This window comes from Hoplias malabaricus, chromosome 6, assembly GCF_029633855.1.
Source record: "Hoplias malabaricus isolate fHopMal1 chromosome 6, fHopMal1.hap1, whole genome shotgun sequence".
NCBI lineage: Eukaryota > Metazoa > Chordata > Actinopteri > Characiformes > Erythrinidae > Hoplias > Hoplias malabaricus.
This window is the reverse complement of record NC_089805.1, coordinates 24,951,453-25,094,309: the sequence shown is the minus strand read 5'-3', so window position 1 is coordinate 25,094,309 and position 142,857 is coordinate 24,951,453. Positions and strand designations below refer to the sequence as shown.

The window sequence follows — 142,857 nt, the reverse complement described above, 5'->3', positions numbered from 1 at the left end:
GAAGGTATTTTATTTTGTACCTTTGACCTGACCCATACTAATACGTAAAACCAGTTAATAAAATGTAAAAAGTCATAAAATATGTAACAAGTTTTGGGGCACACCAATTTTGTAATTCACTGCAGATTAAGTGGTAAATATCTGATCAGTCTCTCGAGCTCACCTTGACCAAAGCAGCTGCTGCTCTAAAGCTCATCTTGGCCACGGACTCACGCTTGCGTCGGCGTGGTATCCTGTTGAGGCCAGATCGGGAGCTGGTGAACGAGCAGAGGGAGGCGGCGCCGGGAGTAATGGGAGTTTGAGGAACGCTGTAACCGTCCACCTCATCCATCATGCGGAATGCCCGGCCACGGGCCAGAGGGTCCACAATCTGATTGAGTTACAAACAAAATAACCGTCAAACGTAGGACACAGACCATAATATAAAACAGGTGCATGCGTCTTGATGAAGACATCATCGTAGACATACAAGTAGTGTATGGACATCTGGTCTACGGACATCTGGGAAAAAAAAGAAAGTAGACAGCACGCCCATCCTTACATGTCTGTAAATCATTTTCATATGCACGTTGCAACTAAAGACCACACAGTGGAAGTCAGTATTTTGAAAACACCTCATTGATCATTTATCGTGTTTACTTATGGGACATTGTTACTGCTAGAGCAGAACCGCAAAAAATTATCTTAATAATATTCGATTTTACTTGACTTAACAGCATAGTTTATTCAAAGTCCAGACAATTTAATTAACAAATTGATTAAAGAAATATGGTAGGGCAGCAAGGAGCAGCAAAGAATGCTAAATAGCAAGTTAAGCTATAATAAAATTAGTATAGAATAAATACAGAATTCCCTTTCCACTACTGAATACTTAATGTTTTATAGTTTTCTTCTAGCATTGATTTTTCCCAATGGTTCTTCCTCTTGTTCTGAGGTAGTTTTCTGTCACGCTCACAGCAAATCTTATTTTGTTTTTGGGATTCTGCAAAGTTGCCTTGAGACAACACAAATGGTAAAAAATAAAAAAATAAATAATAAATGCTTTATAAATAACATTTCTAAAATATATACTGATTATTATGGCATATCGTTATTGTATGTCATTTATGTTTGAAGAATATATTTAGGTGAAATTTGCAATATTTAAGTCCATTTTCTATATTTTAATTGTTGGTACCATGTGTTTAAAAAAATTCCAGTTATATTTTGTTTTGATTGGTTAAATGCTTTTTAGGTCTCTGCTTCAACCTGCAGTGATATTTTTCAAAAATTTATTAATAAAAGATGCTTTCACATATGCTCTAAACTAGAAATGTGTACACGTATCCTCCACATGCTATAGCTATACCTTGGGTATCCCAAGCTGAGATGAGGGCACGTATAAAGGTGGTGGTGTCTCCGTGCTGGTCAGAGAGATGTTGTCCTGGCTGGGCAGCTCCATCTCCCGGATAACCTGCGGCTTCAGCTTCCCGTAGCGCATGCTGCAGTGTCGCAGGCTCTTCCTCTGCCACTTCTGTGTGGCATCACCATCCTTACTGACCCCGAACCAGTCCGCCGTGCCCCTGCCAGCAAGCAAGACAGTCTATTCAGTCTCAGATCATGGACTTCATTATGCTCACAGAGTAAATCCATTCTCCCTCATCCGACTGTTCTCCACAGGTTTGCTCTTGCTGATCAGTTTAGGCCACAGCATGTGGCTTTCTGTTGTAGAAAGACACAGCACAGCAAAGCTGGAAGGAAACAAGTTATTTCCACGCTTGTGCAGCTGTGACTGGAAAATTCAGTGAACTAGTGAAGCATATTCCAAGAAAAAAGAAAGAAAAATGGAGAGAAAAAGAACAGAGACGGAGATGGTCAGGTGGTTTGAAGAAAAGGGAGGCTTGTCCAGACATGCCTCCGGACACAGACTTTGAAAGTCCCTTCTGGTGGTTGAGTGCAAAAACACACACGCGCACACACAGACATACACACACACATACACACACTCACGCACACACACACACACATAGACGCACATACAAACAAACACACAGACGGGTGCCCCACCCACTGCTACTTGGCAGTAAGCCACAACCAGACAAAAGAGCAAACAACTGATTCATTCTTGACTCATTACACCCTACGCTTGTAACCAACCACGCACATATCCAGATATGATTATATTCTAGCTCTCACAGTCTCAAATTAGATTACCATTTTCAAAATGCACAGGCATCTAGACCCCTTAAAGTGCACAGATGTAACTGTACACCACATCAGAAGCCTCCAAAGAATAACAGTATAATGCAACAAATATGAATCAGTACGGGATAAATGGTTTATGATGGCTGAAGATTCCAGAGAGCCAACTAATACAGTTAATCCTTCTAAGTTACGGTCCAAAAACAAGATTACACCATAAACTCTACCTAGGAGACCTAGCCGGTGTAATATGAGTGTTATAAATTGTGTATGATATGTAGAAGCTTGAGTTTGTGTGTAAGAATGTGCCTGTAGTTCACAGAACCTGATGTACAGCACAAACTACTGTATTCCTTATAATAGTACAAAATGTGGGTGTAAGCTAGGCCTCACAATAATTACATTATCGATGTATCGCACAATACATTCCTCAATTATTCTTGCTGACCTCAGTATCACACTTTGTGTTTACTTGTGTTTGTTTACATAAGAATGAATGTCACTGATATTTTAGCCAGGGTTTTGTTCTCTGGTTTTCTCTGTTGTGTGTGTTTTGAAAACAGTGGTTTTATTATATTTATGATGTATTCATTAATTAAACCTTTTTATATTCCAAATTCAATTTTTATCACAATTATTTCTGAGACAATATATCAACCACAATAAAATGGAAATATAGTTTGAGGGAAAACATCTTTGGTATATTACAATGTATCAATAGTGGGCGACATGAGCACAAATCAATATCACGGTTAATTGTACATTTTACCACGATTACGATGAATGAACGATTATCTTGTTTATGTATTTTTGACTCTCATAGTTCAGTGACGAGGCTTGTTCTGTAAATATGCTCCAGTATTAAAGCTGGGATATTTCTTCTAATGATGCTGTTGCTTGTTCCTTGTTCTTTTTTTTTTTTTTTTCTTTGAACACTGTTTATATTTGGTGTGTGATTGTGCTTTGGTCGCTGAAACTGTTTTTTGTCAGCGTTTACATTTGTCTTCTTTTTGTTAAGTGTCGCCTTAATTAGAGTCAAAGTACAACACGTCCAAACCACAGACGCTGTGGCTGTCTTTGGTATGAGCTGCTCGAGTCGCTTGGTGGACCTCTGAGTTTAGTTTGCTTGCATGTGGCAAACAGGGGCAGAATCACATGACTACAACTTGGTAGCATGATTTTAAAAAGACAGTGGGGACATAACATCATAAAAATAAACAATATAATCGATGTACACCCATTACGTTGATTAGAAGTTCTGAATGTGGATTTCAATTCATGTTTGATTAATTGCCCAGCCCTACACTGTTTAATACTTGATGTACTTGATTGGACTTAATGTATGCATTGAACAACTAACTCTGCAAAATCACTGTAGAAACTGCTGCCAGTAAATAGAGTAATTGTGCTATAAAAGTTTTACATAATTTTTTACACACTCATGCCCACGGCTGTGACACAGTAATAGACTGACATTCATCAAGGGCTACTATGAATAGTCCTGCATTCTGTGGAACACCTTTAGCCCTGATGAACACAGAAGATCGTAATCTAATCTCTCCCTATCTGTTATAGAATATGCTACACTGAGAAATGCACATTATAATTATAATAGACTTCTTAAAAAAGCAAAAACAAACAAAGCCAGCTGGTAAGGGCATGAGGTGAAGCGATACAACAAAGATAGAGGAAACTCCAAATGTTCAAAAGACTCAATAAAGCACTGTGAAGAATGCAGATTTCCATCTTGAGTCGAGGCATGTGCCCACGATTATCAGTCTAATTCAGTCACAAAGAATGGCAACAGTGAGCGATGTCAAATGTGAGCTATGCCAATCCCTCTCTTTCCACAGAGGCAGCCTAAGTGTGCCCGCCTACTGCAATTACAACAACAAGACCATAATAAGTCACTAACAAAGGCCTGGGGAATGGAATTATGTGAGGCATGTTAACTGCCATTCAGAGAAATGTGCTTTATCTGAAAATATGTTTCACACCCTCCTACAACTCCTGCAATTCTGGAATATGCACAAAAGAGTAACCTGGCATTACAAAAAAAAAAAAACATGACCTCGTCAGGAGGGCATACACTGAAGTGTGTGTTACTGGGTCACTGCTGCATGCTATATGGAAATGGCACAACCAGTTGGCACTATTACCTATATGCACTGTATAATCAAGTGTAGACATGAAATGGTTACTGGTTTCACGGTACACCACAGCTAAATTCCTGAAGGTTCTTTCCATTTCAATGAAAATTACCATGATTACCACGGTTTGAAAACCAGTTTGAAAAATAAATGCATTCTAACCAGAATTACAAACACCTTCCGCACTATTACAAACTCACAATAAATTATGCAGAAACCTTAAATGTTTTAAGGTTACATTCAAAAGCATTTTTCTTTGTATTTTGGAAGCTATTTGAAATAAATGCCTCCTAGACTGCATGGCTATTGTTGATTTATGTCTGTTTTTGTTTAAACTTTATTTAAAGGAGTACATATTCCAGTTGATTGTATTTGTGTTCAATATAAACCTGGCTGAGATTACTTCAGTTTGTTTATCAGTACTTTATTACCTTTTTCAGTACATTTGACCAACACTGCAATAATACTGATATCGGTGATCATTTTGGCCACGGTAATCGTGATATTATATTATCATTTCGCTTCATGCTTATTCAAGAGTGTGTGACTGATGACAGTATATGTGATTGAACACTCTATTGACCTGCATTACAGGATCAAAAACCGCATACCTCCAAGACGGTACAAATGTATCTTCTTTTTGTTTGCATCCTGTTTGAATAACCACTCGTGGCCTAGTCCAGTGGTTGGTGGGTGTACCTGATCAGAGTTCTGGAAAGGGACTGGTGGTGCCTCCTGAAACTACGGCGTCCCGCACGGTGACCCTTAATAGGCACCGTGTTAATCCGCTCAAAGTGGACCCTCCTGCTGCTGCAGATGGGATGCAGGTGGGAGTTGAGGGAGGAGGAAGAGGAGGCAAGGACAGGAAGGTGAAAAAGGGACAAAAAGAGAAAGGGAGAAAGAAGCATGAGAAAACAGCTGGAAGAGAGAGAGCCAGACAGTGTAATTAAAAGAGCCAGAGCAATTGGCTTGAGAGCGTTAATGAATCCATTGTGAGGAGTTTCTGATTACGGAACATGTATAATCACACACAGCAGGCTTAATAAAGACCAGATGAGTTCAGCTCAGGACAGGAGGGGTGAAAATGTGATAGAGGACTAACACATGCATACGAATATCCAAAATATACATTCTGAAACCCACATGTTCTTGGAACATGCATATGCCCACATACTCCCAAACAAAACACCACACATAATTCAATGCCACAACATGACGGAACACACAGCAACTCACTGGAGCTTTATTTATCTAATATGAGGCCATCTGCTCTCCATATCAATTCAAATGAAGCCAAACCTTGAGGAATCTGATCTGGACGGGCTATCACATGCACATGCCCATGCCCATTACAAAACAACAACAATCCCTGCAAACAAATGTGCAGCAGAGCCTAGCAACAATGATTTGTGGCTCAAATGCTCATGCTGCAACACCCAATAACACCATCATTATGTGGTCTGGAGACAGAGACTAGGGAAGGAACCACAATAAGCACAAAACATGGCATGGAAACAGGCAAAAATGAACAGTGTGCATGTCTATTAGTCAAGTTTCTTCCCTATTTCTGAGCTATTTCCAGAGCAGTGCTTGCCAATTATTATCCTGGTATTACTCTGCCCTGCACATAATAGACTGTATGTGAATGTAAACTGTATGTTTATAGCTCACTTATTAAACTGATGCACTAAACGTACACATACATTCAACACTAATTAAATGTATAAGATCAACACAACTATGTTGTGTGGGTCAACTGTGGCTCATGGATTCTGTGATGTTCACTATCTTTTACTAATAAATGCTTTTCAATAACTGAACTTATCCTAAAATATTTTGACTGAACCAAACTATCAAGATGGAACTGAACAACATATTGGGGAAGGTGAATTCAATTAAAATCTATTTCACTTGAAACATATTTCGAAAGAACACTCCTGACTCAGGGATTAAGCAAAACTGATTGACCTTAACATGTTCTACCACTGTTCCCTGCACTTAGCTGTTGTGTCCTGGTGTAAACGTCACAGTTCAGGAACCTTTTGAAATGTGTATCAGATGAACTGATGTATCTGACACACAAAGTCTAGAATGATTATACACACTACTATAAATTACTATGGAACTACTCTAAAACTAATATATAGTTTTCATAGTTGAGTGAGTGAGAACCTAAAATATCAACCAACGAACAAGATCCTTTTATATAGATCTTTTTTTTATATGTTAAAGCAGGGAAAAACATTTAAATGTGCAGAGCAGGGGTTCTCCAGGATAAGGGTTGAAGTGAAATACGATTCGTTGTTTTAACTCTCTATGATTTGGTGAGCTCAGAGCAGCTTTAAAACAGTATGCCACAAAGTAAATGAGCCATAAGCGGCTTCCTCCTCACATTAAGCCAGTGATTCAGCTTATGGCTCCTACCTCTTGATGGTCTGCGTGATGGACGCCTGGCGCTGCAGTGGAGCTCGGCGGGGGTCAAAAAGGTCGCGCGGTGGGGAGGGGAGATGTGAGGTTTCGACAGGCATGCTGACGCTGCGGAGAAACCCCTGCCTCTTCACGGGCTGTTGCAGGGAAGAAAAGAGGGACAAAAAGATACTGCATGTGTATGTCATGGATTTGACAAAGGCAATGTAACATGGAATTTTTGTGCTAGCAAAGTGTTACTGAACTGAGCGAAAAGAGAGAGAGAGAGAGGACAAGAATGAGAGAGCAAGAGTGACAAAGAGAAATGTTAAAAAAAAGGTTAGGAAGAAAAGGGGAGTGAACAAGGCAGAGAGAGAGAGAGAGAGAGAGAGAGAGAGAGAGAGAGAGAGAGAGGCTATAGATAACTTGTCTAGCTGTAGTGTGCTAACTGCTTTAATAAATTTAAAACAATGAAGTTTGGCAACAGCAACTGAACTGGTGGGTTGGATAAAGAGAGGGAAACAGAGGAGGAGTCTTGCACCTGGACAAATGTTGGAGGTTCATCTAAAGATGCCTGAGCAGTAGGAATGGTCAGTTTGAGCCAAGGGGGCTTCTTCCTCTGAAGGCTGCTCGTGCTGTCTCGCCTGGGTTCAGCCATGCTGCCTGCCCCTCCACACGCCTGCCAGCTAGAGAAAGAGAGAGAGAGAAAAGAAAGTGAATGAATGCATGGCCAACTCAGATAATATGAACAGACATTTTAAGTGGGCCTGCACAGTGTATTTATATTAAATTTGTATTAGACCTTAGTGGATTCAACTACTTTAGGTTACACAAACTGTGGACACAAACGTCCAGTTGTGCATAGAACAAAGAAAAGCAAGAAACAAAATGAGACATCCTACAGCAGCTGCACATTGGTTTAACTTCACCATGCCCAATGCCAGGCTTTGAGGGCTCCAAGGCCCCCAGAATCAGGTTGTGGAACTGCGTTTCTTGAGGCACTGAACTTGTAGCTGTGATGCTAAACTAATAATGCAACATCAGTACAACTCAACTCAACTGCTCTTGTGAATGTTAAATATAATCACCTTGTCAAAAGCCTTCCTACAACAACGGAAACTGTTAAGACAGCAAAGAGGGACAAGACCCCTAGGAATTTCAGAAGGAATGCTGTCATATAGTATATACACACTCTCAGAGAAAAAGGTAGTGTAGAGCTACATTAATGTTCTTAAAATGAAAAACAGTGTCGTAATTTTAATACCACTGCCGTACCTTTAAAGTCCAGTTGGGTTCCTTAAAGGTACATTACATCCAGAGCCTACCTGGAATCATCGGGCGCAAGGCGAGAACACACCCTGGAGGGGGCGCCAGTCCTTCACAGGGCATATGTTACAATTATGTTCCTTAATTAAAGGTAATTAAAATGTCTCATTGAAGGTACAACGACAGTGACACAGTGACAGTTTTTCTCACAGTGTAGAACAGTTTGTGACAGCACCACGTAAAATACAGTGCCACACCCAGCACCAGTGTTGTAGAGTTGACTTAGAGTATGAACCACCAAGAGCTAGCTACAAAAGACACAGCTGTGAACAGCCAAACAATCGCCACTACAGTATCTAACACAACCGTGGTCCATAGACAGCCCTTCTTTGCCAGCGGTGGAACCCTGAGTCACGGTTTGTATTCAGCCACAAGATGGCGCTCTAAAGACACAGCACAGCACGGCCTGAAACGCACTCAAGCTCAACCTTTTCATTAGAGGAAACCGGTGGGTAAAAATAAAGAAAAGGCGCCAGATGTTTGCCTTCACTTACTCACCGGGATCGGTTCAAATGACCAATAAACGTTTGCTCTATGGGAGGGGGCGAATATAGTGTTGGCACATGCAGTTTAAATGATAGTGGCTTAGCTGCACTTAACCACACCTTACTATTAAAATGGCTGCTTTTTTTCTCTCTGTCTCTTTTTTCCTGACCGTGTGGTGGACTTTGTGGGAGACCACCATCACAGAAATCATTCTCATTCCCCTCCCACAGGAACACAACAAGCACAGTCCCAAAGACCGCACCAACAGGAAACTGCTGCTGCTGGCCCTGTTTCTCCACATACAGTTTCTTTTCCTCTCTCTTCTCTGCATACCTTCAAATATCCGCCTCATTCAAATACACTCAAAAGAGCTGACGCCTACATCAATATCAAAATGTTACCTACATGTGGAGTGTGCGATAAACAGATGACATTTAGGCAGTGAGGACACACTAAAACACCATTCGGTCTGAAGGCCAGCGAGGCTCTTTGGTAGCAGCATCTGCTCAAAGAGTTGCTAGTTTTGGAGGGGAGAAAAAAACAACATGTTTGTTATCTTTTGTCCTGTTTTCAAACAGGCCTGTGCTCAGTCAGAAGTGGAAGCCATAACTCATCCAGTCATACAGCCTTTCACGCTCTACATTTCTGGGAGTCTCCATCTGGTTTAAGTTACACCAAACACAACACTGCTTTAACATAACTGTGTTTTAATAACTTGCCATCATTAAGTCTATTTTTTTAATGATTCTACAGCAGCTCTTCTGTGGGATCTGACCTCATGCGTCAATGAGCCTTGGGCTTCCATGACCCTGTCGCTGATTTATTAAATGTCCTTCCTTGGAATTCTTAGACTTAGAATTGAATGTGTGTGTATGTGTGTGTGTGTGTGTGTGTGTGTGTGTGTGCGTGTGTGTGTGTGTGTGAGTACTAAAAACAAGATTCAACATAAAAATTTCTTCTTTGAAAAAGCTTACGACACACGACACTTAGCTTACAACATTAACAAGACATGGAAAAGAAATTCCAGTAATTGTGGCCCAATAATGCTTTTGACTTAAGCAACATTGTCTATTGCATAGGGCTGTCAAAGAATTTCCCATGCTGTGTTTTAACGGGGCTCAACACTACGGTATTACTGCTGCAAATTACTTATTTTATCCTGATTCCAGTGCTACTTTCCTGTCACCTTGAACCAGCATGAACTGTTCATTTTGAGGCTGCTCCATGACATGACGCTGGTGGAGGCAGTTGGGCTTTGATAGCTAGATCATACATAAATAGATGAGATTTCAAATTCGCATTTTCCCATTTCACAGCGACCTAACTGGCCATCAGCGGTTCAGCTGCAGCCGTTCAGATGCCAACAGAAAAATTACACTCTTAACCTATTTTATTTGTTTATTTATTTTTACAATTTTGAAAAAACGAATTCATTTTTACATTCATTACACACACACTAAAGTGTAAACCAAGAAAGACAATGTATACATCATGGTGGAGACAATTCTTGCCATTCCCTGCGGCTGGCTGGTCAATAGTGTGGTAACACCGTACTGGTTATTGCGACAGCTCTAGTATTGTGTTTAGCCAATCAGGAGAGAGCAGGCCATGCCTCGTCCAGTTCTGAATGTACCGCAGATTGTTCACCAAATTTCTTTAACAACACAGAAACTCTTGTGATTCAAATATTCGTTCATTTATTCATTCATTGTCTGTAACCGCTTATCCAATTCAGGGTCACGGCGGGTCCGGAGCCTACCTGGAATCACTGGGCACAAGGCGTGAACTAATCCTGGAGGGGGCGCCAGTTCCTTGCAGGGTAACACACTCGCACTTTCAATGAAAATAGAACCATGCAATGCTGACATTACAGAATATCTGATGATGTGGAGGAATACGGCAAGAAAAAGTGCCCAAGTGGACAAGTATAATTAGCCTACAACTATGGATGCTTCACAGGGACAAATTACAAAAATATGAGATAACAGATTTTTAGATAAATGCACATAAAACTTCAGTTCACACAACTCCTCTGAGAAGATGGACCAACAGTTGAAAGCACCACTGTGTAGGGAACCCCAGCCAACATTTCAGTCCATCTATGAGAACACAGTTTTGTTGCACACAAGGAATGTGAACTGATGCCATCATCAGCCTTTCAGTCTCTTTGCTGTGTGATGACTGTGTGGGATTACAGGGGCAGTCGTGGACAAAGCAGGACCAGATCGATGCTCTGAGAATGCTTACATTAGCTCAGGTTGCTGTTTTCTTAGCCCAGTTTTCCAGTACTCAGTGTGGAGAGCTAGGAGGAACCACCTCCCTCAAGCATTCTGTCAGACTATTCTTTCAAGCCCATAAGTACAAGCCTATTTTTTTAAACAACAAACTTTACGTCAGCTCTTACAAGAGAGCTTGGCTGTGACCAAGTGTCCTGAGCAAGTCGGAGCTTTCATGCTAATGTCAGAAGACATGGTCACACCCTGTGACAGATGAATTTAAAAGCCTTAGAAGAAGGAACATGAAAGTCTCTTTCTGTTTGATTTTTCATGAGTAGAAACAGACCACCAGCAGCATTTAGCCGCCGCATCAGCCTTTCTCCGTCACTGCTCTAATTACTTCCCCTAATTAAATCGATCTGGACGGTCTTGCTGCATGATTGTCCCGATGCTTCTCCAGCTGAGCTGAGACGTCAGCCTGAGATCTGCAGATTGCATTGTGGGATTGAGGCTTGATTGCCCTGCCCAGCTGTGTCATTTGACTCCAGTCTCTGCAGTAAATATTCCATCAATTGCCGTCTCTCCTGGACTAGAATCATTGCCTGAGGTTAGTTGCAGCAATGAACATTTCAGTGCCCTGACATGAACTTCCTGAACTCTATCTCCCTCAAGTTCACAACCCCTTAGCATCTGTCTGGCACAGCAGCTTCGACTCAGTTCAAACCCACGGCTGACTCCTCTAGTTCTAGCTCAGAATGTTTGGAAATGAGGTGGCCTTGCGTTTCCTGGGAGACCAAGGCCGAACCTTGAAAAGCCAGCTGCCTGTTCTTTCTGAACCATCCACATCTCTTCCTCCAATATAAACATGCTAAACTGAGACAGAGCCCAGGCTGGACTCACAGGGCCAGAAGATATTTCACAACAGGAAAACATGCCTGGGGACAAAGGTGTACTTTTAGTGCTGGAGTGTAACCAGGCTACTAACAGGGGTGTACATCTTTTGTCATCCAGACTACAGCAGAACACACTGGAGTCCAAGAGGAAATGTTTATTTTTAAAGCATGTGTTGTGCTTTCCACACTCGTGGGTTTCAGAAAAGCTAACTTATGCCTAGCCCACGCTTCAGGATTTAAAAAATCCAAATTGATGTTGAAAACGTGAGACACCACACAGACTTATCTGAGCTTGATTGCTGACAGTCCTCAAAGTGCACACACAAGACAATGCTCCCTCAATGAAACACCATACACTTTCAGATTACTCACGCCCAACTGTCAGCTCCGGGGCTCAAAACCTCGTGGGAGTTTCTCGTGAACTCCTACATCACAAGAGAAGTCAGGAATTTCTAGACGTAAACAAACATGGTGGACGGCAGTGAAACCACAACCCTAGCCCTATTGGTTTACAGTGGGAATAGGCCGTATGCACTTTTTCAGTAATGTCTCAAAAAATAAAGGTGGTATGCGGCATTACAGGGGGTGTGTGTGTGACATCTTCAGTCAGTCAGCTCCTACAATGCCCTATACCTGTTGTTCTCTTAAATTCAAAGGAATGTGCTCATTTGGCAATGTACTGATGAGATAGATATACCAGACACATAATTTTAAAATATAGTGCTCATTTGGAGATGCCATCCACATTTTTAAATGCGGAGGTATACTGTATTATCATAGAGTGCCCATCCCTAATTTATCAGACTTCCAGGCATGATGTTAACATTTCATACCCCACGCTACAGGACACTTATTTGTCAATATAAAAGTAAAGATTGGATTATGGACTCCTTCAACTACAGGATAATCTGGGAAGATAATCTTTTGTTGGTCACTCTAACATCAGGAGACCCTTTGCAATTATCCTGTAGTGTGGGCCACTTTATATCCATCTTACTTCTGCTTAGAGATAGTCTTTGGTTTAGAATCCTTAGTTTGTTTTCATTCTAATAAGTCTATTTTTATTTTTAATGTCTTCTTTCTGACCCACATTTAGCCCCAAATGTTGTCTGAATTACACTAGAAAAAATTCTCAATAGTAAAGTGGGTTAATGACATAGAATCTAACCAGTGGGGTATATATAATTATAACTAAATTAACAAAATTATGGTCGTTGTGTTGACCACAGATGATAGTTTTGTTGATTTCACACACCCAATTTCAACTCCAGAACAGAGTTATCTAATGAAAAATTAGAAATAATGTACTCCAGGGAACACAACTGGATTTCTAAACCAATGTTGTACCTTTAATGATACATTTTCACTGTGCCTTTAATGACAATAATGTACTTGTACAGTACGTTTTTCTGACAGTGTACAATGACCTTTTTTAACACCTGAAATTTTAGCATCCCACATGCTCAACTGTCTGAGGTGTTGTACTCAGGCCCTTGGGGAAAATATCCTTGAAGTGCACAGACAGCCTTGCAGAGGGGATGAGTGGATTGAGTTCTACACATGGCTCTTGTCCAAGGGATCTGGCTTGTGCTTTCTTTGAAGGTTTTGACTCCAGATTTATATGCTCAGACACAGAAAAAGGAAACGGCCCTATTCAAGGACCGGATCCAGACATATAATAGCTAGAGAAAGGTCACTTGTACTACACATTATGAGCCATGTTAAGAATGTAACAGATATAAAGCATTCTTCCTGACAAGAGTCCAAAAGAAGCAATTAAAGATCAAGCGTTGAAAGATCACTCATTGTTGCAATCCCGCTTATGTTAAAAGGACAGTCCTTGTATTCTTTGCATCTGCCCACTGCGACTCAGCCATATCTGAATCCACTGAGCTTTAAAAGGTTTAAAGCCTTTGAGACATTAATTTCGACTCTCTGATTAAGATCTAGAGAACTCCTACAATTTCCATCTCAGTGACATATAAGCGATTAGCTTCCTGCTCTCACACTTCTCTTGACTAATGCATGCTGCTTGGTAATCCTTCCCTGCACTTAGATTAATAAAATTAAAAAAAAAAACATAAAATACAAAGGAGTGTAAAAGAATGGCCCTATGGCAATGAATAATTGTTATTTACTTAACCTTTCATTTATCAGGAAGTCCTGCTGAGATCTTTGCAACTCTTGCAAAGGAGATCTGACAGGGGAGTGATTACAAGGAAGCTTTAATCGCATCTTTAACACACACAGACTGCTACTACGGTGCTTGTGTAGATTCAAAGCCTGGTAAAGGGAGCTTTAATTGGTGTTTTTAGAGGACTAATGCTCTTAGCTTTAATTCAGACAGACAGAGTGCAGGTGTGCCGTCTGTTCATTTCAAAGGGCATTTATAGGTCAGAGGGAACAGGACAACACATGAGCGGCCTGTCAAAGCTAAAACAAATGAAATAAGCTGTTGAACTGGCGTTAGCCACACATGACTGGCTACAATGATAGTAATAATAACCACAACTACTATACAGCTGGAGCAGGTGTGGCTAACAGTAGCAAGCAGCATAACCTCTGTGTGGTGCCTCAGCAAGGCATGTTTAGAACCAATAGTAGGGTTGAGGTGTGTGTGTTGGGGGGGGTTTCTGGTCATGTCTGGTTAACTCTTTCCATTGTGTGTATTTCATCAGGCCTTCTGTTTCCATCTCCTATCAGCTCCAACAGCAGTGAAGACAGATGATCTCCATAGATGGTTCTTAACGGAAACTTCCTGACTGACATTTTCCATGGTTTGCCTTTATTTAAAGACATTTTTGCATGTTTTTTCTTGAAGCAGTGTGACAAAAAAGCTAAAAGTGGATCACAAAAGCTAATCTGTCACTATCATGCAGTACAATTTAGGTCAAAGCTGGGTATGTTTCTCTCACTCAAGAGGTTCTCATACTGAGTGTTGTGGAGTAGGAATTAGCTTCTGAAACCACTTTGTTAGTATAATGGCCCACAGTAGTAGTGCTTCTTTCTAATAATGAAAGTGAAATAATAATAATGAATAACAAAAACTTCCAATTCCTCTTACAGGTGAACCAAGCTGCGCCAAGTTAAGCATTCTCAGATTTGTTCTACTTTGTGTTCTATTCTGAGACAATGCCTTGATTCTACAGAACTGAGTTACAAAGTACACAGATTGGTGAGTCTCAGAAAAATACAGGACAGTTTAATCGATCTATAAAATACGCCAAACCCTGAACTGCCTAACGAATAACTTTATATCGCATGTCTCTATTTTCATTACAAGTGCATACGGTAACAGACCAAAAACTCCCCCTTGCTTTCCAAATTCCAGCAGACTATAGGGACATTTACTTGACGGCATGCCATCCAATGGTGTAGATTTGCACTTGAAATTTTTGGGGACAATATCATAGTATCATACAGCGCTTTTCAACTGCATGGAACCTACACGACTTCACATGGCTCTTTTGTTTTTCCACTGGCCAAATCTGGTACCTGGTCCCTGGAACAGGGTAGGTATTCAGTCCCAGCTAGCTTGGGGTTCCCACCATGTGGAGAAGGTACTAAATGGTGATGTGTAAACCCTGCAGAGCACTGATTGGCCAGAGCCATGTCAATCACCAGGAAATGCAGAGCTCATTCAAATCCAGGACAAACCGTCGCTTGTAAAAACTCTAAAGTTACAGCAGCTTTCACGTTTATTTTTATCGGACTCACAGCGGCAGCTCATAACTCTGCCTTGAGGTGTTCTGAAGAGGTTTATATGCTCCTTGGGCTGATGGCCGAGTGAAAGCTGAACGCGCATAAAACTGTTCTGTGAGAACTGAGGAGCGGAGCCGTGTTCAGTCTGAAAAACTCAAACAACATGCAAATACATGATGAGTAAACAGTGCCTAACTTTACCACCTCTGTTGTTGTGGTTTTCAAAGTTTGTGATTTCTGTTAGAGATGGGCTTTTTTCGACGTCACTGACTCAATTTCGCGAGAGAGCCCTGCCAGTGGAAAAACGACAAGCTTTAAGCGTGCCGAGCCGTGTCGAGTCGAGTTGTGTAGCGCCAGACCCATGCGGTGGAAAAGCACCAATACTTCCACATCATAGTTATGAAAGCTACAATGAATGGTTGCTTAGCGGTTTAACACACCTATAGAGAGCATGGTCCCTTTGAATCCAAAACCTGTAACCTGGCCCCTTCCTCAGTAGAAATTTGTGACTATGCTACTGGCTCAGTGATGACTAGTTTAGATCACTGATATAAAGCAATGAAAAACCCTCTGTGGAGTGCAGCTTTAAATACTGAAATGTGGAGTTTTTAAACGCCCCTTATAAAGTACGGTAACTTTAATGTCTGAATATGTCCATCTTTTGGACGTTCCATGAGAAACCATGATGTGAGTATTGTAAAGCGGGCAAAAGTGTGGTCAAGCAGCAAAGACGGCAGAGCAGTGTTTTTGTGAAACTGTGTGTGTACACAGCAGAACTGAAGGTAGACCTGTTGATGCTGTGACACTAGGAGAGGTTTCTGTGTTACTGGGGCAGACAGGCCTGGCCAAAAAGCCCCAGACTTGCGGGGACAAGCAATCACAATGATATATGACCTCATGTATCTGAATATGTGTTTGTGTGAGTGACTGTATACCATTGGACACTTCCTTTCTGAGAACTTCACATCCTGACCAGTTTAGCGTCTCTCTCTCTCACACACACTCTCTAATTATGGCAATAATTGCTGTCTTGAAACAATCCTTTTTAACTGGTGTGGCCATTATGATGGTATTCATTGTGGTTGCGATAAGTTACACAGCCAATATATATTGTTTTCTATGTGGTTAGGCTCAGGATGTAATAGACCTCCAGATTTAAGGGGAATTCCACGATTAGTCAGTTGTCAAAATCATTCAGAGTGGTTTAATGCCAAATGCTCCATTTCAAAGAAACATAGAACTGTTCTCTGGGGTGGGGATACCATCAGATATTCAAAATTGACTCAAACATCTCTCTCACCTAATAGTGAAATACATGAAAGGGTTATGAATAAACAGCTTGATGTTTACAACACTAGCTGATGTTTACAAAACACTACCATTCACAAACAGTGTTTTTAATGGTAGATCTAATATTATATTTTGATCATATGTCAGGGTGTGTGTGTAAACAGAAAGTTATAAGGCAAATATAATCTCCAAATGAAAGTTATTTCACTGCAATATTTCCATGATGAGTTTATGCATTAACATATGTGTAGGGTTTTTTGACCATACTGGATAGTGAATTCCTAAAACTACTTCCAAGTCCCTTCACAGCCCCTATATATCACTAACTTTGGTGAAACAACAGTAAAATCCTAAGAGGTAAATTAAAAAATGTTGATGTTACTAACAGAGATGGAATTCTAACAGGAGCCAGTTAGCTAATCGACCCCAGTTCACATAAAGTCCTGCTTAGTTACATTAGCTTTAAGGCCCAATATATATATTGTGCAAAACAGCAGTTTGTACTATTTCTGTATGTTACACGGCATGAGAAACTGCTGCTGGATAAGTTGCTTTTTCACGTTAGACTTAGGAGCATCACGTGAGATTTTGGAACAAAATTCCTGACCCTGTTTGCTATTTTTGGTCACAAAAGCATCATAGATTTTCATGGATTTTATTGTTCAAACAGTTATTTCACGATTAGTGTTTTCTGCATGAAACAGCCCCATCATGACAGGTATCTCAGCCTACGCTTGTCTTTAAGTAGAGGAAGCAATCCTTTACAGATGAACTAAACGTGCAAACCTCAAAGCATTGTGAGGAAGGACTGTTCAAACCAAACATGCCTCTGCACATTATGAAAAAGCAGCCTGTCATGCAAAACTCTGCATATTAATTGCAGGCCGGATTTCTAATCTTTTTATAGCACACCGTGAGGATTAATTTAAAGACTAATAAAGCAGGGGCACAGCTCTGGTCAGGCCGAGGCTGTGCGGAGGGTGTGGACGACTTCTGAACCAGATTAAGCATCTAAAAATAAAGCCCATCATCACATATGGGGAGAAAGAGTGGAACCAGGTGACTCGGCTGAATTTTTGGAGGCTGCTGCCAGAATGATGTAATCAGTGCTGCATGGTCAAAATGTTTCTGTCTGTCTCTCTGTCTCTTTCTCTCCCTCCCTTTCTCTCACCCCCACATTTACAAACCCACACACTATCTTTCACATAGATTCACCCACTTTCTCTTTCCTTCTCTTGTTCTTTTTTCTCCTTCTCTGTCTGACTTAGTTCAGTTTTTTTCTAATAACCATCCGTTACTCTTTTTCTATCTTTGTCTTCACGCCTCTATTTTTTTCGTTTGTCTTCTTTCCTCTTTCGCTTCCTTTTTGTCCTGTCCTGTTCTTCAACTCATTCTCTCTCTCCTCTTTTACTTTGTCTACAATATTGCCCTTTCTGCTTTCTTTTCTCTCACTTTCTGTTTCCCTCCCTCTATATCACTCAATCTTACCTCACAGTTTCTTTATTTCACTCTCTTTCCAATGAACAGCAGATAAGTGTGTCTTTGAACAGCTGATTCCTTGCCACACAGATCTAAAGGGTGAACAGAATCTTACTCAGGCTTAAGAGCAGAAGAAGAAGCAGAAATCTGGGATGGACTCCACTCCTCTGGTGGCCAGAAATACTTTAGATTGTACAGAAGTGGACAGTCGAGCCTGGGGCTGTGTGACATCTTCCATCTATATGCTGCACACATCTACACCGGGCTCAGCATGGTGGCATGTGACTTACTGTCACCCCAAACCATCTCGACTGACACTAAACACACACGCATATAAACACATACCCGCGCACACTCACACTCAAACACTCAAACACACACGCACACACACAAATACCACAGCTGACCCTGTGATCGAGTGTCAAGGCGACGGTGGGTGGGTGGGACTTGTCTGGAGGAGCTCATACCCCTGCCTGTGTTTGCTTAGCCCTGCAGACTGGCTTGCTGGCACCATGGCTGCTTTCTCAGGGCAAAGTAAACACTTGTAAGTGGCCACTTTCAGACTAGGAAGAGTGCAAACCTGTCTGCGTAGCAAGGCACATGGTTAACCCTGCAGATGCAGACCTCAGGGGTTTCCCAGAGTTGTCAACCTACTCAGCACAAACAATAATGATCTCCCCCTGATCTTCCTGGGTGTTTCAGAACACATTTTACTGTCAAAGAGGAACCAAAAAACTTCCGTTGGCTTATTAAGGGTGTAATATTTTCAGTATAATTTACAGTGTAGGTGAGGCCTGGACAATAATGCAGGTCAGTATATAATATAATAACAATATAAAAACAATTATGATTTTTATACACATTTTCAATAATTCATTATCCATTATTTACATCTGTCACTGACTGCTGCTCATCACAGGGTGCACTTGATTTAAAATTTAGCATAATAATATTAATATTTTCAAAGCCAATAGGTTTAGTTTTAGTTTAGTTTTGAATAAATAAAGTTGGAGACATGCTACATCATACATCTTAATATCTACTTTTCTGTCTGTCTGTCTATCTATCTATCCATCTAGATATCAAGCCATACAAATTCACATAGGGAAGCTAAAGCATGCAGGATAGGCATGGGACAATCAGTAGTAATGTATAATCCAGTAAGTAACAGGCTCAAAAACTGACTGGGAAGTCGTCCAAATAAACACATCTCTGATCTTAAGAAAGCTCTGTGGAGGACTGATTCCATTACGACTAAAAAATTAGTCCAGCATTTATAATCACAACTTTGCTGACTTGTTATGAAGTCCGAGGATGAAAGCTCCAACTCCTGCCCTGTACAGACTCTACCTCGGCTTTTGGGAGGAGCCTCTTGCTGCACATTGTTCAGTGACCTTTAGCTGTTTGCAGTATTATGTAGACTTCCAGCACTCAACACCCTGCTCCCGAAATAGGCTCGTATATATTTAACAATCACTCTGGGGGCCTTAAGCTGGAGTTGCAGACATAACTTCTTGCGTAAGTTCCACTCAACACATTTGCGCAAGCCCTTTCCCTCAAAAACTGCAGCTAGATGTTTTGAGTCTTTTCTAATTACTGTCAAGGCTCTAGAGGGAAAAGCAAAAAAAAAAATGGAATGTCTACTTTCCAAGACTTTGAGAGGTGAGGGAGAGAAAGAGTGTTTATCTAATCAGGAGCATGCATGATCCATTTAGGTTTGCTTGCCCAACAACTGCAGTTTGGGTTATCAAATGGATAAATTATTCAGGTGGCCTACATTTGTGAATAATTCAGAGTACGTTTGCTGTTCCTACCGGGCATGGAGAACACTCTCTTTACGGAGGACCTGAGGCAGATTATCAAAACCAGAGAACACCAGAACTGTGCCCCATACACTACCCACCTTAAAGCTACAGACATACATTCGATATTTTGACAGAGGGGATAAAAAGAGAAAACAAGCTCCAGTATGAATCATGCTTGTGCCTAGGTCTGGGCCTGTGTTTGCTAAACTAATCTGGGATCTGATTTATAAGGGCTTAAGTGCAGGTACACCACACAGAGATATTAAAAAGTACCGTCGCAGCTGACTACTATCTATAGTGACTCAATATTGAGGTCACAATACAGCAGCTGACAAACCAACAACTAACTACAGTCTACTACTAATTTCAACTCAAATAATTCATTAGGAAATTCCACTTCGGTGAAAACATATAGAATGGCATCATTCAAGGCTGATAAGCCTGGCGCCTAGGATTTGAATATCTGAGCAACAATTGTATTCCCTTCAAGTGGAAAGTGTCTTATCTTTCTATGAGGGAATGGGCTAGGTTAAAGGATGGGGAGGCTCTCTTCATATGTGGGAGTTAGAAAGTCCCTCTGGGCAGCTGCCTAATCAACTTGAGACATGAGAAGAGCACAGGCCAGGAGCAAATGAGGAGATTCCATCACAAACACACTTTCAGAGGACATGACCTCAGGCCACAGGACAGAAGGTCAACAGAATAATGAGCCGAGTTGTTTAACCCGTGCAGCTAGTCTAATGGTCGCATGTTTGTAAAACACACTGACAAAACACCTCGCTATTTGCAATCCATTTAGCATTTTCAAACGTACTGTAATTGTCTGCACATTCAGTGACAAACTCCACAGTTCAGCATGACTTTGTGGTAACAACGATCTTGGAAAATCTGCATGATTTATGCAAATAGTAAACCTGTTTCTTTCATTCTGATATATTTCAAAGGTAACAACGTATCAGCCGATCTACACTGATTTCCATGTTCACTGACATTCAGTAGATTCAAATGTGCCTCATTTCAGACGTAGTAAGAAGCTGTGGGAAAATAAAGAAGACAAAACATTTTAAATGTGTTCAAAATTAAGCTGCAGATGATTACATGACTAATAATAATGTCATATAAAATATTGGAAATACATCACTATGTCACTGTTATGAAATCTGAATCCACAGTGTAAGCACAAACTCAATGAAACCATTCTAAAACTAACAAGAATCCAAAATTTAGAACGCCTGTTCTGATGCTGTGTTATAGGCACAGCATGACTTATCACACAATGACTTCATTATAAAACAAGTCAAATAAGAGCTATTGCTGACATGTCCTACTTTCTCACAGCCTTGCAAGTAGCATCCAGCAGTCACTAATGGGTTAGTGGCATTAGCTGTTTGCCTTGCAACAGCTTTCTGACACAGCATTTGACCTCTTTTTTTTCTTACATGCAGGCAGTACAGGGCTTCCTTCCCTATCGAGCAGCAGCTTTGGGGAAAATGGAAACTAGATGTATCTTGACAGGAACCCCAAAGGAGATTCACTCAGATGCATCCCCAAAGTGCTAAACAAGTGCTACATTGTCTCTCGGAGGTCAGACACTTTTCCTGTTAAGTGAGCAAAGAAGAGACTCAGAGCCGCAGCATGCCCAAACAACATGTGATCCCTATCGAAATACTTTCCAGCATGATATCAGCCTGAACCGAGCCACAAAGAGCTCTATTGTGCGACGTGGATCGGCCCGGATGCGCGTGAAGCCCAGCAAGAGGTCAGCTTCCAGGAAACAGACTGACCCATCTCTGCTGCTGAGACAGGGTAGAACAGCAGCCAAATTCATGTCTGTAGTGCAGAGGTTACAAATCCTTGATGATGCCATGATGTGGCCACTCTAAAAACACTACATATGCTTCTATAGGTGCAAGGAGCTGAAATCATGTAAAACCTTTTGCCTTGTGCTTGGTATAAAGTGCACATGATGGTTGGTGTCCACTTACACTTCATCCAATTCATCACAGTAGGGAGTTTCACTGCTCTGTGTGGTGCATTACAGTCTGCAGTTTGGTGAGAAAAGTTTATGCAGACGAATGTAGCGGTTGCGCTGTATATAGCCAATCAGGCACAGGGATATGGAAAAACTCATGTGGTTCAGACTGGAGAGCAGCAGATATTTTATTTCATTTCAATGAACAAAGAGAAACACCCACATGTCAAGCAGGGCCATGCCACCCAACAAAATGCTGTGAGAAGCAGTGCAAGTGTACACCCACTGTAAGAGGATTTGTATGCATTACTCTGGATTTTAGTTTGCTGCTTATTGAAATTAAATTCTTGAAAAAGTTCAATTAGAAGACCTTTCCTAAATTTGGCTATATAATATAATTGTGGCTGTCAAGCACATTCCCTCTTGAATGTGTCGCAATTTTTGGCAGATCTACCTAGATCCTAACAAGCTTTTTTAATGAATAACGCCATTTTATCTTGTGTTGTGTGTGCGTTTTTTATTTCAGCCCCAATAATATATGCATAATGTAGTGTATTTGGCTTTGACATTTTAATTCGTTTAGCTTCAGCTGAATGCAACTCCACACACAAAACCATACAGATACATTATATACCAGTAAGTTTCTAATTAAATGAGAGGAAGAAATGAGCCTTAAAAAAAGCTAAATTATAACAACAACCCACTCCCCCCCCCCCAAGTCCCCCACCCTGGATCAGCAGCAGCCAAAGCCTTGTTGACAAACCATCTGTATTATATGAGGTAATTCTGCACTGCATTGAAAGGCCAATGATAAAATTAAACTAGTTCTTTAGTTTTTAAAACACTATCATGGTTAAAAAAAACAAGTGCAGCATGAGGATGGCATTTATAACACATTCTATGAATAGAACGCAGAATTATATAAGATATAAAAGCTGAATACTTTAAACCAGCAAAACCACTAAGATCTGTTTGAGACTCCCACCCTATACATTATTTATATTATTTAAGCTTTTATAAGTTTCTGCTGTTTGAGAGATGTAACTTAACACTGACAACCAGAGAATAGTCAACTGATATCTGACAGCAAAGCATTAATTTCCAAAACCTTGATATTATTAAATCATTTTGACTAGGCAGACTAGATAGAGCTCACTGAACAACAGACAACAGTAAAGATAAGTCCTCAGTACTACCTTGAACTAAAAATAAATTCACTAATGGAAAGACTAGAGCAATATAATTGGACTCCAGAGTTTATCTTATCTAAAACAAAGAAACAACAAACAACAGCCTAAAAAACTCCGGCTGTTGAATCACGTCATGTCCGTTGTCAGTGACCAGGAAACACTGAGGTCAGAAACTTGCTTATTTAAAGGGCAATGGGAAGGAAGCAGCAAGCAGAAGAGCTGATGAGATCCAAATGGAGGCAGGAAACGCACTCATTGGTGGAGGTCTTCTCCCTGCCAGTCACAACTACAGAAATGAGACGCACCAATTATGATGCACCACCAACAACTGGGTGCCATGTTTTAACAAAAACAAGAATGAACTACACAACAGCGGAAAGACTGGACAGACCAAACAAATGAGAATAAAGACTTCCTGAGTTCAGTTCAGCCAAAGTGGTTTGTTTAACAAAAAGGATATAAAGGGAGATCAGAACATGATAAATAAATGACACATGCTGCATCACCCGCTGAGTGCTGCTGCTCAGGAAAAAACACTGGGGGTTGAAAACTACAGCACTTCCTGCCATTTACAAGCCATTAATTTAGTGCTCTGGAAAAACGAAGAAAAACGTTACCTCTTTGACTGAGTCTATTATTAGTCCAATGAAGAAAAAAGAGAAAATAATTTCAGACATGGCCAGGATTCAACATAACGATATCATATAATTAGCAGTAACATAATACAAACAAAATAAAATACCTGAGAATACAGAATCTTGAAAAAACACATCATTGCTCATCAGTTGCCCTGTATGCGCATTTGGAAAATTCAGGCTTAGGCCAACGCCATGTCTCTGAACTGTCCAGTAATAAATGTCTCTAGCAAAAGGCAAAGTATTTGCAAACATTTCATGAAATAATTTTGAAAGTTGGCTTCAAAGGCATTACTGCGATTTAGTTTATAAAACTAACACTTCAGAATATTTGTTCTTATCAAAATCATGCAATTACAAGTCACATTACACTCATTTTTCCCCTGGAATGCTCTGTGACGATCCATTTGGAAAGAATCTGTTTACAACTTAAAGGATACAGTTTATGCCAAAATTACTTTTGTGCATTTGCACATTAACTTGGGGATCTGGAGCCTACCAACTAACAGAATTCGAAATATGACCAACTGGTCAGCTTTATGCAGCTGCCTAAGCCAGGAATGAAAAAGAGCCATTCTGATTTTGTGCACATATTGATTGCTATGAATTGTTAAAATTGCACCACCGCCACACTCATGTTTATGGCGGGGTTGAACTGTGTAATACAGACACAATGATTCACTGATTGAGAACTGAGACACACATGACAATAATGAGAACAGATGATTAAGAGAACTAAGTGAATATGGTCAAATTAAGAGCTTTTATGCCTTAAAAGGCATAACTCCTCTCTGCTCTTTGGGGCAAGAATTATATGTGGAAAGAAGGTTTAATATGTCACATTTAATGACAAATCACCATTTATCACATGGAAACAGGTTTACAGAACGTAAAGTACAGTGTTTGTTCAATTAATGTGGACCTATAAGAAGCAGATGGCAAATTATTTTTGATTTAATTTAATTTAATTTAGATCTTTAATTTACAGTCTATATTTCTCAATACAGTTTACCGATCAGTCAGTAGTATGGCAGAAATATGAGCATAGTGATATAGACCACAATACTGGATGTAGAACGTTCCTGGACCTCACAACACTAAATCCACCAACACCCTGAATCAGAAAAGTTCCATGTTTAGAACAGAGTCTATACCAGAGTCTGTGTATTCAGCATGCAGAGAAAGTCCATGTATTTTCTGCCTCAATTGTGGGCCAGATGAAGTGTGACAGTTGGTCTGATGGGAGCAGACCGTTAGGCCTGGCATCAAAGCCCACTGTGAGAGGTTGGGAATGCCTCAGGCTTCTGGGGACTCAGATGGCTTCATAACTTCTGAGATTACAGTGGATCTTATGGTGGTATGATCTTGTAACACTCCTGAAATATTAGTAATTTTCAGGAAATTGTGATTATCTTTATTTAAAGCACAATTATATGTCTAAAGTGGCCAAATTGGCTGACAATCTATTTTAATTAACTAACTGTGGATATATGATAGCTCCAAACTGATGACAGAAACAGCTCAAGCTCCAATATACAAACATTTGTCTCTGCTAACTTTTAAAGGTGTTATAGCACAAGTCAGAGTATTTTCTGCATTTGCTGCAAACCAAGGGATAAATACTCTCAGATGTTTCGTGGCATCAATATAGAACTGTGAAATCTAACACCTGGAAAGTTACTGTGGTCTACTTAATGTAACTGTCACAAAGCTCAAGTATTTGTGATCAGACAAAACCAGCAGAGTATTCCGCTTCAGATGTCCCATTTCATTTTATTCTTTTCTGTGGAGAGTGTTGTGTGAAAACAATTTAATGTCTGCATCCACAATGGGTGAACATTAAAGTAACTGAAATCACCAATTACGAGGAGAATCTACAAACCTTTTCACACATGGTATATCGTAATTTGAGACAACCGGTTTGGAGCTCAGATCCATCCGATCTCTGCCTTTAACTCCAGCGCAGTTAAGGGAAAGGAAATACCTGGGCTCCTTTCATGAGTCCTTTGTGAAAGCATGGGGAGAGATAAGAGAGAAAAGGATGAGGCCCACTGCCATTAAAGTGAAACTTTAAACAGCCGGTATGGAGAACTGTGCTGATATCTGTGGTTTAGACAGGTGCTCTTACCTGAGGCTCACATATGGGCTAATTCACACACCAAGGCACACACTGCTTCACTTATTTAAAAAAAAAAAAAAAAAAAAAAAAACGTTAAAAGAAAAAAAAGCCTCCAGCATGGCTCAGAGCCAAATCTGGGGCTTAGTTAAACAGCCTGTTACTGATGTTATCTTCATGACTTTCTAACCCATACGGGCAGTGTCTCACTGCGGCCTTTAGGTTTGTCTAACCACAGTATCTCTCCAAAAGGAGGGATTTATTTCAACGCTTTAACAACAAACATCACCAACTGTGTTTTAAAGAATTATTCTGGGCTTTGTGATCCACGTGTGAACGGACTTCATGGTCTATATCAAGTGGAATTAAGTGAAATGGGCTGTTTTGAGTGTTGTTTGAGCGTTTCATCAAGCATTAGGTCATTAGATCCTCCTGACAAATACCAGAATGGCCTCACAGGTCTCATTTACCCTGTAATCTCTGTTTTAGTCATACTGAATTACAAAAGCTCATGGTGACTTGGCAGAGCTTTTCACTTTAAGCTTCCTGCTCCTGTTAGCTTTCAGTTGAGCACTCCAAGCACACATGCTTTAAGCCTGTTAACTTCAGATGCCCATAGCATGCAATGTTTTTGATAAAGGCTGCCATACCACAGTGAAACTGACCTTGGGGAGGGTTGTTCTTAGAGAAAACGGTGTTTAGGCCAGGGAGACTGAGAGAGGCGAGAAACGTGGAAGAAAGTCACGCACAGTCACAGGAAAACAAGGGAACACTGCAGAGGCAGAGGGTGGGGGAGCTCGTATCACCATGCTGTTCTGGCTCACAGAAACACAGAGCAGAGGGGACAGTCCAACACAGAGTCAAGAAAGACCAGGTCTGGAAGATATATTAATGGAAAAGTTTTGTGAGAAAAAAATTAAAAAATAATACCCGTTAAATGATACCAGCTATAATCAATGTTTCTTAATCATCAAGTAAAACATATCAAAATAATTCAATGAACTATTATTCAATTACTTATTATTGTTTAATTACAAATACATGTGCACATTGGCATTTGAGTGTCCAATGACAAACAATGCTTTGTTTAGCTATCAGCTTAAATTCTATCCATTTACCATATTCACATCGTAGTGACATACCACTAGCGAGTTAATGTTCATTTCATTTTACGATGATTAAATACACGTAGTGCTACACTCCTGCACTTCTCTTCACCGACATGTTCAAATGTATACAACTACTTCTTCCAAAGCAATTTTCTTCACATCCGTATTATTTGAGGTTATCCTAGTTTTACTGGTTAATAAATAATGATTATAAATAATGTGTGCTGTTGGTTTAACAAATTCATGTAATCAAGGAAAATCTGAACACAACATTGTTCTTCAAACTCACTCACACCTGCTACTTTATAGAAAAAAAATTATTATTTGTTTTATGTTATATTTTTTTGCTTTAATGTGAACTATGAATAACTTCGCTTACTGAGAAGGCATTAGTTTAATGCACAGTTTTTCTTTTAACATATTTTTTTTCAGTACTGTATATATACAATGCTGTGCCTTGTGTGTGTGTGTGTGTATATATATATATATATATATATATATATATATATATCCCTAGTTAAGGCATATTTGTTTACCTAATTTCTCTGTATTTCTGTATTTTCAGTTTCAGATTTCTTCTTTGTAGTCTGGTACAAAATCAGATGTAATCTCAAACATATCAAGGGACACTCATGGGAAATGGTGATCTGTACGTGGGTGAGAATGTAGACTTATTATTGTAGAAACAACCTGAAAGTTGTGTGAAATTTCCGAATTCAACAACTTGTGAAGGCAGAGGGAGCTCAAAGGAGGGTTGCGTTGCACTCCTCAACAGGACTGGGTTTCCCAAAAGCATCTTAGAACAAAGAAGATTCTTAAGAGGTAGAGTGATCATCACACTGAACACTCTCTCTGCCTGGTAAGATCTTATCACTGAAACGTTTTTGAGAAACTGGGCCCAGGTGTGTCTATAGCCCATGGACATAAATGTAAATTAGCGCAGCTAAAGTGTTTGCTAAGAAAACTTCAAATAAACTTTGTAAGTGTGTACTGAGAACACTTTACATGACAAAAATAAACATTAGGCCTAGTTCTTGAATGGGAAAAACAGGTCTATGTGGCCCCACATGCCATGCCTTAATTGGTTGTACATGGTTTCTGACATAATGTTTACATAAATTAACCTCATAGTTCCAGTGCATGACAAAAGAGAAATATGTGGACATCAGACATGACTTGGTTGCTCTACTACAGTCTTGGAAAAATGGAAAACTGTATTTTATCACCAGCCTATACCTTTAACATTAGATGCCTGCAGGAGATGAGCTGCAGAATGATGTCCCTGCTGACAGTTGTGCAGGTGTGTGCATGCTGTCAGCGTGTGTGTGTGTGTGTGTGTGTGTGTGTGTGTGTGTGTGTGTGTGTGTGTGTGTGTGTGTCTGTATACAGAGCAAGCTACAATGACTCTGCATCTGGCTACAGCCTCTTGCGCAAGAGGCAGTGCAGATCCAGGCTTTATCCCAACAGAGAAGCCACTGCACATTCCACGTTAATCGATTGCTTTTTAAATTCAAATCTCCATGCCTACCGCCAACATTCAGGGCCATGTTGCCCAGGAGAAACTTTCTCTCGGACTCATCAGCTCATCTACCACCGAGCCACTTGCCCCTGCCTGCTGCTGTAAGAGCATGTGATCCACCTCTTGCATATTTGAAAAGCCTTTACATCATCGCTGTTGGCACGCTGCAATGCCAAGCTAGACGAAGAGCAAATGGAAAGTGAATCAGGATGAGTGCTATGCTCTGGCATTCACAGCACAGCACGGCTGGCCGTGTCCACTAATTGTACCAAACCCAGCATGAGGCACCATTAGGACATCCAACAAACACTAAAAGCACCTACTGAAAACATGCACTGCCATTCTTTCTGACACCCGCAAACCTGCACCAAACAATAAGAGCAGAACCTCTTATTCTTTGCATAATCCCAATGAATCAATCTCCATATGATTCACCAATGACCATTTCAGCTGGACGATCGTTTCTGAGAACAAAGCGTGGAGGTCAGTGTGCAACTATGAGCTACATTCATTCTTACAAGAATCTCTTCTGCCTGATATTGTTATGAGTCATGGTCAGCCCAACCTATTCCCAAAAGGCCACCAAAAGGCGAAAACTCAGCTCAGGCTTCTCCACACCCTCATTTTCAGGAAAGACTCTCCAAGAAGACTGCACAGCCGTCCTCAAACACTCTCTCCTAGTCATGCATGGCTGAGAGGAGAGCCACTCCAGACTGATGCCATACTGTGTTCTAAAGATAGAGATGGAGGAGCTGGTCGTCCTATTTAAAACTGCACGCTTGTCCCTGCTACACTACAGCAGGAACACAGAGCTTTGCTGTTTTGGATGCTCTCAGCCAGGCTTGGAATAGATTTTTAAAAAACAAAAGAGAATGTGGGCAGTAAAAGGGTAATACGTTAAGCCTTTATGGCCCTTGGGGGCATTCTGAGATACTGTGTGGAAAGATTCAATTTCCAGTGTAAACGCCCCCTGAAAACGAGGACATACCACACAGTGTGATACATTTTAAGGGTCTACATTGATTGTGACTGTGTTCCATTATAAAGGCTATGTCACCTATAAGGGTATATAATCGCTAATTGATATAGACGATTAGAAGAATATAGAAGATTAGAAGTTCTGATTTCAATTAGTCTTCAATTAATTGCCCATCTCTAATATACATATATCGAAAACTATGTCCCTACTGTGTGTTCATGTACAGTCCCTTTAAAATCACGCTACCAAGCTGTGGTCACGTGATTCTGCCCCTGTATGCCACATGGAATCAAACTAAACTTCGAGGTCGACCAAGTGTCAAAAACACAGCATCTGTGGTTTGGATGTGTTGTGTTTTGACTATAATTTATATGACACTGAACAATAAGAAGTCAAATGTAAATGCTAAGAAAAAACTGTTTCAGCGACCAACGCACACCAAAAACAGAAAAAACAGAGGAACAAGCTCCCAGCAACATTAGAAAATATATCTCAGCTTTAATACTGAAGAATATTTACAGTACAAGCTTCGTCACTGAACTTTGAGGGTCAAAGATACAAAACCCAAATAATCGTTCATTAATTATAATCATGGTAAAATGTACAAGTTATCGTGATATTGATTTGTGTTCATATCGTCCAGCACTAACATATATTTCCAGTTCAATTTTAAAGGCTATCACAGTATATCATTTATTTTATTTTTTTTTTTTTTTAATAAAGGCGGCACGGTGGCTCAGCAGGTAGTGTTGTGGTCACACAGCTCCAGGGACCTCCGGGTAACTGTCTGTAAGGACTTTGATGAGTTCTCCCTGTGTCCGCGTGGGTTTCCTCCGGGTGCTCCCGTTTCTTCCCACAGTCCAAAAACACACGTTGGTAGGTGGATTGGCGAATCTAAAGTATCTGTAGGTGTGAGTGAATGTGTGAGTGTGTGTGTTACCCTGTGAAGGACTGGTGCCCCCTCCAGGGACCCACCGTGACCCTGAATTGGATAAGTGGTTACAGATAATGAATGAATGAATGAATATTTTTAATAAAAGAAATTTTAACTGAAACCAAAAATGCCCCACCTTAAGCACTACAATATATTTGACAAGGGGGAACCATCACACGCACAATCTCAAGCAACACGCCAGAGGTGGAATACACAAGGAATCGGCTCTGTTAAAAAGAGCACTGCTTCTCTATAGTGAGCAAACATGGTTCATATTAAACCTTCCACGGTTCATATTAAACCATCTGGGCCCGATTGTCTGTGAAGATTGCATGTTTGAGTTTGTTTGGGTTCCACAGGGTGCAAGGCATCCCCTCACTTAAAGACAAGGCTGTTCTGGTCCTTTACATTTGCCAGGGATCCCCTTTCAAGCCCTGGTGGCTGGACCTGTGGTAGCTCAAGCAGCCCAGTGGTTCGCCTGTGACAATTTCTTTTTATTTTTTTATTTTGAGAACTAGATACTTATTTTGCCCTACAAGTGATCAGAGCACCTTAATACTGAACACTGGTTGATACCGAGTCTAAAGGTGGATGTAAAATATTCAGTCACATTCTTACAATTTAAAAGTGAAACATTATATTTTACATCCAGTTTAACGCCAAAGGCCACATATAAATAAAGCAGGTCTTACCATAAGATGCGTATTTTTGTTTTCTAATGAACAATGTGGTTGTGAATTTAAAGACATAGGCCTACACCAGTTTCCTAAGCCTAGAGCACAAGCTCATCAGAGGGTACGCTCACCCTGGGTGAGACTGATGATCAAAGCACTGGGAGCCTTCCTGTGGGAACACCCACAACATTTCCACAAGCCTCCAAATTACACTCAGCCCACTCTCCGGCAGCACATATAACCATACCACAACCACTGCCACTGGGCTTTTTACGCAAGCACACAGCACAGCTCACGAGGTTAATTTTCATCTGCTGTTCTTTTATGAAGGCCAAGTCTTATGAAGGCTGAGGGTAAAACAACCTCCTTAAATACAAAGGAAAACTCACAAGTGGAGAAGCTCTTGAAGAGGTTTTGGTCGGTGTGATGGTCGGCTTCTTTATCGTACAGGTGACAGGTTGTCTTATTAGTCTGTGAAAAAGTCTATGTCATTGCCGATACACAATAGTGCATATTTAAAATGGGAACCTTATATGGCAAGGCATATGCCAATTTAAATATTGATATTTAATATCAGGATAACTACCCAACCAAAGTTTACAAAATTAATACCACCAGTCTCAACTCTTGAAGCACTATCACATGATAAAATAAGTGCTCCCAGCAACAGTAGAACAAAATATCCCATCTTTAATACTCGAGCTTATTTACAGTGTGAGCATTGTCAATGAACTGAGGGAAAAAAACAATAATTAATTCATTAATGTTTCATTAATCGTAATCAAAGTAACATGTTCAATTTGCGCTCATATCACCCAGCACTACATTATATTGTAGTGTATATTTTCTTAAAATCATACTTGGCAATATGACGTATTTTAACACAAGACCTTTTTCCATACATTTGCATGATTTCAAATAGGACATTCATCCAGAAAGGTTCACTTAATATAGAGTACAGCGGCCATTTCCAAATGGGGCCGAAAATGGAGAATATGATACAAATAACGAATCTGTCTCCAAGATGATATGTTAAAATGAATGGATATTTGAAAGCAATGGTAAAAATGACATAACACTGCACTCTCATCCCTTGCTGCCAGCAGAATTCCAAATCAGAGATGTTCTGAGCCCAGTGGCATGCAATTCAACTCACACAGTAGGGCTACTATGAGAGGATGACACGATCTAGGCTTGCACACATATACACCCATAAAGGAATCATCTGACCAGGACTGATTCCACCCAACACAGGGCATTTTACTATTGACCAGGAAATGTTAAGAGGCCACTGAAGGCATACTATGACATTGTGTCAGTGGGTTACTGTTGTCAAGCCAAATACACAAAAAGAGTCACATGCTGCAAAAGGGAAAACCTCACCGAAAACTCCCAAAGATGATACTATTGTACACAAAAAAGAGGAAGATGTTATACTGGCCTACTCAAGAACAGCTGATACTTCTTGTGACCTGACCTTCTCAGTGTTACTGGAAATGTATATAATCAAAGAGCCTTCAAAATATGTACACTGACATTCCCCAGCCTTAAAGTGTTTTATCTACCTCTAGAGAACAGTAACCTTTTGTTTCTAAAGCTGTCCAACGAGTCGGCTTACATGTTTTACCAAAGGTGATAGCACTGAACAGAATCCTCTTCTCAACGGCTTTCCAAGTTTAATTTTATCAACTGGCTCTGAGCACTCGAAGAATATGTATGTTTTATTTTTTGCGTGTCACCATGCCTTATCTCTCCTACATCAAAAACATCTCAACAGCTGGAGACATTGGCATGTCTCTGAATGAAGTGCATAAGAGAGGATCTCCAGACGTGAAAAATGTCTACCGGGGCTCATGTGAGTCAGATGCCCTAGAATGATAGCACATGAGAACACAGTTTGCAAGGCTTAAAAGCACATGTGGTGCACACACATGGAACCTTTCAGGCAAGCTAGGCTTTCTTCATTTTCTCCCCCTCTGGGTCACGAGAGGAAGAATGCACTTGCGCAGGAACCGGAAGCTAGGAAAAGAGAGTGGCGATGTTGTAAGTTGCAGAACTTCAGACAGTGTGTTTCCTATGTTTCAATGAGAATATGTGGATCCCTCTTTGTTGCGTTAGAAGTGAACAGGAACTAAAACTAACACACTAAGCTTTTGTGCTGCACATGGGGTGAAAGTAAGAAATTGCTAAAGTATCATATAATGAATGGACGCTGCTGGTTGGAGGAAGCTTGCATTGCTGACTTATGCACATTAGCTTTCACTGTGTTGACTGTCAACACAAACACGTAGCTCCTTTAATTAAACCATACCCAGCTTCACACACATTTATAGCACCCACAGAACAACAGGTCATATTCCTGCCATTCACACTGTACAGTGGAACTGTGTAAAACCAGATCCTAGTAGCCTATGCGGGCTAATTTTAGCCACATAGACTAAAACAATTTCTGTGCCAGAAATACTTAAAGCGAGAAGGGGGTGGGGACACACACACACATACACACCAGAAAATCCACATGTAGGCTAATGAAAGCGATCCACCTTTGGCCAGACACAGAGACAGATACTGCCCCATGACTCACTGATGCATGACTACATTACTCTCTCTTTCTTGCAACACCCACACAGCAGCCAGCACCAGGACTGTCCACCTGCTCACCTCCACGCCAGCTCTACACCTTAGTTTCTTTTTGCTCAAGAGTAAAGTCCCTGGCACGTGAAAAACAGCCTGCTCCGCCCATAACTGCTAATGCCTCTAAAAAAGAATGAAAGCTATGAGAGGGAAGCTCTGAGGGTTCTATAATCTACAGGCTTATTTTATATCACAATTTAAATTTCTTACTCTATATCAGTGCAAATTTGTAGGGTTTAGCTAGGGTTTGATTCACCACCTAGGTAAGCACTCCATGAAACAGAAACCTTTGAGCAATGGCAATAAAGAACCAGCTTTTGTTTCATAAGGATCCATTTTTGTTGATACGCTTCCAAGGGTAAGGAACCTTTAAAATGCACTGAAGGATTTTTAATCCTTTAAAAGGTTCTTCTCACACACACATCTCTTAAACAAAAATAGTTCTTTATGGCATCGCTCAAAGAACTCTTGGTAGTGCCTTTATTTTTTGAGAGTGTACTTAAGCAGTGCACAACAACATGACATCAAATGTGGTTTCATTCAGGTCAGATTTTACTAGCTTTTATTACAAGTATACATTACTGGAATTTTCTTAAGTTATCCACTTTCACAAGGAAAGATCTTATTCTAGCACCTTTAAAGACACCTGGCATGTGAAATTAAACATAAGAATTTAAATATGTCCATTTTGAGCAACAGCAGATGAGTTTGGAAGATGTCTGAATCAATATTTCTGCCCTTTTTCTTTCATTACATTGGTAGAGAAATATTGTTACGTCAGCCTTATACCAAACAAATCTTCATACGATTTCACGACCTGGGACGACTTTCCATTGTTGGGATAAAATCACCAGAGTTTTGTTAGAGTTTTTGTGTAAGGTGTTCAGAATAGCTGTATTAAGTTATTATTTTTCCTCATCTTTACTCTCAACCATGTTTAATACTATCACAGTTTTTTTTTAATTAAGACTCCTGCAAAAGACTGACCGTGCAAGATCATTTTCCAGAGCACAATCACAAGTCAGTGACCAAACATTCACTTTTTTAATGTCAGTGTCTTTTTTCTTTTTTTCAATTCTTCTAGTGTATATTTAACATTAGTCATTAACCACCAGTTTGAATGGAATGAGTGTGGTATAACAGAATGTTACAGTCTATAATAACTAGAAATAATATAGGGGCTTAAACAATAACACTTATCCATTTCTTTCATAGTCATCTTTACACACTGAAAGGCTACTCATTGTTGTGGTTGCAGTGGAGGATTACGAGTATTTTATCCACCTTGAGCGTAAGTGAGGCTTCCCCGAGCCCCTGGGAGCCAGGAGGCCACTGGCAGTGCCCAAAGTGATGAAGTCACTAATTCATACCTGATGTCACTTGCTGGCCATGTAAAATGGACCAGGCTTAGTGGTTCCCGCTAGCTTTTGTTCATTATTAGCCGTTCATGCTGAAACCATTAGGGTTAGGCCTAAATCTTGATGGATTCCCAGCAGACATTTGCTTAAAAGGTAACCACACGAGATGCTTTAAAGTTCCAGTACAACAAACAAAAAATGCCTTTATAATTATTAAGGCATCTATAGCTCATGATTTTAATTAATTCAAAAAAGCACAAAACACCTACACTGACCTCTGAACCCCATACTGTTACGTGGAATGGTTTCTATGGTTTCAGCAGGGATTTAGCCATGCTAGCATCATTTAGCTGAAGCCCTGTCTCAGTGTGTGTCCAGAGCTGGGAACTGACCCGGCAGGCTCGTTTTTACCTTCTCATCTTAAGGCCTTTTGCTTTATCAGGGTTATTACATCACTCCCGAGTGTTGATCCTGGTGGATGAGATGATATTTCTTGGGCTGAGGACAGTGGGCCTGCAGTGCTGCACACCCACCGACTCACCGACTAAATACAGCTCAACTTCACACTAACAGACCAAAACAGCACCATGTTCCCCACACACTGTAAACATCCAAGCTTCTGTTTCACCCACAGACTGCTTCCAAAACCAGGGGTCATTTCCATCCAGAAACACCAGTTCCAAACCCAGGCAGGACACCTCAACACGAGGCGTTACTGGTCTAATAACACCCACTCAATAATAAAACTTATGAGGGAGGGACGTTTCGAAATCAGGTCGGAGAATCACGAGCTCGAGCACGGACGGTGTTACTCACGATCACACTGCATGCGCGCGCCTTCGTGGGCTGTAGATGCTAGGCGGTTATTTTATTTATTTATTTATTTACGCATCGATCAAGCGTGGGGAGGGGGTGGGAAAGAACGAGATGTGAAAAAGGGAAAGCTCACGGGAATACGTGACAGCACGCGATGCCCAACACAGCTTGTCAGACCTGCTGCCCCCCACTGAGAAGACACTGCTGCCGGTGTGGACAGGGCCGAGGCGCGATCACGACCGAGTCACTGAGCTGCTCCGAGGGGGTGGGGGCGGTGAGAGCGGTTAATACGGAGTGACAGGCGGGGGACACACGTATTAAGTGGTACACCTTCACCGTACAGTGGTATGTGCTCCCTTCAGAGTCTCAAGGCTGTGAATAGACGAGTAAAAATGACCTCCGCAGGGAGACGTTCAGTAACGTCAAGTTGAAGCTGCAGTCCCCTGCCTCCAGTCATTCAGGGAACGGTAACGGTAACGCAGAAGCGAGACACTAACAGAACGTTAATAACACATTAATAAAACGTTCCCGAGCTACAGTCATTCAGTGTAAAGCGCCGAAAAAAGGGAGGCCACTCATTAACCTCACCATTCCTGTAAACACTTTTTTCTGGCCCTGCAGTGATTCAAAAATGTCTTAGCTGCTCCTTGTGGCGGCCAGATGTTCATAAACCTGAAAATATAACTGTGAAATAGGACAAAGGTTGTATCAACTCACCCTCGTCAAGGAGCGGAAAGATAGTAGAGTTCTTGAGAGCCGACAGCTGAAGATCTGCTGTCACTTCATCGTCCGCGACGAGCAACACACACACTCCACGAAAATAAAACAAAATAAGTGTGAGGGGGAAAAGAGAAGCGCCTCTAGCCGAAGTGTCTCAGAGAGAGTGAAGGGAGTGAACACGACGGCGTTAAGGCATCGTCGAAACTCGCGGACTGGCTCTGGATTTCCCACGCGGTGTCCAGTACATTCCCACGGACGAGGAGGCGAGGAGCTCGGCTAAGTTTCTGCCCGCTGCCGCGCTGCCGGTGATTCAGTAGTTTTTTCTTCTCTGGAGCCGGAGCCCCGCCCGTGGCGGACACACTACACTGCGACGAGGCTCGTTTCACACCCGTTTTCCGTCAGGCCCCGCCCAATTGAGCGTGGATTGGCTGAGGGTACCCACGCTTCTTTCACAGTGGTTTCACACGCTGGAGACTGGCCAATAGGAACCGAAATTGGCGGGGCAGGTGGGAAACCCGGTGAGAAATAAATAAATAAAGAAAAAGTCACAAGGGCCTGGGGAGAGCAGCAGCCAATCAGGGTCAGTGGGCGTGGCCTCAATCCACCCACACTGACACGGGCGTGACTAAGCAAGGGCCTGGGTTTGAAAAGTTAAAGAGACAGAGTTTCGATGTGACTTTAAAGTGACACTACCTTAATGCTACAGCTTCTAAATGATTGTGAAGTTCCACGGAGCTGTAAAAGGGAGAACAGAGCCTCTGTGGCTGATACGCTGGGTTCTCTGCTGGTTTACTGGATTAAGAAACTTCTGAATCACAGGGCAGAGGAATCTTGCCAGAAATGCCTTATGCACTAATCTCCTGGCATACAAGGAGAATCTAGCTTGGTAATTCTGGTATGGACATTATAAGGCAGAGAAAGCAAGGCAGAGAAACAGAGAGAGAAAATGAGCAGCCGTATAAGAGTTAACACTGGACTGAATTTACAGAGTAGAGTGAGCTGAAACAGACATGAGGACACAAGTTGGAGCAGTATTTGTTGTCCATTTTCATGTGTTGTTATTTTAGATTGTGATAAATGTTGTTGACAAAAGTGTTATAATACATTTTTGAGAGTGAGCTAGGGGTTTTTTCTCATTTTTCGTGTTAGACATCATTTCTGGTAATAAGTGCTTTTCTCCGGTTGCTGTTTTGATAAAATGGCTAAAGTTACACTTTGTGTCGGTGGAACCAAACTTTGTTGACGACAAAGTGTTAGAATCAGGTTTTTGCGAGTTATTGATGAAGGCAGGCAAGTGGTAGCGACTGCTAACGTTATCCGGATTAGCTCAATGTTTAGCGTTGGACATATTCTGGCAATAAGTGCTTTTTCTGTCAGTTACTGTGGTTATAACGGCTATAATACCACCAAAGTTACACTTTATGGTCGTAATAACAAGGTCCAGTGTGTATTATGAGCAATATATGAGTTTTAACATGTAGTCAACATTATTTTATTTGGTTACACACATTCCCCCGGCTAAATTACCAGCTGAAGCCCCAATAGATGTTCGCAACGTCTGTAAACTCACTCAGTGAGAGAGAGAGGTGTGTGTATGAGAAAGGGAGAGTGTGTGTTAGTTGAAGCCCTGAGAGCAGGTGTGGTGTGTGAGACATGATTTCACGATAGAAGTGTAAACGTGAATTCTGACTGGAAACATGGATTAATTATATGACAGAAGAAACTGGCAAGGCCTAAATATTATAGTATATAAATGGTAGGGAATGATTTCCCATTGGAGGCCAAATAAATAGGTACCTAGAAGTAGGCAGTAGATTGGGGGTAAGGGGGGAAAAGAAAAAAAGCATTATTATTGCCATAATCTCTCAGAGAGTATGAAAAGTTTACAGATTTCGACCTTGATCAATCCTTGTACTGCTGAATAATTTGTGTGTTTCAGTGGTATGAAGTCTTTCCATATAGTTGTTATTTAGGGCTTTTTAACAAATTACACATGCTGACTTTCTCCTTGCCTTTCGGGTTGTCTGAAAAAGCCTCCAATCTCTATTGCTAAAACATATAGCCAATAAAAATTTAGGAAACATCTGGTGGGCCCACATAGGCTTGAGAAGAAGGCTACAAATCCATTTAGCCTTGATTACATCCCTCGAGTTAACCCCATGTTTTCTGGTGTGCTGGGTATTGCTTTTTTCTAAATGTGTTTATTCAGTAAAGATTATTTTTGCCTATATGCTCTATGGTGTCCTTGAATTTTTTGATGCATGCAAACTACATAATACTGTTTATTGTGTACTAACAAGTATATTATGATAAGGGGAGTGTCACTGGACAGATAGATGAACAATAGTCTAGTGGCAGAAAAGCCAATAACAACATTTGCTTGCTTCTAAATGCCATCTTATCTGTGGGACGTCACTTTGTAGGAGAAGCAGGGAAAATTTGAACTGACTAATAATATCCGAGTATGTTTCTTTTTCTCCTCCAACCACCTAGCTCCTTTGCTTCTGCCATACAAATTCTCTAAAGCTGCTTTATGACCATATATGTTGTAAAAAGCGCTATAAAAATACATTTGAATAATTAATAAAACAACTGGTATCCAGTGCCTCACCTCAGCTCCACCTTCAAAACATAACACATTTAGAATGCTTGTTTTTCAGATAAAACCACATCCCTCCCATTTTCTGCCAAATCTAGCCCTTTTAACGGGAAGTAGGTCATGATAAAGAAGAAAAATGCATCCTAATTTTCAGGTCAGGTCCATGTTTTAAAAAGCGCTTAAAAAGACTATTACGTGTTCCAACATGCTGTTGGTGTAACTTTGTGTTTTTATGGAAGAGGATCTTGTGATAAATGTTGTATAATAGGTAACATGAATACAAATGTGGTATTGTAAAAAAATGACATTGTTGCAAGAAGTCAGTTCATGAAATGTCTTTCCTCCTTAGAGATTCCACAATCAGTAACCACAGGAATTCGGCCACTGCATCGGATCGGCTCAACTGGACTTGGCTCGGCACCACTCGATTCGCTTTTAGCTGGTTGCTTTTCCACTAGCACAGTTCCCCCCATGAAATGGAGCTGGTGACATGGCAAAACTCCATCTCTAATGTGAACTGCAGACTTTGAAAAGCACAACAACAAAGACAATATATTTTTTTGGAACATGTCTCTCCCACAGATTACAGTTTTTGTCAGATTTTACAAGTGGCTAGCTTGTGCTGGAGCTCTGCATTTTATGTTGATTGACAGGTCTCTCTGGCCAATCAGGGCTTTGCATTGCACTTAGTACCTATTCAGCTTGATTTGTACCAGATGTGACCAAGGACTGAAAAACCTGTTTCCAGGGAACTGTTACCATTTGGCTAGTGGAAAAGCAAAAGAGCAGAGCCAAGTTGAGTCGTGTAAGTTCAATGCAGTGGAAAAGCTCTAAATGTGACAAACTACACAAAGATACAAGGCACGTTCATTGAATGCAGAGGTGCACAATGCGTAAAAATAGCCAATAACTGCTGATATCCAAATCTCCCCTGGCATTAACATCAGCACAAAATCTGTGCACCAGGAGCTTCATGAAATGGGTTTCCATGGTTGAGCAGCTGCATGCAAGACTTTCATCACCAAGTACAAAAGTGTGTAAAGTACAACTCCACCTGACTCTGGAGCAGTAGAATGTTTTCTGTGTCTTGAAAAATCATGCTTCACTACCTAACATTATTGTGCCCCAGTGCACAAAGCAAAGTCCATAAATGTATGGCTGGTTGAGTTCCTTGTGTAAGAACTGGAGAGCCATGTCCTCTCATTGTACACCAGTTTTTTATCTTACAAATGCTATTGGTCAAAAATTCTAAAACACTCCAAAATCTTGTAGAACTCCTACTTAAAGAGTGGAAGCAGTTTTAGCTGCAAAGGGGAACCAACTCCGTATTAAAGCATATGGGATTAGACAGAGATATCATAAAAAGGTCCTGTAGGTGTATAGATATTGCACATTTCCATTGCTTGGTATGTCGTCTTCCCTTTACACCTCAATGTAGTTTACAGCCCTGGTACCTGTTCCATTAGCACAGCTCCCCTGTGAAATGTAGTTGGTGAGGTCACAAAACCCCGTCTCTTTCAGGAACCACAGAAGTGGAAACAACAACAACTGCAGCAGTAATGTTAAGTGCTGTTTGCTCAATATGTATTATCTTATTTATTTAGTTTTGGGACTGAACATGGCTCTTCACCCCAGTTCTCAAAGAGGAATCTTCCACCAACCTTAGGAGTGTTTAAAATACTTCAAAAGACTACTGCGTAGTTTTACCATCTACTATCCTGAGTCAGATAAAAACAAATGTGATTGCTGCTGTAAATTGGAGATTTTACAGATGGATAGTTTGTGCTGGAGTTCTGCATTTCATGATGAATTATAAGTCTCTGCATCCAATCAGCGCTCAGAAAGGTTTATTAATGTTTTCTTTTTTAAATGTTTAATTTATTTGCAAAACTTTCCAAAGCATAGCAGAACCAATCAAATACAGCTACAAAAGAGAGAGGGAAGGGTGTTATTTCAAGAAGATTGTGTGAGTGACAGCATGTGCAACTAAATTAACAGAATTGAAAAAAGACAATAAAAGAAAACAAGGCCTAGTGATGTTTTACATGCCACATTAAGGTTCCTACTAGGCTCACTTGGAACCGCATGTGAAGAAATATTAAAAAAGTACCGGTTCTAGGTACCAGGTACCATATTTCCCTGGTGGAAGTCCAAAAATATCTGAGCTGAGCTGAATAGGCACCATGCAGGGGAAAAGTGTAAATGTACATTATTGCCATCTTTATGGTTTTGTATTTTGACCCCATGTATGAAACTCCCCATTCCTAAAGTTGCATGGCTGATTCTGGATGTGCAGGACTAAGCCCTACAGCTGCAGTGTTCATGTCAAAGGAAGAAATGAAGGTTCCCCACTGTAGCCATATTAGATACATTCAAAAGTCTACATTGTAAAATGCAAGAAGGATTGTCCTACATGCCCGTTTCTAATTCCATGCATAGTTTTCACCTTTGTGAAAAGAACATTTGATTCATGTTCCAGAGGTCAAATTACAACATAAGGGCATCATCAACAATATCACTGCCAACTCCAGTTACACTCTACCACCTTAGGTGTAATGTTCAATCATGGGTTGTTAAATAGTCATTCACTCAAAAAAATAGATTTTAATTTTGTTTTCCTGTGCAACCACATAACACAAATCTCTTCAAAATTAACTGACAGACAATTGAGAAAAATATCAAGTTTCACCCTGCTGGACAATCTCACATATACAGGTTCGTAATAACAGAAAAGTGTGTGATAAAAAAAGCAATAATGAGAATCTGAGGGACAGTAATAAAAGTATTTGATAAGATCTGAAGTGAGCTGCACACTGTCCATGCTTGAGAGAACAATCTACTCCTGTAGCAGTTTCTCTTCAGGGATACTGAGAAAAAGGTAGCTGTGAGGTTATTAATTCAGCAGACTTGTTTCAACTGTGAAGTTCAGACCTAAAAATGAATGCTTAACATGCACTTTTCACCACTTCATTGTTGAAATTCCTCCCATATCTCTTTCCACAGACTTTCCAAAATATCCACCAGGTTCTTTTAACATCAGGGCATTTTGCCTCAATCATAATCAACGATCAGGACTTTATCTATACCAGGAATCCATATTCTTCTGCTGTATGACCAAAGTACACTATAACTAAAATAAAAATCTGACAGAACAGTATCTGAATGTAATGGCTGAAACACTGTTAATTTTTATACCACAATTGCAGATTTCAAGAGCTGCATTTTTACTGTAGCTTACTACAGTCATATCAGAATATTATAACTGCTGTCTTGTTTCTGCATTCACTGTCCATTCTCTCAGCTCCACTGACCATAAAGGAGCACTTTGTAGTTCTACAGTTACAGATTGTGGCCAACTTGTTGCTCTACATCATTTATTTGCGCCCTCAAACCTGTTCTTGAATGGTCAAAACTCCCACCACTAAATCAGTGTCACTGCAGCGCTGAGAATGATCCAACACCCAAATCATTCCTACTGATGGTCCTGTGGGCATCCTGACCATTGAAGGACAGAGTGGATGTGGGCTAACAAAGTACACAGAGCAGCAGATGGACCACAGTTTGTAACTGTAGAACTACGCCTTGAAGTAGGAGCATTGTAGAAGTGCTCCTGTGTGATCAGTGGAGCTGAGAGAATGGACTGAGTACAGAAATGAATAGGAGGTCATAATATTCTGATATGACTGTGCATACATTATCAATTATAGTGTCTTAACAAGTTTTAATTTGGGAAATTTAACACAGCAACTGGCTCTTTTGTGAACTGCCTATAGATGATTAATAATTGTCACGCCAAATCATTCAGCCACAGTATATAACATTTAGCACACTTATTGGAACAATACATTCACTGTACTCCATATAATACAGAAACATTCCTATTTCAGGGAAGAAATACAGCCTCTTAAGTATGTAGCATGTTTTCAGTGCAACTTCATATCCACCAAGAGACCTTGAAGTGGAATGATTTTGTGGGTGAAAGTTTCAGGATTAGAGAGCTGATGACAGGGGCTGGATCCAGGTAGTCCTCTCAGGAAATTGCAACTTGGCACAGGGCTCTCCTCTGAAGACCGTGACTGAGAAAGACACTGTGACCTAGACCAGAGTATGCTGGGCATCAGCAAGCCCCTCATAGCTGTGAACCAAAACAAGGTTTTTCCATGATTTGCTGAAAGGAAAGACCAGGCCATTAGTTTAATTTGACAAACAGGTTAACGCAATGTGGTTTTGGCACAAAACAGGCAGTTATTCCATATCCAGCTTTTCTTGTCCTGCCAGTGGGAGATGCATTATGGGCTTCCGTTATAGAAATGGAAGTGGTTGCGGCACATAGGTTTGGTTCTATGAAGTAAAATCTGGAAAAGGGTTCTACTTTCTTTTTAAGTGATGTCATTTTGCATATCAGCCACCATTTTGAGGACTTACTCATTACTTACAAACATGCAAACAAAGCCTGGATGTTTACACTGAGCTGTTGTTTATTTTATTTTTAGTTCTGATTTAGATGGTAATTTTACAGAAACCGAAGTGTGGAACCCTGACACATTTATCCATGTCATGTTTCTAAACAGCTTTGTGCCACCCAACTGGGATACTATTACAACCTGATGCCAATAAGGGTAGGGCTTTTGTTATTTTTTATTGTTTTATTATTATTTTTTTTTTGTTGTTGTGAGCCCCTATCCAGCACAGGCGGGGGGAAGCTGTGCATGAGATAAATATATCAATCTTCCACATCTGTTTACATCAGTGCTGCACTGCAAAAAACATTTAGCCCCCAAAATGGTAACCACAGCACAAAAAAAATCATGTGACTAGTGCTGTGTAATATGAGCACAAAACAATATCATGATTAATTGTACATTTTACCATGATTATGATTAATGAACAATTGTTTCATTGCTTGTTCTGTAAATATGCTCCAGTATTAAAGCTGATATATATTTTTTATATATATATTTTTTTCTAATGTTGCGGGGAGCTTGTTCCTCTGTTGTTTTTTGAGCACTGTTTATATTTGGTGTGTGATTGTGCTTTGGTCGCTTATATTTGTTCAGTGTCCTCTTAATTATTATCAAAACACAGTCGGTCCAAACCACAGATGCTGTGTTTTTCTTTGGTACAAGCTGCTTAAGTCATTCGGTGGACCTCGGTGTTTAGGTTCTCCATCATATTACAGACAGGGGCAGAATCACGTGACTACAGCATGGTAGTGTGGTATTAAAGGGACAGTACATGAACACACAGTGGGGACATAACAGAATAAAAATAATCACTATGAATGTATATTTTGATTAATTTTCAGTTATTGTCTAGCCCTACATGTGACTAAAACATACAGATAAATTCTACATTTCTGTGATATTTGTTTCTCCATGCAGAAATATCTGAATTTATTGTCATTAAGCATTAGCTTGGACATTTGTTCCATTTTAAGTTAATGTATGCATCTTGTTCAAACACCTCTTCAGATATTTGAGCTATCACATTTTTATATCACTAATCTTGGTACAAACCTCCAAAATGGCACCTATAGAGGACACATAAAACAATTTACCATTGAAAAGGAAAATAGTGGAACGTATTGAATAATAAGTTGAATAATAATATTGAATAATGGAACTGCTTTAAGAATATGTTGAAGAATTTCTGTTTGTCCAGTTACAATGGAACTTGATATCAAGAGCCATTCGCATTTTAAAATGTAAAAGGATTAAAATGTTTGCCCATATACAATCATATATTATGCTTGTCTTTACTAAAAACCCTTAAATGATCAGTTTCTGTAAAGGTGTAGATGTCAACCTGAGTTGTAGCATTTAGACAAACCCAAAGACAAGTATTTTTTCACAGTGAACTTGAAGGTCCCTTGGGAGCTCCTGATTGCTATACCATGGTCCAGGAATAATGAATGGATTCTGAAGTGGTCCCATGGGCCATAACAGATACAGGAAGAGGGCTGAGGTTGGTCTGTAAGAACTGACCAGGCGTCAGTGGCAAAAGCTGGAGGAGCACTCAAGCTTCTCTGAAACCCCATCTGTCAAACAGAGATAAAAGACTTTGAACACCAGGCTCGTGTTTAGCAGAAGAACAGAGAATGATGGCCCATAAAGGGTTTCCTCTGGTGTTAACTGTGCAGAAAAGTGCAGAGCTACTTGCAGTTGTAAGCCTGGCCGTCCGTTGGCTAGCTCTGTTTAATGACAGGTCCCATAGGAGAGGAAAGTAGAACAGAAGACGACAGCTTGATATTCTTCAGATGTTCTCACTGGGTTGAGATGTCATTAGAGACTGAAGAGCAGAGCTGTGTTCTCAATCAGAAATACTTTTTTTGCAGACACCCTTATACAAATAGAGAAAAAATTATCAGCCAGGAGATGCCCGATGAATCTCAATCAGCCATGGAAATTAATAGACTATGTGATGCACTGTCAGTTAGTTTGAAAAACATCTTTCATAATTAATTTTTTTTCTTTCCAGATCCAGAATAGTGCAGTGTCTAAGAGTTAGCCTTATAATCACTAGTTCAGTCCGTGTTGATGCAACAGCCATCTTACACTCTTAGAAAAAAAGGTACGGTAAAGGTATGTTATTGGTCACTAAAGGTACAAGCTGTGATAAAGTTACAACAGTGGTTTTAAAATCTAGTTATGTTCCCTGAACAGGTGAATATTTGTAATATTTCATTACAGAACTTTGAAAAATAAAAGAATATAATATACATCCTGGAGATTAAATGGGACATATGAAATCAACACAATTTTAAAATCTACAATAATTATGTTCCCTAAGTATAGGTATGAATATGTACCTTTGATGGTATCGCCACAGTGACAGCCAATTCTCTTGGTGGGTAGACTGGTCATCATATTCACTTAGAAAGATGCTAGCCTCTATGATTAAATTATGTAGGGAACTGTTTAAAACTCTTCATGTTAGTGGACATTATGCTAATAGTTTTTATTATGATAAATATATAGTTAAAACACAATCTGTAAGCAGTTTGAGAGGGTTGTATAAATATTTCTGACTGTATTTTATTTTAAGTGTCTACTGCAGGGGGGCAAGACAAATGAGTTACGCACGTTTGAGCACTGCTAGCAAAAGATGGGCTAGTTTGTGAGAGCTAAATGTGCAGCAGAGTTTTCTTAAGCCACAACTTCCAAAGGGGAAACAAAAAAATATGATGAGGCATATGTCAAAGAAAGCTCATACCAGGGGATTAAATGTGTCATTTTTGAGCAGCTTTTTTATAATTCATGTTTTGTGCAGGGAAGCAATTAGAAGCAAATGTGTTTAACAATGACTGTTAAGCACAATCACTTTATTTGTGTTTGTTTTTTCTATAAGTAGCTGCAGATTTGTATTAATGTATAAAAATTCCAGTGGAGCTTGGAAATAAAAGATGTGTACATCTACAAAAGTGGGGCATGGCCGAAAAAATTTGGGAACCACTGGTCTATTGTTTGATATCCGTGTTAGCCATGTAGCTCCAATTTAATATTAATGAACCAAACTGAATACCAAACGTCCTCAAATATCAACTACATTTGGGGAAAGTAAACTTTAGATGTTTAAAAAAAATCTGTTTAAAATGATCACACTATACTCTTTTTCACTGTATTTTAAAATGTTGTTTAACATCCTGCAATAAGGTGCACCTATTGAGACACTAACTACAAAATGGACGCCGTGGAGCTGCCACAGATGATCTTGGGGTCACCATGCAGTGGTGTGGCATGGAGTGATGTTTGTGATCCAAAACTATATCCAACATTAGGCCAGCTGCCTGGCCTCTCTAATCATCACAAACCAGACTCAGGGCAGGGTCAGGGCAGTTGAAACTAATTTCTGGGAATGGTTTTTACATTTTGGGCCTGATGTTAACATCAAATCCTCACAGAAATATTCTCCCACTACTATTACTTCAGCAGAAAGAAACAAACTATTTAGTAATAACCATAAGTACAGAACAAATGTTGGATCAGCAGTTGCTCTTCTACCACACTGACAATTCAGTGTTTTTGGACACATGTAGGTTATTTTAAAATATATAAATAAATAAAATGTTAATGGGACCTAACATTAAGGCATGTGTACTAAGGATCTCTTTTTAGCAACACTCTGTTGTCACCTGCCTATATGAAACCCACAGGCATACCACTCTGCTGAAGCTCCTAGTCCATAGCAGCCCACTAGTTACATACCACTGCTTTCCCACAAGCCACAGACATAGCCTGGTTTCATTAAATTAATTCAGTCATACTCAAACCAGGATCAGAACTGACAGACTGTATTGCCTACTTACTGTGTGAACCCTGCAAACCCCACGCACACCATTGCATAAAAAGCGTAATGGTTGAGCTCACCTGCCTTAAGCTCATACATATTACACTGACATTTCATTCCACATTATTCTGTGGGTTTGACTGTCATGGAAAAAGTGCAAATATTTTCTGTCACAGACAAAGAGGAGTAATAAATTCAGGAAGAAAATAGCAAAGCTTTTTCCGTCTCAGCATGTCGGCAGTTTGACAGGTGGGCAAGGAGGAGCGCAAACAGTGGGTTAAACATTAAGATTTATGTGTTGGTTTAGCCTCCCAAAACAACTCCCCTTTTCTAACATAAGAGGCACAATACGACTATGTTTCCGATCTAAAGGAATAATATGAGTCCCCTGGTGCTTGTGTGATCATAAACTGGTTACAAAGATTAATGAAGGATTTGACTAATTTTTAAAGCATAATCAATCACCAAGACTGAAAACATATACAAGATATTTAGAGTTGTTTATTGTGAAATGGTGATTTGTAGAAAAACTTAACAGATACTGATTTTTTTTAACTGATACTGAAAAAAATTGTATTGTTAATATGAATCAGGGACTGGAGTGTGCACAACACAAATATGTTAATTTATTTACTGTCCAAAATTCCATGTTTACTTAGGGCCCTATTTTGGCTTTCAATGCCTGGAAAATAGGTACAAATACTTTTATATGTTTGTAGGCACCCCTTTATAAAACTGAATTAGCCAAGTCTACTACTTGGTCACAGATATGGACACAGATTTTGAATTTTTCACACACGTTACATTAAACCGGTCACTCTAAAGCAACTGCACATGAGCTTAAGCTCATCCCACTCAATGCTAAGCATCAAATATATATTATATTTATATGTATACAGCCACTGGAACAGTGAAACCAGTGTGTTTTCTGGGGTGATACAGTACCATTCATTATCTCTGGAGTAATGTTAGGAATACAGAACTAATCATGACACATTAACACCTGACCTCATTAATATTTTTGTGACTGGATTCCATTAAATGAGAAGTTTGCCATTTTAATCAAAAGACATTTTTTAAAACAATACAAAGTCCAGAGAATGTTTCCTCACCATGTGCTAGTTCTCCGGTTTGTTTGCATGCTGGAAAAAGCTGTACAGTTTGTACACCACCCTAGCTCATTATATATTCATTCATTCATTCATTATCTGTAACCGCTTATGCAGTTCAGAGTCACGGTGGGTCCAGAGCCTACCTGGAATCATTGGGCGCAAGGCAGGAATACACCCTGGGAGGGGCACCAGTCCTTCACAGGGCAACACACACTCACACACACACACACACACACTCACACCTACGGACACTTCTGAATCACCAATCCACCTAACAACGTGTGTTTTTGGACTGTGGGAGGAAACCGGAGCACCCAGAGGAAACCCACACAGACACGGGGAGAACACACCAACTCCTCACAGACAGTCACCCGGAGCAGGAATCGAACCCACAACCTCCAGGTCACTGGAGTTGTGTGACTGCGACACTACCTGCTGCACCACCGTGCCGCCCCATTATGAATTATATAAAAGAAAAAAAAAAAAAAAAAAAAAAAGGGTCTGAAATGGCTGAAGATGTACGTTGCTGGCGTAACCACAGCCAAGAAATGTTATCTGGAAGCTTTTGGGCAGAGGAGAGACCTCGGAACTGAAATGCATGAAAAGAGATGATGAGTATGCTTCATAGAATTGCCTACGTAGCCCCACAGAAATATTCCAACAAGTATAAAGTCTTTGCAGAAGAATAAAGGCTATTATTTCAGCAAAGAGTGAAAACCTACATATTAATATATGGGGTTTCATAGATCATTGCATGTATATAGAGAGAGTATATATATTTTATAGAGAGATATATAATTATATACCTGCTAGTCCAGAATGAGTTACTTCTGTGGGAGAACAGAAAAGCATAGTATAGACAGAGCGACAGAGAGAGAGGCCTTGTTGTTCCCTGAGGAAACTAATCAATACATTCCATTAATATTCCATTCTTCAGGCATGTCACAATATCGTAGGTGTGTTAGAGAAACTCATCAAAAGAAAGCAAACTCACAGTTGCTGTTATAGTATTCCTGTGCTTTTCAGGCTACTGTTGTCTCATGTGTCATAGCTCCACTAGCATCCCCCACGTTAAGGCTGCTGTTATTAGATATGGAGAGCCACCCCTGCAGATGAATGAATACACATGAGCAGAGCAGCCAGCTGTTTCTGCTCAGCCTCAGCACTGATGGCACTAGGGGTCCAGGCTTCAAAACCCCCTCTCTAGAGGAATCACAGTAATCCTGCCTCCCCCTTCTCTCCCTATAGAACCACCCACACATTCATGCCACACCTGACAGCCACCACATGGCACAGCCGGAGTCCCCTTAAAAATTAATAAGCTTTTAATTAGAGATGGATTTAATCAGAAAGAGACAGCAGATGGGGAGGGGGAACCTGGCAATGAGAGACTTTCCACAAACAACTTTCTTTATATGAGGAGGTACATTAAAGCAGGACAGAGTGGAATTGTATATTTAAGAGGAACCTGGTGGAATATTTTCACAAAGAATATCTGTCATAAACAAGTATAATACATACAGCAAGCTTATGCTAAAATAACAAAGTATCTTCACAATTTGTCTCAGAATATCAGCCTTTTTGAATGATTTGCAAACAGTGGGTTAAGACCAGCCCTGTGAAGGACTGGCGTCCCCTCCAGGGTGTATTCCCGCCTTGCGCCCAATGATTCCAGGTAGGCTCTGGACCCCCCGCGACCCTAAAATTGGATAAGCGGTTACAGATAATGGATGGATGGATGGATGGGTTAAGACCAGGAAACCTCAATCTTTGCCGTTTTAATCCTCTGGGAATACATTATGATGAATGGTTGTTCTGAAGTTGAAACAGAACAATTCACAAGCAACAGATGATTATTTAAAAAAAACGCTATCCCAAATGGTGTAATGTTTTTATTATTTTTTTAATTATTATTATACAACACTTGAAATTCACTTTCAGATCAAATGATCATTTTCTTCAACAATTCTAAGAAAAAGGTCATTATATTGCCACCTAGTGGCCTGGATGTGCCAGAGATCAAACCCGTTTTAGTCATGACAACCTCCATGTGGGGGAACCTGCTTTAAAGAGCATGCACTGTTTCATTCAGTGACAAAAAAGCAACTTGATGGTTTATTTCATGTGAAAGTCACTTTACGGATCAAAAAGGTAAAGATAATGGCAGTTCACTTTTGTAATTATTTGGCATTTTTTATAGTTAAAAAATACAAACAATTTTTCCATTTGGTACTGTGGTTCCTGGGCTCCCCCCAAGGGCTGCAGTATGTAACTAACTCATTTTTACAGCACTACCCTGAGGTAGGGGAGGAGAAAAGATGGGGCTGGTTTCCCTCTCACATCCTCAAATTGTGCAGCTTCTGCAGGGCAGAGGCTCTATTCTCTATTCTCACTACCACAGGTTAGTGGAGAATCGTTATGATTTTGAAGCTGTAAATTTAAAGTAAAAACACTACCTACTTCTGCTTTAATGCATTTGACAACCTTCAGTTAAACAGACCAACTTTCACTGTCTTAGATTCCTAGTATGAATTCAGAAAATACTTTCAGACGCCACTTGGAATCTCCCCCAACTACAATTAAGAAATTTTTACAGTACCCAGTGATGCAGAGACGCATTAGTCAGCTAGAGGGGGGGCAGTTCAGACCTCATGACTTAAAGGCAAGGTCTATGACTGTGGGGAAATGCTGATGCCGTTTCTCTGCCATGAGCAGGGAGAGAGAATAGTGGACCAAAACACCAATCCATATCTGGGCAAGCACACGTACAAACATTTATGCACGTTATACACCAGGGTGAGAAATGTACAGTTACAATTGGGGGTGTCCATTTTTTCAGTTGGCAGATGGCAGAGAAACCACATCTGAAGGCACTTAAATGCTTTGCTGTGGGAACATTCATTCTCTAGAATTTGTACAGCATTTTTCAGCAGGCACACATAAATACACATCACCAGCAATGGGTGCTTCTAGGAGGTGAGTAAGCACGACAGGCAAAGCATCAGTTTAATTTTCCAGCCCTCACTTATCTCACAGTCCTATATGCTTGGCTTGTGCTTGAAGGTTCAGAATGTAGCGATGCGAGGAGACTCAAATGCTGGCTGGAGGAATTTAAGCCTAGGTTTTGGCCCAAGCAGAACCCACTGTGTTTTATGCCTAAAAACCACAAAAATCTAACACCCACCTCATCAGGAATGGAGAGCAACCACATCCTACAAAACAGTAAAATCTGCTGATAAGGTTTTTAGCAGAAGGAAAATGGTTAAAAACAAATAACAATGATGACACAACTCTGGGAAACCATACTGTTTTTCCAGTTAAAAGTTATTCAATTGCAATAATGAGATAAATGTGTTTAATTAAAGCGGTTGATGCAGCATTTGAACACACATTGTCATACAGAGGTACAATTCACAGTGAGTGTGTGGGAGAGAGAGAGCGAGAGAAAGACAATAAATATAAAACAGTAAAAGAAACCCTGACCCTAACCCTGCTCTGATTAGTAGTGCTAGGATCCTCCTGTCAGCTGACAGCTATCAGGTTAAATATAGCATGAGTTCACTGAGGCAAACGGAGCAGACTGTGGAAAACACTCCCACAGCCTCTATGATCTGACCTCATATTTCACTGCACAATTAGTTAAGATGTACTCAGCCATTGGCCACAGAGGCATTCCCCATTACTTCATCATATAAACAGGCCCATTAACCCTTGTGAAACATGCCTGTCCACAGGGAGCAGCTGTATTCGCACTGACCATCCGTTATAGTCAGCACTGACCAAGTTCCTGCATGTTATAGTGAACGAAATAAAAAAAAAACAACAACAATAAATATATAAATGGTACAAACAACAGTAAATTGTTGTTAGTTAAAATCTGTAACACATTCTGATTCTCTGAGGAACTATAATTAACATTGCGCAAGCACAAGTGATCCACAACACCGTGAATAAGCCAGACTGTAAAGAGATTAGGAATGAGTGCCCGTGTCTACAGGTGGGCTGAGCATTGCCCACCCAGAGGAATAATCTGCCTATCCAATGAAAGCTCATCTCAGTTAAAGCTATTTCCTTAATGTTCATACTCTTGTGCAGGGGTGGAAATGGGCTGAAATGTGCTGGAACCCTGTTCCAGATGTAAATATTGATACGGGACAGGGTTCTGGTTAAATCTTAAAAATGTAATATTATTTTCAAAGGCACACCACATCTACTTGTTTTATTCTGTTTAATGTATTATATGTTAGAGCCACCCTTAAACCAGACAGTGTCCAGTCCGTCTGTAAGCAGTCTACAACAGAATTCTCAATCTTCAATGTGAAAGCATAAAACAGAAATCTCCCAGTCATAAATGTTTTTGTTAATTCCACTTAGAATGGTGCAGATGTTACATAGAACCCAACTGATGCACCATTTAATGTTCCTGCTCGCAATAAAAAAAAGTCTTTTGGTGTGAATTATGCATTTTTTTTTATCAGATAATATCAGATAATAGCTCCAGGGACCTGGAGGTTGTGGGTTCGATTCCCATTCCGGGTGACTGTCTGTGAGGAGTTGGTGTGTTCTCCCCGTGTCCGCGTGGGGTTTCCTCCGGGTGCTCCGGTTTCCTCCCACAGTCCAAAAACACACATCGGCAGGTGAATTTGTGACTCAAAAAGTGTCCGTAGGTGTGATTGTGTGAGTGTCTGTGTTGCTCTGTGTCGCCCTGTGAAGGACTGGCGCCCCCTCCAGGGTGTATTGCCACCTTGCGCCCAATGATTCCAGGTAGGCTCTGGACCCACCGCGACCCTGAACTTGATAAGCGGTTACAGATAATGAATGAATGAATGAATAATTAACTTCTCAGTGCTCAGTTCATTTTATGTAGCAACTTTTCCCAAGGTTAATGAAAAAAAATATATAATAATAATAATAAATTATAAAAGAAAAGAAAAGGGTGGGGGTGGTGAATTCAAAAAAGAAAAGAGGAACGTTTTAAGCAAAGGTTTGAATGATATCAGGGACGAGCAGTTACGAAGAGAGGATGGTAGAGAATTCCAAAGTGTGGGGGCAGCAGCACTGAAAAACCTGCTAGATTTCAAAGTAGAAAGTGTAGTCGAAGAAACTGTAAGAAGACTGGAGTTGGAGGATCTGAAGATGCATGAGGGTTGATACAAAGAAATGAGATCTGAGAGATAAACAGGTGCCAGACCCTGAAGGATAGAAGATATATTTTTTTAGAATAATTTTGAACTTAAAAGGTAATAAGAGGTCATGAAATGTTTTTCTATATTAAATAATGTTAATAATGTCTCTTTTAAGACTCTAGAGGCTTTAATTTAACCCACTGACATGAAGGACATTTGGAAACGCTGGTTTTGAATCTTGAGGGCCAGCTGGGGCAAAAGACTACAGGCTCTGTAGAGCTAAGAAAACAGGCATGTGGAAAATATAATTTAAGTCATGCATGATTCAGGAACTCTGGCAAACTATTCTTCCTTTCTCTTCTTCCCCCCGTGCCGCACTGTGAAATGCAGGTGCTGCAAGGTAAGATGAGAGGATGGCCATCTGTCTGTCTAAATGATTTAGAGAGTAAACATTATCTATCACACCATGCAAAAGTTGCATAAAGCAGGCCGGACGGGAGACACCTGCCTTGATATCTTCGGCCCACCCCCATCAGTCATAAATAATTTAAAACAGTCAAGGTCCTTCATTTCAGGAGAAAACACATTTCATCTTACACCAAACAACTTAATCTTTCCATCTACAATGGCAAAAATCAGACATGAATGGGGGGTGGAACTACTACTAGTTTTACTGATATAAAACCTCTAACATTTTTTTGAAAAGTTATGGTGGCATTAAATAGACCTCTGAAGTCACGTACCACTCTGTAGTTGGTGCATTGCCCATATTACAAATCTTGGCTCTAAGCAGAAATTAATAAGTAAATGACTTACATTTAAGAAAAATTTGAAAATTGGTCTTTTACAAAAATGTTCCAACCTTAATACATTTTTATCTTATATGCATTTCCCATCACTCTGAATGTCACTGAGTCATGTAGTAGTCATTCATTGTCTGTAACTGCTTATCCAATTCAGGGTCGCGGTGGGTCCAGAGCCTACCCGGAATCACTGGGCGCAAGACAGGAAAACACCCTGGAGGGGGCGCCAGTCCCTCACAGGGTGACATACACAACTATGGACACTTTTGAGTCGCCAGTCCACCTACCAACATGTGTTTTTGGACCGTGGGAGGAAAATGGAGCATCCGGAGGAAACCCTTGCGGACACAGGGAGAACACCCCGGATCCCTGGAGCTGTGTGACAATGACACTACCTGCTGCGCCATAGCATTGTATTCAAATATTTAAAAATCTAAGTATGTACAGTACTGTACAAATATTTTAGGCACATGAGGATACATTTATCAGAGCAGTAAGAATTTATTTACTTTTTAAGAAAAGGTTTAACATTTTCCAAATTGCTCTGTGTCCAATCCCTAGTTCTACTGGTTAATAACTATTTAACTGTGTTAAATCAAATGCACTATTGATTTAACAAATCCATATGGTCAAGGAGAATACATTATTATTTTTATACAAAAAAAACTTTTACTGTATTTGTATCTCTATTTTTAATAATATAAATTTACACAAGCACCACGCTATTGATGAGAAAAAGAATAATTTTATGTACCTAGACTTTGGTACAGAACTGTACATGCAAGGTATCACACATATGCAGTGAAAAAATGTTTTTTTTAATGGCAATTTTTGTGATATAAATAAATACAGTGGAATAAATAAACCAATAATCAGGCGTTTTTAAATGTATATTAGCAGTTACATATAAATAGTTTCAGTTCATCATTACTGCGACTGGAATTAGACCAATGACATCCTTTAGTCTGTGATATCATCACAGAGAAATTTGAAAGGTTTATCCCTAGACACATCTGCCTATTCAAAACAGTGTGTTTTTATTTGCACTGCAAAGGGCCAGGACTCAACAGGGAGCAATGAGTCATGATTAGGGAATGGACTGCCAATCAGTCGCTACAGCCGAAGAATTCATGGGTGTAATGCGTGGTAAGCATCCCATATGTCAGCACCTTGCCCTTATCTGCCTTGCTGGGGAGATTTGACTGCGTCCAGTACGCCAGAAAATGACGGTTCATCCCTGATGATGGTGGTCCCTGCCAGAGCCCCTTCCATTCTGCTGACACACACATGAAAGCCAGCCAAAGCATTGCAACAATGGCTCCAGCCAGACTGACAGATATATGAGCCAGTCAGTGAACCATCCTCGGCTTCTACTACCAGTCATGCCTGGTGAGCTTATGTGTCTGGCTCTCAGCTTGGCCAGCCACCGTTCCAACTGGCCAGTGCCAACAGACACAGGGCACAGGTTTACTGTACTTTCCAGTCTCAATGTTTATGTTTCTGCTGTACACATTTAGAAATGTAACACTGCTGCAACTAATGCCTCTCATTGTTCACCAAGTGAGATCCAGGGCCAGGCACAAGCCATTCACTGTTATAGATGTACTGGATAACAAATAACCTGCGATAAATGACAAAGAAAATGAATCAGATTGACCCCTAAACTGTACAGTCATGCAAAAACATTTATATTGTTGTTCTTGGAACATTTTTATCTGTTTTGTGGTCATTTTTGCTTGAAATGGGGACATGTATAAAAAATTATAACTTTTTTCAAAGCATATATGTGATTATTTGGGCATCTGAATTGCATACCAACCCATGCACTGTGAGATTAAACAGCCCAGGCAGTATGTGGTGGTCTGGCTAAGTCTGAAAACAAAATTTGACATTTTAATTTGGTGCTGCATCTTACATAGAGTGCAGAGACTTTAGAATTGTCCCACCTCCCCTCCTCTCCCATCGTAGCAGTGGACAGGTGAGTGCATAAAAACAAGGTCAAACAGAGCAAAATAAACACAATGTGTATGGAGAAATATGTTTCCTGATTAAATACAATAAAACAAGAATAGAGAAACAGTGGAAAAACCAAAACAGGTTAAAAAAGTGATTTCTGCTCCTCCTGGGTGCTTGGCATGAATGTTATCCGTGGGTCATTCTCATTTAAAGGAACAGAGACTGAAACTGGCCATTCTGAACAGGGTTTTTTAGATTTGGTGGGAACGGTGCTGTCTTGTTTGATACATGTGGTATTTTGACCAAAGCATGTCACAGACCTCTCTTTAATTGTTTTAAATTGTGCAGAACAGGTTTAATATGTCTTGTTTCAATTTTACTTCTGTTAGATTAACTTAACTTTTTCCTTTCACTTCTTTCTTCCATTTTTGCCGGACCACCTACCGGGCCGGCCTACAAGGGTAATATTCGCTCACTGACTGACTTACTCCTAATGTAGAAACACGCATGCATGAGTAGGAACTGTTAGTTCAGCCTTATTTCACGGAGAGAACTTAAGGTGGCATTACTACACCGTCTGTTGTTAGTTCAGCCATATTTCACATTCCAGTTTGTGAACTAAATTTGAAAATTTGGCGCATTTCCACCAACATAAACTGGTATCGCGAACCAGAAGAATTAGTTCCCAGCTGGAACCAAAGAACAGTACAGGTACTGGTCATATAATTAGAATATCATGAAAAGGTTGATTTATTTCAGTAATTCCATTCAAAAAGTGAAACTTGTATATTATACCAATTCATTACACACAGAATGATATATTTCAAGTGTTTATTTATTTTTATTAAACAAGGGTTAACTTGATGATTGTAACTGGTATCTAAAGAAAACTCCATCTTCAGTATCTCAGAATATTACTTAAGACAAATACAATAATAATTTTTATAAATGTTGTCCAACTGAAAAGTATGAACATGGAAAGTATGAGCATGTACAGCACTCTTCTTATCTTTTTTCTGAATTACTGCAGCAATGCAGCGTGGCATGGAGTCGATCAGTCTGTGGCACTGCTCAGGTTTTATGTGAGAGCCCAGGTTGCTCTGATATTGGCCTTCAGCTCTTCTGCATTGTTGGGTCTGGTGTATTGCATCTTCCTCTTCACAATACCCCATAGATTTTCTATGGGGTTAAGGTCAGGTGAGTTTGTTGACCAATTAAGAACAGGGACACCATGGTCCTTAAACCAGGTAGTGGTAGCTTTGGCACTATGTGCAGGTGCCAAGTCCTGTTGGAAAATGAAATCTGCATCTCCATAAAGTTGGTCAGCAGCAGGAAGCATGAAGTGTTCTAAAACTTCCTGGTAGACAGCTGCATTGACCTTGGACCTCAGAAAACAATGGACCAACACCAGCAGATGACATGGCACTCTAAACCATCACTGACTGTGGAAACTTTACACTGGACCTCAAGCAACATGGATTCTGTGCCTCTCCACTCTTCCTCCAAACGCTGGGACCTTGATTTCCAAAGGAAATGCAAAATTTACTTTCATAGGAGAACATAAATTTAGAGCACTCAGCAGCAGTCCTTTTTGGAAGCAAGACACTTCTGACACTGTCTCTTGTTCATGAGTGGCTTGACACAAGGAATGCGACAGCTAAAACCCATGTCTTGCATACGTCTGTGTGTGGTGGTTCTTGAAGCACTGACTCCAGCTGCAGTCCAGTCTTTGTCAATCTCCCCCACATTTTTGAATGGGTTTTGTTCCACAATCCTCTCCAGGGTGTGGTTATTCCTATTGCTTGTACACTTTTTTGTACCACATCTTTTCCTTCCCTTCGCCTCTCTATTAATGTGACACAGAGCTCTGTGAACAGCCAGCCTCTTTGGCAATGACCTGTTTCTTGCTCTGCTTGTGTAAGGTGTCAATGATCGTCTTTGGGACAATTGTCAAGTCAGCAGTCTTCCCCATTATTGTGATGCCTACAGAACTAGACTGAGAGACCATTTAAAGGTCTTTGCAGGTGTTTTGAGATAATTAGATAATTTATGACCAGCACCTGTAGGTTCTTCAACGTGAACTGTGCCTGAATAATAGGAATTAAGACAGGAACACACTCTATTTGGGTGTGTTTCTTGGGCTGTGATTGGTGTGACCCCATGCACGTTGGCCAGAGCCTCGGCTCGGCATTGGTTACTTCATAAGCTCAACAGGACAGCTCAGAACTCAGCAACATTTACACACGTTATATCTCACAGAGAGAGGAGGACTGCTAAATTTGTCTTATTTCACATGTGCCTTTATGGTAGGGAGACATTGTGTGTTTACAAAACTCCATATAGCTGCACACAGCCTCCTTAAACTTCACATGCTTTAACCTGTTACACTGAATCAATAAGTAATTGAAATTAAAATCAACAAAATGTTCTTTTTCTTATTCTTTGGTGGTAGATCATGTATTATTAATTGTTTTTAATAAAATGAACAAGAAAAACACTGATGTCGATGTTATATATTATGAAAAAAATTTGTGCTCCTTTTTAAAAAACTTTTTATTAGTTCTGCCCTCCATATTTTCTGTACAACACAATCACATAATAAAAACTACATGTAAACAAAGATATTGATATGAAGCAACAAAGCTTCTTGAGATCCTCCAATGAAAAGTGTATGTATTTTGGGCTTTCCTGTAATGTCAGAAACACCAATGTTACAATGGCTATATGGCTAATGATGGTCTGGCAAAACTAGGCTTGCCTAGTTTCTCTTTGCTCTTATTTAAACAATGACCATATATTGGTTTCACAATAATTACTAGATGTATACATTTGTACATATGGCTGCAAATATCATTATGGTAAATCATGTGGCGCAGCAGGTAGTGTCACAGTCAAATAGTTCCAGGGACCTGGAGGTAGTGGGTTCAAATCCAGCACATTATGTGATACATTAAATAAAGTGACTAGGAGCTTTTAAATGTGGCACTGTGTATTCTGCCTCTTAAAATGTATCAAACCTCTGAGAAATAAAGTGCTCTGTGTGCAGTATAGTTGTGAAATATGTATATCACTTACCCTTACATATAATTGCTATCCTCTAAAAACCAGAATGACCTGCAATGTTTTAGCTGTTCACTCCCAACAATTTCAAAACTAACCCCATTATCAAGCTGTTGAGTGCAGAGATCTTTTATGAACAGCTGGTGAAACTTACTACTGGATGCTTGCCACAGCCCAATAAAAGCGAGCCATGGACATATTTTATTTCAGAATGTTTATGGGATCCTTGAGTTACTTTAACATATCAGTTTACCCATTAGCAGCCAGCACTGTGCCCTCTGCCTATTTCTACAACCATTACACACTAAACTAGCAATCTCTGTGCATGCAGGTCTCCTGGCAAGCCTCTGGATCGCTGAGCCACGCCAGCAGTGCTGTTACCCACAGATATAGACCTGTGCCACATGGGAAACCACTTTTGACTTTTTGTGTACACACACACACACACACACAAAATGTCCATGTGCTTTTTTGTTTGTAGATTAAATTCACAATTGGATTATGATGAGTAAACCACAAGAGATTGTTATTAATATTTAGGGCATTATCTTTTTTCTGCAGGGCCTAAAAGGAGAAAAGGGTGAAAAAATAATAGAGATGATTATAAATGAAGCATACTGCATATATTAGCAGCTCTTCAGCTCTTGCTGCTTGACAACAACATAGTGCCAGTAAACTTCAAAGACTTTGGAAGGGCTTCAATAGAGCCTCTTGGGGCACATGAGACAAAGTTTCGTTTGCCTTAACCCCGTTCCTTGCTTGTGTTAAACTTTCTCGGTGAGGAGGTCTTCTGGGAGCAGCAGGCACAGGCAGCGAACCAGGTGTTTAGGAGTCAGTTCTACTGCTCCCGATGACAGACTGGCAGTGCCTACTGTCAGGGCCCAAGTCGACAGGTTCCACCAGCAACTACGTATCATAGCATGTCATTAAAGTCATGTTCTACTCTCGAGCACCACAAAAATGTGGCTTTATATGAACAAGACACAGATTGTTGTAGATAATCTTAACTAATTTAAAGGATTGCACTGTATATTGTCTGAACCATGTGCTTAAAGGTAAAGTCTACGATTTCTCTTGATTGTTTACATTCAAAAGCTCCACATCTTTTAAGGTGGAATCACTGTTGTTTGTACCTAGCTGAAGATTCACTTGCCTGTAAGTTTTAATTCACTGTTTGAATTACCACAGGGCGGCACGGTGGTGCAGCAGGTAGTGTCGCAGTCACACAGTTATAGGGGCATGGAGGTTGTGGGTTCGATTCTCACTCCGGGTGACTGTCTGTGAGGAGTTTGTGTGTTCTCTCCGTGTGGGTTTCCTCTGGGTGCTCCGGTTTCCTCCCACAGTCCAAAAACACACGTTGGTAGGTGGATTGGTGACTCAAAAGTGTCCGTGGGTGTGTGTCTGTCACACACATGTCAATCACCCATTCAACAGTCTGTATTCAGATACAGGCTAGTCTTTATTTAGATCATATTCTACCGACTGTATTCAGACCATAGTCTTTAGTGAACAGATGCTAAGCAGCTCTTCCTCAAAGAAATTTCGACCATATTAAATTCTCTTTGAAATATGTTGTTAAAACTAACACAGACCAGACACGTTACCTTCTCCAAACAGAGCCATGGGCTGTTGCCCTGAGAAGGACTGGCGCCCCCTCCAGGGTGTATTCCCACCTTGTGCCCAATGATTCCAGGTAGGCTCTGGACCCACCGCGACCCTGAACTGGATAAGCGCTTACAGATAATGAATGATGAATTGAAACATGAAAACATGCCCACACTTACATACACAGACACACACTGACATGCACACACACATAATGTTACATTTTTATAATCTAAGCACAGAGAAGCTGTTAGCTCTCACTTTTCCACACTCTTTATCCTCTGACATGTAGCCACCTAGAAACTACTTCTTTGATGTTATTCCATATTTATTATTATTATATCTCACACTAAATGGCCTCACCTGCGCATCAATGGGGTGGGACAAAAGAGATAAATACCTCTAAATCACACTAAAGAATTCTCAGTTGCTCATTATAATTTCATTAGATAAAAGTGGCAGGGGCAGCCATGGCCTAAAGGTCTGAGGAAAGGGCTTGGTACTGGAAGGTTGCCGGCTCGATCCCCAAGACCAGCAGGAACATCCATGGCTGAAGAGACCTTGAGTAAGGCCTAACCCCCACATGCTCCCTGGGCACCGAGAATGGCTGCCCATTGCTCTGTGTGTGTGTGTGTGTTCACTGCCCCTAATCACTGTTCACTGCCACAGATGGGTTAAATGCAGAGGTCAAGGCTTGACTTTTTTTGCTTTTCCACTGGCCAAACTGCTCCACAGTTCCAACCGACCCGAGTAGGCACTAAATGGTGACGTGTAAACCCTGCAGAGCCCTGATTGTCTAGAGACACGTCAATCACCATGAAATGCAGAGCTCATTCAAATCTAGCACAAACTCGCCGCTTGTAAAATCTCTAAAATTACAGCAGCTTTCACATTTATTTTTATAAAAATAAAGAACTCACAACGGCAGCCCGTAAATTCACCTCAAGGTGTCTTGAAGTGGTTGCTCCTTGGGCCGAAAGCAGATGAAAATTTCCAGCAAAAGCTGAACGTGTGACAAGGAAAACCATATTTTTCCAAGATATACCTGATTTATGACACCCAAGTCTTGAGTATAGTGGATTTTTAACATCAATAATAACTTTTTGACAAAAAGCGACTCACATGTCCATTATTTGTGTCCTAGTAGATATTAATTACAATCATTGATCATATATTTTATCTCTAATGTTTAAAATTGAGATAAAGAAAATATATGTTAATGGTTTATGAAGTAAAATTTTATATCAGAATTGTTTTTAAGTCCCTGAATATACAAGAGGGTCTCTAAAGAGAAGACAATACAAGGGTTAAGTGATCAGAAACAGCAGAAATAAGTCAATATTACCCAGCTATGGAGCTATAGAGCAATATCCTCATCTCATTCTGCGCTTTTCCCGCAGTCTTAGGGAACTAGCTGGTCACAGGTTACACTGCTTGCAGCACCCTGCAGTTCTGAGGATGACAGCCAATAGATTAGCAGCACTCACACTGCAATTGTAAATGGCAGAGAGCCGCCGGTCCATGCTGCTCACAAACAACAGCAGATGACAGAGAGTTGGCAGTGATGGAGCAGGCTGAAAGCTATGACTGTGGCAGAGTGGCGTAGTGCATGATCCCAGATCCCCTACTGGAGATGTGTCTCTGAGAGCATCTAACAGCCTTATTTGCAATCTAAAAATTACAGTTAAAATGGTTTGTTTCAGCTAAGAATGACACATTCTTTATGAACTGGTAATAGAGATGTCCGGGCATCCAGGGCCCTTCAGTGGCTCATGTGTGGCTGCACAATTTATGATTTCAGCTTTGACATCGCAATGTGTGCATGTGCAATACTTGCAGTATGTGCAATGACACATGGAACATTAACGTCGACTTCTGTTGAAAGTTCAAGCTTTAGATGCGTTTATGATTAATGTCAACAGGCCAAGTAGAAACAGTAATGTCATTTATAAATCATTGGGGAGAAATGCGGAAGGCTTTGATTTTATCTGCATATCTCCGTAATTTTTTTTTTATTTTTTTTATGAACATAAAAAACACTGAATCTGCAGTTTTCAAGAAATGAATCAGCTTTTCAAGAAATGAGTACACTTAACAAGCCATTGCCAGGCAATGGAGCTATGGAAGAAAAACTGGGTCTTTAACGCCAAATGTGGCTCATTTGTGTCAGCAGGGTGTTTAATTTACTGCCATGCTGAATACCTGTTTTAAACACAAATGCTGTCCAGTCTGTCTGTGGGCATGCCTGAGAATTTTGACTTACGTGAAGATGAGGTATATTGCTGGAAGGTGAGTGGCCATTAAGGAAAGGCCATTGCTGAGCAGGGGTTCTGGAAAGTGCCCATCCATAGTGCCTGCACTGTGGACCAGGACTTCCTTACACTGGCACAGGATGTTCTTGAGAGCCCCTGAAACATGCTTTACCTGTGCAGCTTTGAAGAGTTGAGGGGTGGGTGGATAAGGAGAGTGCCTACCCATGGTTAAAAGTTCTAGGGACTTTTGAATGGGTTAACTATATAGTGCTTTCTGTGTGCACTGTGTTCTGTTAACAGGAGTGCTCAGCTAAAAAGAAAGAAAGATGTAATTTCAATAAATTTGCTACATTAATTCACAAAGGAGTTCCACAGATTTTCAACCTTTCTGCATTTTCAGTCATTTGGAGTGGTCTGATGTTGAGCAGTACGTGGTATAAAAGGAGTACTTCTAATAAGGGGTACACAGTACATTTCCTCAGTGTCCAATTAAAAAATGTACCTCCCAAAATCATACAGGAGGGAAAAACCTTCTTATCTTTCAATGGAAGTCAAGGTATAATTATCTTATTTTCTTATTTCAAGTAATTGTTGAGCATTTCTATTGGTCCATTCATCATGAATGTTTCATGTTGAAATTTTGTCTACAACTCCACAAAAATTTAGATATGTTTTAATTGGACATTGACAATATTAGTTTGTAAATGTATAAGCCTTAATGGTCTCAATTTGAGTTTAATATATTACTCTGAGAAATCCTGGGCTGTGCAGCTTCAAACTAAATATTCACTGAACTATGTGACATTTAGACACAACCCATTCAACAGTCTGTATTCAGATATAGTCTTTATTTAGATCATATTCTTTAGTGAACAGATGCTAAGCAGCTCTTCCTCAAAGAAATATCGACCATATTAAATTCTCTTTGAAATCTGTTGTTAAAACTAACACAGACCAGACACGTTTCCTTCTCCAAACAGAGCCGTGGACCGTTGGTCGCGGCGCCTTTAACAATCCCACAAGTCTTTGCCAGAAATGGAGGAAAAAATACACAGCCCCGCTGTGAGAGGAGGCGCGTAGACACTGGACGGACTAAGTACGGCTGCTCTTTGCTTGGAGAGCACTGTATTCAGCGGCTGGGCAAAAACAGACAGTGTGTGTATGTCTAAAACATAAACCTTGGACCTCTCATGAAGCAAAGCACACACACACACAGAGAGAGAGAGAGAGAGAGAGAGAGTTATTGCTAGCTTAGCCTACTGAGAAGCAGCGGGAGTGAAAAGATTAAGATCACTGTATACATTTTACTAATCGTGAAATCCGTGTAATGACCACAGACGGTGTACTGATGCATCCGTAAACGGCGAAGTAAATCGAATATAAAGCACTACACCCGTCTGTCCTTTTAACTCCATTACCATGCCCACTCGCAAAAGAAAGATACTCCCACCCGCTCAGGTCTGTGAGCAGTCACCGCTGACCGTCTCCCCCAAGACCAAACGGCCCACTCCCAGTGACGAGGAGGGCGACAGACACCAGGCCAAAGACCAAGAAGAGCGCAGTCAATATTTCTCCAGTAAAGACGAAAATGGAGCTAGGCTTAGATTTACCTTCTTCAATCAACCCTGTGTTGCGTTAGCCAAAGCTTTTCTAGGGAAGGTAAGCATTTTGTGTTCTAGACAATTTGTCTTTATGTAAGTTTAGGAGTAGGATGAGGATTCACCCCCCTTTCCACTGATTTCTGTAAAGTGCTGTAAAAATTGTATTACACAAATCCCAGATCTGTCTCAAAATATGTTTTATTCCTTTAAAGTTCCATTAACATATCTGCAATGGTTTATCAGCATCAGTACATATACATGCAAAATGACATGTAATACTATCAGAATGGGTCATTCTCAGGAGATGCTGGGGTAGTGATAGAATGCCACCTGTGCAACAAATCCAGTGATGAAATTTCCTCGCTACTAAATATTCTAGTCAACTGTCAGTGGTATTATAACAATGTGGAGGCAACTGGGAATGACAGCAACTCAGACACAAAGTGGTAAGTCACATAAAATGACAGAGCTTTAAAAAAAATAGATGCTTTAAAAAATAGCAAAAAAAAAAAAAAAAATGCCGAGGCAAAGTCAATTGCTACAGACCTCCAAACTAAAAGTGGCCTTCAGATTAGCACAAGAAAGCTTCCAGTGGCAGAGCAGCTGCATCCAAGTCTTGCATCACCAAGCGCAACACAGTGCTGTGAAGCACACCGCCACTGGACTCTAGAGCAGTGGAGACGTGTTCTCTGGAGTGATGAATCACGCTTCTCTGACTGGCAATCTGATGGACGAGTCTGGGTTTGGTGGTTGCCAGGAGAATGGTTCTTTTCTGACTGCATTGTGCCAGTTTTAAAATTTGGTGGAGGGGTGATTATGCTGCGTGAACAGTTTGGAGACAGCCCCTCCATGTTCCAACATGCCCGTGCACCAGTGCACAAAGCAAGGTCCATAAAGACATGGATGAGCAAATTTTGGGGTGGAAGAACTTGACTGATCTGCACAGAGTTCTGACCTCATTCCGATAGAACACCTTTGTGATTAATAGTGTGGAGACTGCGAGCCAGGCCTTCTCATCCAACATCAGTGTCTGGCCTCAAAAATGTGTCATCCTGGAAGAATGGTTAAACATTCTCATAAACACACTCCTAAACCTTGTGGAAATCCTTCCCAGAAGAGTTGAATCTGTTATAGCTCTAAAGGGTGGGCCGACATCATATTAAACATTATAGATTAAGAATGGGATGTCACTCATGTGCGAAGGCAATATAGTGTAAAATACCTACAAAACACACAACCTCAGAACCATACTAGATGTATAAAACAGTACAACATAAATACAAATACTGTGATAGAAAAATCGTCATATGTTGTGTTTTAGCTGATGGTGCTATGACAGCACCAAGCCAGTGTGGAATTCATACTGTGAATATTATTAAAAACTAGTTTCTTATCTTGAGTAAAATGAATATTATTTTTTTTCATAATTAAATGAGATGAAATATTGTTTCACTAATGATAACTAGGACATTTTTAAGGTATAATAAGTGCTATTTTTTTAAGCAAATTCAAGACTGTAGGAAAAGTTACACAGTAGCTGTGTGGAACGTTTAAGGTTATGAAGCTAAGACTCGCAGCAGTGTGTGAACTGGTAAATTACTTGCCCTTCACAGGTCAGGGTTGGAGCACAGGATACAAATATGAAGTTATGAACAGTCGGGTTGCCAGCAGCAGTAATGCAACTTTCAAGCAGAGCAAGAAAATATATGGAACAACAACCTGTCAGCTGTAGTTGATATGCTGCTTAGCTGTAGGTATGGCTTGGGGCAATGTTCATACCTCAGATCCTACCTGTAAATTGAGCTGTGTGAGAACTACTGGGAAAAAACAGGGATACATGTCTCAGGAGCCCTACTGTAGAAGCTATTCATCATCTGTGTAAGGGCTGTCAGATATATGTCTTATTGTTTTTGTTTGTTTTGCAAGTGTTTGTGTTTCCTCAAGTATATATACACATAGGGGTGTTATAGCTTATATTTCCAGGGTTCAAGTGCTTTTTACATTTTTATTTGCTAAAAAGTTCTATAGCAAATACACTAATCCTATAAAGAAGTTAGATTGTTTGTTTGTTTTTTTCTTTCAGAAATAGCTCAGTATTTCCATTCTTTACTCTTAGTGTGCTCCCACACAAATATATTTTATCATGAACTGTATTTGGCAATACATAGATGATTTAAAGGAACCCTACACAATATTTTTTCCTCAAAATCATTATGATGATTCACTGACCTGTAATAGAGAGAATAAGGCCTCTGTCACTTCTACTTTGGGCTCAGAAACCGCACTATTTAACCCCCACTAGTAAACCACCCCACTCTTGTTTTCAGGTCAGTGATGTAAAAGTTAATTACACTAGGGGAGCCCCAAAATCTTGGGGTATCTTAAATCTTACCTGCTGTTCCTGTAAGAGACCTATTGTTTATCAATATTGGTGTAAATTTTAATATTACATTTTTTCAATTTACACTGCAGTATTTACTGAATTATATACATAATATACATATTATATCTTTAGGTTATGCAAGAAAGATCTGATGGGCTTTAGGAATTTAAGTGCTTATACCAAATTTTACAGCTGATTTTGGCTGTTTTGTGTACTGCTGCTAAAATTTGGTATGACTCAGCTTTTTCTGGAAGGGGTCCATTATCAGTAGCCTCAAATGAAATATTGCAGCATAGATGGTGTAGACCAACAGCCTTAAAACAGCTTGCATGGTAATGAATCACTGTAGAGCCAGGAAAACTTGTCAGACTTAAGGGCACAAACAGTACCAGTTTGCATTTATGCAAGCCATAAAACAGGAACAAATGTGCCAGAGAAAGCATTTAGGCTACTTAATGCATGAAATGTAAGCTGAATGAGTAATCAATTTTGTGACTCATTGTTTCCGTTGCAGGTGGTTGCTCCTCACTTTTAAGAAGTATGCCCATGTGTTTATGTTTGTAACTGTAGAGTGTCTAGGAGGGGGTTATAATGAGTATTAAAGCAATTATTATTTTAGGGGTCATGGCTGAATAACAGAAAGAACCCACCCCAGCCCCTAATATGTGACCATGCATTCCTGCTTCCTGCCCACCCACAGCTAGCCATCCAAGAGGAGGGGCCATTTAGGGCTTTTTAACACTCTAGCGAGTTCACTACATACACATACATCTTGCCTAGACTTTGTTCTGACTTCCTGTTCAAGTGGTTGCTGTGTCTGGAAACCCACACATAAACGTCAGTAACATACTGGAGTAACAGTAACAAGTCATAATATGAGCTACACTGTATTTGCTGTAGCAACAAACTAAAACTTATAGTTGCACACATGGCTACGACTTCAATAATTATAATTTGTCATTCCTGTTTAGTGTAGTATCCTCTCATCAACATCATCCTAAAATGAAATCCCACTCCTTTTTTCTATATTTCCGCATAATTCCACAGTTTGGATGTAAACAGACCCTCGGTCATTTGAACTGAACAGAGGCAGTCCGGAGAAGCGTACCGAGTCAGTGATTTAATGACCCTGAAAGTAACAACACAGAAAGTCATTAAATTTGGAGGTGTAGTCTGTTTTACTGTAGTTCTAAGATAAGGTTTGTACTATTTGCACAGAGGCACCACCTTGTGGCCAAATTAAGAACTTGCAGGCGTCACATAGGTAGAGGTTTTCACTGATGGAAATAATTTGTTGCCTTAAAATGACTATTTTTGTGGTGGTATGAGGTGCTGGTGCGGCGACACTCTGATGGCACAGAGCTGAGAGGCAGGGTTGTGGAGACTGAGGCCTACTTGGGTGGGGAAGACAAAGCATCGCACTCAGCTGGAGGCAAGCGGACAGAGAGGAATGCTGCCATGTTCATGAAGCCTGGAACAATCTACGTTTATCCTATCTATGGCATCTACCTCTGCATGAATGTGTCTAGCCAGGGTGAGGTTCTTAAATCCATTTATTATGAAGCTGTTAGAAACAGCATGAAGCAGAGAATTCCTTATATAAATTGTGTTTGTGTGTGATGCTATTTGTTAGGCAGCTGTTTGCTCTAACAGTTCTTCATTAATGGGTACACTGATGTAGTGTAGAATTTCTTTGCCATTGTTTGACAAAAGTGGTACACAGCAGCATTAAAGTGAAAGGAGACAATGCGGAGCCATGTTAACTGCTTTGTATGTTTATTTGTGTGTGTGTGTAGGGGAGGGGGCAGCAGTGCTGTTACGCTCTCTGGAGCCCCTCCAGGGGCAGGACGTCATGAGGAGGCTGCGGGCAGCTAAACGCAGAGAAGGTGCCAAAGCCCTCAAGGACAAAGAGCTGTGTAACGGCCCCTCCAAGCTGTGCCAAGCCCTGGACATCCAGCGCTGCTTGGACCGCAGGGATCTGGCCACAGACACTGAGGTGTGGCTGGAGAAAGAATCTGAGGAGGAGACACCAGGCACCGGAGAGGTTGTTTCAGCCCCACGGATTGGTGTTGAATCCCATGGGGAATGGGCTACAAAACCTCTACGCTTCTACCTGCGGGGGCACCCCTGTGTAAGTGTAGTGAACAAAGACGCTGAGAGCAAACTAAATAGTAAGCCTTGTTCTGCTGAAACTGGAGCATGGACAGCTAAGGACCTGCAGTCTTCATGACATATTAGAATACAAAATTCCCACTCCTGCCATTATAGAAGCAGTTTACTAGTATACTTGAACTGTTCTGTGGAAGCTGAACCACACATGCATTTTCTGATAAACAACCATGGTTAAGATTGTGCATTCTCAGTGATTTCACAGATGTTTGGGAAATACTACCTAGCACCAAAGCCAAATAGGCTGCATCCAGCACTCAGAACCTTTTACCCTCTGCCTTTCTCTTATCCCCTTTTCTTCTGCTGAAACCCTTAGGGCTTGGAGCAGCTTAGTCTGGAACGATCATTATGGCATGTTATCCTTTGGTGCTGTTTGTTTGAAAGTATGATCTATCACATAAGGGATTACTCCTTGTCCCTAAATAGGAAATGTTTGAGTGTATCATTCTAACTATTTTACAGCTTATGGCATAACACTCATGAATAATACACTTGTCTAATTCTATGAAAGCAAAAACAAAATGCACACAGACAAGGGCCAAACTGTTTTATCATAAAACTATATACAGTATATAGGGCATGCCTTATACTACTCAATAGAGTAATACATTTTCTCCATTTCAGACCAACATCACATAAGGCAGTAAGGATAAATTTAAAGCACTTGGATGATTAGTTAAAATGCCAGCACGCATAGTGCACCATGTCATATTTCTAGGTCAAATGTGGGAAGATGTACAGTATGTCCAGCTCCTCTTACTCTGGTGGGGATTGGAAGAGAGAAATGATGGGGTCCTCATGGTTAGTAACCACTAAAACATTGCGGAACTTGTCGAAAAGTGTCTTGAGCTGGGAACGGCGCATATTTTCGTTGTACATTATCTCCTCAAGGTGGTGATGGCCTCTGAAGTATTGCAGCAACCTGTGGAAGTTAAACAACACTCATGAATCATGGCAAGAAACATACCAATTACCATGTGCTTATTTGTACAATACTAGCCTTTTATATGCAAAAGTTACAAAATCTCTGGTCACATTAAACCATACAATGAACAGAAGTTTGTTTGTCTGAAAGAAAATCCAAAGTAGTTGTATAGTAAGCTAGTTTATCCAGTTTCCACATTGACCTTAAATCATCACATGCCACAGGGCACATAACAGCAGTTTTAATTTTACCGATGAAAGCTATGATGAAAAGTATTCATTGACGACATATTTTTCACAACGAAAACAAGAGAACTACAGTCTAAATGTATTGCAATTTTCACTAAAGAATAAAAACTAAAGTGAAAGACATATAAAGGATCCATTATACAATTCCTGATATGAAAACAGGACAATAATCCTTCTGGTTGCTATGTTGTCAGGGCAATAATGTTCACTTTCAGCTTTCCTGTTGCTCTCTATAATCACAAAGCTTCTACTCAGATGACTCTAGAAACTCATTTTACACATGTCAAAAAGAAGACACAGCAGTATTTTCCACTATGTCACATGGTAATGAGGAGGAAAGAGGGTGTTGCCTTAGGAGTTTAAGAAGAGTTTGGTTTAAATGGCTTCTTATATCTTATAAACAAAATTCTTTTGTCCTCACAGTCCTGTGATTTGGGACAGATATTACTGAGAAATGTCCAAAATTATTTCCCAGAGTATTGTTCCAGTGCCACCCTGCTGAGCATCACAGTGAGAGCAGCAGAACACAGTTGGGGTAAACAGATTTAGTGAAGAGGAGTCAATTCCTCAAGCTGCAGAGTGTTGCTTAAAATAGTTGTTTTCAGTGTTTGAAGCTTTTGTATAATAAATAACTTTTTTTAATAAATAGAAACCTTTCAAAATTCATCACTAAAATTATGACTAGATTATGAATTTCTTTTTAAAATTAACTGATAACTAAACTAAATATAATTAACTATAATAATAAACTAAACTAACAATAATTAAATGACTAAAATGTCATGTAAAAAGGTTTAACGTATGTCCCTGAGACCAAGTTCCACATTATTTTTTTTCTGCCTGTTATACACACCAAATCAATTGAAAATATATTTCAAGCATCAATTTTAGACACCAAAAGCATGCATATATATATATATATATATATATATATATATATATATATATATATATATATATATATATATATATATATATATGATGATTTTTTATTTATTTATTTATTTATTTTTTATACCAGCTTTGACCACAAGGGAGCAATCCAACTCAATACAGTTCCCACAGCGAAAACGCGAGCAAACTGACTGTCATACCGCCACAGAAGAGACAAGTTATTCAGCTCTTCTTCTAATTGTACGTTGTACAAGAGATGCTTGAAATATTTTTTCAACTGATTTGGTGTGTATAACAGGCAGAAAACAATAATGTGGATCTTAGTGTCAGGATCTTACATTAAACTTTTTTGTTCAGCTTGATCTTCAGGGCTTCCGTTTATTTTAGTCAAAAGACTAAGATTAAAACTAAACCAAAGTAACATTGTATTAGCGTATCTGATACCTGGCGAACATGCGAAGGTCTTCAGGGTTCTGTGCAGCTGGCACACTGAGGATGGCCTGCCGCTCGTGCTCTGTCAGGCTCGCTAGCAATGTCTCTGTCATCCGCTTATTAAGGGGAGAGTCTCCTCCTGGCAATAGTTCTGCACTAGAGTTGTCCATGCTGGGACTTGTCAGCGTCATGTCGTCACTGCTGGCTGGAAAATGAAAAAGGAATAGGCTGGTTAGGCTAGTAAGAACGTCACCACATGCACTGAAGCCAAGTCAGGCAGTGAGGGGACATACTCGGAGACCCAAAGCTGAGGGCACTGGGTGTGCTCAGGCTGCGGCCAGTCATGCGGTTTGCCGGAAGTGGATCATCTTCCGGTGGACCTGGCTGCTCCTCACTGGGTGGCACCAGTAGGCACACATATGTGTGCAGCTGGATCAGCAACCGGTGCTGCAACATCCACACCACCATCTGGATCAGCTGGGCCTGGGCCATGAGGAAAAAACAAGAATTTTCAGGAGAGATACCTTAACCCGGGACAATAGTGCTAATAATTTGGCACTGCCTTTTTCTTTGCTAAATCATCAGCTACAATAACATTGGTGAGGTCAGGTACTTGCATTAAATTATTAACCCTAGATCACAAAAGCCATTCCACAGTTCCATAGCATCAAAATACACAGTACCACTGCCTCACTGTAAAACACTGCAAAATTAGCTTATTTTATTTAAACATAAGACTGAAAAATTGGGCAAGATTATTTGTCAGTGTAACTGAATCCCTTTAACGTTGGCTTTGACTGGGAGGTGGCCAAGGGATGATTCATCATTTTCCATACTATAAAACTAGAACTAACTGCCTGTCACATATCTCCATTTCACCCTGCTCTTCAATGATCAAGTACCCCACAGTGCAAATATGATTTGGTTGGTGGGTTATTCTCAGCGCTGCAATGACAAAGATATGGTGCTGATGTGTTTTTATGTGTTGTGCTAGTACAAGTGGATCAGACAAATTAAAAGGTTTTAAAGACCTAAGTATCACCGCTGGACTGAAAACAGTCCACCAACCAAAACTATCCAGTCAACAGCATGTCCTGTGTCCACTGATGAAGGATGACCATCACTAGATGTGTATATGAGCTACTGTCTCTGACTTTACATCCACATAGTGGACCAACGAGGTAGGTGCGTCTAACAGAGTGGACAATGTTTAAAAACTTGAGACACACTGCGTTGTCTGATCCACTCATACCAGGGCAACACACACTAACACATCATCACTGACACTGATCCACCAAATAAATCATACCTGCTCTGTGGTGGTCTTATGGGGGTCCTGACCACTGAGGAGCAGGGTGAAAGTGGGAATAAGAGGTGGACTACATTCTGTAAGTGTAGAACTACCAAGTGCCCCTAAATGGACAGTGGAGCTGATAAAATGAACAATGAGTGAAGTAGGTGTGCACTCTTACAGTACTGACCTCATGTACAAGAGCATCAAGAGGGTTTCGGAACTCAGAGAGTGACACAGGTAAAGAGAACTTGGCTAACATGGAAGGAAGATCGTGACCTGGAAACTGCTGAGCAAACTGCTGAGCCAGTGTAGAATATCTACGATGGGACAAGAGATTTCAGATGTTTTACAGAAACGTTTCACAAAATGTGCACTTTAAATATGGATGGATATATAAAAGAGGATTTGCACTCACAGACTGATGTTGGCATGTGGAGAGAGCATATATACATTGTTTTCACATAATGGATACACAATGATGGCTTTACCCCAGTACACCAAATGAGCAGCTATTTGAAAGACCTGTGGGGGGCATCAGAGAACAGATTATTCACAAGGTAATACTTGTTAATTTGGTAAACCTGTACTGTTATGAGAGAACACAACCTAATGCCAGATTTTTTGTGCATTTTCCCATACAATGCTGCAAAATGTTTTAAATATATTTTTCCTTAGAGACCTAAAACTCATCTTATTCAAGAAGACCTTGCCCTTTTCAGACGTTGAACAATGTAAAGATAGAAAACGTATTAAAACATTTTACTCATAACATGCCCTGAAACTGGGGATATGAACTGATGACCAGATGATCAGAAAACTGTAACGATTTCATTGCTCTAAAAGACCAATATGGGCCCAAAAAAATATATTTTTTTAATTAAATGAGGCATACATGAGCAGGGAACTAAACAATCTTTGCTGGGTTACAGCCCTCTACAATTCCAGTTGATTTTGTTACATCTCGCCCACTAGGTGGCACTTTAACATCAATTATTGCAGAGTAAATGTCACTGGACACTTGTTAACTACTGAAAGTTAAGTTTGATGTTAATATTGCATTTTTCATATTATACTATCAAATTAAATACATGGTTTAAATAGTACAATTCCTAATAGTCTGCCAGTGAGAGCAGGTCCAGAACTAGAAAATCAGACTAACCAAAAATAACAACATATATTTTTTGTAATATACATGACGTTAACTGAAACTGTGCTGAGTCACCTGCAGGAGAGCCAGGTCAGCGTCCTGGGCCAGCTGCTGCAGGTTCTTCATGGCCGAACAGATTTTGACAAGTCGCACTAGAGCAGGAGAACAGTCGAGAGGGAGCTGAGCCAGCAGGGCTTTCTCACTGTCCAGCAGCATCAATGCATGGTACGGCCTGTAACGACAACACACATGCAATTCTATGCCAAACCTAATCTTGACCCTCCACAGAGAGACAAAAGAGAACGGCAATACCGTATAAAACAGTTAGATGTCTTTTTTTGTTCCTTAATTAAAGATCGCATTCTGCTTTGTTTTTTTTAATTTTATCATTATTATTTAAAATCAATCAATATTTAATATAATTCAAAATTAAATAAACTATGTCTAAACTATATTTAAAAACCAAATGTTCTGCTTGCTTTCATTACTGCAACAGATTTTTATTTCTATTACAATCTGGCATATTATTCAGCAGATCAGGCTCATGTGCTGGAAAAGACACATTTATGAGAAGCATTAATGAGCAGAAGTAGACTTTGACCACTAGAGGTGCTTTCCTCCACATTTTGAGCATTCTGCCACTTCACAGCATAGAGAGGCCCCTCACCGGATGGCTTTGAGACTGCGCTCCAGGGCCTCTGGGGGTATGTGATTCCCTCCAACTTGGTGGATCTTGTGGGGCAGACAGAAGCTGACCTCCAGCCAGTTGTTGATGTGAAGACGTACAACTCCAGTGGTGCACAGGCTGAGGATTGAAAAAATCCTATTATTTCACTATCTTACATTACCAAAATAACAGCACACTTAAAAGTCCCACCCATATTTTCAGACTATTACTGTTAGGGGAGAAAAGGGAAATGAAACAGTGCTTGAAGAGGACTCACCTATCATAGGCTTCTTTCAGGTCTCTTGCAAGTTTACATTTAGGAAGGATGTGTCGAAACGGTGACTGAGGCGTGCCATCCGCTGTACAAATATGAATAATTATCACATGAGCTTTGTTGATGATCCTGGCCTTTCCAATAGATACAACATACATTCATTGCACAATTTTGTTTTGTTTTTTGTGTCTTTTATTAATATTCACATACAGTCAAACCACAAACAGGCAAACCATATCTATTCCATTTCAGATTCCACTATAAGTAAAATACATAGGTTTCCCTGCAATTATAAATTAAAACTGATCAGGGTTTTAAAGGACTTAGTGTCACAGAAAATAAGATTACACCTGGTGTGAAGGAGCACTTAGCCTTAACAATATTTAGCAGTAAATTAACTATGTACTCTCTCCTCACATTTATTTATTAAAATGGTTTGGGATGAAGGACAGCTTTTTTTTTTTATAAAGCTCAATGCATTATTTAATCTGGTTATAAATAAACATGATCTTAATAATTTTTTTGGATGGCTTTTGCATACTCAGAAGAAATGCATTGGACTGAAAAAGCTTGCCCCATGGGCCCCTTAGGTCTTCAGACAGGAAGTTCAAGTTAATTTGGTCACTGAGTTGGCTTGCTGAGTTTGGTTGCTATGACTCACTTTCAGTTATAGTAGTGACCTCATCCTGCATGGCAAGCATGAGCTTGGCCTCTCTGGTGAGGTACTGACACCTGCGCTCCTCATGCTGCAGTGCAATGGCAATGCGCCTGGACAGGTTATGCATACAACTGATCACTGAAGGGTCAGCATTGGCCTGTATGAGGCAGTAGAGAGTGGGGGGGCAGGGACAGTATGAGAGGGAATTGCCGGTGAGAGACACAGACAGACAGAGAGAGAGAGAGAGAGAGAGATATGAATAGCATAACAGAAAAACAAGTCTGCAACAGAGTTTCAAGAGAGTGATTATGATAACCACCTTATGAGTACTAATTTGCAAATAAGGATTGTATTTGCATTTGTATTTAAAGTGGGCTGTCCTCCCCTTTAAAACCACATACACAAACACACATATTTAAAAGAAAGACTGCTTATCTTACAGTACAAATGATTAGTTTTAAATGTGTCCTATGGATTATCAAATTACGTTTATGTATCATTTATTTCCAAATCTGCAATTTGGAAATTACTTTATAAATACAAAATTGTTAGAATTGATTAATTGATTGATTGACTCCGAATAGCAGGCCTTTTATTATTAGATACTGCATGTCAGAGTAATCTATATATAATATGTTTACATTATATATAATATGTTTACATTATATTTTAATTATCACTAGATGTAAAACAATAATACATACAGTACTGTGCAGAGGTCTTAGGCACCTAAGATACACACACACACATACATATATATATATATATATATATATATATATTTAAAATAATGCCTTCTCAGTAAGTGTTGTGCTTATATACATTCATATATAATCATTGTAAATACAAAAAATAATAATATAAAATAAATAAGAAATATAAAATACAATTCTATAAAATAGTAGGTGTGAGTGAGTTTGGAAAACAATGTTTTATTCAGATTCTCCTTGATTACATGAATTAGTTAAATCAACAGCACACATTATTTAAAATCATTATTTATTAACCGGTAAAACTAGGTATTGGATAATAACCTCAAATAATACAGAGTCCACAAGGAGGGAAGTTAAACCGACACATTCACACAGAATATCATACTCAGTGGAATAATGTTATTTGTTTTTGTTTTTTAATGTTGGGTGTTATTTGTTGTTTCTTTGGGTTTTTGTTTGTTTGTTTGTTTTTAGCAAATAAACACTTACTGCTCAGATCAATATCTTTTTAAATCTCATAATCTCTGATGCCTAAAAATTTGTACAGTACTATACATATATTGGTATCTAAAAAAAAAATTACTAGTAAGTATATTCAACTGTGTTATGTACTGTTGTACTATGATGATGTAACATAACTTTTTTTTCTGGTGGTATTACTTTCCTTTAATTCAATAATCATTACATATTTAAAATACTTTTAATTTCTTATTTTATGCTACATTAACACATTAATAAAAAAATTTAAAAGCAGAACACACTATCTGAGAAATCTGACTGCATTACGCTTCCATTTTTCTAAATAACTTTGCAGTTCATTACTTTACAGATAATCTTTATGTGTAATGAAATGCACAACTAGTTTAACCACTTTTTTAAATGAAATTAGAACTATCATTTTGAGTAAATAGGCTTGCTAAGTTCTGGGGTAATTTGCTGACTCAAGGTGGGCAGGGAGCCTTAGGGAGAGGTGGTGGGGAGGGGAGGGGGCATGCAGACCCCTGATAGAGGCATGACTCTGCAATTGGCAGAGGATAAGTTGACCAAGCACTAAGTTTGCTGAGTCATGATGGCACTAGGGGCAGGGGTGAGGGTGGGGGAGCCTGACTAAGCAGAGAGGTGAGCTCTGGCCACAACTCCACCTTTCTGATAGACAGCAGGCCAGGGGGCTTATCAAAGCCCACTCCCTTTCTGGGAACCAGGTCAGCCTAACCCCACAAAAAGCTGATTCATGGGTGAGGCATAAATTTGAGTAAACATTTTAAGATCAAACATAAAATATTTATGTCATGAGCCCAAATACTTTTGCACATGTACACATTTCCCTTTTCCATTAATGTTTAGAATCATTAAACCCTTTTATTTTATTATAACTTTTTAATAAAGGACTTATTTTTCTATACAAACCTCACTAATATAAAAAGCTGTTCAGTTTGTATTGTTGTAAGCAAAGCTTGCAGAACTGAAGGCACAATGTACAAATATACCTTTAAAAATATACTGCCATAATTTAAATGCGTTATATGCACGTATTGTGATATCAGAAATAAGACAAACTGTTTAAAACAATAACGTTTTTCAAAATGATCATGTACCTTTAATTTGGGAAAACAAACCTGCTTATCATAAAAAAGCAGATATCAAATTAATTCTAATATCTATAAGCAGTTCATAACTGTATTAAATTATTTTGTGATTACACAAAGTAAAGTTAAGTGGTTATTTAATTATTAAAATAATGTGTGTCAATGTGGACAAGTGACCTTAATATTCTTTTAATATAAAAAAAATTAACAGAATTTCAAACTGATGTTTTAATAAGAAAATACATGTCTAATGAATAACTAATCCAAAATAAAATTGCAACTAAAGCTAATGAAGTAAACCCACTTGCAGATTCCTGGAGCACTTTTGCTGAGTCAGAATGGGCAAAGTGCCCCAGGAGTGGTAAGAAAATGCCCGTTTATGTTCCCACCAAACTAAACCAAACACTATTAAAAAGAAAAATAAAAAAGAATACAATTTAGCCATTTCCAAGTTGATATTCGTAATTGCAGTGCATTTTGGGCTAATCAGCATTTAGTAACATTAAAAATAATATCAAATGTGCTGATGGTGGTATTCATTAAATCCATACTGTGACCAAGGAGAGCACAGAGATGTCAGAAATTATTAAATTATTATTAAATTGTGTCCTTTTAAATACTAACCAAAACAATCATAAAAAACTGGAAATAACTATAAGTAAAATATTTCAAACCTTTACACATGAAGTATTACATATGTTCAAAACACACACACACAAACACACACACACATATACACATATATATGTGTGTGGTTTTAGACACCAGAGATTATGAGAGTTAAAAAGCTATTTATCTGAACAGTAAGTGTTTATTTGCTAAAAATCAAACAAATAACAAATTACGGCCAACATTAGAAAAAAAAAACAAATAACATTATTCCACTGAGTGTGATATTCTGTGTGAATGTGTTGGTTTAAATTTTTAACTAATTCATGTAATCAATGAGAATCTGAATAAAACATTGTTTTCCAAACTCACTCACACCTACTACTTTATAGAAAAAATACCTCTTACATTACTTATTTGTTATATATTATTATTTTTGTATTTACTGTGATTATATATAACTTTATACAAGCACCACACTTACTGAGAAGGCATTAGTTTAAATATATATAATTATCTTAGGTGCCTAAGACTTCTGTACTAGAACTTTTCTTACCCTTAATGCAAACACAACACTAAACAAGATCATGGTGGGCATTTCTCTTTTGGGTGATGGGTCTGTCTTTGAGACCTATGAAAGAAAAATGTATTATTTGTTTATTTAATTTCTGTAAAGGATATATATAGCAAAAATATCTAAAGCCTATTAAAATTTGAGAAAAACATCATATACAACATGCAGAGGGAAAACACATTATACTGGTAAAGCTGTAGAGACTAATAATATATATATATATATATATATATATATATATATATATATATATATATATATATATATATATATATATATATATATATATATCCAATAATATATATTTAAAAAATCTGCATAAAATGGAAGAGAGGGAAAATGGGTTTGCTCAAGTAAAATAGGAAGATAATTTTTATACTGTTACTAGCAATAGCAACATAGCAAATTCACTAAGGGTCATTAATTACTATGCAGCTCTACTGCCTAAATATTCCACATAGAAATTTGTAGTGGCAGTAGAATTAGCTGCAACCGCACACCAAGTTGACTTTCAACCAGTAGGTGGAGCACTTAGGCTAAAATCTCATTTTGCCCCTTGTCTGCCACTGCTCTCATAAACATAGCCTTATGGCCAGGAGAAGTCAACCTCTCTGGATTTCAGTTGTATTTTTGTATGTTTACATAATGTAAACGTATTACTTGTACTTCTTGCCATTCGTTTCTCACCTGAATGGTGTGTGGGGACTGCAGGAGGGTAGGATGCCCAACGAAGCGCACATTGTCAATCTTCAGTTCAAACTTTTTACCGCACATGTCTGACTTGGTGGCCAAGATGGTCGCAAGAATAATATCTGAGAACCTTTTGAGAAAAAGAAGACAAAACGCAATAAGAGGACAATGTACTACGGCATATGGCAGGAGGGACCCTTTAATTCATTTCCCAGTCATCCAGCAAGGTTTGATTGGCTTACAAGGGCTAAACTAAAGCAAACTATGGATTATGGGGTCAAACCCCATTCTAGGGAATGTAGAGGACAAACAAGACAAATCATCTGGGCTAAGCCTGAAAATGATTAACTGGAACTCAGCAGAGGAGAGTCTCGGACAGAGGAGCAGTCTTCAGGATGAGATGACAGACTCATGCTTGCTCTGCTCATGCTCTAGGCTTAAATCATCCATTCAGTTTAACGCATTTAATTACAATGTGAGTCAACCCCCAAAAAGGCCCAATGGTGCAAATTACAAAAAAAGCCAGTGGCCCCATTCAGACCTTTAGTCCGGACCAGTGGTGAAATTGTTCGCCAAGAAAAATGAAAAGAAACCAAAGTTGTGAGTCGCCATGTGCTTGGTGAGTTTGTGTTAAGTGTGTGCTGCTTTACCAAGGCACCCTTTCATGATTTATTTCAAGAATAATTCGAAAGCAATTGTCACAGCAAAATTATCCCCTAGTTTTAATTACAAGCCCACATTTGAAATTACAACAACATTTGTGCTTCCAGGAATTTTCATATTTTTTCAAGCACAGAAACCTATGCTATTCACCTTGATTTAACCATGGAAGATTTGGGCTGGATTGCATATGACACACAAAACAGGAAATATATTGTGTAAATAAATAAATAAGCAAGACAAAACAACAAGGGAGGAAAGGTAAACAAATATGGAGTGTTCTAAAAAAAATAAAAGGAAAGGTGGTTTAGAATGGTTTGATCTTACCCTGCTACCAACTGTTCATCAGTTAGAGGAGTTTGTTCTCTGAAATGGGAATATGGCCAAAAACAAAGAAATAAAGGAAACAAAAAATAGAAATAAAGGCCACAGACATTTTGACAGAAAGCACAAAATAAGAACGTTAAAAACAAAAGTAAATTATGAAAACCACACAAGTTTGAGGAGAGTTATACACGTTGTCACATGAACCCTTCCTGAACTGCAGAGAAGTGTGATTCATGGTTTAATGCATTTTGTTCTTGCCACACATGACAAATATTGGAGGAAAAGGCCACATTTGCCTTTTATCCCTGTGTATGATTTCACCAGACTTTTAGGGTGAAATCCATATCTTATTTTTACCCCCACCTCTCATTTTCAAGTGTTATCTTGCCCCTTGGAACAGAGTTACAGAGTGCAGTGTTTAAAATCTTCCCCTATGAAACAGGACAACACTTCAACAGGCTGATACATGGCCAGAACACAAAAAAAAGAGCAGAACTTCAAGCCGATCTGCTGCAAGGTTTACAATGATACAAGAAAAATGCTTGGGATTTTAATGTAGTTAAATTTAGGGCACCATAAGTCTTCAAAAGTGTTCCACAATCATATTATAACCCAGTCCTAATCTGATATATGAAGCTGAATTCAATTGGGTGTTTGGCCACTTTTTGTTGAAACTTCCAGTTTCACCCTAAATGCTTTACTAACCAGAGATGCTAGAATTTATTGCTTCAGAATTTAAGGTGGAACTGGACATTCTGAGACACCAGCTAACTACTAGTGATATGTTATGCTTGTTATGAAGTAAACAGACACAGTGCATTGGGAATACATGAATCTAAGATAACATAATGGTTGTCATAGTTTGAAAGGAGAAAACTCAGACATGTCTGGCTTTATATAGTCGCTTGGGCTGCTATTTTGCTGATGAATCACTAGGCATTCATAGCCTTTCGTTGGAAGTGTGCAACTGAAAATCTTCATTTTGAATGGGTATATAACCCACCACCTCAGGCCTACCCTCTTTCCCAACAAGAACTGAGACCCACCCACCCCTGGGCAAAATGGTAGGGCTAAAGGGTGAAATTTTGTATTTGACTAATAATATCTCTACCAACTTTGTAATTCAGAGAGCAAATGTAAAAATCCATTTATAAATGGGATATTTAATTTTTTTTCCCTATTGTTTTCCAATTTTAATGCAAAATATATCATTTGTACATTTTCAAAATCAATTTTTTGAAGGATGTAGAAGTGTTATGCAACAAAATAAGGAAATTATTTCAGTGACTTTCCTGAGGTAAATTCTTCACTTAAAATACACTTCTGTTATGAGTTTTACAGACTTCCTCTCAGAAAGTGTCACTGTGGTGGTACCCTCAAAGGTACATATTATTATTTAGTTAGGGAAGATTGTTGTACCATATTCCATATTTGTAGATTAAGTTGTGTTGATTTCATACACCTAGTTTTGTTTCCAGGACTTATCATATGTTCTTATATTTTACAAAGTTCTATAATGAAATATTACAAATATTCACCACTCCTTCTGGAGAATGCAATGTAACTTTAGGGAACACAACTGGACACCACTGTTGTACCTTTAAAAATACATTTACACTGATAGTACCTTTAGGAACAATAATGTACCTCAACCGTACATTTTCTCTGAGAGTGCAATGACAAGGATTTCTTGCCCCAACAAAGAAAGAACTGCCAAAATAACTTTGCATGTTCTCCGACATGAGATTCCAAGAGAGTTGGATGAATTCTTTGTTTTAACACGCCACAAAAGCCCAAAGACCCTTACACTGTGTCTGAACACCTACAAGTTAATTAGCATCCTTTGCTGAGGGTTGTAGCTTAGCTAAGCCTCACTTTATAATTTATCATTACAATTCTTTGCCTATTGCTGTCTGCAGTGCTCATGTCACAACAAGATAAACTGGGCTTTGGAAAGTAGCATGTGAATCTTGTTCCATCTAGGCAGAGTGTGCATGTCAACTCTCACTGTCAGGTGGATCACTACCTTGCATCTTTTTTAGGGAACGCACAGGCAGGATTTTTCAGTGGCACATTGTCATTGGCTAATGAATTCCTGAGTAACAGCTTAGTGCCCAAAGACTTTTGGACAGCACATGCATACTGGAGAGATTTCTACCTTCAAGAGTGAGTAACTTTACACAAACACAAACTGTCTCTGTCTTTTACACTGAATGATATCTGATGAGAGCGGCACGGTGGTGCAGCAGGTAGTGTCGCTGTCAGACAGCTCCAGGGACCTGGAGGTTGTGGGTTCGAGTCCCGCTCCTGGTGACTGTCTGCGAGGAGTTTGGTGTGTTCTCCCCGTGTCCGTGTGGGTTTTCTCTGGGTGCTCTGGTTTCCTCCCACGGTCCAAAAACACACTTTGGACTCAAAAGTGTACATAGGTGTGAGCGTATGAGTGAATGTGAGTGTGTGTCGCCCTGTGGGGGGCTGATGCCCCCATCCAGGGTGTGTTCCTGCCTTGTGCCCAGTGGTTCTGGATTGGCTCCAGACCTGCCACTGCCCTGCAATAGATAGGTGGTTACAGAAAATGAATGACTGATATCTGATGATATAAATATCCATGACAATGTCTATGTCTAAAGCAAAACAAAACAGAAGCCTATAATGTGTAATAATTCAGTGGTCCTTCCCTTTTGACTAAAAAGGAAATTATAATATTCAGAGATAACTTTTTTTGACAAATGCCTTTTGTGCATGTTGTGGCGACAAGGAAACGAGAACCATGACAAACAAATGCGTGTGAGACAACATTCCTGCTTCTTCAATGAATATTAATAATTTAATAAAGTTAAATGAACACTATGTAGGGGCCACTATGTAGTAAAACTAAATTTTAAAATAGAGTGAACGTATTTGAGCACAGGTTTTATTTAATTCAAGGAAACTAAATAGTAATTCACATGCACATTTTATTTAATTCAAGGGAATGATTTACAATTCATGTTAAAAGAAAAAAGAAAAAAAATCATTCACAGTGGTTAAGCCAGCTGCATTAACTCTTTAAAATTGGCATGTAATGTGCGTGCCCTGGTACTGAAGACAGCAGTCATTCTTGACTCAGTGTTCAGTGTTTATCATACTATGTAATTATGAATTATGAAGTGAGGAACTGTTGAAGTAGATGGCATGCATCATTAAGTTTTTGACTAGAAGTGCATAGTGCTGTCTTTTAAATAAAGTGATGCACAAATAAATAATAATAATTTGCATTGGATTGAATTCCACAGCCCCCCTTTCATGACCTTTCCCATAATTGTCCTGTTTATAAGTTAGGAGCCATAAATATTTTACATAATTATTATGAATGTTAGGCTGGGCGTCAGCCTCCCTGCGGGGAGGAATTTTAGGTGTTTTAAATTTGTGCTTATTTAAATAAAAAAAACTATATTTACAGTTGGAAACCAACTGAAAGAACTGTGTGCCCCATGCCTAAATGTAACTGATCTTGTATCCAGTCTAAAGGAGGCTTAACTACAGATTTCTTAAAAAGGTATATTGTTCCCCAATAAACGTATCTTCTCGTACTAATATTGTAATCACTGCCATATCACTGGAAGATTAGTTCTGAATAACAAACATCACGCAAACTCATTCAAAAAGGACTATATGGAGTTTCATCACTCCAGGCAACAGTTCCGCTACTCTAAAGTCCAGTGCTGGAGAGCTTTATATATCTATATCTGACATTTGCATTGGGCAAGGTGACTTAGAACAGAATCTGGATCTACAATAGTCATATTAGTATATTCTATGTGCACAGGCCCACACACCGTTTTCACACACTCTGTTCACTCAGCTTAAAGCATCAACATTTCAGAGACATTTTGCTCAATACCTTGAGTCTCCATCTGGGTCATCTGTAGCATCAACTGTGGTGCTCAGTACATATGGACTCCTCTGTTTTGCTTTAACAACAAACAAACATCAGAAATAATGGTTTTAGAACATTTGTAATCAGAATTCATGGTACATGGTAAAACAAAACGTTACAGAGTATTTAGTCAAATGTTAAGTATTGTAAGTTGTTGCAAAAAAAACAAAAAAACAATGCCTACATTTCAAGAAAATATCACTTAATATCTTAAAAGCAGCTTGGACTAACTCTTGAATTAGAAAATGACTCGAGTTACTTAAGAAGCCTAGCCCCTTTGGGATATTACTCATTTACAGTGGAATGCCTAGCCATCGAACTGACTGCTTGTTTCAGCGATATTCCACGTTAACAATGTTTAAAATCTGCCTTTCTTTAGAGGACATTATAAGAGTTTAAGGTGCCACGGGTTATGATTATGAGAACCTGTCTTATTCATTTCTTTACTTTTCAAGAGGCAGAAAATGGCTTCGTTAAAATAAAGAAGAGGAAGAGGGGAACCACTTACTTGCAGCTGATGAAGTGTTTTCGGGCACTTTCAAAAATGGGTATCTGAAGAGCAACTTGTTCCCTCGGCTTCCTGAACTGACTAAAATGACGCTTATTGGACTGTTCTTTTCTCCGTTTTTATGGAGGAAAATATCTGGTTGTCTGGGTGTTGACCTGGGATCTAAATCTATTGAGGACTGCTTATACATAGTGAGAACACGGAGTGTTTATTAAACTATAACAACTCGCAGAAAAAGATAAGACAGCCAGTCAGAGAATTAGTCGGCAAACTAACTGAGCAGAAGGAAAATCATCTTTAACGCTATACCTGACTAACTAACTTCTACAATGTGTATAACGTTAACAGTGGAATTGATTGCCCATATCGATTGTATTTACGTATATCTTTACAGTGATACTACACTACAGCGTTTTTGAAGCGAGTCTGGGAAGCACTGCAGACTGTGGTAAATAATACGCGCGATGTGCAATGTGTTATATACAGTGTGTTAAAAACACTGCCTAATTTTGTTTTGTTTTGTCTTTTTGTAAAAGGCCAAATAAATCTGTCCGTTAAACGGGTTACATTTAAACAGTCCGGTAACAACACAGACCAAATCCTCTTAATAACAAGGCAACAAACTACAACATTTACCACATTATTCATCTGTGTAATCGTTTTCCTGTCCCGTCTAGGATTGCGCTAAATGTATCATTTATTCATAAAACATTTGCTCTTAAAAATGTTCTCGTTAGCTCGCCCCGGCTCAATGTTTTGAGCTGCACCTTTTACTGACGTAGGAATCACAGAGAGCGAGCTTTAAGGTTCCGCTTCTAATAACCCTGCCATAACATAACAATAAATCAACACGAAGGTAATACCCTGGAATGATATTTATAAATAATATATTATTAAATCTCTACCTTAAACAGCCTTTTTAAGTTAAAACTACCTTAACTTAAAAAAAACCTTTAGGCATAATATATTTAAATCTTATTTGTAACTGCAATAAGTTAATGTTTTTTCCCTGTATTTCACTGTCAGGTCAATTGGTTAGTGCAGATCTTGCCTTTGTGTGTGTGTGTGAATACACTTCCAGTAAAAAAAAAAAAAAAAGGGCCCAAGACAACAATAATAATAATGCTGTTTGTGAATTGTACAGTGATTGTGTTGTGTTTGTGTATTGTGTTTTTGTTTGTTTGGGGGCCTGTGTGAGATGTGTGTTTATGGAGTGTGTAGTGTGTTTTGAGTGTTGTATGTGGGTGTGCGGTATTTGTGTGATATATGAGATGTGTGTTTTTGTGGAGTGTGATGTGTTTATGTGCAGTGTTTGATGTGTGTTGTTAGTGTGGGGTGTAAGCTGTGTTTGTGGAGGGTGCAGTGATTGTGTGGTGTATGAAATGTCTTTTTTGGTGTTTGTGGATTTTGCTGTGTTCACTGCTTTACAATGTTTTATGGGCCAGTGAAGTTTTGTGGTTATAACTCAAAAACTGTGGAACAAAATGAATTTAAATTTTTAGCATATAATAAAATTATTATTATTATTATTATTATTATTATTATTATTATTATTGGGCGGCACGGTGGCGCAGCAGGTAGTGTCGCAGTCACACAGCTCCAGGAGCCTGGAGGTTGTGGGTTCGATTCCCGCTCCGGGTGACTGTCTGTGAGGAGTTGGTGTGTTCTCCCCGTGTCCGCGTGGGTTTCCTCCGGGTGCTCCGGTTTCCTCCCACAGTCCAAAAACACACGTTGCAGGTGGATTGGCGATTCGAAAGTGTCCGTAGGTGTGAGTGTGTGAGTGAATGTGTTGCCCTGTGAAGGACTGGCGTCCCCTCCAGGGTGTATTCCCGCCTTGCGCCCGATGATTCCAGGTAGGCTCTGGACCCCCCGCGACCCTAAATTGGATAAGCGGTTACAGATAATGGATGGATGGATGGATTATTATTATTAATAAGAAGAAGAGTAAGCTGGCTTGTCAGGCCAAGACAGCAATTAGCAAGGAATAACTACGAAAGTGCACTTCCTGAAAAAATGAATCCAGCCATGGTAAGCACAGTGCAAATCTTGGGTGTCTTCTATGCTTTTAGAACTGATTGCTATAGAGTTGCTAGGTTTTTAATTTGGTATTTCATGTTGCTGATTGAGAGTTTATAATTTACCCATTACAGGAACAATTCTGGAAATTGTCTGCTGTGTGTTCAATTTATATCTGATCAAAAGCTGTATTCATGCATAGCATTTTTTATCACAACCTTCCCCTGTGTAAGACTTATATATATATATATATATATATATATATATATATATATATATATATATATATATATATATATATATATATATATATATATATATAATATATATATATATATATATATATATATATATATATATATATAAGTTATAAATATACGTTTGTACATACTTTGGCAGAAAAAATAACACTGAAGAACAAAATATTACACTAAAACACAAGCCTGATGCACTTGCTCTAAAGACACCTCATGTGGGTTGTTCACAGCACGAACAGGTTCAGATCTGCTTCATATGGTGCATCATCAAGAGGTGAACCAGACAACAGCAAACCAAACATTTAAGCAGCTGATTTCTTGAATCAGTCCACTTTCAATCCTTCAACCTTTAGTATCCTCAGATCCCAAATGTTTAAAAGGTGTGTTACAGGAATCAAATTTAGAGCAATTAGAGCTTAGAACAAAGTAGCAATTATTAAAATATAAATTAGTTTTAATTTACTTACTATTGTCAATTAAATAAATGTTCAGTTAGAAGATTCTTAATTTTACTGGATTTGCAAAACATTCCCAACTTTTCTCATACATATAAATGCAACATGTACCATACATAAACAAATTTCAGAGCCCTTATCTTACACTGTGCAAAAATAAATTGATTGTGCTTAACATTCATTGTTAAACCTATTTGCTCCTAATTGCTTCCCTGCACAAAACATGAATTATAAAACAGCTTGCTGACAGAAAAAGCCTATAGCCTGCACATTTGCTCTGCAATAAAATGACATATTTAATCCCCACATCTCTCATCATATATTCTTGTTTTCCCTTTGGAAGTTGTGGCTTGAGAAAACTCATTATCTGCTGCTCATTTAGCTCTCACAAACCACCTGTTTAAGTGCTCAAACGTGCTCAGCTCATTTGCCTTGCCATACCTCCACTGCAATAGCTCCCCCTATTTGAGAACCACTGGTTTAGAGTGTAAAACATTATATTAAAATGTGTTTATATCATCATGACAGTAAACTATTGCTTTTATTCTTTTCTTTATTTAAATTTGCCACTGCCCACATTTCCTTACTGCAGTATATATAAGGTATGTATTATTATGAGACATAATTACCAACACAGAGGTTCCATCTTGTTATCTAATATGAATTAGGCCAGGAACTCAATGAACTTCATGACCTTCAGTTTATAGAGTCTCTAAAGTAGGAAAGCAGATAAAATGGGTGTTTTGGCAAACACTATGAAACCATTCTGTCGTAATCACTCCCCTGCAGCTTACACGATAATGGTTTTCATTTCAATTCCCATGTTGAAACATGTTATAAAACATTTATTTACAACCTGCACCTCAAAAAAAACATCATACTGAATTTTTAAACAAAGTAAAATTAGTTTTAGATGGAAAATGTCACAGACGACAAAGGCATTTGCAGAGTACTATATAGTAATGTACTACACAAATTACTATGCTTTATGTCCAGGCATAAAGTTTTGACTTAGTAGAGATGTGTTTTGGTTTTAAGTAAAAACAAATAACTGTATATGACTGATTTAACTGAACTCAAATTCAACTTCTCCAGGGAGTCTCCCGCATTGTAACAGTAATTCCCTGACTCCCGCAGGTTATTATCACATTATTGTCAAATTATCTGAATAATTTCATTGACACAGTGCAGTGAGGTAGGGACATCCGATAAAAACGCTTATATCTGCCAAGCCTTTCCGTAGTACAAGGATCGTTTACAAAAGAAATATAAAAAAAGACACTACCACTGACACAGCAAAACAAAATGTCAAAGAAGAGATAGAGAGAACAATTTACATATTTGTGTGAAAATAATCTTTGTTCTAATGTTTTTTTTGGTATATTTTCTAGTCAAAATGCTTTGGTCTGCAGGGGGTTGTCAGAGGTATATTTAATAATTATATAAAAAATAGGAGGTCTAAAGTGAAATGATTGCAGAGTGGGATGTCTACTGATGTGTTTGTGAGTTTTCTCTGGGTGCTCCAGTTTCCTCCCAGAGTCCAAAACACATGTTGGAACATTCTTAGAAAAAAAAGGTAGAGGTACATTATTGGTCACTAAATGTATAAACAGTACAAATGTATCTTTAAAGGTACAACAGTGGTTTTAAAGTCCAGTTGTGTTCCCTAAAGTCTTTACATTCTCTTCTCAAGAAGGAGTGATGAATATTTGTCATTTTTCCTCCCACGGTCCAAAAACACACGGTTGTAGGTGGATTGGTAACTCAAAAGTGTCCGTAAGTGCATGTGTGTGTGTGTGTGTGTGTGTGTGTGTGTGTTGGCCTTTGAAGGATTGGCGTCCACTCCAGGGTGTATTCCTGCTTTGCGCCCAATGATTCCGGCTCTGGACCCACCACGACCACTGGATCAGGGGTTACAGATAATGAATTAACGAATGAATAACGAAAGGTACAGAACATGTACCTTGAGGATACCACTACAGTGACAATTTTTCTGACAGTGTAGGTGGATTGGCCTTGGTAAAGTGTCCATAGGTGTGGGTGTGAATGTGTGTGTGTGGTACTGGTCAACTGCTGCCCCATCCAGGGTGTGTTCATGCCTAGCGCCCAGTGATGCCAGGTGGGCTCTGGACTTACTGTGACCCTGATCTGGACAAGGGAGTATAGACAATTCATTCATAAATTATATGCATTGCGAATGATCCATGATAAAATGTTCACACAATGTGTAAGACAGCTGCTATGTTCACATGTTGTAGCAAACTAAAGATCCACAAAAACATTTCTTTAACATGTTCTTCTTTGTACAACAACAATGTGTGTTATATCTGGACACATAGAACCGGACCGAGTGAACGCTGGCGCGTTTTGCTGCCGCTGCTCGCCGGTAATTTTAAAACTGTTGTTTTTCTAGCTCAGCGGATTAAAGGACTTTTCGATTGTTCTTATCAGACAGTATCAACCATCGTCTTTTAACAATATCAACGATTTACCCAACACCATTGACTGGAGTCTACGGAAAATTACTCTCTTACCTGTTCTGCTCCAGCCATCGAGACCCTCCTGCCTCTGCTCACCTGTCCAAGCTGCCCGATAATGTTAATCGGCAAAATTCATATCTCGTCGGTGCTTCTCTGGGCTCTTTTGGCATCTACCCATCAACCCGTGATGGGTCTGCTGCAGTACTCTGTTGTCGAGCTTCTCCGGCTGCGTTTCCACCACCTGTCTGCACCTCTGCCGGCTTCATTACTGCCCCATCCGGACATAACTTTCCTGCCACGCCGGAGATATGTCCACCGCGGGTCTCGCCGAGCTTATCACAAAGACACAACGAAAACAATAACATCCATCTGGTCCACTTCTCGTCGACCCTCTCGTTACACCTGCCGGGTCGCTGACCCTAGCGTGCTATCCCACCTAGCCCGGTCGGCGAACACTCCGGCCAAATGTGATAACTCCACCGTCAACTTCGGTCTGCTCAACATCCGCTCACTCACGAGCAAGGGACATCTTCTTTCTTTGCTTAACTGAAACTTGGCAACAACCCAATGATTTCTCCCAACTTAATCAATCCGCTCCTTCGGGGTTTGTTTACACCTGCCCACCCCGTAGCACCGGCCGGGGAGGAGGTGTCGCGATAATTCACCGCGAAAAATGGAAAGTCTCTCAGGTGCCTGTTCCTGCCTTCTCCTCTTTTGAATCGGCCATGTGTCAACTGTCTGGATCCACCATCACCATCATCATCACCGTTTATCGTCCCCCAAAACCTAATCCCGAGTTTATAAATGAATTTGCTGCCCTGCTCACACACCTGTCCACCCTCTCACCAAACAATATAGTGCTGGGAGATTTTAATATCCACATGGACAATATCAATAACCCTCTCACTAAAGATTTTACATCGTGCCTCGAGGGTTTTGGATTCCAGCAGTACACTAATCTTCCCACTCACTCTAAGGGACACATCTTGGATCTCATCTGCTGTTCTGGTGTCTCCCCTCTCGACAACACAGCGGATGAACTCCCTATAACTGACCATTTCCTTCTCTCATTTAATATCAGACTCCCTCTCTCCATCAATAAGCTTCCCGCCTCATTTCTTTCCTCAATATTAAGGACATTGATTTGGATTCTCTCTCCTCCAGCACCTACTCCCTCATGGACACTCATAACTTAACCACCCCTGATGAGCTGGTTTCACACTACAACACCGGACTTAATTCTTTACTCAACTCCCTCGCTCCGCTAAAAACCAGGTCTGTTACTTTCTCTCGTTCTGCCCCCTGGTTTACGCCGGAACTTCGGCTCATGAAAGCCAAAGGTCGGCAACTCGAGCGACTCCACCGGAAAACTGGTCTAACTGTTCACAAAGACATCTACAATAATCATATGTTACGCTACAAGGACTGTATTACTCAAACCAAATCCACATATTACACTGGTATCATCTCAGCTAACGAAGGTAACACCAAATCACTCTTTTCTCTGTATAAGAATATCACCCAAGCTCCGGACTCTCTACCATCTCATCTGTGTTCTACTGCTTTCTGTAATTCACTCATGACATTCTTTGTTGATAAGATCCAGAAGATTCACCAGCATCTCAGTTTACTACCCATCTCTTGTATCAACTCTGAACTTCCTCCTCCTGCTCATTCTTTCTCCTTCTTTCATCTTCCTTCCACTTCAGAAATCTCTGATATCATCCGCAAGTCAAAGCCATCCACATGTCAGCTGGACCCTCTCCTCACAGTTTTGGTTAAAGCCTGTCTTCCTTCTCTAGTCTCTCTCATCTCTGCCATCATCAACTCCTCTCTTTCCACTGGGACTGTTCCTGCATCATTTAAAACTGCTGTAATTACTCCAATTCTAAAAAACCTGGTGCTGATCCTACCAATTTCAATAACTTCTGTCAAATCTCAAATTTACCCTTCATTTCCAAAATTCTTGAGAAAATAGTAGCGTCTCAACTTCATATTCATCTTTCTCAAAACAAATTGTAATGGACAGTTCCAATCTGGCTTTCACCCTCTCCATAGCCCTGAAAGCATAGCACTGCTCTCATAAAAATCACCAATGACCTCCTAATGGTAGCTGATTCTGGTTCACTCTCCATCCTCATCCTCCTCAATCTGAGTGCAGCATTTGACACTATCTGTCACAGCACCCTCCTCAATAGATTATCCTCCATTTGTATCACTCAGATCCCTCTAAACTGGTTCAAATCATACCCCTCCAGCAGCACTCAGTACATCCAGCTTAAAACTTTCACGTCCCACCCTTCTTCTGTCACTTCAGGTGTGCCCCAGGGCTCTGTCCTGGGGCCCCTCCTCTTCATCATTTATCTTCTTTCCCTTGGCCATATTTTTCATAAGTACAACATCAATTTCCACTGTTATGCGGATGACACCCAGCTCTACCTTGCCTGTAAGCCCACTTCCAACCTCCCTCCCCCCTCTCTTACTAACTGCTTAACGGAAATGAAATCTTGGCTTTCCTCAAACTTACTTAAACTCAACAGCGATAAAACTGAGGTTGTTCTCATTGTTACTAAATCAACATTATCCAAAACTGACAGCTTTTCTCTTAACATTGACAATTGTTCTGTTCACCCCTCCCCACAAGTAAAGAGTCTGGGTGTCATCCTCGACAGTACTCTCTCTTTTCAATCTCACATCAATAATATTACCCGGTCTGCCTACTTCCATCTCCGTAATATCAACCATCTCCACCCCTCCCTTACTCCCCATACCACTGCCATCCTTGTCCACAGTCTTGTCACCTCCCGCCTTGATTACTGCAACTCCCTTCTTTTTGGTATTACCCACAAATCTCTCCATAAGCTTCAACTGGTCCAGAACTCAGCTGCCCGTATCATCACTAGAACCCCCTCCATCCACCACATCACTCCTGTCTTGCAACAGCTCCACTGGCTTCCGGTCAGGTTTCGCATTAATTACAAGATCCTTCTGTTAACATTCAAGGCCATCCACAGTCTGTCTCCACCATATCTTTCCAATCTCCTCCATGTTGTAACTCCCTCTCGCACCCTCAGGTCCTCCTCCTCCATTCACTTGACTGTTCCCCCTGCCCGTCTCACTTCCATGGGAAGTAGAGCTTTCAGCCGCTCTGCTCCCCAGCTTTGGAACACTTTACCCCCCCGACATACGGAACATAAACTCATTCACACAATTCAAGTCTTCACTCAAAACCCACCTGTTCAGGATTGCCTTTCCTTTAAAATTACTCAGTTACATTGTTCATTTTCTTCCAATACTGTATACTTGTGTGTTTTTCGGTATTATTTATGTTTATTGTTTACTTTATACTCTTTGTAAGGTGTCCTTGAGTGACAGAAAGGCGCCTATGAAATAAAATGTATTATTATTATTATTATTTTTTCCACATCTCTGTAAACCCCTCTCTCTCTATTTCCTTCTCTGTTTGTTTGTTTGTTGTGTGTGTGTGTTTTTTTAACCTAGTAACATTTAAGAGGACTTTTACTGTAAATTTACTATAACGTTCCTGACCCTTACTATGAGGATAGCTATAGCAAAAAATGTCATGTTTTGCAATAACACTTTCAGTCACGTGAGGAACAGCTGCTACTTGTTTTACTTATGTATTAGAGTTATGCCATTGTAGCCACTCTTCATTTTGTCACCTGAACATCTCCTGCAACACACGTCCCAAACCTGTAAAAACTTACTGGATTTTGGGTCCAGTAAGATTTTGCTTAAAATAGACCGTTTTGAACGTCAATAAATTAAATTAATAACTGCAGCCCGATATTTTGTTTTCTTATCTTCAGAATTCTGCAGAAACACGGCATGTAAGATTTGAGTAATGTCATCGTTCACTATACACTGTTAATATCCACTTGAGTTCAGTTATGTTTGCTCACTAAAATTATATCCATCCATCCATTATCTGTAACCGCTTATCCAATTTAGGGTCGCGGGGGGTCCAGAGCCTACCTGGAATCATTGGGCGCAAGGCGGGAATACACCCTGGAGGGGAACTAAAATTATATTTTATCTAAAATGCAATAAATAAAGGTAGCCTAATATTTGACGTTTATTACATTGTATGTTAGTTTCAGTAAGGTTAACGTAAAATAAAATAATTTATGACTAATGTTTACTCATTAAAATGGGATAATGTTACCTCTGAAAAACATTTATTTTAAATTTGAACAATATCAACGTTTTGAAAAATCTAATTATTTTAAGAAGTTTTTGAACACCACGTTACGCAGGACTACTCGCGCAAACAGAATGAAGCACTGCAGATAGGATTACCGCAAATGATGGTTTTTTTGCTTTTTGTGATGTGTCGTCTCACTCCCTCTTCGCTATGTACTGCAGTTTAGATCATGAAATAGCAGCACCGATACCGACAAACCCAATATACTTCCTTTGTATATACATTTGTCTAAGCTTTTCAATTCAATTTTTCATATTTGTCCCCCAGCTGAGACAAAGTGTACAGGTTATAAACAACAAGCTTGAGAACGTCATATTGTCTTTACGATATACAAACTGTCTGCCTCCTGAAATAAAAATCTGTTTAAAATTCATAAATATTATTAATGGTGTTGTTGTTATTGTTTGGAACATCTAGTTAAGAGGTTTAATAGAACCACATATCTTTGACTGGTTTTCCTGAGTTCATGTAAAAAAAAAAAAGTCACACTGATTCACACAGGGGGTCATTCATGTTTATTTGATTCAATTATGTGACGTAAAGCCACTCCATTGGTAAGAGTTTTAAAAGTAACAGCTGCTTAGAGCGGCAACAACAACTGCCAGCAATTTCGTCCATGTGCCCTGAACTTGGGGAGAGAATGAGGGTCCTAATTTGGTAGCCACCACAATGGTGATACAGTCGGCCAGCAGCTGTGGAACAAAAGACAACAAAACATTAGACATAAACAGGTCTTGGTGTTTCCGCTGTTGGTGAAATGTTTCGTTTTATTTCATGGATACGTACTCTGAAGTTATCAGGGTCAACGTTCAGTTTGTCGCAGTGCAGCTGGCTCAGACTGGAGTAGGTTCCCTTGATGTTGTCCAAGTCCTTCACAGCCTGGTCCAGAGCTCCCAGCAGTATTTTACCATGGGCAGCAACTTTAGGATTTCCCAGGACCGCAGCGGCACTGGACAAATCCCCAAAACTTCCGAAATACCGCTGAGTCCAGGGGTAGACGATCAACAATCTGCCACAAAGAAGAAATACAAAATTCACACACAAATGCACTATGATTTACTCGCCGTTTAGTAAACGACATTACCTTGCCAAAGCCTGGGGTCCAATCTCATCAGTTTTCACTTTGCCCCAGACGCCTGAAATGGCGCTGCGTTCGGCATTTGACCACACCACCATATTGTTAGCTCTTTCTTATCTGAGGGATTTCCAGCACTAAAATCTTCTACTGCTGAGAGATGGATAGAAACAGCGCGTGGACTTTTTATTTAGGCTAGATCTCCGCCCCCTGCTTGACACTACGACTGATTGGTTCAACACTGGTCATCCATAAAATTCACTTCATTAAAAAAAATGTTTTAAACACATTATGAAAGAACCTATTATAAGCAGGCCTGTAACTTCATTAAATGTTTAATTTGAATTTTTATTGATCTTATTTATCTTATTTATTTATCTTCTTTATCTTATTGATTTTATTTTAAAATTTAAACCATTTACATTTTCAAAACCAGTTTTTACGCAACATGGTTGATAGTAGTTATAAAACACCACATAAAATCCTGAACAGGTTTATATATAAAATATGTGTGTATATATGTTTGTGTGTTTGTGTTTTGCACACCGGTTTAATTTTTGCATTTTGTCATGAAAGGTAGAATTCAATACCTAAAAATATACACCCAATAAATATCTATATATTTAAAGATGATGTTTTGGTACAAATTCTGTACTTTAATACGCGTAGCTGTATATTTTTACACCTGGAGTCTATCCATTTATTTTCGACTAAAGTGTGTTCGAGTTCTGATGGTGTAATTATTTTGCTACGTTTTTTTTCAATCTAGTAATTCAGACCCGCTCCACCCATTTAAAAATGTTTAAAGGCATCTTCGGTGATAATCTAGAATGTCATGTTCTTTTTTTCACTTGGCTCATACTTTTGGTTGCTCTCCTCAGATGACCTCTCTTGGCTAGCCAAATACGGTCTGGATTTTGCCAAAACCCTAGACTTTGGATAGCCCGCTTTTAATTCAGAATAGAAGAAAAATAAATAAACAAATAAACAAATAAATAAATAAAAGGAAGAAGAAGAAGAAAAACTGACTAATTTTTGCTCTTAAATGTGAAATAAAAATTTTGAAATTTACAATTGTTGAATTGCATTTGTTTATATTAAGAGACGCACAGTGACTATTACCAAGTGTTAACGTAAAAACAGAACTGATTCGCTAAATACATTATTGAGCAAGTGTAGGGCATTATTATGATGATGATTATGATGATTATTATTATTATTATTATTGCACTTGGAGATATTTGGTAAGGGTTAAACCTAATCAGTCAAAAACAGAATATCATTTCTTACCTTAATAATGTTTTTTTTTTCGTATTTTACACTGTTAGACATTTTCAGTACCTTTTACACAGCTCTCTAATAAAATATTACAAATATTCCCTTCGCCTTCTGTCGATGAGAATGTAATGTACCTTTAGAGAACATAAAACCACTGTTGTAAATTTACACTGTTTATACCTGAAGCGACCATTGTAACTCCACAGTAGCATTTTTCCCCTGAGGGTACTATAAACAAGGCAAGCTGAAAATGGTGTGGCTAAGAATGGTCATCTTGTTGGGTGTGGCCCCTAAGACGCTATAAAACAGCGGACGTTCTCCTCCTGAAATTCAGAAGTGGAAAAAACCGAAATGAGTTTAACAGCCAAGGACAAGGCCACGGTCAAGGCGTTTTTTGCTAAAATTTCGGGCAAAGCTGACGCTATTGGCCATGAAGCTATCGCAAGGTAAGTGTGTTATCTTCCATGAAAATACTGTGAGCGTTTATTTTATCAGACGATTTGTTAGCTCGTGTATGAGGGAAACATGTGCCCACGATCCTCTCGCCTCCTCTCCACAGAATGCTGGTCGCCTACCCTCAGACCAAAACCTATTTCGCACACTGGCCTGACCTCACCCCTGGTTCTGAGCCAGTAAAAAGGCATGGCAAAATCGTGATGGGCGCGATCACTGATGCCGTGGGAAAGATGGATGACCTCGTTGGTGGACTAAGCAGCCTGTCCGATTTGCATGCTTTCAAACTACGTGTGGATCCCGGAAATTTCAAGGTAGGTCCTGAGTGTATAGTGTGCCCCCAATAACAGTCTATGCTTCCTCTACAACACCCAAATGTAATTATTTCCGGACTTTTTTACATTTACCCCTTTTATTTTCCTCTTCAGATTTTGTCTCACAACATCCTCGTGACTTTTGCCGTACATTTCCCGGGCGATTTCACCCCTGAGGTGCACGTTGCCGTGGACAAGTTCCTCGCAGCCGTGTCTGCAGCTCTGGCTGATAAGTACAGATGAACATATGGCATGAAACACAGCTTTCACAGAGCTGTCTCCAAACCAATAAAGTAAATTCCACACGTGTGTTTCTTGGTCAAAAAAGTAGCTCTTTGGAAAATAAATATCCTTTGAATTTCTAATTGCCTCATTTGTCACTGCAGCGTAACACACGCACACAAAGACAGTCTTGTCTCCATGGTTTCAGGGGACGTTACTTCTGTTCTGTTCTTCTATTTCTGACTTACCCTAACCACAGGTAGTAAAGGTTACCTGTATATGATGCTCAGCCTCTTTCAGTAATAAACAACTTCAGCGCAGCGGCAGGAAATGACAGGTTTTGTGAAGAATCGCTGCTGGAGTAGCATTCTCTGCACTGCACTCCCACTGTACGGCATATTTCAATAGGAGACATCCAGTCTTGATGGTCGAAATCATTTACCTGTGTTTACAAACGTGTATTAACAATTTAGTGTTTTAAATGTAACAGCACCTTAAAATATTATTAAAGGGGAGATTCGCCTTAATGATGAAATGCATCATTAACGTTAATGTGACAATATACGCCTTTTCTATACTTTAGTTAAACTTAAATCATTATATGATGTCCTATTTAACTAAAGTTACTTAATTTTCTTAATTATTCAAAAAATGTAAACAACAATAGGTAATATACGGTAAACCTGGGGACAGCCTTAAATATGAATACGCCCAGAAAGCTATAAAGCTTAATTTCATTCAATATATTAATTATAAGGTCCAAACAAGGTAATGCTCTCATCAAGGAGCTGGAGGAAAACAAATATTTAGTACACTGAACTCCCCTGTGTTGAATCCCAACGACCCTGAAAAGAATGAAGCCGTTACTGATTGGTATTCTATGTAAAATATGTATGAAACACTCACCAACAAGGGTGACATCAGCCTGGAACTTGGTTTATCTACACACATTTTCACATGAAATTCCCATTTTATAAATCAGCTCATAATGTTTAAAAATGAGGCCTTCGATTTACAGATGTAATTTGCCAATTTGACCGCAGTTCTCAACACTTGAACATGGTTCAAATGATCTGCATGTTTATATTTCCTCATGTCACTTTTTACCAGGGCTTGAGTGGTTCCACTTTCCAGCCCAGGAATTGTATGACCAAACCAGCCAAAACTGCGTCTTTCTCGACCAAATGATTAAATGAAAATCCAATTGATCCAATTAAATTTAGTATTTAGTCGTGGGTAAAAGCTTTGAAATAAAAAATGACATCATGGCCATTATAAAATAAAAACTACGTGACTTGACAGGTAACCATATTTTTGAACATTGTAACAATGGCACAAATGTCTAAATACGAGTTGGTTCATAATCGCATACTCGGATTCTTTCTACAATAGCTCTCTAACGAACTGCAGTCACGCCATCAGACATTCAATTCTCTTGGTCTAGCTATCAGACGCTAAAGAGCAACAGCTCTCTGAGGCTAAAAAAGTCACTTACTCGTCTATAAATGGTACAATATGAAGCTGACAGACCTTATAGTTCATTATTGCTTTCATATCCATGTACATATTTTTATGAAATTTAGCTTACATAAGCATACACACATACACCTAGACATTTAATCACATACATAAACACACTTTTTCTTTACTTTTGCCGCACACAGCACTACACTAAAGGAAAGCGCTCTCTGTTAGACGGCGACTGCTGCCATGGAAGGCCAACGAGCTGAAAAGAGATGAAAAAGACGTTTGTTTTCCACTGCTTTTAAATTCATTTTTTCATTCATTCATTATCTGTAAGCGCTTATCCAGTTCAGGGTCGCGGTGGGTCCAGAGCCTACCTGGAATCATTGGGCGCAAGGGAATACACCCTAGAGCGGGCGCCAGTCCTTCACAGGGCAACACAGACACACACACATGCTTTTAAATTGTTTCTACATAAAATGAACATGTTTTTTAACTTGTAAATGTTTGTCTTTATCCATTTTTTTATTCAACCTTGGATTTGGTCACAAAACACACATCACATACATCAATAACTATTATACAATGGCTGTCCCTCATTTTTGACCTACATTTAGCCATTAATTTCTATTAAATTTCTATTTTAATTTCACTTTGAACTTTGCTATTATGTCACTATCATACATTACTTTAACTACATTTCAATGGCTGTAATTTTGAAAAGATCCACAATTCCTAAAAACAACCATCTCATTCAGTAAGGTCAGCCAAGTCACACTTTTTTAATTTCACTTTGAACTTTCTCATTATGTCAATATCATACATTAGAGTAGATACATTAAATGTTAAAGTAGATAAATTAAATTAATTTACACCTTAAATGAGAACCAGGTTATTCAAGAAGGTTAGTATAGCAGACATAAAGTGCTATGAAAAGGTATTTGCCCCTATTTCTTTTGTATTTACACATTTTCACACTTAAGGGTTTCAGATTTTTAAACTACTTTAAATATCAGACGAAGACAACCTGAGTAAATAATAAAAACAGTTTTTCAATTATGATTTAATTAATTAAGGGAAGCTCTCCAAACAACCTAACCCCCCATAACCTGGTTGTGCTACCCTTGGCAGCAACAACTGCAATCAAGTGTTTGCGATAACTGGCAATAAGTGTTTCACATGTCTTTGGAGGAACTTTGGCCCACTCTTCTTTATAGAATTGATTTAATTCAGCCACATTGTAGGGTAACAAACTGAGGGCCAGACATTCCCTTTCAAAATGTTTTGGAAGAGAGCAGAATTCATGGTTTCATCAATTACAGCAAGTCGAAGCAGCAAAGTAGCCCCAGACCATCACACTACCACCACCATATTTGACTATGGGTATGATGTTCTTTTTCTGAAATGCTGTGTTAAGTATATGCCAGATGTAATGGGATAACCTTCCAAAAAGTTACACTTTTGTTTCATTAGTCCACAGATTATCAATCAAGAAGTTTTTTGGCAAATGTGAGGTGGGCCTTTGTGTTCTTTTTGGTCAGCAGTGGTTTTCGCCTTGGAAATCTTCCATGGATACCATTTTTGCCCAGTCTAATCTTACTGATGAATCCTGAACACTTAATTGAGGCAAGTCAGGCCTGCAGTGCTTTAGATGTTGTTCTGAGTTCCTTTGTGATCTCCTGGATGAGCTCTTTGAGTCATTTTGGTGGACACTGCTGAGAAGTTTCACCATTGTTCCATGTTTTCTGTTTTTGTGGATAATGACTTTTACTAGGGTTCCCTAGATTGACTCACAGTGAAAGCCATTTGTGGAATGGTTTTTCCAGACTGATGACTTTGTTTCCCATCTGTTTTTAAGATTGGTGCATAATGTGTTGCTTTTTGAAATCTTTTAGCCTACTTCATGTTGTCAGACAAGTTCTATTTAAGTGATTTCTTGATTCTATAATTGTGGTAGTAACAAGGCCTTGGTGTGTTATTTCACAAAAAAACAGGTTGTTTGGATAGCTTTTTGCAGTTAATAAATTAAATCATTTGATTTTATTTTTATTTACTATTTATCTTTGTCTGTTATTTTAATTTGTCAAATTCTGAAACATTTTAGAAATCTGTAAGGGGCATATACTTTTCCATAGCACTCTATGTCTGCTATATTACCCTTCTTGAATGACGTAGTGCTTATTTCAGGTGGAAATTATGGAACATTTTAAAATAACAGCCATTTAAATATAGTTTAAGTAATCTGCAATATGGATATAATAACACAGTTCAAAGTGGATTTAAAAGTGGATGGTAAGAGTATATGCTAGACTGACCTTCTTGGTGGTAATTTCAGGTGGAAATTATAGAACATTTTAAAATGGCAGTCATTTAAATGTAGCTGCTGTAATGTATAAAATTGACATAATGACAAAGTTCAAAGTGAAATTAGAAAAGAACCTGACAGTATAATGGTCTGATATTAAGTGTGTTGATTTGGCTGACCTTCCTGAATAAGATGGTGGTGATTGTTTTTAGGAATTATGAATCTATTCAAAATTACAATCATTGAAATGTAGTTAAAGTAATCTAGGATATAGACATAATGACAAAGTTCAAAGTGAAATAAAAAAAAAAATACTGACAGTAAAAATTTCTGATACTAAGTGTGTTAACTTGGCTGACCTTCCTGAATGAGATGGTGGTGATTGTTGCCATTTAAAGTAGTTGCTGTAATCAGGGATTTGTACAAAATGACAAAGATCAAAGTGAAAAAAAAAAAAACCTGACAGTAAAATGATCTGATATTAAGTGTGTCGACTTGGCTGACCTTCTTGAAGAAGAGGGTAGACATTCTGTTCGGAAATTATGTATCTTTTCAAAACCACAGCCATTTAAAATTAGTTCCTGTAATCTAGTACATTGATATAATGACAAAGTGAAATAACCTGACAGTAAAAATTTTTAATACCAAGTGTGTTGACTTGGCTGCCCTTCCTGAGTAACATGGCGGTCACTGTAGTCAGATATTAAGGGTGTTTTGAAAACTACAGCAATTTAAACTGAGATACTGTAATGCATGATATTGACATAACGATAAAGTTCAAAGTGAAATTAAAAAAAAAATTGAATAGAAATTAATGGCTAAATGCAGGTAGAAAATAAGGAACTTTAAAACTACTAAAGCCATTTTATGATAGTTATTGATGTATGTGATGTGGGTTTTGTGACCAAATCCAGTGTGGAATTAAAAAATGTCAAAAGACAAACATTTACAAGTTGAAAAACATCTTATGTGGAAACAATTCAAATCAGCCATTTTTAAAGCATTGTAAATCTTGTTTACCTACACTAAACAGTAAAAACGAAGGTGACGGACAGCGGGAAAAAACACTGAATGGAGAATCTATCACCATGGGCCAGAGATGTTTAAGGGGTGTAGTATGTCAGGTGGTTTACACTTGATCAAATATAACTTGTTTAGGAACAATTCAATATCTATTGAAATTTATAATGAAACATCTATCACCACAGGCCAGCAATGGTTAAGTTAATGTAAGAGGTGTAGTGTATGTCATGTGAGTGACACTTGATAAATTATTATTATTGTTATTGTCAATTTCTATTTGCAATATTGAAAAAACGAATTATTTTTTAAATAATTCTGTTTATTGGGCATAGCAAATTTAATTATCAGCAATGCCATATATTGTAATGTTTCGTTTATTTTATTTTATTGTTAAATATTTTCCCCCTCTACAGAGCAATAATTATTACACAAAATCCTAATTTTCATATAATAAAACACGATATGCTTTTTAGTTGCTGTTCGTAACCTTCGTTTTTACGTAGTGTAGTTTGTAGACGGTCCCTTAGCTCTCTTCGTGATTTTTAAAAGGCAAACATTTCTAACATAAACTGGTAGCTGCTTGTCTTGAATCCCATTATCAATTATTTGCAAGTATTAATCCCTTTGCAAGCAGCGTTGGAGAGCTATTGAAAAAGAAATCCGAATATGCGAATGTGAAACCAACTTTACCGGATTTTACATACATTAATATTTGCAACATATCTGTATTTCTTTTCTGAACTATAATGTTTCGTGATATATTAAACCTGTTTTCATAAAAAACACACTTAAAAATTATGGTTCTTCAACCAAACATCCCCTTAATTTCGGTTTAACATAAATGTGCTATTAGCAAGGTCTCAGTGCACAGTGAAAACAATGATCCGCTTGATACAAGATCATTTGTTTTTTGAATGGAAAGAATTCTATCTTTACTTTCAGCTTTTCTTTAAAGGAATCCTGTGTAAGATTTGGATCGGATTACTGGCTCCTGGGACTCGGTGGTTTCCTTCCGTCTTCTAAAGACCAAAAAAAAAAAACGGATTCACTATTTATAATGGCTGGATAATATCCTTTTAGAATTAAGAGTAGTTTTATAATGGGTTGAGTCATAAAAATGGTTGACGAAAAATGCGACTTTTATTATTTGTTTTATTCATTCATTTTAATGGATATCAACAGTAAATTAATAACACAGCTATATTTTTTTAAAGCAAAGCATTAAACATTCCCAAGTCTGACCCTTGGAGCCAGTTTCAACATGATTAAAGTTGCTTTTCACATTGCCAATTCATCTTCATTACAGCATTAATGGCAAAATAAAATTACACGCAGTGAAACCTTGACTTACGAGTGAATCAACTTAAGAGTTTTCCGAGATATGAGCCGTCGCTCGGTGGATTGTTTGCTTTATGATGCGAGATCTGAGCGAGTGAGCTTGCCACCGGCCAAAGGTAGTTCAGCTAGCGTTCAGTTCACTTGGTTATCTTGCCATGCAAGCGTCTCTGAAGTATCACTGTTTTTGTGGCATTGTAGCATTAAGTGTGTAGCGAGTAATTTAAGCGATAGAACACGAAATGAAAAATTCCCCTATCTCCTCCACCGCCGCCAGCATCTTCGTCTGATCTTCAAGATAAATACAAAAGAACCGGTTTAATCTTTACTTTCTCTTTTATTATGTATTATTAGTTTTTATACATTATATGTTATTTATAAAATACATATTTTACATGAAATATTAATGTTAATGGAAAAATTTAATTTGATTTACGAGCAAATAGATTTACGAGCTCGTTCACAGAGTCAAGGTATTACTGTATGTAAAACATATAACTCTAATAGAATTATTTATATTACATTTGCAACTTTCTCAAGTAACTCCAAGAAAACAGCTTTATGGCAGCAGCAAAAATAATCACGTTACTCGAATTAAAAATAAATGCATATTTTTAAATAAAATAAAAGAAATAACAGTGATAAAAGACACCGATTGTTTTGTAACAATAAAAAATATTTCAGTATATTTATCATTTAAAAGGTAGATATTAAGTGTGTTAGTAAAGGTCCTCAGTGGCGCAGTGGGCTACACGTGAAAACCACGCACTTCTGTGTTGCGCATAGCTGGGTTCGAAACCTGAAAGCGTTTATTGTGTTGCTTTTAAAACAGCAACTGAAATTGATTGATCATTGATTCACTAAAGTACCGTAAAGGATTCTACGTTGCCTCTCCTGATATGTATATTTGTAGCATATACCAACCTGACAGCATCTTTTTACACACATTATATATATATCAAAGTAATTCTTCAGATTAACATTATTATAGATTAACATTAATTAGAGCGTAAGACAAATATGAGTCCTAAATAAGCCATTCATTCTATGACATTTTGAGTGGACATCTGATCGTGTAATGAGGATGAGACTGTCTTTTAGACTCTTAGACCAATAAGATTCTTTCACATCAGATCTTATTGTAAATAATGACCAATTAAAAATAATAGTTATTTATCTGGTAATACAGTATTTTCAGAATACATGGATAGATTCTGCTTTGCCATTGTTCAAAAATGTTACTGATGGCACTGACAGTCCTGATGGCAGTTGGCTTAATAAATGTCTGACAACAAAAATTTTTTATACGATTGTCTACAGTCAAAAAGTATTTACCAGTTATATTGGTCCCCTGGCCTCTGTATATTTTGATTTCAAATGTTGACAACCCTTATAGGAGATGGTGTAGTGAATTTCCTGGCAGTTTTATTTCAAGACAAAAATAAAGAAAAAAGATTAATTGAATGCCTGTTACAATTTTTAATTAAACAAATTGAAATAGCATTAAGCTATCAGAAGAAACCTGATTATTGATGAAGGTATAAAGGAAGCCTGAATGTTCATGCATTAAAAACTGCAGTATTTAGGGCTAACTAAACAGATCTTTGTGATCCTGACATTATGACTGTATATTTTAGATACCTGTATATAACGAGTTAACTTGTTCACGACTCTGTTTTGTTTCTCTGTCTGTAGATGAATATTTCAATTATTTTTGTAAAGACAGCAGCTACTATTAATGTAGCTTTGCTTTATTTATATCTCATCAAAGAAATTTGCTGCAACGAGGCAATTATCACAAACCCCCTTTAAAGCTTAGCTCCCTAATCATTCATCCCTAGTGCCAGCTGTGCCTAGCAACAACCTAACAGCTACTTGAAACAATATGTCTGTCACTTAGCTATGGCCCTCAGAGCAACAACAGAAAACTCCCTAACCATATCTTGACAACAACATTCCTCATAATATCATAGAAACCAACTAACATAATCTTTACAACCACCTGGAATACCACACAAACAGATTTTTAAACATCAAAAACAAATTAAAATAGATCTAAACAACCAAATAAATGTCAGATAAACAACACACTAATTTAATTAAAATTAGTTAAAAAATATAGAATTAAAAACTTTCCAATTTAAGCTGGTTTGGAAAGGTTAAATTAAAATAAATTCAAATAGATCATCAACAAAAGCAGGGATAAGAAATGATAAGTGCTTTAAACTTTTATCAAACATTTCAGTGGACACCACCCAGGTAAGGGGTTCTAAAAATGCAACTGAAATGCCACTGCCTGAACCACAGCCAAGTAAACAAGAAAATAACAAGTACTATTTCTGTCTAATATCCTATCATGATTATTATTATTTGTGGTATTACAACACTTGTAGCATGTGGCTTAAGATTACACTCATGTCTCATTTGATTTGACATTAAGGCAAATGTATCATTGTATAATCATACTGACTTTTGTGTTTGCTAGCATATAGGCTCGAAGGGTCTCATGGATCATACAAAGTAGCTAAGTATTTTTTCTTAGTCAATAGTGAAGAACATTTTTAAGTCGTTCTGAGTGTCTGCTAAATGCCTTAAATATAAAAATATATTAATAGCAGTAGTACAGAGGCTAATCAGTCAGTGACTATCTCTTAACACCCGTTATAAATATACATACAATAATGCCTGCTTTCGGCTACATGGTTTCAGCATATAAATTCATTTCCTATATGCTGTTAATATTAATGTACTACACCCTCACTCCTTTCCCATAACATATTCAAAGTAAAAAATCTTTTACGTGCATTATTTTTATCGCAGACTGTAAAACAGTCCTGCTATTGAAGTGACACAATAAATAACAAACAATAAGATGCGTTTAAAATGGTTTATTTGATTGGAAGTAATCATTTTGTCAACAGCTTTGTACACTTAATTGGTCATAAGCTGATTCCTTGTTCATTGAGAGTGACTCTAGTGGTACTGCCTGCCCAGAGCAGAAGCCACCACGCACAAGAATTTCTGCCAAGCCTCCTGCACATCAGCGGTGAAGACGGAGGGTCCGAACTTCATGGCCACACACACGGTGATGCACTCAGCAAGAAGCTGGAGATAACAATTGATGGCAAAAACACGAATGAGTCCACCGATATAAACGTTTATTTGAACATGATATTTAATAAAACACATTCTATGAAACCTACCCTGAAGTTGTCGGGATCCACGTGAATTTTCTCAGAGTGCATCACACTCAGCTGAGCGTAGGTAGCCTTGATGTTGTCCAAGTTCTTCACGGCTTTGTCCAGCCCACCCATGACGATCTTCCCGTGATTGGCCACTTTGGGGTTGCCCTGGATGGCGGCGGGGCTGGACAGATTCCCAAATGAAGCGAAGTGCCTCTGAGTCCATGGAGCCACGATCAGAAGCCTGAAACGAGGGAGAGTTATGTAGAAGAATTATGTTCTAAAGCAACTATGATGCACAAACGAACCAATAATTATCTAAACACCACAAACATTAACCACTACCTGGAAAAGGCCTGAGGTCCGATTTCATCGACACAGATCTTTCCCCACAGGCCAACGATGGCGCTGCGCTCGGCGTCTGTCCACTCAACCATACTGACGGTTTAGAATGTTCTTGTGTACTTGCTTGAAGATGTTCAGTAGAAATCCCTGGGCCCTGCAAAGATAGAGTGCAATTTATTGATGTTTATTGTCTCCGCCCTTCTGAGACAGTGCAATGTGATTGGCTTCTTTCTTGTCGGGCGTAAAGTATACATGACTGGACGATTTTTTTTCCAAAAAGGTTTTGGTATATGCATTCTTGGAATTCATACCAAGATTAAATAAAAAAAGAGAGATAGTTGTCATATTTTAGAAGTACATTTTAATTGAACTATTTTGCCAATATCTTTTTCGCAAATATTTCCTTGTTGTGCTACATAAATATCTAAACAAGATGCAAAGTAATGATTAGAAGCTTTCTGGTGAATTTGGAAAGGCTACATTATATAAAAACAAAAACAATTGAGGACTGTTCAGTAAATAATTTCAGAGAAAATAATAGGCATGCAATCTAAATTAATATGTGAGATATATGTGAAGTCTATTGCTTGGGCTTGGTTAGTTTGATATTATATTCATTAATTCTTTCAAGGGGATTTTCGGTTGATTCGGAAATTCGCCCCAGAAAACACACGATCTTTGTTGTTATTTTTTTAACTAAAAACGAATAAAAGTCTAATAAAAAAAATCTAAAAATCTAATATTTATGGCCGTAGTTTAAATGTTCATGAACATTCGCCAAGAATGTTTATATTATTTCGAATATTCAGAATGCTATTGAAAGCATAGTTGATTTCATGCAGACATAATACATATAAATTCTGCAAGTTTATTTAATTTCTTCAACCTAAAATCATAAATAATGCTGTAAAAATAATAAAATACGTCGACTAGACGTAGATGCTTTTGAACAATCAAGCTTGAAACTAATGGCTCATACAGATTTGCTGGAAAATGAATAGTTAGGTGGAAATTAGTCCTCTTATCTGAATTATGCCAGACTAAAACTGGCACAGTTTTGATTACGCTGGGTGGAGTCCATCTAGAACATTTTGTCAGAGGTGTGGTTTAGATGAGATGCTTGGGTGTGTCAGTTTCTAGTTTAATATAAATACGATCAAGTGCGGCCAAAAAAGTTCATCGGGAGCATTTTTTTTCTGAATATATCCTGAACTGAGAAGAAGAAGAAGACTTAGCCATGAGTCTCACTGCTAAGGACGTCGCTGTGGTGAAAGGCCTTTGGAGCAAAATCTCCTCCAAGTCTGATGAAATCGGCGCTGAGGCCCTGGGCAGGTAATTTAATTATGTATATCTTACAATTCACGAATGATTACTGCGAATTTACCGGGTTGGGTTTTTTAACCGAATTTACGTTTTGTCAATGAGTGCATTGTTATACAATATTTGATAAAGAGGACTCCTAATCCGTTTCTTCTCCGTCAGAATGCTCGTCGTGTACCCCCAGACCAAGACCTACTTCTCCCACTGGCCTGACCTGAGCCCTGGATCTGCTCCAGTCAAGAAGCACGGAAAGACCATCATGGGAGCCGTTGCTGATGCTGTGGCCAAAATTGATGACCTTCCTGGCGCCTTCAACCAGCTCAGCGAGCTGCACGCCTACAAGCTGAGAGTGGACCCTTCCAACTTCAAGGTGGGTCTACTTTAAAATGTGCACTGTATAAAAATTCGAGTACAAATCATATTTTTGTAAATATTTTTCAAGTAACACCTGCCTCGATATTTTTGACAGTTTTAACGCTCTTTATATTTCTTTGATCCTAGATCCTGGCCCACAATCTCATTGTGGTCGTGGGGATGTTGTTCCCTGCTGACTTCACTCCCGAGGTTCACGTGTCTTTTGACAAGTTCCTCCAGAACGTGGCCTGGTGTCTGGCTGAGAGGTACCGCTAAGCTGCCAATGGAAAGACATTCTGTCCTCTGACGCTGTTGTTCTTCGATACAACCATGTCTGAATAAAATCATTCGATGAATAAATCTCAAAATGCTTCAATGTGGTTTTTGATGCTAAATTATAGATAAACCTTTGTACTTTTGCCTTAGAAACTGTGTATAATTTATCAGTCTTTTCACTGTTCATCCTAAGTCAAAGATCACTTGCCATTGATCTAAATTTTTGCCCATGAAACCATGAAAGCTTCATATAAATTGGTTAAATTTGTCCTTGTATTTTACTAATTATTCATTGGGCGGAGACCTCGAGATACATAAATCCAAATAAAATATTTCTCTCAGTATAAAGTTGATCACTTTCAAAAATAAACATTTATGGACAAGGAACTATTAAAAGTTATATGTCTATAATATGTTGCCAAACTGTCATATTAAAAATGACCTTATATTTACATTTATTAATATTAATTGATTTTCAACCGTCTCATTTTCTATTTGTATTGTTCCATAAATAATATTTTTTCAAACCACCTATTTGCATTTTAACAAAGTTATGATAAAGTAAGGCAAAAGTTAAAACGTTATGTAAAAATATATATTTACATTTTAAATTCCTTATTTACCAGCCTTCTGGCAATGGTTTGAGCTTTTGAGAATGGCTGGGTACTTTCACTTATGCACTTAATCACAAATTTGAAACAGAATGGAAACTGCTTTATCAACTTCTAGAAATCAGTCTCCCAAACACCCCCTCCCCTCAGTCTATCTTATAATCCAGTCTGCCACTAGTCTGAAAGCTCTTAAAAACGAGCCACCAAACACAACTTCCTCGCGTTTATCAAGGAACCTTTCACTAATTCGAGATTCTTTACACACCGTTGATATGTTTGACAGTAATTTTTTGACTTGGCATCACCTCTAAATTTTTGCACTGTACGGGAAAATGGAAATCCAACAACTAGTTTAAAAACCCCAGTGGTGGACTGACTTCCTGTCTGCGGTGTGTTCCCGCCTTGGGCCCAGTGATTCCGGGTACTCTCCTCGCGGACCCTCCGCAACCCTAAACTAGAAAAGCGGTTACAGACAGTGAATTAATGTATTAATAAATGAATCATCTAGAAACATAAGCACGTGGTTTAATTTCTTACAGTAGTATATAATTTTTAAAGGGCAAGCGGTTCATTTTTTGTACCCGCTTCATCCGGGTCATGAGAGGTCGCGACGGATTCGGAACCTATACGGAATCATTGGAAGCAAGGCAGGTACACACCCTGGACGGGGAGCCTGTTCATCCCAGAGCACCACACATAATTTACTGACACAGCTGACACTTAAATTCATTTGATTTTGGACTGTGAGACGAAACCCACGTAGACACAGGGAAAAACACTCAGTTCCTCACGGTCAGTGTCAGATATTCCAACCCACGACCACATGACCCTGTGTGAAAGCGAGACTATATATAAATATATATATGTGTGTGTGTGTGTGTGTGTGTGTGTGAGTGTACTGAGCTGTTTCACGTAATTTCATTCACTCTTAAAAATAAAGGTTTTATAAAAGATTCTTTGAGCAATGCGACAGAAGAACCACGGTGTTTTATAGATAGCAGATTTTGTTTTTGGTAAAACGTTTAAAAGGGTACCTAAGGATGTATTTTTAAACCTTCAGAAAATTTTCACACTTACACATCTCCCAAACAAACATAGGGCTTTCAGGAACCAAACATGTATATATATATAGTACTGCTATATATAGTTCTTATAATGACAAACAAAAAACAAATGGCACAAACATCAGGACTAGTAAGATAGGTTTGAAATGTTTTATTTATTTATTTGCGCAATCTTCTTGTTTACAGCTTTGTACACTTAATTGGTCTTAAGCTGTTTTCACGTTCATTGAGAATGACGAGTGACTCTAGTGGTACTGCCTGCCCAGAGCAGAAGCCACCACTAACAAGAATTTCTGCCAAGCCTCCTGCACATCAGCGGTGAAGACGGAGGGTCCGAACTTCATGGCCACACACACGGTGATGCACTCAGCAAGAAGCTGGAGGAAAAAAATAATGCCAAAACAACGAATTAATCCACTGATCTTAAACTCCATGGGATATAATTGTAATAAGATCAGCCTCTGAAACCTACCCTGAAGTTGTCGGGATCCACGTGAATCTTCTCAGAGTGCATCACACTCAGACTAGCGTAGGCAGCCTTAATGTTGTCCAAGTTCTTCACGGCTCTCTCCAGTCCACCCATCACCACCTTCCCGTGATTGGCCACTTTGGGGTTGCCCTGGATGGCGGCGGGGCTGGACAGATTCCCAAATGAAGCAAAGTGCCTCTGAGTCCATGGAGCCACGATCAGAAGCCTGAAATGAGGATGAATTATGAAGTCGAACTATGTCCTAAAGCAACATGTACAAAACAAATTAACAATTTAATTTAATAAGAAATACCTGGAGATGGCCTGAGGTCCGATTTCATCGACATTGATCTTTCCCCACAGGCCAAGGATGGCGCTGCGCTCGGAGTCTGTCCACTCAACCATACTGACGGTATAGAGTCTCTTCAGGTGCTAGCTCGAAGATGTTCTATAGCGGAAAAGTGCGCAATTTATTCATTTTGAATATCTCCGCCCATCAAACAGAAAACAAGTTGATTGGCTCATTTCTCTTCGGATGTAAGGCTTACGTGACTGGTTATCACTGATGGGCTTTTGGCCAAAAAATGCTGGCACATTTTCTCGGTATTGTAATCAGGATTTCTTTTATAGGTACAAGCCTTGACATTTTTGGAAATTACGTAACATGGAAAAACAACCCAGCAAATTCACCAATGTTAAATCAACTCTATTAGTATTAAATTAACACGTTTCAGCGTTACATTTTATACTTACATTGTTTGTTAATTTAACACTGGGAATTTTGCTGTGGTGTTTGAGATAAATACATATTATAATTTCTTTTCACTAGGGCACTGCCCTGGCAATTTAAATTACTTTATTTCAGAACTGTTATACTTTTGTTCTTTTATACAAAATCACACGGATACTTAGTTTAAAATGCATCCTCAAAATTCAGTGCAAAATACAATAAAGGGCTGAACAATGTATTACAAAAAATAATGTAATTTGAACAAATGGGAACAGCGAATTATTTTCAAGTATGTTTTCATTTCAAATGTATTTATTTATACATCATTGACAAATGATGTAAAACGTCTCTTTGATTTAAATTTATGCAGGTTAAGCAGTGTCCATATGTTGGAAGAAAACAAACCACATTTTAAATATTACCTTGACCAAAATATTTGTTGAAATAAATATAGGATGTATGTTTATTGATATTTTCAGTCGTAATTACTAAATACGTTGCCTGTAGTTTATTCACAAACTATTCTTACATGCAGGGTGCTGCAGGGTCCAAATCGTGAAAATATTTCACACAAAGAAATGAACATTGTACATTAAAAAATGTTTATTTATTTTGAAAATCATTTAAACATCTAGGTGTTTCAGTGGTGATTACGAAAAATCTGCATGCTTGTAGTAAATTTATAGTACAGGTTTACATTAACTCGCTACGTAACTACAAAATATATGTAAGAACTTTTGTTATCAGAATGATACCAGGCTATACATTGGCACCGTGTTGATTAGACTGGGTGGAGTACAGTAGTAACGTGTATCTGAGGTGTGGTTTAGATGTTATGTTGGGGTGGGTCCGTTACTAGTTTAATATAAAGGTGGTGAAATTTGCCAAGTTCACAAGAACACTTTTCTGAATTCTTCCGGAGTTGAGGAGTAGAAGAAAAGGCAGCGATGAGTCTCACTGTCGATGACATGGCTGCGGTGAAAGCCTTTTGGGGCAAAATCGCCTCCAGGGCCGATGAAATCGGGGCTGAGGCATTAGCCAGGTAACAACATACTTACATTTGGCTAGTAAATATACATGTCGATAACTGAATGACCGGAACAGCTTTGGGCTGTTTGGGCATTTTTAGAATTGATTCTCTTATACTGAAAGCACTATGCCGAATGTACTGCACAACTGTGTGGTTCCAGACATGTTTAAATATGTTTTGTTGTTTGTGAACCTAATCAGTTCTACTCTTTCCGTCAGAATGCTCGTCGTGTACCCCCAGACCAAGACCTACTTCTCCCACTGGTCTGATCTGAACCCTGGATCTGCCCAGGTGAAGAAGCACGGAAAGACCATCATGGGAGCCGTTGCTGATGCTGTGGCCAAAATCGATGACCTTCCTGGCGCCTTGAACCAGCTCAGCGAGCTGCACGCCTACAAGCTGAGAGTGGACCCTTCCAACTTCAAGGTGGGTCTACTTTAAAATGTGCACTGTTATATTCGAGAACAACCTTAAAATACACGTGATTCGGATGAGGAGGTCTAATATTCAACTTAAACATACACGCCTGTTGCCTAAAATATTTTACAACGTAGAACACTGCTGTTGTTTCCAAGGAAACCTGACACTGTTTTGTCTGCTTTTTAATCGCAGATCCTGGCCCACAATCTCATTGTGGTCGTGGGGATGTTGTTCCCTGCTGACTTCACTCCCGAGGTTCACGTGTCTTTTGACAAGTTCCTCCAGAACCTGGCCTGGTGTCTGGCTGAGAGGTACCGCTAAGCTGCCAATGGAAAGACATTCTGTCCTCTGACGCTGTTGTTCTTCGACACAACCATGTCTGAATAAAATCATTCGATGAAAAATGATCAGTAAGCGTCAACTGAGTTTTATTTGAAAAATATGAAATCATTTGAACATTCTCAATATTCATAAATAATAAATTGACTACTGGTTGAGACTACTGGTCTTTCAAAGAGGGGAAGCTCATTGTCTGCTCAGAAAATTTACACAATGAACAAAGGGAATGGTCAAGTAATTTCACCAAGCAAATACTAAGACATGGGCTGCAGTTTGTCTTTCGACTTCACTCGCAAAATCCGCGATGGGATTGAAGCTCCCAATGATTAAGTGACGGTTTAGAGCTCAAAATAACTGTCAATCAAAACCGGATTTAGCCTATCGGCTGATCCTCCAATCATCTTGCAGAAGCTCCGCGTCCAGACCCGCCCACAGCTCCTTTCACCCCATAGAGCCTCAGCGTCCGGGGGCGGGACAAAATCATAGCATTTATCCAATGACCAGCGAGTTTCGAAGTAAAAAAAAAAAAAAAAAAAACGTTCCATGCAGTCCTGTTGTAGTGAATAGACGCTCAGCTTCGGGAATGTATGAGAAGTTAACAAAATCAAGTCAGTCGTCAGTAACTGATTCTGAACAAACTTTCTTTAAAAAAATTATTTAAAAATTATCCTGGGTTTTTTTAGGTCTTCATGCACATATTGACTATTATATAATTCCTCTGATTGTCTCTACACTATTTTGTGGCTGGCATACAAGCTTCATTTTTTTTACCATCAAATTTACCAAGCAGTCTACACTCTAAAAAGTCATTCTAGTGGCCTTTAGCCAATACTGAAATATATGCACTGCTTTAAGAGAAAAAATTAATTGAATGATTTTGCTAGAGTTATTATTTTCATTTGGTGTTTTATTGAGTTTTGGCAACATAAATAATATAAGTGTTGTTTCAAGACAATTTCCTGACTAACCCGAACACAATATATTCCATTAAATACTAAAAAGCAAAAATCATTTTCTGGCAACTCAGTTATTTGTACCGGACAACGCCATCTTCTCATTCATTTGCATTTACCTGAGAAGGCTGCTTCAGTTTGCTCCAGGTACATCTTATTGTGGACAAGGCACAAAGAAAGCTACCAGGGTGAGTGTTATAACAATTTTCATGACCCAATATGTGGTTTATTTTATTGGTGTGTTTAGGTTTGCCCATTTTTCTGTTGTGTTGATGGTCAGTGTTTGGTGGATATAGGCAGAATTAGCCAACTAGCTTTCCTTAACTAGACAGTGTTACAACCGCTAAGAACACTTATGACCCTCAGGTGCTTTTGTAATTTAATTATCTACTCGCCGCTTTGAGACATGGCGCAACAGGTTAAACAGAGGGAGAGGGAAACGGATGGACGTGGAGACGAAATTATTTTTTAATTTACGAGCTGGCATACTTTCTGCGTTTTAATTTGCCAGCTGCCTATGCTCTCGACCAATCACCTTGTTGCGCACGGCGTCTCCATAAGACGGGGTGGGGGGTAAAGGGCCGTGTGAATTAGTTCGCGCGCGCTAGCTAGACATATAGCCATCTCCTCTTACCCTACCACACACCGACATACAAGTGTAGAGACTGTATTGACTAATAACCAAGGAATCCTGTTTAGTATACCCTGTGGTGTAACTGTTAGGTTAGTGTTTGTGTAGCAAAAAGAGGCAACAACCACATTCCTAGACGTTAATATTTTGTAGTTCTAACCCCATTAGCTCTGCTTTGAGTAATGGTGGTCAATTTCAGGGCAATACTACCAAATAATAATCAGGTGACTGTAAACTTCTGAACTTTTGTGTGTGTGTGTGAGAACCAGAACAACAACACGGATGGATGGAAAGAAGTTGCCTTGTAGTGTATCTTGGAGAGAAGCAGAAGGACCTTTTTGTAGAGTGCAATGTAAGTGCTTATACTTGTTCTTGAACCAAATCTTTATTATAACTAATACCTTTAGGTTGGTTTTAACAGGGAAAAATAAGTAGACTGTGCAGGAATCTGACCCTCTACAACCTGAGTCCTCACCTGCTGTAAATTTTGGTGACTTTTTTTTGTCTACTCTTTATTATTATACTGTATTATTTTAGTGGCTGGGAAAAAGCAGTTTATTAATGTGTATTTGCAGAATGTTAGTGTGTTTAGTTTTTAGGTCTATTACAGCAACGGAGATGTGTTAAACAAAATATTGTTTACATTGGTCATGGAATTGGTTCCAGAATTTAGTAAAAATGTTTGCTGTATTGGGAGATACATTTTATTTTTGATAAGTCACAATCTGAATTTAATTTCTTCTTGTAATGTTAACATTTTTCTTTGCATACTTATTTGAACTGATGCATTTGACCTGTTTACTTCAATATTGGGAATTTGTGACTGACTGGTTGTGTCTTTGTCCACAAAATCTCAGAAAGGTACAAATAGATTTGATAGTATGTAGTTATGAACTGACTTGATAAAAAAACAAGTTATGCCTTTATTTCGCTGACACTAACACTGTTATGTCTTCTACAAGGATGTGCAGGAGTTTGAGGCAGATCTTGCAAAGGAAGTGATGAAGATTGCCATCGTCGGTGGGTCTGCTACCATTGTAGTTGAAGGAACCAAAGTCCTGGAGGGAATTGATGTTGCCAGATCCTGTGCTTTGCTGATGGGGTAGTATATGCCCCGAACCTCAGCTATCTGAAGAGGTTAAAATACACCTTTGAGGTATTTCAAAAGCTGTTACTTGACCTTGATGGAAAAAAAGCCAGCTCGAAAGTGATGAGACTCATGTGCAGTATTTTCTATGCTTAAAATCAATACATTCTCAAAGTTCTGTTTTGCTGGAGGGTTGCGTTCAAATATGGACAGTTATCAACCATATATTGGATTTGCTGTTGCAAATATTAAAGTTAAGACTTCTCTGATGTAATGCACTTGAAGCTAGAGTTCCCAAACTTGTAGTCTCTGCTTTTGTTTCACTCTTGTTCACAGACTATTATGTGAAACATTACTTCTAAATATTGGAAGATCCAGTAGATTGTATTTGATACAGATAATTTACAAGTACAATACGTTTTGTGCTGTGCTGTTTTTAAGCTTGTGCTGTTTCCAAGCAATGTCTAAAGCATATTTTGAGGCAAGGTGTTGAGCAGCTAAATTATCAATCTAAGTTTAAAAAATGGTTTGTGGTTAGATGCCTCCTATGTTGCAGAAAATTCACAACGTTCAATTGGGTCTTTTGGAAATCCCGGATTTAATTCATTTAACTGATGCTGTATGTCATAGTGCCTGTGAGACATGGTCACCCATTGAATGTTTTCATTTTTATTATAGTGAATTGCATTTAAATGAACTAAAGTTTATTTGACACTAGCCAACAAATAGGCATTTCCATGTTAGTGAATTAATTTAATTACAAACTTCCAGACTGTGTGACATTTATGCAAAAGGCTGAACACTTTATATGCACTTTATATATATATATGATTTAATTTTGTTACACTTTGTTACACTTTTACACTTTTTTTTGTTTTGAGAAATGAAGGTTAAAAGCCTGCTTTTTCTGTGCATTGATGTCTTAATAGCTCTACATTGTTGCAGTTTATTACCAGTTTGAAATGTTAAAGTAGGTGCTTTCTATTACTGTTTTTATGAATGTTCTTGCATCATTCTTTAAATTGTCTCACACTCAATTGAGTGAAATTGAGCCTTAAGTGTGATATTTATACAGTATACTTAAGATTTTTTTTTACTGTTACTATGTGAAAGATGAGATATGATCACAGTATGGAATAAAAGTAATCATACTGTTGAATATCTGTTGATGGTGACTTTTATTAAGTTCATGTTATATGAAAATGTTTTTTACTATGTCTGACAAAGTAACTCAAAAAGCTTTGTTGGATCAATGTAATTTTACCAGAAGTCGACCCAACTCAAAAAGACTGTCACAAAACTTTGCGTTGATTTTTTTTTTTTTTTGGACCCAATGCTTTATTTTTTAGCGTGTACCTCAATACATAGGTTTCTCTCATAATATGTACAAAGAAAAAAGCTTCAGTTTGCTTAGGGCTCCAGGTGAGATGTGAGGCTTGAGGTCATTCAGAAGTGCCCATTTGTTTATATTTCTTTGTTATCTTATTACTATGTGACTTTGAAAACACCAAAATTCAAAAACACGGTTATTTTACAAGATTTGTGTTAATCTTTAATGTAATTGCATTACACTTTCTTTCAAGTTATAGCACTGTAGAGAAGCTTGGGCTGTGTCCCAAAGTATAGCACCACACTCCCTATATAGTGCACATCACAGATAATGCAACTAATACAGTTTTTCTCAATTGCTAAAACACAAAACTCTGTCTGAATCAAATTCTCAGTGTCCTAAACCCATTTATTGAAATTGTCACCCATTTGTCAGAACCACAAGCACATTTCACCTAGTTAGTCACAACAGGTTCACCCTTTTGTCAGAACCTTAAGCACTTTTCACCTATTAAGACACAATTTGCAAACATATTTTCACCCACTAAAACACATTTTGCACTGTGATGCACGTGGGCTGCATAATGGTAAGCACAGGCAGCAAAAGTGAACCTCAAATAAAGCACCGGTATCACAACTTAAACTCAGCCTCTCTAAATTGATCACACATGTGACAAATGATGTGAAGAAACCAATATAAGCCAGTACAAGGGTCCCGGTCATAGAAGTTTCACTATGGATAGAAACAGAGAGGCAGAGTAAGGGGAAGAGGTGGAAGAAGAGGAGGGACGAGACGAAGAATGATAATCTCAGATGAAATACAGACAACCATCATTGACCACGTTCTTGTCCATGGATTGACTATGAGGGAAGCAGGACTTCAAATTCAGCCCAACCTGAGTAGATTCACAGTGTACACCATAATCCGAACATTCAGAGAGGAAAACAGGTAAGTGCTTTATTCATTTTGTGTATGTTTACAGTTTGACTCAGTACAGATCTGTAAAAAGGTTTTTCATTACATGATTTTCCTAAAACATTTGTAGGCTCAGTGCTGCATGCAATATTTTGTAACGGCATGTTCTTTTGTAGAATCGCAAGACTGCCACATCGCAGGGGAGGACGTCTATGTTGAACCCACACCAAGAGACTGTCATTGTTGACATGGTCCCTCAAAGACAAGTGTAATCATACTGCGTGAAATACAGCAGAGAATGTTTCAACTGGATTCCTCAGACCATCCACAGGAATATATTTACATGGATAAAGCTGGGTTCAATCTCGCCAAAAGGAGGAGGAGAGGAAGGAACGTGATTGGCCAACGAGCCATTGTTGCAGTCCCTGGCCAGCATGGTCATGTTATGTGCTTCCATCAGCAATCATGCGGTTCGCCACCATTGTGCCACATTTGGGCCATACAACACTCAACATCTTTTGGCTTTTATGAGTGATCTTAGAGATATTGTGTTAGGGTGTGAGCAGCAGTTTTCACCGTCCTGTCCAGGTCAGACAGTGGTTCAATATCAACCAAGATTTCCTAAATATTTTTCTTCCACCATACTCCCCTTTCCTCAACCCATCAGAGGAGTTCTTCTCTTAATGGTGTTGGAAAGTTTGACTGGCAACCCTCTTGCAGCAAAATCTCTTGCAGGCCATGGAACTGGCCTGTAATGATCCGGCATACTAGGAGATAGGATAGGAGTCCTGTGGCCTGACCCAGCACATCAACATAATGCTGCACTAGAGTAGATACTGTATGCACTTGTTATAATGTATTTCTTTGTGTGTGTATATATATATATATATATAATGTTTTTTTTTTTTTTATATTATTTATTTATATTTTACACACTACATAATTACTAATTTTTGTTAAACAAGAGTTTTGCTTTCGAAACTGCATTTTCCTTTGTGGACAATAAACATTAATTCTAAAGCTTCATGATCTGATCACTGTGTTTTCCTTTTTTCGGTGTTGTGTATAATGACTGTTCAGTGCTGTTTATCATTTTGATTGACTCGAGGCCTGATTTGACAACATTGTTTGGTGTTGAGAACTGCTTGGACTGTTTTGAGGCAATAGTTTGGTTTTGCAGGAAGAGTCAGAGGTTTTGTGAATTGGGTTTTGTGTTTACAGTTTGGAGAAATGGATGCATGGTTTCAGGGAATGTGTCTTGGCAATTGAGAAAAACTGTAATACAGACCATAATTAGATGGCTTACATGCAAATGAACATGAAATATATCGAATTATGTTAAAATGCTCAACATCAATAGTCATGATATAACTAATGTATTATTATATAACACTTCTCACGAGTGTGGCCCATAATCATCTTTGTGACAAAAAATATATAAATAAAATATAATAATAAAAAATCATACTTTGTTTGAAATGTAGACAGTGTAATGGGCTTGTCAACTTTTATTTAAATCTATAGGTAAAAACCTCGGTATGAGAGAATTATTTTTCACAAGTTTTTTATAGGTTTCCTCACACTGTAGCTAGTTACCTTCAGGTTTTCACACAACAAACCGCCGGTGTTATATCAACCCTATTATAGTTGTAAGGAACGCGGGGCGGACTGACGGAGGCAGACGCACTTGCTAAAACACAGAATACTTTTATTTCTGCAAAAGATAACAAAACAGAGACAGACTAGGATAATGAGACAGGAAACTGAAACAAAGAAAGACCAAGACAGAGAGATTTGAACAGAATGACCTGGACAGAGAAACTTTGACAGAAGGACAATACATGGAGAGCTTAACAGGAGCCTAGACAAAGAGGCTAAACAGAATAAACCTGAACACAGAAAGCTAAACAGACTAAAGACACAAACTGACCTGAGACAAGAGAGATACAAAGACTGACTTAAAGGGAATGAGTAACAGACAGACAGACTGGAGAAAGCAAACCAATGGTAGGAAGCAAACTAAAGGTGGAATGTCCAACAAAGAAGCACAGAGACAAGGGAACTTAAATGAACACCACAGACAAGGGACACCTGGACTGATGAGGAGGGGGCAGGATTACAAATGACACTGAAAAGGAGGAGGAAGAAATGCGGGACAAGGGCGGAGACATGGACAATAACAAACAGAGCCATGTGCCAAGAAAGCACATGGCAGGGACAACGGACAAGGGCGTGACAATAGTGTTACAATATTGTAATATAGTAGCTTGTTATGTTGGTTTAACAGAAATATACTGTGAACTCTAAAAATGATTAAATAAACTTGTAAAAGTGAAAATATGAAAATACGTGTCAAAATATATCCAGTTTTTCAAAGTTTAGTCAAATCAAACACTGTCAAAAAACGATCACTGTGATCGTATAGGGAACATTTCTGTAACTTCATTTAGCGAACATAATGGTACCATGTTATAATTGCAGTTATAATTGCAGATTTTATAATTGTGTTGATTACACCCCATTTCATCTCCAGGACTTATTGGAGAAGAGAATGTAATGTACCATTAGTGAACACAAATGGATTTTAACACCACTGCTGTACATTTAAATATACATTTACATTATACCTTTATTGACCAATAATGCAGCTCTACCTTTTTTCCCTGAGAGTGAAGACTGTAACAACATAGTGTCTCAACAGGTAGTGTCGTTGTCACACAGCTCCTGTGTCCTGGGGTTGTTGGTTCTAGCCTAGCCTGAGAGGAGCCCCAGCTGCTCCGGTTTCATCCTGAAGTGCAGAAAGAACCCCACAGGGTAGACCCTTAATATGACAGTTCTACATTGGTTCTTTATTGAAGAAAATGTGTGTTGGCTGGCTGGCCATTCCAAATTGTCCAGGTGAATGTGTGTATGAGTCCTGCGATGGACTGGCCAAGCTGAATTCCTGCTTCTCCAGCTCTCTTGTATGATGTACAGAGCCCTTTTTTTTCCTCCAAATGTAATTCTGTTATGATGTACGGACAATGCCACCCAGATATTCCTAGAAGCCTTTCTTGCATTTAGCTGTAGAAAGTGAATTTTGGCTCAGATCTGAACAGAACTCTCTCTCAGGGTTTTTCCACAAATAGTCAGAATACAAAATATGCAGTGACAAATGGGGTAGTCGACTTTTTCTCCACACAAACGGTGAACCACGCACTGCAGGCGCAGGTTTAAGTCTTATGCTGATGTAAGCATTCACACATATGCAGCAAACACAACCTAGATCAGAAAACCAGAAGTCAACTAAGTGTACTGAAGCCCAGTTTCCCAGAAAGGCCCAGTTTCCCAAAAGCAAATTATAATGTGGAGATCAACTTAACAAGGGGAAAGTGTGTTCAGTGTGATGCTCACTCTACCACCCAAGAATCTTCTTTGTTCTTTGTTTTTCCATCTTAAGAACATCAGTAAGATTAGAGATTCCCTGACTAAACCGACCTGGAGATACTTATCCATTCTTTTATTTCTAGCAGGATTGATTACTGTAATGGTCTTTTAACTGGACTTCCAAAAAACACCATCAAACTGCTTCAGCTGATTCAAAATACAGCTGCCAGAGTTCTCACTGCTCTATAGGAGGAAAAGAAGGAGAGCACATCACCCCATCCTCAAATCCTTACACTGGATACCAGTCTGTTACAGAATAGACTTTGAGGTGTTATTACTGGTGTATAAGTGTGTTAATGGTGTAGGACCAGTGTGTTTATCAGATATGAGAAGAGCTCTGAGATCTTTAGGAACTTGTCAGTTAGTCCTGCCTCAGGTGAAAACTAAACTTGGAGAAGCAGTGTTTAGCTACTATTCCACTCTTAAATGGAACCAGCCGACTGAGAATATTAGAAGTGCCTTGACTTTAGACCCTTTTAAATTAAGACTTAAAACATTCCTGTTTGAGCAGCTTACAGCTCAGTCTAAAATACTCTGCACTTTTATTCAGTAACGGCACTTTAGTTCTTTTCTTTTATTGTATCATTTTGAATTGTTTTAATCATTTTATCATGTTTTCCTTTACTCTTTTTATGTATTTCCTTTTATTGCAATGTTTTAATTTATTATTGACTTTTATGATTTTTATTCTTACTTTTAATCTAACTGACTTTTCTTCTCTGGCTACACAACGGTAAAACGTGACCAATGTTGGGCGTGAGGCAAACAGACTAGACGAGAAATGGTATGGTCTATATTAGGGGTGTCTGAAATTACAAGTTTCTTGCAGGCATCAGTGTATTCATATATAAATTACACAAAAGGGGGGGGGGGGGGGGCACTACTTAGGCTTTAAACTGTTGAAAAGTATATGTATTATGTTTAAAAGGACTGTCAATGCGTAACGAACAAATACATTAATTACACAACGACATCGATTAATGTGTATGAAAATCGCTATAGACTATTGTTTTATGGTATAATGTAATTCCTCTCTCATATTTAAATAAACATAAAAATAAACAGTATTAATGTTATACGGAAGACACCAACTTATTTATGCAGCTAATAAAATCTGGTAAACAGGTTCTCTTACTGCAGGTAGAAGGTATTTACAAAATATCACACTTCTAAATGAAAGAAGAAAATAAAGCTCAAAAGTGCGTTTATATTGTTTATTTGTTGATTAGGTCATTTTGTCAACAGCGTTATGAACTAAATCGGTCTTAAGCTGTTTTCTCATTGAGAGTGACTCTAGTGGTACTGCCTGCCCAGAGCAGACACAACCACGCACAAGAATTTCTGCCAAGCCTCCTGCACATCAGCGGTGAAGACGGAGGGTCCGAACTTCATGGCCACACACACGGTGATGCACTCAGCAAGAAGCTGGAGGAAACAAACAAGAAATGTACGTCATAAACGTGGCATGGAAGTATGCTTAATTGTAGTGCATGAGATAGTAGCAGTTATGCAGGTAAATGCGGTTGTAAGCAAACCTACCCTGAAGTTGTCGGGATCCACGTGCAGTTTCTCAGAGTGCATCACACTCAGACTAGCGTAGGCAGCCTTGACGTTGTCCAAGTTCTTCACGGCTCTCTCCAGTCCACCCATGACGATCTTCCCGTGATGGGCCACTTTGGGGTTGCCCTGGATGGCGGCGGCGCTGGACATATTCCCAAATGAAGCGAAGTGCCTCTGAGTCCATGGAAATACGATCAAAAGCCTGAAATGATAAAGATTTTGAGAATATAGTTCTAAAGCAACGTGGACAATATAAGCAACGTGCACACAGTATTAGTTTAAGACTACCTGGCAATGGCCTGAGGTCCGATTTCATCGACATTGATCTTTCCCCACAGGCCAAGGATGGCGCTGCGCTCAGCAGCTGTCCACTCAACCATACTGACGGTTTATTATCTTCTGAGGTTCTTGCTTGAAGATTTTCTGTGGCAGTGCAGCATGCTATTTATTGAAGTTTAACGTATCCGCCCATCAGACAGAGGACGGTTTGATTGGCTCAGTCATCGCTGGACGTAAGTCTTAAAGGGTATACGTGACTGCAAAACACTGATTGGTTTTATGCCAAAACATGCAGTCATATGTTTTTTTTCTTTTGTTTGTTTTGTTTTTTGTCCACTTTAACACGATAAAAAAATACAGTTAAGATTTCAAAGTGGAAAAAACTGCAGCTAATATCTGCAGTAAAAAATCAGCCTGAGCATATTTTGACATAAATATAAATATGAGGCAAACAGCCTCAAGGAACACAGCATTTCAAAATAGTAAGATTCTTAATAATTCACTAAAATCTATAAAAGTGAAGGAAAAAAACACGAATGTGATGGGGTTTTTTTAAATAAAAAATATATGACGAAGATTGTGCACGATATATTTTAAATATAGTGCTTCTAGATTATTTATTTTATTTGTTTATTTATTTATTTATTATACTGTAAATGTATTTAACTTTTTTAAATGCTAAAAATATTTCTATTTATAAAAGTTCACAGTGAGCGAGAAAAACGCCCTTTATTTCAGTCTCTACCGCGGTTTTGAGACTAATCTGTCTTTCAGAGTGTACCACAAAAGTGCCAGTATTTTGTGCATTAATAGTCCTGTGTGATTTCAGGAATGCAGTCATGTTGCAAATTGAAACATAAGTTTGATTCTACATGTAATACGTGATTTGGAAAAAAATCGTTATCAAAATTATACCAGGCTGCACGGTGGCTTGACGTCGATTAGGCTGGGTGGAGAATCTCGAGTAACGTGTATGAAGGTGTGGTTTAGATGTGATATCGGGGTGGGTCCGTTTCGTGTTAAATATAAAAGCGGAGAAATTTTTCATGTTGAAAGTGCATTTTTTCTGAACACATCCTGAGTTGAGGAGTGAGAGAAAACGCAGCGATGAGTCTTACTGTGGATGACATGGCTGCGGTGAAAAGCCTTTGGGGCAAAATCTCCTCCAGGGCCGATGACATCGGGGCTGAGGCATTCGCCAGGTAACATCATTCGCTATAATTTAGGGTTGTTTCTTGATAAATAAAACCAGTAACCAACTGTTAGAACAATGCGATAAAACCATTCTGGGTACATTTAACCTATTTTAACTTTGTGATTTATCTGTGCGTTAATGCATGTCAGACTGAGTGATCATTTGTATTTACTCCATCAGAATGCTCTGCGTGTACCCCCAGACCAAGACCTACTTCTCCCACTGGTCTGATCTGAGCCCTGGATCTGCCCAGGTGAAGAAGCACGGAAAGACCATCATGGGAGCCGTTGCTGATGCAGTGGCCAAAATTGATGACCTTCCTGGCGCCTTGAGCCACCTCAGCGAGCTGCATGCTTCCAAGCTGAGAGTGGACCCTGCTAACTTCAAGGTAGTCCTCCTCCCAAAACTGGAATAACTGCAAAGCAGATAATGCACATTTAAATAGCCGTTAAATTCGATGAATAAAGATCACGTTACACATTTTCACAGTAGTTTTAAACAAGAGTTCCAAACACTGATCTGTTTTTTTCTTTAATTTTTTCTCTTTTATCACAGATCCTGGCCCACAATCTCATTGTGGTCGTGGGTATGTTGTTCCCTGCTGACTTCACTCCTGAGGCCCACTTGTCTTTTGACAAGTTCCTCCAGAACCTGGCCTGGTGTCTGGCTGAGATGTACCGCTAAGCTGCCGACTGGAAGGAGCTGTCCACCGATGCAGTTGTTGCATGGCAGAAATGTCTAAATAAAATGACTAGATGAAGAAAGAAATTGCATGTGCATTTTATTGCTAAAATCACTATTAACCCTACAACAGGCAGCGTGCACTATAGCAGATGCACTACATTTAACACCCATGTATCACACATGTTTTCACCCAATCAATGTATCGCATATCAAAAATCTTGTCTAGTGCGAGTAATAATGTCATGGTTTTGTAAACATGCTCAGAATTCATCATGATCATGAGCAGTGGTACAGGACTTACTGACCAAGTTTTAATTAATTTCACATTAATAATAACATTTATAAAGACAATAATAACACATCTTTATTTAATATAAATATAAGACTTGTGTCTTAATATGTCAAAGAAGAAAACATAGTCTAAAAGTGTTTTTAGTGTTATTAAGCAACTTTTAAAAAGTGTGTTTCCCCAGAGATACATTGCCAGAAGAAAACTGGTCAATGTGTAGTTTTAAAAATGTACATTTAAACAGGAAAATATTTACTGCAAAATAGATACAATCATGCACAATATGTACATTATGACAGTGAAAGCATATATTTTCCTCATATTTTGCTCATTATGGCAAAAAGCAGTTTATTTGAGGTATGAGAAAGTTGGTGTTGGTGCGTTTTTGTTTATTTGTCCAAACACTGGGCCTGTTTACATCTGGAATTAATATGTATTTTTGTGTGATGTGATCACTTCTGTGTTTTACTTGTCTGCATGGAAAGCTAGATGTAAACACCCTCGATGCATAGTGATCGGATTATGGTTAGATCACTGAAACCACATTCAGAGGTGGTTAGAGATGGCCCCTGTCCAAAACTGGTGTCAATGGAATGTGCTTTCTGTGTCTGGAAAGTTATGTTCAAACATATTAGATGAGTGGAGGGAGCAGCCGTGTTGTATTTCTAGAGATCAGTATTATTTACAGATTCACAAGAATCCATCTCATGTCAAGAAATGTGGTATTTTTCTGAGCATAATCACAGGGAAAAGCCCATGCAACCAAGTGATTATCAGAGTGAGAGTCACTGTTGTTATTCATTTGTCTGTGCCTTGTTCTTCCTGAATCTACTAAACTACTTTTTATGTTATAGTTATTCACTTGATAATAGCTGGTTTGAAGAATGCGGCAGGCCTGTTAGAAGTAATAAAATATATTAAAAAAAAAACTAGAGTGTGTCATGTTAGTAACAATAATGTAATAATGTATGACTCTTCATCAGATGAGACATTAATATATTTTTCTATTTGGACTTTTCCTATACCTTAATAGAACAACGAATCCTCAGATATACAATTCATAAAATCGTAAATACACAGCACATACAAATACACACACACACACACACACACACATTTTCCACTCCTGCCCGTTTAAAGGTAAATGAAAGTTAGCAGTTAGCACCATATTCAGAGACATAAATAGATATTAATTTGTGGAAAAAATATGGCTTAAAACAAAAGGAATAAACGTAGTTTCCTCGGAAATATATTTTTTTCCATTCTGGCCGTTACAGTAGACTGTATCAGCATTATAGAATAAAATATTTTATTGAAAAAAAAGCTATTACGTTTTCATTACATGTATAAACTATACATTTCCTAGATTTAATATTTGCAAATTGTCTCGAAAAGATTCATATATTATCGTTGACACGGTAAAAAATATAAAACCACTTTACTAATTCTTAGGTATGTTTCTGAACACGGTCACGCGGATTTTAAATCCATTTTCTTTAATAAACCTGTTGCCTCTTCAACCTCCACATACACTGTTTCAGTCAAAGCGGTTTCAAAATATTTCTCTTTTATTGTATGTACTGCGTGCTGTCATCACGGTGACGGAAAATGTACTGATCACAGCGTTTAACTGGATTGCTTGCTGTAAACCGGCAGAATAAATCAGATATGTTTTGCATAATCCATACAACACAAAAGCAAAAAACAAACACGATACAAAGCTGGGGAGGTGCGTTTGAATGGTTTTATTTATCTGTCAGGAATTTTAACAACAACTTTATTCTGTGAAGTGGTTTTAAGCTGATTCCTCGTTCATTGAGAGTGACTCTAGTGGTACTGCCTGCCCAGAGCAGACACAACCACGCACAAGAATTTCTGCCAAGCCTCCTGCACATCAGCGGTGAAGACGGAGGGTCCGAACTTCATGGCCACACACACGGTGATGCACTCAGCAAGAAGCTGGAGGAAACAAAAACATTAGCACCCAGGCGTCAATATTCGAGCATGGCTCCAAAACAGTACTAAAGTAAATAGTTACTGATGAAGTAAACAGTTACTGACACAATTATTTGCAAGAAACGTAAAGTCGTGAGATAAATGGACAATAAATAAGGAAATCTACCCTGAAGTTGTCGGGATCGACGTGCAGTTTCTCAGAGTGCATCACACTCAGCTGAGCGTAGGTAGCCTTGATTTTATCCAAGTTCTTCACGGCTTTGTCCAGCCCACCCATGACGATCTTCCCGTGATGGGCCACTTTGGGGTTGCCCTGGATGGCGGCGGCGCTGGACAGATTCCCAAATGAAGCGAAGTGCCTCTGAGTCCAAGGATATACGATCAGAAGCCTGAAATGAGTGCAGAATCAATTATTAGGTTGTCAAAGAATGTAGAGAATACAAACATTATGCACAGAGTGTGAGCATAAATAGAGACCTGGAAAAGGCCTGAGGTCCGATTTCATCGACACAGATCTTTCCCCACAGGCCAACGATGGCGCTGCGCTCGGCGTCTGTCCACTCAACCATACTGACGGTTTAGACTCTTCTCAGATTGCGGCAAGAGGTGCGATATAATATTTTTGCTCAGCAATGGAAACGCGGGCACAATTTATGCACGATTTCTCTCTCCGCCCTTCAGAGAGAACCTGATTTGATTGGATATTTTTTTTCGGACGTAATTCAGAGGGGAGTGGACGTCGCTGATCGGATTCAGGCCAAAATATTTTGGCAAATATATATTTATTTTTTATTAAAAAACACTATTTTGCAATAGATGATTGCTTACAGTTGTGAATTAGTTATTGATAACTATTTTATCCTGTAATTTAGTGTCCCGCACGGTTTTAATTTTAACATCAAAATACAACACAAGCAAACAAAAAATCGATGTGCAACGGAAAAGTGTATATAAAAGACCAATTATCTCAGATATGCAATATGAACAGAACAACAAACTGTGAATATTGATGTATTTTAAATGGAAATACTTCTATGAGGTATTCATAATTTAATAAAATAGCATTGGGAGGGCGTGTTACAGCTATGAATATTACAGATACAGACCACAAACCAGTGATCTTAAAACTGTCAGGTTCGTTTTAAAGATATATATATATATATAAAGTATATATAAAATATATATATATATATATAAAACCGTTCCAGTTTTTACTCTGGTATAATTCAGATAATATATATGATACACTTATAATTTAAGTGTACCAGTGGCAGATGCTTTTGTTATTAGCATTTATTTTTGGCTAGTTTTAATAGTGAAAAACACGTTAAGAAATGCGTCACTGCGTCAGACATAATCCAGAAAGGGTCAAATAAATTCGCTAATACAGATTTAGCGTACCGTGCAATTTGTGAAAAATTGATTAAAAAATTATCTGAATTATACCAGAGTAAAAATTGGCACGGTTTTGATTAAGCTGGGTGGAGATAAGCACTAACGTGCTTCGGAGGTGGGGTTTGGATAGGAAGCTTGGGTGGGTCCCTTTATGGTTCTATATAAACGTGATAAACTTTCCAAATTCACCAGGAGCTTTTTCCCCTGAATATCTGAATAGCGTTGAGAAGACGACGACGCAGCGATGAGTCTTACTGCTAAGGACATGAATGTGGTGAAAGCCCTTTGGGCTAAAATCGGCTCAAAATCCGATGAAATTGGTGCCGAAGCATTGGGCAGGTAATTCGTAGCACTGGCCTGTAAGGGCTATTGTTTTGATATTGACTTAATTTAATGATACTATATTTAAATCAGTATTACTTAATCCAAAATTGTCTTGCAAGTCTGCAAGTCTTAACTGTTTCTTCTCCGTCAGAATGCTCAGAGTGTTCCCCCAGACCAAGACCTACTTCTCCCACTGGTCTGATCTGAACCCTGGATCTGCCCAGGTGAAGAAGCACGGAAAGACCATCATGGGAGGCGTTGCTGATGCTGTGGCCAAAATTGATGACCTTCCTGGCGCCATGAACCAGCTCAGCGAGCTGCACGCCTACAAGCTGAGAGTGGACCCTTCCAACTTCAAGGTGAGTCTACTTTAAAATACACGTGATTCGGATGAATATTTAATATTACCCTTACAGCTAAATTGTACAGCATTCAGTTGTTTCACCTCTGCTTCGTTATTTTCGCATGTATATTAAAATATTGGGATATGAACGGGACACTCGTTAAATGTAATACTTTTTAAAAGAGATATATTTTTCTTTTTTTCAAAATCAAGCTACAACTAGGGACTTTTAATAGAACGTCATTGGTATATAACAGAAAATCAAAGTATATATATATATATTTTCTCTCTCTCTCTCTTTAAACTCAGATCCTGGCACACAATATCATTGTGGTCGTGGCCATGTTATTCCCAGCTGAGTTCACTCCTGAAGTCCACGTGTCTTTTGACAAGTTTCTTCAGAACGTGGCCTGGTGGATGGCCGAGAGGTACCGCTAAAAACAACAGGAATGGACAGTCGATTGACGCTGATCTCTATCAGAACCATGTCTGAATAAAGTCACTCGATGAAACAATGAACAAATGCTTCACTGTGTTTTCTTTACAAAAGATGAAGCTGAAAATATTCAAGTTAAATTTCAAACTAACATGTGGCGTTACAACAAGGGCCAGTTGTTAAACATACAGAAAATACAGCCATAATTCCACTTAATCCATTCAAACGCACAGGTCAATATAGAGCATGTAACAACATCAAACTTGCTTTTGTAAATCAATTACAAACGAACTCCACTGACCTATTTTCAAAACACCTTAATTCTTTGAGTTCTATTACTACAAATTACATACCATGAGGCATTGGTCGTCTATCTTTCAGCTCATGAGGTTACAGTATAAAAACATGCAGAGCCTTTCACAAATATTGGAACCAGAAAGGTAACAGGCTCCTTCATTCAAATTATTAAGAAATATTTAGCTTTTTTAAAGTACAATAATTGAAAAAATATATATATATAAACTTTACAAATATTCTTCTCAAATATGTGTTGTACACATTTGAAAGGGAGGTTACAGTTTTTTCCACATGTTTACAAAGTGAAGCAGTCCTAATGAAACGTCAGTATATGCTTTGCTCACATACAAGGATCAAATATAGGTGTGCTTGATTGGATTCAGGTCTGGGGAAGGGGCAGGCCAGTCCATAGCATCAATACCTTCATCATGCAGGAACTGCTGGTATACTTTAGCCACATGAGGCCTAGCATTGTCATGCATCAGAAGCAACCCAGGGCCCACTGCACCAGCATATGGTCTCACAATGTATCTGTGGATCTCATCACAGTACCTAATGGCAGTCAGGGTACCTCTGGCTAGCACATAGAGGGCTGTGCGGCCCTCCAAAGAAATGCCTCTTCACACCATTACTGACCCACTGCCAAACTGGTCATGCTGGAGAATGTTGCAGGCAGCAGAATATTCTCCACAGTATCTCCAGACTCTGTCACATGTGCTCAGTCTGAACCTGCTCTCATCCGTCAAGAGCAAAGGGCACCAATGGCGAATCTGCCCATCCTGGTGTTCTCTGGCAAATGCCCATCGCCCTGCAAGGAGTTGGGCTGTAAGCACAATCCCCGCTTGTGGATGTTGGGCCATCATACCACCCTCATGGAGTCTGTTTGTGCAGAAACATGAATATTAGTGGCCTGTTGGGGGTCATTTTGCAGGGCTCTGGCACTGCTCCTCCTTGCACAAAGGAGGAGGCAGCAGTCCTGCTGCTGGGTTGTTGCCCTCCTATGGCCCCTCCACGTCTCCTGGTGTACTGGTTTGTCTCCTGGCATCTTCTCCATGCTCTGAACACTGTGCTCCTCCATGCTCTGAACACAGACACAGCAAACCACCTTGCCACAGCTCACATTGATGTGCCATCCTGGATGAGTTGCACTACCTGCAAAGTGACCAAAACATCAGCCAGAAAGAATGATAACAGAGAAGTGGTCTGTGGTCACCACCTGAAGAACCACTCATATAGGGGTTGTCTTGCTAAATGCCTCTCATTTCTACTTCCGTTTGCACAACAGCAGGTGAAATTGATTCACAATCAGTGTTGCTTCCTAACTGGACAGGGGTTTGTTTCCCATACAGCGAAGGAGCCTAGCATTTAACTAACGTGAGGTTCGTTTCCCAAAAGCATAGTTGCTAACTATGTTAGCAACGTACATAGTTGGAACGATGCAGTTGCGATGCAAGTGTTTCTCAAAACAGTCGTTGGAACTGTCGAGGTAAGTACGTAAGTAACTTGCATAGTCCGAACCATCGTTAAACGACACAGGGTTTTTTCAAAACCGTAGTTTCACCGAACGTTCGCAACGTTGTGTAATAGGAACTACAGCTTCAGACCTGTGTTTAGAAACTTGGTGGTGGTTAGAAACTCCTGGTGACTACGTCATCGATGACAGAAGACCCAATATAATATAGTGCACATATTAAACAAAATAATATAATATTTACCTAAGATTTCATACAGAAATGAGGGCAGTTCTGAACTTTTAAATAAAAACAATATAGCCTATAACAATTATAAAAAGGTTTGAAAAATGTATATAAAAAACCCTGGTATTAATACACCGTCATCATTTAAATCCTGGTTTTAAATACCTCATCATGATTTATTTTTTATATACCTGAGGTTTTGAACTATGAATGACCATTTTGTGAGCTTAGAGATAAGTTTTTATAAAAGGAACAGGAGAGAAATACTTAAAGATTAGCAGCTTTCACTCCCTCAACACTGTGTTATGGTATTGTTTTCCAACAATGATCTGTCTCATCTTGTCCCACTTGAAACAATAGTAACATTACATGTTTAAGTTATATGTTAAGGATATAATAATTTTAATTTAGTAGTTCAAGATGGATTTGAATATTATTTTATCTTCAGTTCACTGAAGGAATGTCAATATGTCTTTTAAACAGATACAGATTTATAAATTCATTCATCGCTAAATACACCACACTTTTCCTGCAGAACTGTGGGACAGAATACATCTATTTCCTATTCCCCACCTCTAAGATGAGGAGTTGGAGCAGCATGTAAGCCTGAATTACAGGCCTTTATTGAAGTAGGGAATGGGTAGAAAGGATTGGATGCAGAAAGAATCAATCAAGGTCTATAAAAGTGAAAAAAAGCTACTCATTATACAATCAGTACATTAATACAAATAAAGAGCAATATTAATTACTCTCTGGTGGGTGGGGGACACTATAGGAGCTATACACTGCACTGACTGCAGATGCCTGAAAGCCAGTGAGTCTGGGTGTGAGGGCTTCTGTGGTTGGACAGATGAGCTCCCAGACTGAGGGGATTCTGGGGGCCAGGGCACAGCCCAGCCCTGGGGGAGAAATGGTTCTCTATAGAACCCTAAACACTTGAAGAACCTTAGTAAGAATAAAGGTTTCTTTGTATCATGAAAGTGTTCTTCAGACTGATTGAGAATGTGCTGTAGATGGCTCTATATAGCAACATTTAGAAAAGGGTTCTATACGGCACACAAAAGTGTTCTACTATTATTATGATTTCAAACTTGTCACAATAAAGGAACCATTTATGGTGCCATACAGAAGCGTTTTCTACAAGGTGCTCTATAGAACCATCTATAGCACATTCTCCATCAATCTGAAGAACACTTTCATGATGCAAAGGAACCTTTAATCATGCAAAGGTTCTTCAAGTGTTCTATATAGAACCGTTTTCTTTACCAAAGAACCCTTGTAGAACCATTTTTTAAAGTGTGAATTTAGGGCATAAACATATAGCAGTTGTTTTCTCGCAGATTTCCCACCTGCTCTAAACTGTTTAATTACTACAGAACTCACCCAGAGGTATATATATTAAAAAAATAAAAAATATAAAAATTAAAAAAGCTTCAACAAAGGATGAAAAAAGACAGACTACAATTGTGTGTGTGTGTGTGTGTGTAAAAAGATGCTACCATGTTGGTATATACTACAAATATATACAAGGGTTGGACAATGAAACTGAAACACTTGTCATTTTAGCGTGGGAGGTTTCATGGCTTAATTGGAGCAGCCTGGTGGCCAATCTTCATTAATTGCACATTGCACCAGTAAGAGCAGTGTGTGAAGGTTCATTTAGCAGAGGGTAAGAGCACAGTTTTGCTCAAAATATTGCAATGCACACAACATTATGGGTGACATACCAGAGCTCAAAAGAGGACAAATTGTTGGTGCACGTCTTGCTGGCGCATCTGTGACCAAGACAGCAAGTTTTTGTGATGTATCAAGAGCCATGGTATCCAGGGTAATGTCAGCATACCACCAAGAAGGACGAAACACATGCGGTGCCGTGTATCAGGACAACAATGCACCAATACACACAGCGAGACTGGTGAAAGATTGGTTTGATGAACATGAAAGTGAAGTTGAACATCTCCCATGGCCTGCACAGTCACCAGATCTAAATATTATTGAGCCACTTTGGGGTGTTTTGGAGGAGTGAGTCAGGAAAAGTTTTCCTCCACCAGCATCACGTAGTGACCTGGCCACTATCCTGCAAGAAGAATGGCTTAAAATCCCTCTGACCACTGTGCAGGACTTGTATATGTCATTCCCAAGACAAACTGACGCTGTATTGTCCGCAAAAGGAGACCCTACTAATGAATAATTGTGGTCTAAATGTGGTCTATTGTGGTTTCAGTTTCATTGTCCAACCCCTGTACATCCGAAGAGGCAACAGAATACTTTACAGTACTTAAGTGAATGAATGTTTCATCACTGAGAGCTTCAGTTGCTGTAATAAAAACAACACAATGAACGCTTGGGTCTCGAACCCACCTCTGTGCTGCACAGAAATGCGTGTTTTTCACTGCGCCACTGAGAAACACTGCTGAGGGTTCTCGCCGTCATATTGATAAACTTTTCTAACACATTTAATATCTATTTTTTATAGTGATACATACGCTGAAATATTTTTTTGTTACAAAACAATCTTTGTTTTTTTCACTGTTATTTCTTTTATTTTATTTAAAAATATGCATTTATTTTTAATTCAAGTTACGTTATTCTTTTTGCTGCTGATTATATATGATCACAGTATGAGTAATTGCGGTCACAAATCTCATATTTTTGCATAATTTTACAAAATGAGTGAGTTTTTGCAAGCTTCCCGCTGTGAAAGCCAGACCATCTGGAACCATCGTAGTTCAGACTACGGTGGTTTAAACCAACATGTTTCAAACAACTGTGGTACTAACAAAGTAGGACGGATTTGAGAAACTGTCGGAGTTCAGATATTGTTTAGTTTACGAAGCATTGTACCACGTTAGTTCAATGCTAGGCTCCGTTGTACGGGAAACGCACCCGTGGTACGATGCATCAAATCCATCTTGAACTACTACATTAAAATTCATTCATAGTTCAAAAACATCAGGTATATATAATTTAATACATTCTGTATTAAATATTAGGTAAACATTAAAACATTATATTATTTTATTTATGATTTGCACACACACATAAAGTACCCTAATTCTACTGTGTCTTCTGTCATCAATGACGTAGTAACCAGGAACTAAGCTTCTAATCACAGGTCTGAAGCTGTAGTTCCTACTACACAACTCAATGACAGTGTTGCGAATGTTCGGTGGAAGATAGATAGATAGATAGATAGATAGATAGATAGATAGATAGATAGATAGATACTTTATTGATCCTCAGGGGAAATTCAAGGTCTCAGTAGCTTACAGATATCACATACAACAATCACTAACAGCAATGGACTAATAAAGTTAAAAAAAAAAACAATCTAAAACAAATATAAAAATATCAAAATCAAATACCCAAGAAGTTAACATAGTGTGCTTATTAATAATCAATCAATCATCAGAATAATCAAACATAGCCTGGCAAGAATCTGTGATAAAGTGAGCAGCTGAGGATGATCTCTTGAGTGCAGCATATGGTTTAAAAGTTCAAAAAGTGTGGATAGTGCAAAGGGTATGGAATGTGCAATATAAGTACAGTGCAATAACAGTGCAGTTTCAGAATTAGAAATAAATATATTAAATAAAATAGTGCAAGGCAAGGCAATTCAGTGCAATGTACCTGTATTAAGTATAAAACTACTATTGTAGCTGTCAGATTAAGGTACACATGAGGTACATGAGTTGGTTGACTTGTCCAGTGGTTGACCTTTCTATTGTCCAGTTAGGTACACATGTGCAAATATGGAGGTGGTGGTGGTGATGGATGGGCAGACAGACTATGCAGAGAAGTCCATCTCTCCTCTCCCCTTTAGTGAAGCATTGAACAGCTCAATAGCCCTGGGGACAAATGACTTCCTCAGTCTGTCAGTTGAGCCTGGCAGTGAATGAAGTCTCCAGCTGATCAAGCTCTTCTGCTTAGTTATGATACTGTGGAGTGGATGGCACTCATTGTCCAAGATGCTAATCAGTTTGTTCAGGGTCCTCTTGTTTGATATGAAAGTGATGCACTCCAGTTCAGCCCCCACCACAGAGCCAGCTTTCTTAACCAGCCTGTCTAGTCGCCCAGCATCCCTCTTCTTTATGCTTCCTCCCCAGCATACCACAACATAGAAGAGGACACTGGCAACAACAGTCTGGTAAAACATCCTGAGGAGCTTACTGTAGACATTGAAGGACCCCAACCTCCTCAGGAAGTACAGCCTGCTCTGCCCTTTCTTGTAGAGTGCTTCAGTGTTGGCTCACCAGTCCAGTTTATTGTCTAGGTGTAAGCCCAGATACTTATAGGTGTCCACCACCACCCCATCAATGGTGACTGGTAGCAGGACAGGCTTTGACCTGCGGAAGTCCACCACCATCTCCTTGGTCTTTGAAGTGTTCAGTTGGAGGTGGTTCAGTTTGCACCATTGCACAAAGACCTCCACCAGGCTCCTGTACTCCTCCTCCTGCTCGTTCCTAATACACCCAACAATCGCAGTATCCCAACAATCGCAGTATCAACTGTTTTGAGAAACCCCTGTGTTGTTTAACGGTGGTTCGAACTATGCAAGTTACCAACGTAGTTACATCGATAGTTCCAACGACTGTTTTGAGAAACACTTGCATCGCAACTGCATCGTTCCAACTATGTACGTTGCTAACATCGCAACTATGCTTTTGGGAAACAAACCTCATGTTGATTTCACAGAAGTGTGATTGACTTATAGTTAAATTGTGTTGTTTATGTGTTCCCTTTATTATTATTATTATTTTTTGTTGTTGAGTGGTGTAGTTGGTTTATCAGTGTATCGTGCTTGTTTCTTTTAAATATTATTATTTACATATTTAAACCAATATACTACCAATAATACATTTTAAAATACTATCTTCACAGACACCAAGTTTTGGATTGAAAAGTGCCCTCCAGATCCAAAGCCTAGACTGTGACTGAACTCAAGATTCTATGACATAGAAGGCTGTTCTAATGTGAAGGAACCTTTTTGTACAGCCTAGAAATGCAGAAGCTTTAGGAGCCAAGTTTGTTTAGTTTCTAAAGTGTAAAATATTTAAAGATGAAATTTGAGTGTTCACGTATGAGTGCATGACTGCAGATTGCTAATATGTTTTAATAAAATTATCCTGCAAGATTATCCAGTAAGTAAATTTATATTCCAAGCAGATTTAATTTAACAATCTAATTTATCCTAGTAATTCAAGGGCTTTGAGGCTTCTGTTCAGTACAACTGAAAAAATTTTCCATGTTGGATGATTTTCACAGAGATTTTTTGTAAAACGTGTAGATTTCTTTGTAGATAGAACTGAACTCTTCACAATTTAATTTACAGACCTCAGTTGTATTTTAATATGTATGTTTAATATGAAATACCTGTTTTGAGAAATCTACAGCTTGTGTTTCTTTCTTCTTGGAAGGATTGCTGTGAAGTGTCTTCGCTGTCTCGGTTACTGTTGTTTTGGGCTCAACTTTCTTTTTAGAAAAGTTACTGAGAGTTTGCATTTTGTGTTACTTTTCTTTTGGCCTTTATTTTCAGAAAGTTTCTTGATGTTCTCAGATGTTCCTGGTTTTGGTTCACTTCTGGGAACAGCTATTTTGTTCACCTTTGAAGAACTACTGTCACATCCTGGCCCAATCCTGTTTGTTTCCCCCGCCATGTGGATCTGTCTGTCGGTTATTGTCCATGGCTCCGCCTTTGTTCCGCCTCCTTGTCATTTACCCTTGTTATCTGTGTCAGGTGTGTCTTGTTTGTTAATGTATTTAAGTCCTCTTCCCTCACTTCCTGTTGGCATTCATTTGTTCTTTGTTTTGTTTCGTGCATCTGTTTCCCGTACTCGTTCTCCTACTTGTTGGATTCCCCAAGTCTAGTAGTGTTGTTGTGTGTTTTTCTAGTCCTAGTCTGTTTCGTTGTTCCTTTAGTAAAATAAAGTCTGTGTTATTAGTGTGTGTGTCCGCCTCAGTCAGTCCGTCCTTCGTGCCTGATAGAATGAACGCCCGACAAAAGGACGCAGCTAGCACGGACTACCCTTTTACAAACTGTGCAATTCGCCGGACTCCATTTCTCACTGGCCCTAAAGATCCTGTGGAGGAGGCTTTAAGAGCGGCCTCAGAATGGAGTCATCGGCTCCAGCACGTACACGCCAGAGCGGCTCAGCGCCTTAAGGAGGGGTCGAGTGATTGCTCAGCGGGAATCGTAGAAGCCGCCGAAAGAAGCGGGCTGGAGTCTCCCCCTAGCTGGTGGATTACCCCCTCAGGTCCGGGGGAATTTTTTGTTGGGGGGGGGGGGGGTTAAGGGTAGGGGCTGTTAGCCTCCAACTTCAGGACAACGGAGGTGAGGCTAACAGGGGCGCACCTCCGGGGGAATCCCTCAAGAGTGCGCCCATCAGACCCCCTGAACCCTTAACAGCTCCATTCCAGGACATCACTGCAGGGCCCCCTGCCTCCGTGGAGGTCGCTGCTTTCCCTCCTGACCTCCAGGAGAAGATTGCAAGCCTCTTGGCAAGTCTGGAGGTCTCCATGAAGGTCGGCCACCCAGGCCGCTCTGGTCCCCGAGAAGGCGGCGTCCACGGCCGCTCCTGTCTCCGGGAATGTGGCACCCACCGCTCCTGTCTCCGTGAACGCGGCGCCCGCCGCTCCGGTCCTCGTGAAAGCGGCGCCCGCCGCTCCTGTCTCTGTGAATGCGGCGCCTCCAGCCGCTCCTGTCCTCGTGAAAGTGGCGCCTCCAGCTGCTCCTGTCCTCGTGAAAGCGGCGCCTCCAGCCGCTCCTGTCCTCGTGAAAGCGGCGCCTCCGGCCGCTCCTGTCCTCGTGAAAGTGGCGCCTCCGGCCGCTTCTGAATCCGTGACTGTGGCTCCGGCCGCTTCTGAATCCGTGACTGTGGCTCCGGCCGCTTCTGAACCCGTGACTGTGGCTCCGGCCTCAAAAGGACTTCGGGGCCGATCCCCAGAACTGTACCCAGGCTGGCACCTTGGACAGTCCCACAGACTTTTGCCAGTCCTGGGCACACTTGTATTAATTCCCATGTCTGTCCCTGTCATTGTTCCGGTTTCTGTTATTGTCCCTGTACCTGTGTCTGCTTCTGTTTCGGTTCCTGTCCCTGTTACAGTGTTCGTGTCTGTCCCGGTAAACGTCATGGTCCCTGTTCCCCTGCCAAGTCCAGTCCAGTCCCCTGTTAGTCCTGTCCAGTAACTATTTAAACCCTCTGTCCGGTCTCAGGTCCAGTCTCCTATTCACTCCCAGTATCGATCCTCAGTCTCAGCACCTGTCCAGTCTATGTTTCAGTCCCCTGTCTCTGCTCCCGTCTTGTCCCAAGTCCAGTCTCATGTCTCTGCTCCTGTTCTGTCTCCGAATTTGTCCTCTGTCTGTCCTCGATTCCCGTCTCTTCTTTCTAGTCCTGTCCAATGTCTGTTTAGGTCCAGTCCCTTCTCATCAGTTCTATTTCCTGTCTTATCATGAGTCTTCTAGTTTCGTTTTTGTTTTGTTCTCCTTGCCCCTCCTGTGCCCGCTCTTGGGGAGTCTAGCTTTTTCACGCTCTGGGGGTTGCGCGTCTTGGGGGGGGGGGGGGGGCGTCTGTCACATCCTGGCCCTTTCTTGTTTGTTTTCCCCCGCCATGTGGCTCTGTCTGTCTGTTATTGTCCATGTCTCCGCCTTTGTCCTGCCTTTGCTCCGCCTCCTTGTCATTTTTCCTTATCTGTGTCAGGTGTCTCTTGTTTGTTCATGTATTTAAGTTTCGTTGTTGTCACTTCCTGTCATCGGTCATTTGTTGTTTGTTTGATTTGTGGGTTTTGTTTAGTTTCTCTTGCTCGTTTCATGCCCGTTTCATGCCCCAGTCCTGTAGTGTTGTTTCGTGCTCTTTTCCTATGTTCAAAGTCATGTTATTTCGTGTTTCTCCTCAAGTTCATTTGTTTTGTTATTTCCATAATAAATTATCTGTGTTGTGGCGAGTGAAGTATATCACTTGAGAGGAAAGATTTCAAAAGTGAATCTAGTCATCTGACTATTGTCCATAGATCAGCCTGTGCAGCTCCATTTCCTCTCTGAGGTTTTGGCATCTCTCAAGCTTGTGAATATAAGACACATACATATACACAAGTGTCATTATTAAACACCATTACAAAATGGGCAAATAAAATAACCCTTCAAGTCAATTCCAGGAGATATTTGTGCTCATACACAGGAAAAGGGCCACCAATGGCAGAACTCCATGCATTATAAAGAAGAACACAGCCAAAGGCAAGATCTATAGATCCCGGTCAAATCTGTGCCCATAGTTTGGTAATCCATATTCTCGGTTTATAAACTAAACACACAGATTGGTAAATTGTACTTTTAAATTTAAGATCCATGATAAATATTATTCCATTCACCATTCATTCCGTTAAGAAACTGTGTAAATCTACCACACAGGCCTTCTCTACGACTGACTTTCACTTAGTTTGAAATAATGGATAGTTTCTTGACATTTTCTAAAAATGGCAAGCTTGCTTGTATTACACAAATCATAATCTTAAATAAAGTACCTGTAATTGTTCTCTGCACATTCTGGTGTACAGAGTCTATTTGTTAAGTTATAGATATTGGGTTGCTATAATTAACCTCTGACAATTTTATCATCTTTGAGAGTTTTGGCAAATTGTAAAGATCAGCTCTACAGCTGAGATACTGCAGTGGCACGTGGCATACCAATGGCAACATTTCAACATTCATGGACTGCAATCTTCTCTGTTGATGCTAAAATTGGAGTAACCTATGTTTTTTATGTATGTTGATTTAGAAAAGATTTATAAGCATTAATAACAGTGTTATATTTACAATATCAATATAAAGTAATTGTAGGCATATGGGCTATCTTACAATAAGTTGGAAAGTTATGTTCTTACCTACAATGCCCATGTGATATATTACAAATGGGATGAGAGCTCTCACATTATCTCCATTAAGATTGTGTTGTTCCATTTTCCTGAGTACAATACAATAACTACTGAAACACTGACACCTCCTGGTAGGATCACTTCAGCAGCATTCATTTACAGATTATCATAGTGCTCACCAATGTTTCAAGGTAATCCGTTTCTCTGAAAGTAAACCCCCCCGACAAAAAAAAAAAAAAAAAAAAAAATTCACTAACATAAGCCTTGAATTATATAAGAAATAAATATCTGTATAAGTTGTTTTGGCATCATAAGGTCCAATAATATGAGAGTTTAATAGATTTACTTAGTAATTAAGTAAGACTTTCACCAAAATAATTCTTGTAGAGTATAAAGCACAAATATTTGTACTTTTGTAAGTTGGTTTGACATCAAGAGGTCCAATAACCAAAGAGTTTAATGGATTTATATAGTTATTTTAATCAT

General features: G+C 39.2%; 13 protein-coding genes across 16 annotated transcripts in view; 6 read left to right on the top strand and 7 right to left on the bottom strand.

Moving 5' to 3' along the window:
* rhbdf1a (rhomboid 5 homolog 1a (Drosophila)) overlaps positions 1–36,933 on the bottom strand; it is a 50,598-nt gene extending 13,665 nt beyond the window's left edge. The window contains exons 1-6 of one of the 3 annotated variants that reach the window (XM_066674410.1): positions 36,588–36,933; positions 7,279–7,423; positions 6,756–6,895; positions 5,031–5,141; positions 1,349–1,562; positions 164–370 (exon numbers count right to left, since the gene is read on the bottom strand). In XM_066674410.1, coding sequence (XP_066530507.1) covers positions 164–370; positions 1,349–1,562; positions 5,031–5,141; positions 6,756–6,895; positions 7,279–7,395 — 789 coding nt within the window. In that variant the 5' untranslated portion in view covers positions 7,396–7,423; positions 36,588–36,933. Of the gene's footprint in view, positions 1–163; positions 371–1,348; positions 1,563–5,030; positions 5,142–6,755; positions 6,896–7,278; positions 7,424–35,465; positions 35,590–36,587 lie in introns of those variants that run through there. The other 2 variants (XM_066674409.1, XM_066674411.1) reach the window with 2 other exon arrangements.
* A 27,496-nt stretch (positions 36,934–64,429) lies between these two features.
* mpg (N-methylpurine DNA glycosylase) lies at positions 64,430–70,089 on the top strand. Its single transcript, XM_066674577.1, has 3 exons — positions 64,430–65,048; positions 68,703–68,907; positions 69,170–70,089. Exons 1-3 carry the CDS (start codon positions 64,809–64,811, stop codon positions 69,601–69,603), a joined length of 879 nt encoding a protein of 292 aa, XP_066530674.1. The 5' UTR covers positions 64,430–64,808; the 3' UTR covers positions 69,604–70,089.
* A 196-nt stretch (positions 70,090–70,285) lies between these two features.
* nprl3 (NPR3-like, GATOR1 complex subunit) lies at positions 70,286–86,420 on the bottom strand. 2 transcript variants are annotated; one of them, XM_066674575.1, is made up of 14 exons: positions 85,665–86,420; positions 85,121–85,190; positions 81,241–81,279; positions 80,251–80,383; positions 79,546–79,620; positions 76,085–76,238; positions 75,427–75,508; positions 75,150–75,287; positions 74,558–74,714; positions 73,751–73,857; positions 73,523–73,652; positions 72,335–72,524; positions 72,054–72,246; positions 70,286–70,464 (listed from the first exon to the last, which is right to left on the bottom strand). In XM_066674575.1, exons 1-14 carry the CDS (start codon positions 85,852–85,854, stop codon positions 70,299–70,301), a joined length of 1,824 nt encoding a protein of 607 aa, XP_066530672.1. In that variant the 5' UTR covers positions 85,855–86,420; the 3' UTR covers positions 70,286–70,298. The 2 variants fall into 2 exon arrangements, with proteins under 2 accessions (XP_066530672.1, XP_066530673.1); XM_066674576.1 differs by lacking the exon at positions 81,241–81,279.
* A 9,182-nt stretch (positions 86,421–95,602) lies between these two features.
* On the bottom strand, positions 95,603–96,319 carry hbba2 (hemoglobin, beta adult 2). The gene is made up of 3 exons (XM_066673587.1): positions 96,182–96,319; positions 95,884–96,106; positions 95,603–95,789 (listed from the first exon to the last, which is right to left on the bottom strand). The coding sequence occupies exons 1-3, from the start codon at positions 96,271–96,273 to the stop codon at positions 95,661–95,663; spliced, it is 444 nt and encodes a 147-aa protein (XP_066529684.1). The 5' UTR covers positions 96,274–96,319; the 3' UTR covers positions 95,603–95,660.
* A 1,447-nt stretch (positions 96,320–97,766) lies between these two features.
* On the top strand, positions 97,767–98,568 carry hbaa2 (hemoglobin, alpha adult 2). Its single transcript, XM_066673666.1, has 3 exons — positions 97,767–97,896; positions 98,010–98,217; positions 98,332–98,568. Exons 1-3 carry the CDS (start codon positions 97,802–97,804, stop codon positions 98,458–98,460), a joined length of 432 nt encoding a protein of 143 aa, XP_066529763.1. The 5' UTR covers positions 97,767–97,801; the 3' UTR covers positions 98,461–98,568.
* An 8,876-nt stretch (positions 98,569–107,444) lies between these two features.
* Positions 107,445–108,252, bottom strand: LOC136699968 (hemoglobin subunit beta-like). The gene is made up of 3 exons (XM_066675058.1): positions 108,094–108,252; positions 107,770–107,992; positions 107,445–107,671 (listed from the first exon to the last, which is right to left on the bottom strand). Exons 1-3 carry the CDS (start codon positions 108,183–108,185, stop codon positions 107,540–107,542), a joined length of 447 nt encoding a protein of 148 aa, XP_066531155.1. The 5' UTR covers positions 108,186–108,252; the 3' UTR covers positions 107,445–107,539.
* Positions 108,253–109,223: 971 nt separating this feature from the next.
* Positions 109,224–110,141, top strand: LOC136699969 (hemoglobin subunit alpha-like). Its single transcript, XM_066675059.1, has 3 exons — positions 109,224–109,425; positions 109,576–109,783; positions 109,915–110,141. Exons 1-3 carry the CDS (start codon positions 109,331–109,333, stop codon positions 110,041–110,043), a joined length of 432 nt encoding a protein of 143 aa, XP_066531156.1. The 5' UTR covers positions 109,224–109,330; the 3' UTR covers positions 110,044–110,141.
* Positions 110,142–111,862: 1,721 nt separating this feature from the next.
* LOC136699140 (hemoglobin subunit beta-like) lies at positions 111,863–112,617 on the bottom strand. The gene is made up of 3 exons (XM_066673604.1): positions 112,501–112,617; positions 112,191–112,413; positions 111,863–112,095 (listed from the first exon to the last, which is right to left on the bottom strand). The coding sequence occupies exons 1-3, from the start codon at positions 112,590–112,592 to the stop codon at positions 111,964–111,966; spliced, it is 447 nt and encodes a 148-aa protein (XP_066529701.1). The 5' UTR covers positions 112,593–112,617; the 3' UTR covers positions 111,863–111,963.
* A 1,031-nt stretch (positions 112,618–113,648) lies between these two features.
* LOC136699174 (hemoglobin subunit alpha-like) lies at positions 113,649–114,732 on the top strand. Its single transcript, XM_066673667.1, has 3 exons — positions 113,649–113,959; positions 114,166–114,373; positions 114,560–114,732. Exons 1-3 carry the CDS (start codon positions 113,865–113,867, stop codon positions 114,686–114,688), a joined length of 432 nt encoding a protein of 143 aa, XP_066529764.1. The 5' UTR covers positions 113,649–113,864; the 3' UTR covers positions 114,689–114,732.
* A 9,521-nt stretch (positions 114,733–124,253) lies between these two features.
* LOC136699272 (hemoglobin subunit beta-like) lies at positions 124,254–125,041 on the bottom strand. The gene is made up of 3 exons (XM_066673844.1): positions 124,897–125,041; positions 124,588–124,810; positions 124,254–124,473 (listed from the first exon to the last, which is right to left on the bottom strand). The coding sequence occupies exons 1-3, from the start codon at positions 124,986–124,988 to the stop codon at positions 124,342–124,344; spliced, it is 447 nt and encodes a 148-aa protein (XP_066529941.1). The 5' UTR covers positions 124,989–125,041; the 3' UTR covers positions 124,254–124,341.
* An 889-nt stretch (positions 125,042–125,930) lies between these two features.
* Positions 125,931–126,841, top strand: LOC136699274 (hemoglobin subunit alpha-like). The gene is made up of 3 exons (XM_066673846.1): positions 125,931–126,089; positions 126,263–126,470; positions 126,638–126,841. Exons 1-3 carry the CDS (start codon positions 125,995–125,997, stop codon positions 126,764–126,766), a joined length of 432 nt encoding a protein of 143 aa, XP_066529943.1. The 5' UTR covers positions 125,931–125,994; the 3' UTR covers positions 126,767–126,841.
* A 1,929-nt stretch (positions 126,842–128,770) lies between these two features.
* Positions 128,771–129,633, bottom strand: LOC136699403 (hemoglobin subunit beta-like). The gene is made up of 3 exons (XM_066674098.1): positions 129,489–129,633; positions 129,178–129,400; positions 128,771–129,014 (listed from the first exon to the last, which is right to left on the bottom strand). The coding sequence occupies exons 1-3, from the start codon at positions 129,578–129,580 to the stop codon at positions 128,883–128,885; spliced, it is 447 nt and encodes a 148-aa protein (XP_066530195.1). The 5' UTR covers positions 129,581–129,633; the 3' UTR covers positions 128,771–128,882.
* A 968-nt stretch (positions 129,634–130,601) lies between these two features.
* LOC136699273 (hemoglobin subunit alpha-like) lies at positions 130,602–131,586 on the top strand. The gene is made up of 3 exons (XM_066673845.1): positions 130,602–130,745; positions 130,882–131,089; positions 131,383–131,586. The coding sequence occupies exons 1-3, from the start codon at positions 130,651–130,653 to the stop codon at positions 131,509–131,511; spliced, it is 432 nt and encodes a 143-aa protein (XP_066529942.1). The 5' UTR covers positions 130,602–130,650; the 3' UTR covers positions 131,512–131,586.
* Positions 131,587–142,857: the final 11,271 nt, after the last annotated feature.

Coding starts and splice junctions, on each gene's coding strand:
- mpg (XM_066674577.1), top strand. CDS start 64,809: ATGCCCACTCGCAAAAGAAAGATACTCCCACCCGCTCAGGTCTGTGAG. Junction 65,049..68,702: donor CCAAAGCTTTTCTAGGGAAG/GTAAGCATTTTG, acceptor TGGTGGTATGAG/GTGCTGGTGCGGCGACACTC. Junction 68,908..69,169: donor CATGAATGTGTCTAGCCAGG/GTGAGGTTCTTA, acceptor GTGTGTGTGTAG/GGGAGGGGGCAGCAGTGCTG.
- nprl3 (XM_066674575.1), bottom strand. CDS start 85,854: ATGTATAAGCAGTCCTCAATAGATTTAGATCCCAGGTCAACACCCAGA. Junction 73,653..73,750: donor CCACATGCCAACATCAGTCT/GTGAGTGCAAAT, acceptor GTCCCATCGTAG/ATATTCTACACTGGCTCAGC. Junction 72,525..73,522: donor TTGATGCTCTTGTACATGAG/GTCAGTACTGTA, acceptor CTCATGGCCCAG/GCCCAGCTGATCCAGATGGT.
- hbba2 (XM_066673587.1), bottom strand. CDS start 96,273: ATGGTGGTGTGGTCAAATGCCGAACGCAGCGCCATTTCAGGCGTCTGG. Junction 96,107..96,181: donor GGACCCCAGGCTTTGGCAAG/GTAATGTCGTTT, acceptor TCTTTGTGGCAG/ATTGTTGATCGTCTACCCCT. Junction 95,790..95,883: donor TTGACCCTGATAACTTCAGA/GTACGTATCCAT, acceptor TTTGTTCCACAG/CTGCTGGCCGACTGTATCAC.
- hbaa2 (XM_066673666.1), top strand. CDS start 97,802: ATGAGTTTAACAGCCAAGGACAAGGCCACGGTCAAGGCGTTTTTTGCT. Junction 97,897..98,009: donor GGCCATGAAGCTATCGCAAG/GTAAGTGTGTTA, acceptor TCCTCTCCACAG/AATGCTGGTCGCCTACCCTC. Junction 98,218..98,331: donor TGGATCCCGGAAATTTCAAG/GTAGGTCCTGAG, acceptor TTTCCTCTTCAG/ATTTTGTCTCACAACATCCT.
- LOC136699968 (XM_066675058.1), bottom strand. CDS start 108,185: ATGGTTGAGTGGACAGACGCCGAGCGCAGCGCCATCGTTGGCCTGTGG. Junction 107,993..108,093: donor GGACCTCAGGCCTTTTCCAG/GTAGTGGTTAAT, acceptor CCCTCGTTTCAG/GCTTCTGATCGTGGCTCCAT. Junction 107,672..107,769: donor TGGATCCCGACAACTTCAGG/GTAGGTTTCATA, acceptor TGTTATCTCCAG/CTTCTTGCTGAGTGCATCAC.
- LOC136699969 (XM_066675059.1), top strand. CDS start 109,331: ATGAGTCTCACTGCTAAGGACGTCGCTGTGGTGAAAGGCCTTTGGAGC. Junction 109,426..109,575: donor GGCGCTGAGGCCCTGGGCAG/GTAATTTAATTA, acceptor CTTCTCCGTCAG/AATGCTCGTCGTGTACCCCC. Junction 109,784..109,914: donor TGGACCCTTCCAACTTCAAG/GTGGGTCTACTT, acceptor CTTTGATCCTAG/ATCCTGGCCCACAATCTCAT.
- LOC136699140 (XM_066673604.1), bottom strand. CDS start 112,592: ATGGTTGAGTGGACAGACTCCGAGCGCAGCGCCATCCTTGGCCTGTGG. Junction 112,414..112,500: donor GGACCTCAGGCCATCTCCAG/GTATTTCTTATT, acceptor TCCTCATTTCAG/GCTTCTGATCGTGGCTCCAT. Junction 112,096..112,190: donor TGGATCCCGACAACTTCAGG/GTAGGTTTCAGA, acceptor TTTTTCCTCCAG/CTTCTTGCTGAGTGCATCAC.
- LOC136699174 (XM_066673667.1), top strand. CDS start 113,865: ATGAGTCTCACTGTCGATGACATGGCTGCGGTGAAAGCCTTTTGGGGC. Junction 113,960..114,165: donor GGGGCTGAGGCATTAGCCAG/GTAACAACATAC, acceptor TCTTTCCGTCAG/AATGCTCGTCGTGTACCCCC. Junction 114,374..114,559: donor TGGACCCTTCCAACTTCAAG/GTGGGTCTACTT, acceptor TTTTAATCGCAG/ATCCTGGCCCACAATCTCAT.
- LOC136699272 (XM_066673844.1), bottom strand. CDS start 124,988: ATGGTTGAGTGGACAGCTGCTGAGCGCAGCGCCATCCTTGGCCTGTGG. Junction 124,811..124,896: donor GGACCTCAGGCCATTGCCAG/GTAGTCTTAAAC, acceptor TTATCATTTCAG/GCTTTTGATCGTATTTCCAT. Junction 124,474..124,587: donor TGGATCCCGACAACTTCAGG/GTAGGTTTGCTT, acceptor TGTTTCCTCCAG/CTTCTTGCTGAGTGCATCAC.
- LOC136699274 (XM_066673846.1), top strand. CDS start 125,995: ATGAGTCTTACTGTGGATGACATGGCTGCGGTGAAAAGCCTTTGGGGC. Junction 126,090..126,262: donor GGGGCTGAGGCATTCGCCAG/GTAACATCATTC, acceptor TTACTCCATCAG/AATGCTCTGCGTGTACCCCC. Junction 126,471..126,637: donor TGGACCCTGCTAACTTCAAG/GTAGTCCTCCTC, acceptor CTTTTATCACAG/ATCCTGGCCCACAATCTCAT.
- LOC136699403 (XM_066674098.1), bottom strand. CDS start 129,580: ATGGTTGAGTGGACAGACGCCGAGCGCAGCGCCATCGTTGGCCTGTGG. Junction 129,401..129,488: donor GGACCTCAGGCCTTTTCCAG/GTCTCTATTTAT, acceptor CACTCATTTCAG/GCTTCTGATCGTATATCCTT. Junction 129,015..129,177: donor TCGATCCCGACAACTTCAGG/GTAGATTTCCTT, acceptor TGTTTCCTCCAG/CTTCTTGCTGAGTGCATCAC.
- LOC136699273 (XM_066673845.1), top strand. CDS start 130,651: ATGAGTCTTACTGCTAAGGACATGAATGTGGTGAAAGCCCTTTGGGCT. Junction 130,746..130,881: donor GGTGCCGAAGCATTGGGCAG/GTAATTCGTAGC, acceptor CTTCTCCGTCAG/AATGCTCAGAGTGTTCCCCC. Junction 131,090..131,382: donor TGGACCCTTCCAACTTCAAG/GTGAGTCTACTT, acceptor CTTTAAACTCAG/ATCCTGGCACACAATATCAT.